This window comes from Ictidomys tridecemlineatus, chromosome Y (assembly GCF_052094955.1).
Source record: "Ictidomys tridecemlineatus isolate mIctTri1 chromosome Y, mIctTri1.hap1, whole genome shotgun sequence".
NCBI classification, from domain to species: domain Eukaryota; kingdom Metazoa; phylum Chordata; class Mammalia; order Rodentia; family Sciuridae; genus Ictidomys; species Ictidomys tridecemlineatus.
The window spans coordinates 25671945-25816123 of NC_135494.1; the positions used below are offsets into that span (position 1 = coordinate 25671945).

A 144179-nucleotide genomic window follows, 5' to 3' on the forward strand; every position below is an offset into this window, starting at 1 on the left:
ACATAGAAAAGTAATTCTTGATCAGAATGGTAAATATCAAACACATTCACCATTAGAGTCACTTCTTCCTCCTTACAGAATAATTTTGTATGGGTTTTTTGTTTGTTTGCTTGATCTTGAGGATCAGGGAAAAAAATCTGGTGAAGTCTGGTAAACAGATGAGAGATGAAAGACTATTCTAGGCAGAATAAGAAATAGCATAAATAAAAAAAGCAGAGATATTAAAAGTATGGGTAGAGCTGGTGAATACCCTGTTGCAGAAGAAGCAGAAACAATATAAAAATGGTACAAAAAGAGTTTTGAGAAAAAGAAATGATTAAAGTCTAAAGAAGAAAAATAGGGTTGGGACTTGGTTGTGAAATGACATACTGATGAATTTGGTACACATCTAGATAACAGGAAGCATAGTTGGCTGTAAGTTACATATAACTGGGTTATGACCAGAGGTAAGAACTTGTAAATGATTGTTCAACCGTAGTGTAATTCTATGGTTCTGATGGTAAAGGAAATTGGAGTCAAGAATGATATAGATTTTCATATTTTGAAAAATATGTGTGCTCATTCAAGATAAGAAATGAAGGCTACAATGAAGGAACACATGATTGTGGTTCAGAACATTATATATTTATGCATTTGAAGGGTCTTGTGGATAAACAGAAATGATAAACTGAGAACAGGGATCAGGCATAGAGATAAAGATATGGGAGTTATCAATTTGAAGTTGATAGGTGAATCCAGACAAGCAGTCAGTTCCACCCAGGGAGTTTATGTAAACAAAATGATTGAGTAATACTAAGAACAACATAAAGACTCAAAAGAACAAAGAAAATGTAGTTATAGGAAGGTAACAATATGCAAAAGAAGAATCAGGAAAGTCAAATCATAGAGTACAGGCAAGAGAATTGGTAAATACTGATAAATGTTACAGAAAGGAGACATAATTAGGGGATATGGGAGGCAAGTTGGATTTTACCCCACATCTCAGAAAAAGTTTTATTGTCAATGTTTATTCTTGTGCAGTATTCCTAATATGATCTCCAAGTGGCATTCAGTCCATATTTGTTCAAGAATTGCTTAAGTTCAGTCCATGAAGAAATTATTCTAAACAAAACACTTTCTTAGTGGTTAGAATTGCTTTACTGCCCTGTCTCTGTGAATATAAAATACTATTTAAATAGTAATCATGTACAGTTAATATAATAGCAGTAGAAAATTTTCATAAAGTGTATTTTTTTCTTTAAATCATTGCATTATTTTTGTAAGGCTATATAAATACTTATTTACTAAACAGAATTGTTATCTTCACATGTGTATGAAGTAGTGGTTTTGTCTTATTGTTTTGAACAAAGTAAAGTTTGATCTTTTTTATGTACAGATCTCAGTAGATTAAACATCATAAGATTAAGGACTATGGACTGCATTTAGCACAGTCCCTGGCACATAGTAAGTGTTAAATGAATATTTTTTTAAATGATTATATAAGTGAGGTAGTAAACACAAAGAAGAGTAATCTATTAAAAGATAAATGAAGGAGCAAGACAAATAAAGGCACTGCATTAGAGAATAAGAACCATATTTATAATTTAAATTAATAGGGTTTGCCACTGAATAATTGAAAGTTCAATAAAAATGGCGGTAATTATAATTCCCAGCGTACATCTTTATGGGATCATTCAATTTGAGGCTGGCTGATATTTTACCTATGTAATATTTATGAAGTGTTATTTTTTTAAGTAAGCTAATAAGATAAAAACACTTCAAGAAGTTCATTTAAAACTATTTGTGTGGCAAACTTTTAAAGATATCAAAGATGAATTATAAAGTGAAAATGAATGCAACAGATTATCCATGTTATGCATACACTAATCTAGTTTCAAAATGATCTCCATTTAGAAAATAAATATAATTAAACGCGAGTTGCTTACTGTCCCTCATAAGATCATGGATTCCCTCTAATTCAACCATCCTACCATAATAAGAAATCCTCTGTATAATGTCCTTGACAAGCTAGTAATGCTCATATTGCCATCAATCTCCACCTCCCTTTCCTTATTGTGGTGTCTAAGGGTTTTAGAACATCAACAATGCCACAAATGTGGTGTTTCCATGGGCCAGGCACCCAAGAACTTACATATTTCTGAACTATATAATATTTTCCATGTTTCTTATATGAGGTAACTTATCCTTTAGAGAATAAGACACCCAACTAATGAAGTAGAAAAATTAAACTTTTATCCAACGTTTAGGTTGACTACCCAGAATATCTCTAAAAATATGTTGATAAGCAAAATTAAGTTTATTAGGCCTATCGCTTATTGAAGAATGAATGTGACGTGGTAGTTTGATAGGTCTACTGTAACAAAATCCCACAAACAGGGAAAATTAATAGAAATTCATTGTCTACTGTTGTGGCTGTTGTCAGGGTTGATTCCTTCTAAGAGATGTGAGAGAGAACTAGTTCCCCTGCCTCCTGCATGGATTTTGTGAGTTTTCTTGCAACACCTTTGGTATTCCTTGACATGTAGATACATGATCCCAGTCTCTGACTTCATGTACACATTACATTCTCTCTGTGTGTAATTCTGCCCCCAAATATCTATTTTTTAAAAAGACAATAGTCATATTGCATCAGGGACAATTACCATTTTTATATGACCTACTGTAACTTGACAGGTTACAGTTACATCTGCAGTGAGCTATTTTCTAAGTGTGGTCATGTTCTTAGTCGGACTTTAAAATGTACATTTTTAATGGATTCAATTCAACCCATAATACTGTGTCTTAGCACGCTTTCTGAATGAGGAAATTAGGAAATATTATTTATTAAATTTTAGGCATGGGTCATATGAATTTTATGGTAAGTCTTTACAAAGTGGAGTACTGGTTGGGACTGAGCAGATGTTCTGACAGTTTTTAGATTAGTGGGCAAATGAAAAGAGGAACATGAAACATGTTTTTGTTAAACAAACTGTTAATCCTGATAGGTACTAACACCATTGGTTGATTCATGGTCTTATTTAAAATTGGGAATATGTTGGACCAGTCAGATTAATTTTGCCTGATTTCAGTGTTTTTGTAAATAGGGACTAAAGCATATATCTTGTCACAGAATTGATTAATACATAAGAACTTGGGATTCAGTTGATTTCAGTCCTCATCTATATTAACTTCAATTACATAATCCTAACTTCCCACCATTGATTGGTATAACCCAAAGTAATCTGTTCTGCTTCTGGAAAGCTCCATGAATAATAAAATTTAGCCTAAATTTGTAACTCTGCTGTAACTGTTGTTGTAGATTGCTTTGAATCTTTCTCCTCCATGATTGTCTCCAGAAAGATTATTAATTCATTGGTCTCTAAATCTGTTTGTCTATCTAGCTTAATTTATCAAGTCCCATGTATTCTATTTTCTAGCCAAATAATCTAGTTCCTTCAGGTTTTCAAGTAAAAGCTATTACTGTAAATAATAATAATTTTATAGGATGATGATTTTGTTGATATGTCTAATAGCATTGATTTGGGTAGTAATATCATCATCATTACATATATTTTTGCTTCCTAAAACCTGGTTACACATGTAACCACAAAATGAATTAGAGTTTGTCTGATTCATTTCAATCATCTTAACACTAAACTTCTAACATTAAGTGTTACCATTTTAATGGCAGCACAAATAACCATATGGGATTTCTACCCCAAATTCATCTTCCTATTATTTTGAAGTTAATTTGAAAATATTTGAAATACTATATACACTTTGTCTAAGATATTATAGGTGATCATATTTGTCAAAACTATTCTGTTCCACCTGTCTTAAAACAGAAAATTCTAAATTTAAAACAGAATTTCAGATAGGTCTTTTGTAATCAAAGCAGATACATACATATCTGCATTTCAGGGGAAAGGGGTGACAGATGTTAAGATTAATCTCTCTTGCTAAGAAAACATTATTTTGTAAATACAAACAATGTCAAGGTTTATAGAATTCTACTCATTTTAATTTACAAATATTCAGTGATGGATAATTAGATCAGTACAATGAAGTTCAACAATCAACAGGAACCTTAAAGCAATTTAGAGTCACTTTGAATCTTTAAAGAAAATCCAATAATCACTTGAAAAACAAAATCAATGGTGAGTTTTAAATGTTTCCTTTTTGATTTGCCACAGGGTCCAAGTTTTCTCTCTGAGGCCGTTTTTCCTAAACATGCAACAAAAATTGAAGAAATGGATCCTTTTTTCAACCTTCATGAAACCATAAGCAAGGTAGGGGAAGAGTCCATCCTGAACTCATAAATGGAATTGGAAAGGTTTTTTTGTGACTTATTGTTTATGTTGGCAGATGCAAGAAAGAAAAATAATCATGAGAAATAATTTGTAAAGCATGCTAGAAAGAATTTTAATGTATCATATTGTTTTTCTAAGGAGTAAAATTAATAAGCAAATATCCAAAAAAATTCATTCAAGGTCATACAAATCTATAACTGGTATTTTATACTAAAATATGTCCTTAATATAACAATTAACTTTTCCTTTATAATCTGAAGATAGGTTTGTGTTATATTCCTAATGCTCTTCATCACTTTAGACATTTACGTCAATGCAAAATGGGTCTTTGAATTTCTCTGTCCAAAGTTGCTTTCAATATTCAAGATATTTCTTTGTGGTACTTACTGGTTATAGTAAGAAGTGATTCTTTTTTTGAAGGAAGAGGTTAGTCTGCTTTAAAAATAAAACTTGTTTTTACTCTATGGTAGGTGTATTTATATCTTTAGTGCATTTCCTTAACCATAAGTTTATTGTGAAGAAAATTAAGTTTTAAAGTGTGAAATAAATAAATTTAATGTTTCTGGCATCACATGACATCATACACATTTTTACATTTGCCAATTATTTATCTGAACTGTCAAAACCTGCCTTTTGGGATAGATTTTATAAAGGATATTGGCATTTCAGTACTTTAAGAATAATCCATATTTATATGTGCTTACTTGAAAGATTTAATCATCTTTAAATCTTAGTGAAATTTTACAAGGTTTTTTTTTCTCCTTCAAAAAAAGGAAGTGTGGCAAAATGAACCAAGATTTGGTGATGGAGTGAGCTCAGGAGAGAAACAGGAGTCTAAGGTCATCTCTGACATTTAAGAGCTAGAATTTATTTTATTTCTAAACCTTTAAAATAAGAGAAGTGTGAGTTATATTTTATTTAAAATTGTTCTAAGCTTGAAATATCTGGATCTTAGCTAAATGTTTATCATAGTTTTATTTCTAGTCTATCCCAGTTCCATATTTTACTTTTTAATATCTCCATCATTTGATTTTATATTATTATTTGGATATAAGAAGAATAGAAATGAGTTTAACTACTTCCTTAGTATCCACAATCTTAAAACTTACTGATTATATATGTGTGTGTATATACCTACATATTATTTCACACAAGTATAAATAAATATAAATATGTATATATATTTGAATTAATATATACATATATTTGGGTGAACATATGCATATACTTTATGACAAATAAATGTATATTTTCAGATATTCTGGCTACTTAGAATATAGGTTTTTTACTTATTTTTAAGCAAATAATTTGAAGATTTAAAGGTAATGGAATAATGATATTTTCTCCATTTTTCTTGTTTTTCTGATGATCAGAAATATCAAGGATTTTGGTGGTAGGGGTGATTTGAGACCATATTAACATCAGATATATAATGAGATGAGAGTATTTTTAGCAAAGAAACCGTTGGCTCTTTTATTATAAAGGTATACACACACATGCTAATTCTCAGATCTTAGCTGTATTTAAGAACAGTGCTGAGAACATGTTGAGAAATAGGCATGTTGAGAAATAGGAAGGGAGAAGGGGAGCCTTGACATTTTCAAGAGGTAAGTATTTAATGTGAACTAGACAGAAGATAAGAGATTATTAAAAGAGAAGGTATAAATGTTTTTATATATTTTCAAAAATATTTGATGTGTAAATGGATATTTCATTAAACCAATGAATATTGTGAAAAATCCATGTCTGTGAAAAAAAATAGAACCCATTTAAAGGCAGAAACAAGAGTTCTAGGAATTTTTTTTATGACCACATGTATGATCCAGATTTAATTTTCTCTTCCCAATTATAGTGGATACTTTCATTGATATTGTAGACATGGACAAAGGGAAAAAAAGGATCTTTACAGTGTAATCATTTTACAAATAACAGAACTGAGGACCTGTACAAAGAACTGTTTAATAGTGTCTGAATTTATTTCAATGTGAATTTTTTGGAAAAACAACAAAATAAAAGCACCTATTAAGTATAGAATAACTGAACAAAATACATGATGAGAAAATATGGAGCTTGGATTTTAGTTCTGTTTTAGCTACCAAATTGCCATCTCATTTAGTACAATGTTATTTTTTACACCAATAAGTCATATACTCCCAGTGTTCTTCCTCACTTGCAGTCTCTGAAGTCAGAAGACACTATTTATTGTGTTTTCTCTAGAAATGTTGCATGTGTGTGATTCAGTACCATTATTAACATTAAAAAATTCTAGGGCTAAAATCTTTAAATAGATTGTTACCTGCATTTTCTGAGTTTTGTTTTTACTTTAAGGCAAAAATCTGTCTAATTCATGCTTTCTTGCTTTTTCTCAAAGATGTGAAAATATGTATGTATTTATCTCCAAAGTATGAAAACAGAGAGCTAAAGTAATTAATTCAATGCTGAGAATACAGAAAGTGACCCAAATGGACTTGTGAAGAATTGAAGTCTTTAGAATGTCTCATTTCACTAGGGGTAATGCTGGTGTTTTCACAGCATGTCACATGTTTATGACATTCCTGTTCCACATAATAGCACAATATGATAAAAACAACATTTGACCTATATTAAAAGACACACTAGGATCAATTCTTGTCTATCAATTATGCCAAACTGATATAAAATATAAGAAATATTTGGTAAAATTGTGACACATATTTAGTACTAAATATTAATATTTAGTACTAAGGAATAACCAGTAGTATAATATGAATAAATATTAAAACATTTTCAAGAAGCTAGAGTAAGTGAAATATTAGAGATATATTCCTTGTTTCTTCCAATAAAAGTTTGTATTTGACATAACATTGTAAGTCACATATTCTTAGTTATCTGTTTAAATAACATAATAAATACATGCATTTAGTATCATCAGTGATGATAGTGATATCATCTTGTATCCTTTCCAAGTGGGTAACAATTTGCATTCTAGACTTTCTCTTACATTATATATGCTTTTATGTGAATATAAATAATTTCTGCATATAAGAATGTATTATTTGTGCTGTGCTGAATTTAAATAATATTTTTAAATAAATGTCATATAGTATGTGAGTTGTGAGTCCTTGAAGGTGGGTATTCAATGTCCTGTAGTGTTGTTGTTGTTTTTTTTATGAAGTTTGAATTTGTCTTGGCATTTGTCTTTTTGATGTAAAGCATGGAACCTTATAAAGTAATGCGTGAAGCTCAATATTGATACCAAAAGGTGTAATCCATCATGGCTCCAGTGACTGTCAGATGGGTCCATATACAGTTGCTGAAGGGTGACCCATGCTGCAGCAATGTTGAGGCTGTTTTTCTTATCCTCTATAATTACCTTAAAGGTAGTATTTATTCTTAAAATTATCACAGAAGTCAAACATGAAATTAAATATCAGTATAAATCTTAGCTGCTTAATCTTTCAATAACTGAATAAAAACCAACATGGATTCATGTTTTGAAGTAGGCTTATTTACACTCTCCTTTTACACCTAGGAATTTTCTAGCTATGTTTTCAAATCTTCAGCATTTCACTCGTAAGCTGCTATTAGTTATCTAAGCATTCTAGTAGTCTACTGTAAATGACACAGGGAGTAAAAACACTTGATATTCCAAAACAATTAGTACACAGGAATTGGTCCCAGGTAATTAGTAAGGCAAGTAAATTATTTCATAGTGCGTTACAGGAGGTGATCGTAATGTGGTCAAAATATGGAAGGGGAAAGAAAAGACTAAGGATAGAATGATTTATGTAATCTGTGAGGAAAGGATGGAAGGAAGAAGATGGAACCTGAGATTACTATTAGAAAATTTGAACAATTCACCAGAGAAGTGACATTTGAGAAATTTAGTAGTTTTAAACTTTGTCTTAATGTCATTGAGCTTCCCCTGAGAGTGATTTAAAGATTGGGCTATTGGTGATAGTGTGTGAAAAATAATGATGTGCATTTTAGAAAAAAAATGACAGGTTTGTGAGACAATTTTAAAATCAAATAATATGTTGCATAATATATGAAACACAAAGAAGAGTGAGGAGTCAAGAGTAATTTTAATAGTTCTATCTTAAGCCAAGTTGATATTATTAGTTAATTATTAACTAAATCAGGAATTGGTTTGGAGAAAGTGATGACTTTGACATTGGACATGTGGATATTTGACATGCTATGGTACATCCAGGCAGATGTATTCAGGAGGTAGCGGGACACATATGAGTTTCCTTGGGAAATCCTGGCCTACAATGCACTGTAGAATATATATAGTGTCCACTACTCACAAATCAATTTAAACTAAAAATTAATTTTGATTAAATTAGAATTTCAATTAGAGTTTCAATTCCTCAGTGACATTAGCCACAACTCATGACGGGTGTCTAGGTATGCCAGTAGCTACTGTGTCTCAGCAGATTACAAAAAATTTATAGCATCATTGACAATGCAGGTGATGTTACCCTGACAATCATGCAGAGGAGGAAGAACAAAATGAGATGGAAAAGTCCTAGGATAAAATGGCACTTGTAATATGCAAAAAAAGAATAATTTTTAAAGGGGAAAATTTTGAAAACTACATCCATTCAATCAACTTTTTACTCATATAACTTTTAAGCCAATTATTTGGATTTCTTTTATGGTTTTCTTCCTCATTTATGCCTGACCTTCAGATCATTGCTATATTCAGTAAACAGGTTCACATTGCTTGTTATTCATTCCTTAGACTATTTTAGTAGATGTAATGTCCTGTATTTAATATTTATTTTTTATTTAACTTATTTTATTAGCACTTTATTCCTAAAATTTTGTTCATAACAGATATCTAATTAATGATGGGCATAAACTTATATTTAAACAAAGCAAAAAATAGTTTATCTGTATTTAGAAGACTTTACAAACAAATGTGAATATAGGTTATTTGGGGTACCAGAGGAAAGGTATCATCTATTATGTTATTGGGTTGACATTACATTTTATTTGGCACTTCAAATACTCTATATTATAAGTAAAAATCTCTGAATATGAACGGTACATCCAGTGAAGCAAAAATATATGTGGTATCATGAAAACCAACAAATTATCTAATTATTTTTGCAAGTTTTTCAAGAAATATTAGTTTGACTTTTTATTGTCTTTCTAACCCTATTTTAGAAAAGAATGTCATTGTTTTTCTTTAATATTAGATATGCAGTAATAGTATAAGGCTTTCAATAATACTTCCTTAAGAAGAATTACATATTTCCTTTTCCTTTATATAATGTCCAACTATGATCTTTTACTAAAAGTATTTAGGGGTGGCCAGGTGTGGTGGTACATGCCTGTAATCCCAGTGCCTTGGGAGGCTGAGGCAGGAGGATCCTGAGTTCAAAGCCAGCCTCGGCAAAAGTGAAGTGCTTAGCAACTCAGTGAGACCCTGTCTCAAAATAAAATACAAAAATAGGGCTGGGGATGTGGGTTAGTGGCCAAGTGCCCCTGAGTTCAATCCTCAGTATCCCCCAAATTATTTGGGGGTATTAAGGGTGGGAGCAGGGATGACAAATGGGAGATCAGTGGAATGAATCTGACCAAACATTTTTATGTACATATATGAATATACCAAAGTGAAATTCACCTTTATATATATTCATAATGCATTAATTTAAAAAAAATTATAAATAAGTAGAAGAAAGATCAATAGAGTAGAGGAAAGAAAACAGGAGGAGAGAGGAGGGAAGGGAAACAGAAGTAAAGGGAACAGAATTGGAGTAAATTATATTCCATGCTTATATAATTATGTCAAAATAAACCCCAATATTATGTATAACTATAATGAACTAATAAAAATTCTCAGAAGTAAAAGAATACATTAGTAAACATCTGATATTTGAGTGGAAAGGAGTGGCAAGGAGTAATAATATTTAAAAAGTAAAGATAGCAGGGGTGCGGGGGGGCTGGGGTTGTGGCTCAGGGGTAGAGCACTCACCTAGCATGCTTGAGGCACTGAGTTTGATCCTCAGCACCACATAAATGCAAAATAAAGATATTGTATCTACTTAAAACTAAAAACTAAATGTTTTTTAAAAACGTAAAGATAGCACTGGCTGTGCATAACTTTGTATGTTATTTAAGTATATCTATGTACCCAGCAGAATAGAATAGTGACAAGTATCAGTGGTTCAACTTAGTAACAAGAAAACATTAGCAAGTTTTGCACCTGCTCCAATTTGCACCTTGTAAGTTTGCAAGACACACTGCTTCAGGTCAATTTTACCTTAGTATTTCAGGAATTCCAGATATTTTGCTAGTCATGATAAATAGCCTTGCAGTACAGTTGTCATTAATTAATGTTGAATATTAAGAGTAGGCAGTGTATTCAATCTGCAGTGCATGCATATAATCTGTTTTTTTTAAAATCTCTATTTTTCAGGGAATCTATAGCATTAATCCTAAATGTACTCTCTATTTAACAACAACAAAAAGAACTATTGGGTATTACAATATTACAAAGAAAATATAGTAGGAATAGTGTTTTTTTCTCATTATGTATGTGTAGAAATATTAAAGTAAGATTAAACTTTAGAGTAAGGCAGTGTTGATCAAAGCCTAGAAATTATGGTTAGTAATCCTTATATAGTTTGTATCCTATAATACATTTATATTTTCTTTTTTTTTGGATATAATTTAAACTCAGTTTTATAGTGATGTAAATAAAGATATAAGCAAAGGTTAATGGTGATGTCTTTAGTGATGAAAAACATTTAAATGATTCTAAGTTTTAATGATTTCAGCTAATAATAATTGCATTCAGCTATAAATCATCCTTTAGAGTTATAAAACTGTAATTATTTTGATTAATGGAATCATATTTGTTAACATATTATGTGGCTTTTGAAAGATAAATTTTCTATTTTTAAAAAATATCATTTTGAAAACATGTTTATACCAGTTGCTACAATATTGTTAATATTCTTAGAGCATGTTAACTGAAAACTTAAGAAAATCTAATGATTTTATAATTGTAAACTAGACAGACTAAAATACACAGTGATTTAAATTCTCTTAATCATAGCTTTGCAAAAGAGTTAAGTTGCCTTATATAAACAAAGAAAAAAAGAGACCACATCCTTTATTTAGTTTTTTAAGTTTCAAAGGCATGTTGTATTCATTAGACTACTATAATTTCTGATATAATACTTTAAAATGCTTAGAAGACCTGGTTGTGGTTTCTAATCTAAATGCCCAAATATAAGTGATTTCCTAGTTCTCTAATGTTGATATATTGTTTGGATAAAATATGAAAATATATTTTCTGTTTAGGAAAGCAAGTTCAAGGATATTCTATAATCTTGTGTATGTATACATTTGAGGTTATTCTAAAAAAATGAGGATGTAAAGCTTTTGTTTTAAAAAAATTTGTAATTTTCCCCTGCTATATTAAATTATTGGTACTATATTCAAAATGTTTCCATAGAGATCTACACTCTATATTTTCCTGACATTGAGCTAAACCAGAAAACATCCCAAATATGTACTTTCAATCCAGAGATTGCATGTTGTAATAAAAAAATGTTGGTTGGAAATACTCGAGGGAGATAATGGTATATTAAAACCAACCCCTTTTGCTTTGAAGAGAAAATATTATAGGTGTGCATTTTCTTCATAAATGTATAATTAAACTCAATATCTTCATTTATTGAAATTGGAGACTGTGTTATGACTATTTTCTCTTGCCCAGAGAGGTTTGGTTTATTGTTTTTCATTATGCTGCATGAACATTATAGTTTCTAAAGGCATGCCTTATACCCTTATACTATCATTTCTTTTTTTTTCTTTATGTTTTTATTACTCAAAGATGAATTATCACATAATAAGAAATTGTTAAAATTTGACTCTCTTTTTAACCAGAAGTTAGTTATCAAAGTGAATATTTTACCCAATGCTATAGTATATTAAAAGAGCTAGTACTGCATATTAATTTAGGAACAAGTAGGAAGGCTGTGACCGAATATACATTTACATAAAAACTAATTTTCACATGTATTTGTATTATAATATTAATATGTTATACATATAAATCAGAAGATGAGTTATATGATCACTAAAAATAATGTGCAATATTTTAAAGGCACAATCTTTCAGGAAACAGTCACATCTAATTGGAAAGAAGTAGGTTTATTCTATAAAGTGGCATTTTTAGTGATAAATGAATTTTGTATATTCTAAACATAAATTCTTATTTTAAGAACCTGTTAAGAAGTTGAAAGTGAGTTTTTTTATGTTAAGTTCTGCATTTTTCCCTCACTTTGAAGAGGAGACTATCTTTTCAAACTATTATTAGATAATACTATTCTCAAAGTACTACAGAAATACAAAGGCAAAGGGCAGAATAATCAATGAACTAATACAAGGTAGGCGGGTTGAGTGTCTTTTCAAAAAGTGTTGTTGAAACAAACTCCTGTATAACAAAACTATTTAAAGCCTCCAGACACTATCTACTTAATAAAAGCACATTGAATATAACACAGCATATCAGAAGAATCTGAGCCATCTTGAAGTCTATTATTATAGTAGATTTTAATCTTGAGACTGATACTGAGGTATCCTGGGAATAGTGCCTCTTATCCCTATGTATGGCTATAATAAAAGATGCAAACACATACAAATGTACACAAACTTATATAGCATAGACTAAAAATGGTACATATTTTCAGTGAAATCACTCTTGATATTCTTCCTTGGAAAACCCTAAGACACACACACACATACATAACACACACATTAAGAAAAAGTTTATATTTTTAAGTCTCTATCTCTATCAGTTTCTATGTGTATCTATGTCTTTCTTCTTTTCTAGGAAGAATCCAAATTTGGGCATGAATAAATGTCTTACTATTGTTTCTGTTTGTTTACCGACCCTTGGTTCTGTATATTCTGCTGCTTTTTGTGTGATACATAAAATATTCAAATTGCAGATTTCTTATAGTATGTCACCATTTGAATGATGCAATGGTTTTTGTTCTTTTTTTGTTTGTTTTTAATGCATGCCAGGCAAGCACTTTATCATTGAGTCATTTCCCGAGCCCTGATGCAATCTTCTAGTGTGAAATGAATATATCCCCCAAGCAGGACTATTTTATTATAGAATTACAATTCTTACCACTAAATAAGAATTATATTTGGATAAATCAAGCAAATTTATGTTTTAAAAAGCATAAGAGATAACTATTTTGGTGTAATTATATTTACTTATTAATAGGTTCATTTCATTTTTAAAAATTAAGGCTTAAATTTTGAAATTACAGTGGCTTAAGGTAATTTAATAAAGATTCAAATAGTAAAATTTCTGCATTTAAAAATAAAATTATAACAAATAATAGCTATATTCTTAAGTCTTTAAGAAAAAGCGTTATGATTCCTAATAATTCCAGACTTTTAAAAAGGCAAAGAAAATGGTATCCAGTTCAAACATTTTCTTTAATGATAAAAAGATACATATCAGATAGAATGTTTTTGTTTGCTTTTTGTTAAACACTCATAAGCAATCTTGTTTAATAAAAATAATGAAATTCTATTGACTAATGTAAATGAAAGTTCTAGAATAGACATTTATGAGGTGTGGATCAAATTCAGTGCCAGACCCACTATCTGTTTTAATTTCAGTTCTGTCTTCTATATTGAACATTTTATCATTGGAATTTCTTCATATTAAAAAAAATACTGTTAGTAATTTGTGGGCTTCTATTTGCACATGATTCTGTCAAATCAGGTGAGAACCTTTGTTCTGGTGACTTTCTCAAAACAGCGACTATGCCAATTTCTAGAAAGCCCCAGAAAAATTAGCTTTCATCTTAGTGTTCTGAATTGGTTTCTGGCTTCATTTTTTGAACCAGTCTTTATGAACAGGGATATATTGTTAACTGAATAAAGCCTGGTTTGCATAAACCAATCACTGTAAAAAGCAGATTAAGGTTACCCTGATGAATTTAGGAGAGTCACTCTGGTGCAAGGGGGATCATTTTGGGTTTAATATGTGGATGCAAAACAGTATGAGTTGCAGAGCAGCAAAAATGTTGTACAGGCAACTACCAAAATCCACTACTGATTGTAACAAATGCTGTTGTCCACACAGGAGTAAGAACCAGTATTTGGAAAATGCAAAATCAGTTCTCAATAATGGAGACATTTTCTGATGATGGGATGCTGTACGCTTTGGTATATTTAATCATTATAATCACCAGAAATGGAACAGGAGAGGTATATAAAAGTTTTTAAAAAAGGGTAAAATATGATATAAAAATTATTCATAAAATGAATTTGGCTAACTGCATTTATTCCCATAGCTTCACTGCTTTTTCTGTAGAATTAAATGAAACTAACAAGAGTTTTTTTTTAAAAAAATAAATAAAGCTCACTGCATTTACCAAGAAAATGTCTTTTCCTGCCCTCTTCATAGACATCTGAGGATAATACCCATATTCACCCTGAGACTCAAAGTCATTCTCAAATATAACAGCTTAGACTGATGCAACAATGAATTGATTGGATTTGACAGATGAGCAACACCTGTTTGCCAATCTGGATCTGAGATAATCATCTCTTATAACACTATGCTCTTACAGAGGTGGGTGACTCTCAGAACCTTAAAGAACTCTGATTGAGTACCCCAGCTACGGACAGGGACTCTGCAAGCCCATGTAGTAATTGAAGGAACTAATAAATATTTTTTTATAGTAACTTACATTCAAAATATGAGATATTTTTAAAAATTAAAACTGTTTAAAGACACAGTATCTTTCTGCTCTTCAAAAGGAGACATCTTGTCAATGTTAGAAATGTTTAAGAGCATGCCACTATGTGTAACACATATCTAAGTGTTTTATTCTATTTCTTACTCAAAGACTTCACACTTAAAAGACTTTGATTATAGATCAAATGATAATGTACTTACACTTTTCACTATTTTAAAATTTTAACCTTGATCCAGAATTTAACCAATTAGCCATAATTGCCAATTCAATGAAATAAGCATACAGATGTTGAAATGCTTTACACTCTAAATATCTTCCAATTTAGCTATCATCATTTATTCATGCCCAAATTTGGATTCTGAAGTTCCCATTTGAGAAATTTGTATGAGTATTTTATATATGATATGGCTGTCAGTTATTGGTCTACCAAATTAATTCCTCATATTTCTGATTTAGCTATAGTTTATAAGAGGTTCTATGTACTAGCTTTCTGCTACTATAATAAGATACCTGAAATTATTGTCTTATAAATAAGAAGGGTTTATTTTGGCTGTCAGTTTGGGAGTTTTGAATGCATGGCCAGTTTTACCCATTGCTTTGGGGGCTCCAACCAATAATTGTAACAAATGCTGTTGTCCACACAGGAGTAAGAACCAGTATTTGGAAAATGCCAAAGGGTGTGCTAGGGAAAACCCACTTATTTTTGGCAGGGAATAATAAAAGAGAGAAAGAAATTACTGGGGGGGGGTCCCATAATTGTCTTTGAGGGTAAACCCCCAATAACCAGAAGATGATCACTTAGGTCCCACATCTTAAAATTTCAGTACCTCCTAATAGTGTTGTGGCCTGGGGACCAATCCTTTATTTATAAACACTTGGGTTTTGGGATCATTCTAGATCCAAACTATAGCACTCTATAAAGCCCACAATTTTTCCTGGCCATATAGTTCAAAGATACTGAAATTCAATTTAGTAGTTACATGTATATTTTCAGTTTTGTTTTTGAATATTAGTAACAGTATATTTCATAGATTTAGGAGTTAAAAGATCAGAGTCAATATTTAGGAACCTATAGAAATATTATACTAGTCAAAATTTATATTTAATTTTAATAATAGCTTAATATGTAAAAAATGAAGGAAGGGATAGGAGAAATTTGTGGAATTTAAAATAGTTGAGAAGGCAATACATATCAAACTATTTAAAAAGTCGTGGAAAACATGAAAAGAAAGATTTTCAAAATAAATAAATGAGCAAAACAAGATTATTACCTAAATCATAAGTTTTTTTTATAGGGGTATTACTGGAAATTGACCCTAGGGACATTTTAACAGTGAACTTAATCCCCAGCCCCTTTTTTTATTCTTTATTTTGAAATAGGGTCCTCCTAAGATGCTGAGGCTGGACTTGAAATTGTGATCCTCCTGCCTTAGCCTCCTGAATTGCTGAGATTACAAGCATGCAGCACCATACTAATAAATTTCACCTAAATACAACAAATTAAACATTATCCACAAGTCCCGAATGTTAATTAGACATTTATCTGATCCAAGTATTTGACCAATTTTCAGGGCAGTGGAAAGAAAACATGGATTCTGTGATTCCTTTTCATTTTTCCATATCAATTTCTATCCTAGGAAAGATTCAAGGAGAAGACTCAGGTGTCTTTACTGAAATAGTTGATTCCCATCCAGATTTTTTCTGATACCAGTGAGTTAATTATGAAGTCAAGCTATTTTACTCCAAGTTGCCTCTAGGAAATATGGTCACTGTGCCTAGAACTTGAGCTTTAAAATTTTAATAGTTGTCACAGATGGCTTATTCCCTCAGTTTGGCAGCATGTGTTACATAGGTATAGCCTCTCTAGGTAGTACATATGAGATCAAGTGCATGAGCTTTTTATAAAGCTACCTTTACAATTAAATTAAAAATATTTTTATTTAAAAATAAATCACAAGATTATTTTCAAGAAACCTACACAGATTAATATATACCATTTGGAGAATTTGAACAAACTTAAGAATCTAGATATTTTAATGCATACAGTAGCTTTTCTGAAAAATCCATTGCCTAGTATATGCAAGGCCCTTGGTTTTATCTGCAGCACTGGGGAAAAAAGAAAGAAAGAAAGAAATCTATACAAATCCCCTATGTGACACTGATGATAAAATATTTCATATACCAGTCTCCAACATTTAGCCAGCTTTATTGGGAATTGAAGTTGTTCTTGTATATACCTTATATCTTCTAACAAGTTATAAGATTTGGACCAAAATTTATCTCTTCTTGTCCATCGCTTTATGTCCTATAACGTTTGTCACTGGTTGGTTATATTAACCACTAGTTACATCTTTTATTAAATAACTAGAGTCTCTTTGCTCTGAAACCCTCTGCATTAGCTGGCACTTTGTCCCTATTTCAGCTACAGCATAAAGCATCATGTTTACACTGGCACAGATGCAGTCGGGAGTCACAGTTAAGTAATAAGAATTATGCCCTGCATGAAGCTTCTGTAGCAAACAGTCTGACCTGGTGGGTAACTACTTCACCTGTTCAAAGTGGCTTAGCTATCAAACTGGCTTCTGCTCACAGCAGTTTTTCCAAAAGTGTTATCCTTAAATGTGATCTATTTTTAAATATATAGAGCATAGCAGACATTTCTATAGTTGATAAACTGAATTGTTTTCTCCACACCCTTACTTACTCTTTTTTTTTTCCTTTTTGAAATAAGATTTCACTGCTTGGATATTTTTAAGTTCTATCTATTGAATGTCTTGAATCTAAACATTTTCCGAGGCTCATGTGGATGTCTTAAAATCCCCTGGTTTGGAAGAATGAGACTAAGGAATATCAAGTAATTATGGTTCATTGTTTCTGCTTGTAGTGATTCATAGCCTGGCTAATCCAGAGTGCGGATTACCTGGAGGGAGGATGGTTGTGGGCAAAATAGATATGCCAGAATGGATGCACTAAATGTCTGGGTACAGGGGTCCATGTAGTGAATGTATAGAAAACAGTTTGACAAGAGTCATAGAAAGCACAGGTACTTCAGATTAGAAAAAAAATGTAATTTTGATGTTGGAAGGCTTGAGGAAATAATAAAAACACTCTAAAATAAAAAGAGAGAAAAGTTATTGCTTTGTTTGTAACAATACGGACTTTATTGAACCCCTCGAGGTCACATTTACTGCTTCAGTCAAATAGTAGAAAGCACTCTTCATCTAGATCACCCATAGATGTACAGTAAAGAGCAATAAATATAGAATTGTGAAGAAGTTATGGATCACAAGTAATGTAGAAAAAATATTTAATTAGAGACAATGCTAATTATATTTGTTAGCACCGTTCATTGTGAAGAAATGCAACCATTTAGTGTTATCTGTTTACTGGCCAATTTGGAAAGCAGAACGGAGATTTCTGGGAAAGCTGGGAATGGATCCACCATTTGACCCAGCTATCTCCCTTCTCGGACTATTCAATGAGGACCTGAAAAGAGCGCACTATAGGGATACGGCCACATCAATGATTATAACAGCACAATTCACAATAGCTAGACTGTGGAACCAACCTAGATGCCCTTCAATAGACGAGTGGATAAAAAAAATGTGGCAGCTACACACAATGGAGTATTAAGCAGCACTAAGAAATGACAAAATCATAGAATTTGCAGGGAAATGGATGGCATTAGAGCAGATTATGCTAAGTGAAGCTAGCCAAGCCCTAAAAAACAAATGCCAAATGGCTTCTTTGATATAAAGAGAGCCACTAAGAATAGAACAGGAAGGAAGAGCATGAGGAAAAGACTAACAGTAAACAAAGACGAATGGGGGGAGAGAAAGGGAGAGAGAAGGGAAAGCATATGGAAATGGTAGGAGACCTTCAATGATACACAAAATTATAAGAGGTTATGAGGGGCAAGGGGGAAGGGGAAAAAAAGGGAGAGAATTGAACAACAGCAGAGGAGGTAGAGAGGGAAGATGGGAGGGGAGGGGAGGGGAGGTGGGATAGTAGGGGATAGGAAAGGTAGCAGAATACAACAGTCACTAATATGCCATTATGTAAAATTGTGAGTATGTAACAGATGTGATTTTGCAATTTGTAGTTGGGGTAAAAACGGGAGTTCAAAACCCAATTGAGTCAAATGTATGAAAGATGATATATCATGAGCTCTGTAATGTTTTGAACAATCAATAAAAAAAAATCAAACCAGGTGGAAAGGACTAACTTTGTTGATTATGTACGTGTTCTCATATTATTTTCATAATATGTCTATAAATAAAATATTGTCATGCTACCATGTTCTATTAATAATAAAGTGATGCTCAAAATGTATATGGGTTTTGGTATGATAGGTTTTGAAATCTAATAGAAATAGAGAACCAGGAAATATGGAGTGTGGTTTCTTTGCTGTCATGATAAGAAAGTGTAAGAGACTTTGGTATTGCAAAAACTCTTAAGAGGGAACAGAGAGCCACAAGACACATGCATCCTTGGGTTGATTATTTTAGCAGAAAACTGCTTTCTCAATCCCATAAAATTGACAGAGAATTTCCAGGAAAGGAAGGGTAAGAATTCATTTATCCACTGGCCCCCATACCTCATTGTGAAAGGTTCAAAGGAAGCAAGCCCTATCTGACTTCATCTCCCACTTCTCTTCTCACTCTCCTCTAGCCTCATTGAACTCTTCATTGTTCTTCAAATGCAAAAAGTTCCCTTCTGCTTTCTCCACAATAGTCTACTTTTGAATATCCCAGTGGCTCACTCCAAAGCTTGTTTTATGTTTCCTTTCAAATGTTACCTTGCCTCTGAGGCAGTTCTTGGGAACCCTATATAGTAGCACCCATTTCCTCATCAGCTTTTTTATTTTAAAAGCCCTTACCTTCTCTGATATAATTTTTTTCTTTCTCTTTCTTTTCTCCCTCCCCTATTTCCCCAGTCCTTCCTGCTTTCCTTCCTTCCTTTTCTTCTTTCCATTCTACTCTCCTCCTCCCCCTCCTCTTCCCCCTCCTTCTCCTCCTCCTCCTCCTCCTCCTCCTTCCTCTCTCTCTCTCTCTCTCTCTCTCTCTCTCTCTCTCTCTCTCTCTCCCTCCCTCCCTCTCTCCTCTTGTCTCCTTCTCTCACCCTTTTTACATTATTGTCCTGTCGTCCACTAAAATATAAATTCCTTAAGGGCAGAGACTAGGTCTGTTTTCTTCCCTGCTTTACCTACAGAAACTGACCCATAGTTGATGCTCAAAAATTGTTTGTTGAATAAATGACTAAAAAACATTTGACAGCATAGCATGGAAATAAACTAAAATAGTGTGATTCTTTGTTTCTGTACACGTCTTATTCATTCCAGTGGTGTTTGACTTGACCTAGCACATGACACAAGGACACAAGGCAGCATGTCATTTCCATGTCAACTTCACGTGTCTTTCAATTTTAATACATATACATACTGATTCCATACCCTATAAGGCAGCCTTATATACCATACGTATCAGTGAAAGGACACTCTCAGAGTCCATGCAAAGTCCAAGGACCATGCCACATACCAGAATGTCACACAAGAGATTTATTGTCAGTAACAGTAGTCATACCAACAAGGCTGTCCCTCTGAGGAGGAACTTTTCTACTTATAGCCATTTTGTAGAGTTTTAAAAATTATAAAAATTAAATTTATTCAAGAAAATGTGAAAATAAATATTAATATTTAAAATTTATGTTCATGATTCCAATGTCATATTTACTAATTATCAGTACATGCCATTGAAAATGAAACAAATTTATATTTCTTTTTTATCATAAAGTGGATCATATGCACAAAAGCAATTATATAACATATGTGCACCTTAGAGAATTTTCATGAAATGACCTCATATACAACCATAATCCAGGTTAGGAAATAACCTGGACACTGCTGAAGTGTCCCTTCTCCATTACAAATCCAAATATTTTTACCAGAGATAACTACTAAGTTGTATTTTAAATTATCCTGTCTTTGCTTTTCTTTATACATTCATCTCCTTAATATGCATCCTTAAATAAATATATTGTTTATCTATTTTCAAATTTCTAAAAAGAGAATTATAGATTTTTTTGTGATTTGCTTCTTTATTCTCTGAAACTTTTTTTCTACAGAAAACTATAGACATAAGAATTAAAAATTAAAAATAATGTTGTTTCCCTTAATTTTTACTCAAAATAAAATGAGGGAGATTGACAATCAGGAAGAACCTGGAGCCTGTAAATATCTCAAAATGTAACACTTAAGTTTTACAAGTTTTTTTTAATAGATAAATATACCCATGATATTCATCACCCAAAACCATTCTAGGAAAGACCAACAGAGTAGAGCAGCCCTATTCCAAGATGTACAAGCATTAAATGGCTACGATTATACATTTGTGTTGGGGTCTTTAAACAAGTCAGGATGGCGCCTGGCAAATGTTAGAGTCTGTAAACAAGTCTGGATGGCGCCTGGCAAATGTTAGAGTCTGTAAACAAGTCTGGATGGCGCCTGGCAAATGTTAGAGGCTGTAAACAAGTCAGGATGGTGCCTGGCATTTTGCCAGGGGGAGTGGTTTGTGAGGTGGTGCCAGCGAGCCATTAAGTGTGGAGAGATTTCCTATTGGTTGACTGCTGCTGTATCTAGTTTATGTTAATTAAGATAAGCTGTGTGGAATGTATAAATACCTCTGTTGTCCTACAATAAACGGCTCTCACTCCTTCTGTATTAGTTGATACAAGTTGCTGGTCATCCCCCGTCAGCCGGACTGCAGCACATTTGAAAAGTGATTCAAACATATTTTAGAAGCAGAGGGAGTGATAATATGATCAGATACACATGTGAGAAGAAATTATATTAAATTATACATTTTGAACCCAAGAGAAGCACAGAAACTAAAGAACTAAAGTTAATGCACATTTCTAAAAGAAAATCCAAATAGTTGTTTCGAAGGAAAATGAGTCAGTATCAGTTCAGAATAAAGGTGCATTTGATTTTGAAGAATCAGCACTGGAGATGTGTATTGGCTATGTTTTAAGTTTTTGAACAAAAGCATAAACTTTTTTTTTATACTGGGAATTAAACTCAAGGACACTCAACCACTGAGCCACATCCCCACCCTATTTTGTATTTTATTTAGTGCACATAAACTTTGATAATAAAAAGAAGACTTATTCCCTTATCTTATACATGTTGATATGTTTGACAATAATTTGTTTATTTTCATTACTATAAAACATTCTGTTGCATAAATATATCAAATTTTGTTTGTCTATTGCTCTACTGTTGATGGGTATTAGGACTCTTTCCAACAATTATTAAGAATATTCTCGTAAATAAATATCTCCAGTATAAGAGTTTCTCTAGGATATGTACACTGGAATGGATTTACTGCTTTATAAGAAATGGATATCTTTAATTTTACTGGGGAATGCCAAGCTGGTAGAACAGTTAAGCGCCAACACCCCCCAAAGAGCAACTGAATAGTCTATTTATCAAGTGGAATTTACTACAATTACTTCACAAAGGGAGGCTGTTTATGGTTTGGATCTTTAATATCCTCCCCAAAAGCTCATGTTTTAGAAGCATAGTCCCCAGCATGGCAGAGTTCAGAGATGGGGCTTTTAGAAAAAGATTGGATGATGAGAGCTGTTACTTCAGTGGATTAATCCATTTGATGGATTAATAGTTTAAATGGACTACTGGGTGGTAATTGTAGGTGAATGGGCATGGTTAGAGGAAATTGGTCACTGTTCTGCTTCACCTCAGACTCAGAGAAATTGAGTTGGCCAACAATAGATTGAAACTTCTGAAACTATGGGACATGACCAACTTTTAATCCTCTAAGTTGCTTTTGTCAAGTATTTGAGTCACAGGGAGAAAAAGATGAATAACACAGGCACCAACTTGATGAAAACTTAGTAGTATCTCAGGATTTATTGAGTACTTGGGTATTTGAGCTAAAGTTTTAAGGTGAATGTCTTAAGTCAGAAAAATATTTGTGGATTGAGAAGTATGGTAAAAGAGGATTATTTTATAAGAAAACTCTTCTTTCAGGTGAGCAATAAAAGATGTGTTGTCCTGTGAGAAGAGGTGTTTGCTCAGAATAGCAAGTTATTTGTTTGGATATATTTGTTGACAGAAATTTCTCGAAGCAGCCATTCTGAAGTCAAACAACAACAAGTGCTGGCAAGGATGTGGGGAAAAGGGTACACTTGTACATTGCTGGTGGGACTGCAAATTGGTGCGGCCAATTTGGAAAGTAGTATGGAGATTCCTGGGAAAGCTGGGAATGGAACCACCATTTGACCCAGCTATTGCCCTTCTCTGACTATTCCCTGAAGACCTTAAAAGAGCACATTACAGGGATACTGCCACATCGATGTTCATAGTAGCACAATTCACAATAGCTAGACTGTGGAACCAACCTAGATGCCCTTCAATAGATGAATGGATAAAAAAAATGTGGCATTTATACACAATGGAGTATTACACAGCACTAAAAAATGACAAAATCATGGAATTTGCAGGGAAACGGATGGCACTAGAGCAGATTATGCTAAGTGAAGCTAGCCAAACCCTAAAAAACAAATGCCAAATATCTTCTTTGATATAATGAGAGAAACTAAGAACAGAGCAGGGAGGAAGAGCAGGAGGAAAAGATTAACCTAAAACAGAGACATGATGTGGGAGGGAAAGGGAGAGAAAAGGGAAATTTCATGGAAATGGAAGGAGACCCTCAATGTTATATAAAATTACACATAAGAGGTTGTGGGGGAATGGGGGAAAAGAACAAAGAGAGAAATGAATTACAGTAGATGGGGTAGAGAGAGAAGATGGGAGGGGAGGGGAGGGGGAATAGTAGAGGATAGGAAAGGCAACAGAATACAACAGTTACTAATATGGCATTATGTAAAAATGTGGATGTGTAACCAATGTGATTCTGCAATCTTTGTAATGTTTTGAATAACCAATACAATAAAATAAAAAAAATTTAAAATTAAGCTTAAAAAAATTTCTCAAATCAAACAGTGAAGTTGTTTTTTAAAACCTTATCTTCATAAGCAAGAATATCCTGAAATAAATAGCTATGAACACAAGTAGTCTTGTTTTTTAGTGTTGATCATCAAACTTAGTGGTTACAGGTAATCTTAATCCTTGAAACTATGTTTGACAATTATCTTTGATAAAATCCTCTACTAAATTTGATTTTGTTTTGGTTTGCACTTTCATTTTTACCAATCTGAAATGTATCAAGGCCTCTGAATTGTGGCTTAAGTTATTTTTCTCTGATTGGTGGTGAAGTTGAGGACCTTTTATATTTGTACTGGCAATTCTGGTATTCTTATTGTTTGCATGCATGTTTTCTAAGTAACTATGAAAACAACTATAACACTTATTGGATTGTTTTTCTTGTTTACTCATAATGTCTATATATTCCAGCAATGAGATTTTTATTAGCTAGATGTGTTGCAAATATTTTCCCCCAGATTTTGACCTTAACTTACACATTTTTTTTTATGAACAGTTAATTATTCACTTCAGTTTTACTTAGCTTACCATGTCTTTCTTTATCTTTAATGTTTTTAGGTCTTAAATTCTTACCTACTATGAGGGAATAATAACATATTATCTTATAAATATTTATAAATTTTCTTTTTTATTTCAGTTATTATGATGGTTATTATGATGGTAATGAAGATGATGATGGCTGTGATAATTTAAGTAGAGTGTAATTTCCATTTTCAACCTCAACTTTGTGAATTACATCCTACTTCAAAGGTTATACAACGAAACTGTAGCATATATGAAGTTTACATATAAAAGATTGTTTCTGGACTCTTGAATTCTTTCTTCATTTTATTGTCCATCTGTATAAGCTCAATGCTGTTTAGTCTCATACTTCTAAAATAAGCTGTTCTATCTGATAGATCATGGTTCCCTATTTAATTCTTCCTTAGGAATATATTGACTGTTCTTGCTCTTTGCACTTCTATAAAAATGCAAAAATCAGCTTGCCAATTTCTAAAATGTCCTGTTAAGGTACTTATTTGAGTTAAAGTCAATATATAACTTTCTAATAAATACTTTCTTGCTCTAATGCTATTGATTTTGATTGTTCTCATTTACCGTGCAAATGCAGTGATTGCAACAGCAAGGTAAATAATTGAAAATTCTAGATTTAAAGATGATTAGTGTTGAAAGTATCCTTCAAAATCATCATTTTAACAATCAATTTTTAAGATACTTAATTGGAGGTAAAAAATACAGAATGTAGGTAGCTGAAGTGAGACTTAAAATTGTTTTATCTCCATTCCTATTCATTCAAACAAAAAAGACATTTAGCACTTCTGTATGTGCAGGGATATAAAATGAACAAGATAAGAAACTGCACTTTCCAGGTATCTCACTATATAATACTTCATAGCCCCAATTTAATAAACCCAGTAGACTTATCTTTACTAACAACCTTCTAAGTGACTTCGTTTCACAGGATATAGAAATAAACAAAAAAACAAACTGGGTACAATGGCAGACATTTGTAATCCCAGCAATTTAGGAGGCTAAGGCAGGAGGATCACAGATTCAAGGCCAGCCTCAGCAAATTAGGGAGGCCCTAAGCAATTTAGTGAGGTCCTTTCTCAAAGAAAGGCTGTGGATATGCCCCAGTGGTTAGGCACTCGTGGGTTCAATCCCCGGTGCTTAAAAAAAAAAAGTTTAATTGTCTTCATAAAGCTAAAAGTCTATGTGAAATTAATATAACAAAAATAAATTCAATACAAATCTTGCTTGAAGGAAAGTATACAATATCACTGGGATGAAAGTAGGGCTACGGGGAGTCCTACCTAGTCTGGGGTACCTGGAAATTTTTGCTAGAGAAGTGATTGTTTAATTTTGAAACAAAGAGAATGAAATAATTTTATAACAGAGAGAAGAAAAGGAAAAGAGTCAGGCAAAGAAACCTGTATGACTAAAGTTGAGTTAGAAAGCACAGTTCATTCTAGGAAGTAAAAGTAGTTCATGTCACTGGAAACCAGAGCCAAAGTGAGGTAGTGTGACTACCGACTACAGAGGGAGGCTGGTGTCAGTTGATAAAACAGGACCTCACTGTGCTTCACATTGTTCCTGAGATAAAGGAAGTTCCCAAGACAATATGAAAAAGGTTCCAAAAATGAATGAAATGGGGGTTTGCAAAATCGATACTCACATTCTTTAGAATAGATAATGATGACTGATTCTATTGATTTTCATTTGGCAGTAAATAGCTCCAGTCAGTAGAGCTGACATGGCTGAGCAGTAATTGATTCAATGGTCTGACAATGATTAAATTTTAAATGTAGGAGAGGGATGGAGAGAAAGAAAATCCAGTATAAAATAATAGTATCTGTTGACATGTAAAACCTTAAACTTGATTTCTAGCTTCGAATTAATTTAGATGTAATTATGAACATAAATTGTTTAAATCACTATTTTTTTGTCTTTTTCAATATTCTTTTAGTTCATTTCATGCACTTTATGTTCAAAAACTTTAAAGTGACATTTGTTCTAGCAAGTATAAAACAGTATTTTAAAACCTTAGCTTTAATAAGTTGACATATTTAAAAGTAGCATTTCACATTTAAAATACTTGAACAATATGTTCCTAAATACTCAAAATAATACTAACAATTCCCCAAATATTATCTAATATTTAATTCATTTTGGGATTTTTTTTTAGTTGTCTTCCATATAATTTTCTTAGCTGGCTTGTTCATAACCAGATGCAATTTACAACTTTACTTTGCATTTGGGGTAAGTTCTTTGTGTAGTTTAATTTTTTCATCATCATTATTATAATTTACAAAACTCATCTTTTGAAGAGACCAGGATACTTGTCCTAACATTGGGTTTTCCAACGGGTTTTGGGGTACCATTTAACATATATTTCATGTATCCTTCTAGCCTCCTGTAAACCTGAAGTTTGGTTCTGATTACATTTGCATGAAGCAATTTTTTTTTACTGTAGATAATTTTATATCCCATTGCATTCCATTAGAGACACTTCTTTGCTGGTCACCCTCTCATCAGTTTACCTAAGATTGAGCATGTGATGAGGGTGACAACATTCTCATCTATTGTACAGTTATTTTTCTCCTTGTTGTCAGAAAATTATATGTTATCTTGATCACAGTCAAGGGTTCGATTCCCCATTACAATTATAATAAAAGATTGGGTTATCCTGGAAGATAAAATAATTCCAAAATCTAGGTGACTTAAAATGACCAAAAATATATTTTTTTCACATTACAAATCTACACTTTTCAACATATGATGACTGTTAAATATGTCTCTACACCAACACCCTTTATAATCACCAAGGTAGAGAAAGGGCAAAATCTACAAATATGCAATCTCCCTAAATGTTTCTGCCCCCAAATCATACATCTTGATTCTATTCATATATTATGGAACAAAACAAATTATGTAGCTATGCTCAAGTTCAAACCACAGGAAAATGAATTATTACTATGCCTTCTTGACAGAGAAGTAGAATAATGGTGATCAGCATAAATCACACCTTTTAACAATTTACTTGGTAGTTTTTAAAAAATATTATTTATTTATTCTAATTTGTTATACATGACAGCAGAATGCATTTCAATTCATATTACACACATATACTATAATTTTTTATTTCTCTGTACAGAAAGTAGAGTCCCATCATTTTTGTCTTCATACATGTACTTAGGGTAATGATGTCCATCTCATTCCACTGTCTTTCCTACCTTCATTCCCCATCCTTTTCTTTCCTTCCCCTTTGCCCTACCTGGTAGTTTTCATGCCAATTCTTAATTCTTGCCAGAATGACTAGCTTCATTAAATATTATAAATTGCTGATTTTCTAATTCTATTATTTATTCTGTCATTAGTAGTGGTATTCTTCTGTAAAATCTCTATTTGGAGACACTGAAATATAGTTATTATGGAAATGCAGGCTACATTTTTAATGCCTTTCTTGAATAATTGATTTTCATGGATTTGATTTACTAGCTGCTATGAATGGTAAGAAAACAAATGTTTCTGGTTTTCTTACTTTTATGTCTTTTAAGTTTTATATATTAAAACTCCCAATAATGAAAGCCTATATTTACATTCTCAATGTGAAGACTATACACAGCAATTACATCAGATTATCTGGGGGGAAAAAGGAGAATCTCCAATCAAATAATTTTTGGAAAGGTTTTATGTATACACCATGCTACTGGATGATTATGAAGCACATTATTAAATCAGAGACTAAAAACTGTGAAGCAAACTCACCTGTTTAACTTTGTTTAGAGCAACATTTCTCAAATGGAGCTGGTTTTTAATTTGGGAAACCACTAGTGTAAATTAAAGTTAAGGACTAGGCTTTCCTTCATGATAAGAGCCACAGCCAAAGGGGCCCCAGCAAACTTCCAGCTGCCAGCAAACTTCCAGCTGCCGGCTGATGATTGGCTCACAGCGGCCCCAGCAACATCTAGCTGATTGGCTCCTCCACGGCGCTGCTCATTGGGCTGTTTCCCTGCCCTTTCAGACCACGGAGCTGCTCATTGGGGGACTTCTTTGGCTCCGCCCACGCGACCCAGCCAATCGGCCTCAGGAGCAGGAGGATTGTGGGAGGTGGTAAGGTTTGTGTGGGTGAGAGGCTTGTGGAAGCCGGTGGTGGCAGTTGGGCTCCGAGGGTTTTTTTCCTGAGGAGCTGTTTTGTTTGGCGTTTGTAGTTCTAAAAATAAAGTTAGTTTCTTTTGACAAGTGGCTCCTGAATTGTGCCCAGACAGACTGCGTGGGCACCTTCATAGTTCAGTCTATGTATATAGTAAAGATCTTCTATTGTTATGCACAGTCTAAGATGTCTTTCAAATACATACATGTGAAATCCTCTATGTTAATGATTTTCAGGAAATTTTTCAATTCCAGCTAAAAAAGCAATACAAATTCTGCTAGATTTAAAGAACTGATTTAAAATAAGCCTTCTCAAATTCTGTGGTTAGACACTATAAATAGTTCTTAATATTGTTTTCTGTGTCTTTGAACAGACTTCTAAAATGGTAGCTGAAGGTAAATAATTTTGTAAACCCATCTATAGAAAAATTCTTACAGTGTAATAAACTTCTATAGTTATAGACTAATGTTATATGAAACCTTTGGTCTCTTGTATTGACAATAGTATATGATTCTACTGTTTTTACTAAAGAAATATTTTTGGAAGGAGACTTATGTTTTTAAAAATAAACACACAGCCATATAAAATGAGTAATTAGACTCCATATAGAGTCTTCACAAAGTACGATATATTAACCATAGCTCTATCATATAATATATTATGAAAGTACGTAATAGTTTATAAAATATTAAGCATTTAGTTCTACAAAAATGTAAATTAAATTCATCAAAAATTTTGTGCTAAAATGTTATGCTTTTTAAGGCAATTAACACTTATGGTTATTTTGAATAAGTATGTTAGTTTCCCTATGAATTATTGAAATTCAAACACAAAACCACACATATGTGTTAATGACTAAATGTGACGATACAGCATGTGCACCTTGAAATGTTTCCTCCATGTCTGTCATGAGTGATGTAATAAAAAGGAGGAGCTTTTCTTTGGGGTATTATCTAAACTCTCAAAATTAAACTTTATTCAAAAAGACAGAAATATATGTTGATGTAATTCACCATTTGAAGTTCTTCTAAATTAAGATACAGATGCCTGCAACTTTTTTTCAGACTCTCACTACTACATTCAAAATATTTTTCCATTTATTTGTCTTGATGACAATTGAATTATCTTTAAATATTTGATTTCAGAATTTTAAATATTAAAATTTTCAAGAGTCTCTTAATATGACTGGGAAATATAACTGGGAATAGTTTCTGAGGATTAAGATCTAATGGGCAGTTTTGTGTGATATATTTTCTATTTAAACTTCAAAAAGGAAGCATAATTCACTGGAAAGCACAGTGATTCCAGGTAATGTTTGTGCAGCGCTCTGCACCTGGAGTCCTGTGTAAATGCAAGAGCTCTCTGAGAAAGACGCGCCTCTGTAGCACTTAGATGAGTGTCCACAGAGGACTTCCTCGACAGTTACTATGGCATCATGGCAAAAAGAAAGTCTCTCGCCAGCAGCTCTCATTTCTTGTGCTTGTTAACTCTCGGTATTTATTGTCTATGGATTTCCCTGAGAGCAATCAGAGGCAAAGCAATTACTTTACAACGTTGATTTGGGCAAGATCGGGTGTGCCCCCAGTAGAGCTTTGTAATAACGTTCAGCACTGAGTAGTGCACACTAAAGCCATGTTTTGTCTTTCCATTCTGCCTCTTGCTAGCTCCTTGCAGCCAGGTTCACCGGACTAGAGATCTAGTACTTTCACTTAGGTACTTTTCTAAAAGCACAATTGAACCACAGGGAGGGGGTAAAAGGATTAATAGACTATGAGCACTTATACTAAATTCTACTTTAAACCAGGTAAGGTGGAACAGGCCTGTAATTCCAGTGGTTTGGGAGGCTGGGAAGGAGGATTGCAAGTTCAAAGCCGACGGCCTCAACAAATTACCAAGGCTCTAAGCAACTTCAGGAGACCTGTCTCAATATAAATAATAAAAAGATCTGGGTCTGTGGCTCAGTGGTTAAGTGCCCCTGGGTTCAATACTTGGTACAAAAGAAAAATAAGTTCCACTTTATATTGACTTCAATTTCACTGTGGCATAACTGGAGAATGGGTGACAGTTTCTCTCTTTTCACTATTTCCCCCTGGTTTTCTCCTCCGTAAGAAATGGGCACAAAATGCAGACATAAAAAGATTCTTTGGGGGAATATTTACTAGATAATTATATAAGAAAATGCATAGTATGTAAAAGTTCATTCCATGATTGTGCCCAATATATAAAAAATATTTTTAAAGTCTGGGTATGATTCTTACTTAAAATACATAAACTAAATGAAACGTTAGAACTATACTACTCTTGCTGGCAACAAATGAAGCATCTGAAATTCATATAATTTTCTTTACTTTCTTCCATATTTTAATTTTTGTTGAATTACAAAGAACACATTACTTTTGAATATGTGCCCATATCACATATATTTTAGATTGTTATACTTTGCCAGCAATTGCTTCCAAACACAGTGTTTGCTTTAACTAGCTCTTTTAATTATACTCTCATATATCTAGTCCAATCCATGTGCACTCCAGAGAACTTTCCTTAGATCTAAATACTTTCTATTTCAAAAACATCATTACTAAGGCTTATTGCATCTCATGAAAGCTGTACAACTAAAAATAAAAAAATAAAAGTGAGAAAATAAAAAGTGTTCTTTTTTCTTTATAAATTCCAACTCTAAAAATAATAAGGTTAAGCCTATTTTTCCAATAAGAAGAATCAAACAATCTGCCTAGGGTCACTTGTCTCCTCTCTTCATATCTTTAGTGCCCCTTTTAGAAATTAGTTCCAAATATTTAATTCAGGAATAAAATATTAAGTGTTTTTAATGTTGGTGAATACATTTGTCCTGCCAAAGGCAGTTGCTATTGGCTACAGAGCTAATTCTTTTGGCAGAAGCTTGATTCTTATTGTTTGCATATAATTAGTGAGTTAGATGCCTGTGAGAACAAGATAACTTATAAAAAAAAAAGGAATCTACAGATGGACCACCATAGCAGATATAGCATCAACAATTTTATAGTATTTTAACTCTCGATATTCCTGCATAACCTTTTCAGTCTGATTGCTTGTTATTATTTGTAGTAAAGATAGTTTTGCATAAAATATGACAAAAATAAAAAAAAACATGATATTATCTAGTTACATTTTAGAGGAATTCCAGACTCTAAACTTCTACTGGCTCTATCAAACATTCGGTGAAGAAAGATCCTTTTCTGGCTGTATTATACATGCCAAGTTCTCCATGCTATCAACTGAATATACTTGGTGTGTGTATTAGTCTGCTTCTGCTACTGTAACAAAAATAGCAAAGACTCAGTAACTTAAACAACAGAAATTTAGTTTCTCTTGTGAAGGCTGGACATCCAAGATGAAGGTGCAGGCAGGACTGGTTTCTGGTGAGGCTCTCCTTTGTATGCACCTGTAGACATAGAAAGAGAGCATATATTCCAATACCTTTTCTTATCAAGACACTAATTATATCAAATCAAAGACCCACCCTTATGACATCATTTGACCTTAACTACTTTCCTAGAGGGCCCATCTACAAATATAAACACCCTGGAAGTAAGGATATAGACATATGAATTAGGGGAAACATAAAATTTCAGTTTATAATATTCTGCTTAGCACCCAAATTTTAGAGAAGTTTACTATTTATATGAACACGTGTGTTTTATGATATTTAATTCCAAAATAAAAATTAAAGCTGTCTTAATATACAGCTTGTGAGTCCGTTTGGCAGTGTCTTAAAAAGTTGAATGTAAGTACTCTGTGATTCAACAATTCCAATCGTAGGAATCTATGAAAAATGCGAATGTTGATTTTTTTTTGGCATTCTATGTTTGCAGAAATACATGAACACAAATGTTCAAAGCAGCACTATTCAGAAATCCCCAAACTCCAAACAATCAAAATTTCTATCAGTCAATAGTAAAAAGAATGAAGTACTACTACATGCATCTGTGTGGATGAACTTCCAAAACATTGTTCTAAGTAAAAGAAACTAGATGCAAAAGACTACTTATTGTATGATTGCATTGGTATGAGCCATCTAGAAAAGACAACTTGTAGAGAAAGACAACATAGATAGTTTGTCTAAGGCTGGATTTGGGAGCCTGTGAGATCCCATTGGATGGCTTACATATGGGACTTGAGGGAATTTTGAGGAAGTGGTGGAAATATTCTAGAACTGGATTGTGGAGATGGATGTATTGCCCTATAAATTTACTTAAAAGCATGGAATTATATGCTTGGAATGGGTGAAATTTATGTTATATAAATTATACTTCAAAAAACTGTTCAAATTAAAGTTCCCTCACATAAAAGATGTGTCCCTAACTCATTTCAGTACTTTCAAATTAAATTTTTGTCAGTGTTCACTAAGATTCAGCTTTAGTCTTCCTCTGAAGTGATCTTTAATTCCGGGAGCCTGTATCAGTGTTGTCCCTAACCCTTCTGTTTTCCAGGAAGAAGTTCCCAGTCTGAGTATTAATGTCCCTTAGAGGATATTTTCTTCTTCTTCCAAAATTAAATTTCTCAGTATTTCCTTATATGAAATATTTTGTCTTCTATTAAGGATCGCTGGCATTCACATCTCCTGAAAGATGCACTAGAAAGGGAAACATCTCTGTGAGTCTGGGTGCTGCCATATGATGTAGCTCAAATTGCCTGGACCATTCATTTGAATCAGAAAATGTGGGTTCAGATCTCTGCTCTGCTTCATGTTGAGTAACATAACCTCTCTGAGCTTAGCTCCTCATCTCAATAATATGGATGACATCAGGAGGATCACTAGTATATATATACTAATAAATTGTAATGTCTCTAATATTGCTGGTATAATATTGAATGGGCCTTAAATGTTTTCTTGTTTCTTTCCTGAAAAAATATTTTTTTCTTTGAGAGAGAAAGAGAGAGAGAGAGAGAGAGAGAGAGAGAGAGAGAGAGAGAGAGAGAGAGAGAGAATTTTTTAATATTTATTTTTAGTTTTGGTGGACACAACATCTTTATTTTATTTTTATGTGGTGCTGAGGATCAAACCCAGCACCTCGTACATGCCAGGCGAGCGCATTACTGCTTGAGCCACATCCCCAGCCCTGAAAAAAATCTCTTAATGTATTATTTAAAAAATATTTTGGAGGGCTTGGGCTGTAGCTCAGTGGCAGAGTGCTTGACTTGCATGCATATGAGGCACTGGGTTCGATTCTCAGTACCACATAAAAATAGACAAAGACATTATGTCTATCTACAACTACCAAAAAATTAAAAAATATATATTTGTTTTACTTGTAGTTGGACCCAATACCTTTATTTTATTTTTATGTGGTGCTGTGGATCTAACCCAGCACCCTGCACGCGCTAGGTGAGCACTCTACTGCTAAGCTACAACTTCAGCCGCTTAATATTTTATTATTTTCTTTAGTATGTTGTATAATTCATATATTTCTCTAATTCAACTTCACATTGTCTTTAGCTTAATGGAATTTCCATAATTGAAGAAAACTATTAAATCAATGTCAAAGGATGTGGAGACAACAACAAAATAATTATTTGAGTATAATGAGTGCATGAATATAACTTTTTCAAGGACAATATAAGTAGGAAATTCATGTCAAATATTTGTGGATGATTTAAGTCTTTTTAGCTGAAGCTTATGAGTATGAACGGACATATTGCATTTAATGAATAAGTGATATGATCTACTAGCATGAGCCTTTGTGGGAAGTGACTGGTTGGCTACACTCTAATTCATTTCAGAAAGGTTTTTATCAAAGCTAATCCAGAGGAAAAAATAGTTTAGAGGATTCCTATTATTTAAAGATAGGACAGCAGAAGTCACTTGGGATTTATAGGAACAACATAATAAAAATGGGGATTCAAATGTTATCAAGAGTTTATGCAAGTTCTTCAGCACAACCCACTTGATCTTTTCAGGTATAAATTTGTTTTCTACCTTCAATAATAGAGACTAACCTTGACATAAGACATACATTTGAAATGTTTCCAGTCCATTTCTTAGCATTCTGCAAAAGCTTTGTAATATGTGCAGGTTTTGTTTACAGCAGATTTAACTTTTTATCAGCTATTAAATATAAATCCTTCAACAAGTGAGAGATCATATGACTCTGACAACCAACACGGGCAACTATTTTCTATTCAATAGACTTTTAAAATGCCTGGAACAAAGCAAAGCAAAATAGAAACTAAGGAGAAACTTGCTCATAAGCAAAGTTTTTTGGATTTTGCCTACTGTGTTTGCTTATGGAATAAAAGAATTATTTCTTTCAATGGTTTATGGTTCACGAGCAGAAATGGTGAGATGGAAACCATACCTAAAAGTTCAATGTGGATGTTAGCTTATTAGTCTTTCTTTAAAATAATAATTATTCTGTAATAAAAAGAAAAGTATTATATGACTCTCTTTGTACCTATACACTTTGAAAAAGTTAACTATTTTCAGTAATTTCCCACTATCATCAGCAATAAATCCTTGTTTCTCTAATATCCCCCTTGCAGACATCAGAAGAAACTTTAATTATTTATTATGGGAGAGGCCATGAGGACAAAGCAGATGTTAGAATGAATGAATTTTATGTTTTCTTATATACTTGAATGAAGGAGGATTCATCACTACCCCAAAATGGATCTCATATGAGATCCTCGGGCTTCACAATGAAAACATAGCACAGTAATAATATATCATGCTCACATTTTTCATCTTTCAATTAGAAAGAAAATCATTTCTAGACAATGATTTTTTCGTATGATTCAAATGGTACTATATATACGTTATATGGAATATGTGGGTTTTTTTTTTCATGATGTTATATACTTTAAAATGTGAGTATTTTCTAGGGGTAGCGATGCCTATAATCCTGGCTAACTTGGGAGCCTGAAGTGGAAGTTTGATTCGAACCTCCATAACTTATTGAGACTCTGTCTCTAAATAAAAGAAAATGAAAAGAGTGGAGATGTGGCTCACTGATAGAGCATCCTGGGTTCAATCTCCAGTGTGTGTGTGTGTGTGTGTGTGTGTGTGTGTGTGTGTGTGTATTTTTCTTCCTAGAATATCTGTCAGCAATAGATGTGAAAATTGTTTTGCTTCAGAATATCAGAACTTTATTATTAGCTCAAAAGGACTCTTGCTTTAAATACCATAATCATTAGTATCATAACTGGTGCTGAAGAGCACGGTCAAACTCATGTCCTTCTTACTATTGGGCAATGGAAAGAAAGTGAATAAAAAAATGTCATTTTAGTGTGTTTCATTAGAGTTATTTCATTTATATATACACACATATTGTATATATGTATATATCAAACAATGCAAAATTATTACTATTATTATGTTTATGTATATTTTTTCCTAAGTAGTGAAGAACACAAGTGCTATTACAGTCTTGGATTGCATGGTATGTACCTTGTGATTGCTAAAAGAAAGTGCTTTTGAGAATCACTAGAAAATCACTTTTGAAAATCACCAAAAAAACATTCATCAGCAAGAGCGAGTGATTTTCTCCTATCCCAACAATATGGAGCACTACTTCAGAGTTAAGTATTAGGAAACAAAGGGCACTGGAGTTGTGCTTCTAAAAAGCCCCCTTAAAGTATGTTTAAGTGACAGATAAGGTTACCATATTGCTTTCGACTACCATTATTTTCCTATTTGCTATTTTCAAGGTTTGACTGATGCCTGCTATAGATGCTGGAATTTGCAGCTGGTTCCCCGTGAAAGGAAAATTAATATAAAAAAGAAAGCAAATAGTATGTTCTTTGTATGTCTAAAGTCACTTGCTACTGGCATTATTATTGTGCATTGAAAGGAGCTTAAGAAATTGTCCATTCTGACCCCTTAATTTTAAATATAGGTGGCTGAAGTATAAGAGTTTTGAAATGGTTGTCTAAAGTCATTTGGCTAAAGTCTCAAAGCTAGTTAATCCTATAGCTGAGTTGCAACTCTTAAAATGCTGATGTTTAGTCCACTATTAACTGTTCAGTTTGCTGTACCTTCCTCTCAACCTACATTTTAGATGAGAGTTTTGTTCAGTGATAATACCATATGTGGGTTTGACAGAGAACAGTACGAAAGTATATAAGTGGATATTCAAGAACATTCACCCCAGAATTATTTGAGATGGGGAAAAAATCTACAAAGTTATTTGCTGTCTAATTCCATATAAAATTACTTCTCAGTTTAACTGAATAAAGATTTTCTGGAAAACACAGATTTACACTTAATTAAGGTATAATTCATTTATGCTTTCGCCCTTCTGAGAATAAACAGCCCCATAAAAGGGAATGTCCTTCTTGGGAATTTACAGTCAAAAATTTTGCCTACTGTCTCAAAATCTATTTTTATATTTAGACAAAACTTCAACCAACCAAGAACATTTTGTCTTATATCCAATTTTAGCAGACATATAATACCATACTTGGGAAATCATTTTTAAACATTAAGTTCCTTAGAATAGGTAGAATATTGTCTGATCAGAAATATAAACTCTTTTCCTAAAATACTCCAGAGGAAATCAAAATTTTGTTGTCTGGGGGCAACCATAACCAAACCCACTACAACTCTTAATCAGAATTGTCTTCTTAAAAGCAAACATTTAGCTGCAACATGCCTATCACCTTGTTTTATATCACATAAATAGAATTAAAATTCAAAGTGAATGTATCTTAACCATAAAAATGGCCACCATAATTGAGTATCTACTATGTTCCAGATATGAGACTAGGAACCTTCATTTTTCCTTTGTCTTTGACTCTTCCACTCACCTTGAAAAATGAGGGTTGATTTATCATCTCACATCTAGAAAAAGAAGATTCATTAAGGCATGGTCATGCCAACAATGTTTCAAAGTGACTTTAGAAAATTAGTTTTAAAATCTCAGTATTTTTTTCCCCTTATGAGAGTTGTACCAGTTCTTATTTCTGCATTCTAAGTTCCACTATAATTTCAGCATTCTAACTATTTGTTAAGAACTTTTGTCTGGGTGGATGTACTATTTATGCAATTGTTTAAGTGAGTATATAATAATGGAGTCTGAAAAAGCTATCTAATTCAAAGGCTTAGTCACTGTAAATTGTGTTCTAAAATCCACAATAGGACTGCAAATGTAGGATAAATATCAGAGAAATTAAAGGCAAAAGTAGAATTCCATTTTTATAAGTCATAGTACTCTCGTGTTTCATTTGTTAGCATATTTACATAGGTTTCAGAATGAAGAGATTGAATTGACAGGACTTCCTCTAAACAGAGTAGTTTCTAATTGTTGACTCTTGGAGGTTTGGATGAGAAGAGAACCTCACAAATTTTTGAACCATGTCATCTCATCCCTGGGTGCAAGTCAGAAAGGAAGAGTGCTTTTACTGTTTCTAATTAGGACTTTAGAATTTCTGTCCCTTTCAGTGTTGCCAGGTTACAATCTCTGCCAAAGGACTCAATCTAATAGGTATGTGAGATGAAAATTTTACTCGTTCTCTAAAGGCAAATATTGTGGTTCTTTGTCGGAACATGATCACAAACATTTCAGCATTGTAGATTCTGAAATTAATCTCTGTAATTGGACTGCTAGATTGGATGAAATTAACATTTTATCATGTCATTATAACCTCAGAGATATTTCTCATGTATGCATTCCTCAATTGATGTGGTTGCTATGGATTATGTAATACAAATGAAGTGGTTGCTATGGGTTTTGCAACCTAAGTGACAGGGACTGAAATATAATCTCTTAGGATTTTTTGAAGACTTCCTCAAAATTAGTTAATTACTCTCTGGGGAAAATGTCTGAGCAAAGAATATATGATCTAATACACTTATTTACAAGTCATTAAGAATGATGTTTTTTTTTTTTTTTTTTTGGAGTGAATCTCTGATGTTCACTTGACTGGACTTCTTTCTTCTGTTCAAGTAGTGATTATGGTTAGCTGGTATTTAGGAATACAGAAAGAGTTAGTTCTTTAAAGTATAAAATATGCAGCAGAGTAGAAGTTGACTATGATAGCTTTGCTTTTTCCTTGTAAAACAAGGAACAATGTACAATCAGAAGGTGTCAGAATTCAGAAATGCTTTTTAAGGTTTCATAACTGATTGAATTACATATTATTCTCAGGATGCAAAAATCAAAAAAGTACATAGCCACTAGAAAATGTTTTGATACATCCAATCTAATTTTGAAAGGCCATTGTAACTTATTATTCATTCATTCAAGTTCATTGTACCTTGACCTTATTGAATAATAATCAATTTATTATTCATTCAAGTTAATTGATTGTTATTCAATAAGATCATTATTTAAAGTTGTACTTCTGCTGTTATTTACATCAAAATTGTCAAAGCAATATTTCTGAGTATCCCATAGATAATTATTTTACTAGGTCTCATAATTTCCACTATTTACTCAAAGATAATAAACACACACACACACACACACACACACACACACAAACATTTGCTGCCTACTGGATTTACAGTTCTATGGCTGATGTGTGTTGATTTTAAAGATCTGTACACAGATGTGATCTTGAATTCTAGGTAGTCTGTTTATTAAGCATATCACTTTGAAAAATTTAGGTAAACTCTCAAACTCTCTGGTCCTTGCACTATAAATCAGTGATAATATTATGTGCAAATAGGGTTGTTTTGAAGATTTTATGTGTCATATATAGTAAAAGCAAAATCAATGTTGGTGTTATATATTTATTAATATTTCTTAAGTTTTTAACATTACCACCCAAATTTTGATTATAAATACTATGAGCCCAATAGAAACATTACCACTTCCCAGTGATTATAGCATGATGCTTTTAATGGATTCTCAGATTTTAAGGAAAATTAAGATTTTGTTTAGATTTTTGAACTAGGTCATCTCATCCCTGGGTGTCATTATTATACATCCTGTAAAGTGTGCATTATTTCTTAATATTAGCAGTTACATTGCAGTCTATCTTTATTTATTCAAATTTCTATGACTTCCATTGTTTTTTTCCAGTTATTAGAACATTGAATTGCTGAAGAGCACATAGTATGAACATCAGTAAGTCCCACTGTTAAATTTGACATTTTTCAATTTAAAAGCATTTAAACATTCCACTTTATACAATTGAATTGATTGCATTCAGTATTTGATTTAAAGAAACTTATTTCTTAGAAACTTTAGACTTGTTCTCAAAAATAAATTATATGAACTCATCATTTTATAAAATTGAATTTGATCTTAACATTGGTACACACCCAGCTACCTAGCTGAAGATGAGTCTAGATTTCTATATGTATCATTTCTGTTCTTTGTCTTTTAATAGTTAGTAAAAAATGATACTAAGGAAACTGAATTCATTTTTTTCAATTGGGTACTGTTGTGGTTGCTATCACAAAATACCTTCAATTGGGAATTTATAAATAACAGAAATGTATTGCATATGGTCCTGGAGTCTGGCAAATTCAAGATCAAGGCAACCAGCAGATTTAGTGTCCTACAGGGGCTTCCATTCTGCTTTGAAGATGGAGTCTCCTTGCTGCTTTCTCTCTTGAAGGAATAAACTAGTTCTCTTCTATAAGGGAACTAGTCCTATTCATGAAGGCTGCATCCTCATGAAGACGTTAAAAACCTCAGCTTTTAATACTACCACATTGGAGTTTAGGTTTAGTGTGTCAGTTTTGGAGGAACACAATTATGGAGACTGTAGCACTGCCCAGGGGAAATATATGGTGTATCTCATGATTTTTTGAATCAAGGCAACATACAATAGTAACAATTTAAAGACTTTAAAAAAATCTACCATGGGCTGGGGATGTGGCTCAAGCGGTAGCGCGCTCGCCTGGCATGCGTGCGGCCCGGGTTCGATCCTCAGCACCACATACCAACAAAGATGTTGTGTCCGCGGAGAACTAAAAAAAAAAAAAATATTAAGAAAAAAAATTCTCTCTCTCTCTCTCCTCTCTCACTCTCTCTTAAAAAAAAAATCCACCATCCACCATGATACTAGGATAGACCCTTTACCCTCTCCCAAAAGACATTGTTTCTTCATTTTGGGTTGTTTGTTTGACTACATTACTCTTGGTTATTATCAACACAAAAATAGCAAATAATATAAGTTTCTATAAACTTTGTGATATGTAAGGAGGATCAGAATTTAAAAAAAATATATTTCATTTTACCTTTATCTCTATCTTAAAGACAGAGACATGAGTTACTATTCCCAAAGTATTGTTTTTATTGTGTAATATGTTCTCTCATAATTTAAAATTCTTACTTTTTGAAAATTTTAGTGATTACACAAAATTATTATTCCATAATTTGTTGAAAACGAATATGATTAAAGTAAATTGTATAAAATATTTTCAGAGTTTTATGAAGCATCCAATACCTCAGAAACTTGGCATAAGTATGACAGGATCCAACTCCTCTTTTTAATCGCAATTGTCACACTATTTGAAACTTTTAATTTTTATTTAGAGAGAAATACAAAATTTGTTAATTGAGTTGGTACTGTTTGTAATATTGGAGAATACCCAATTTCCAGGAAACAGGAAAAAAATAACCTGAAACTTGGGCCTGAAGGATATATATAGATACATGTTAACTGATATTAATATGATGTAATTTTGTGACATGGCGAGCCTCCTTTTGAATTAGTTGTTTGCCAGTGTAAACACTTTCAGGGAGAAACACAGTGGAGGATATAGAATAGTACAATTTGTTGAACAATAACAGTGGGAGATGTAAGAACAGGCATTAGACAATTTAGAATAGTTTTCCATCTTTAGCCAGTTATAATATTTTATAGTAGTTTCTGATTCCTTTTTCTAAATACCCATGCTTGTAAACAGCATGGGTATTACATCAATTCTCTAGTCTTAAATAACCTGGTTTAGTGAATCCTTGGGAGCACCATTTTAGGTTGTAGAGAGTACAATATTATTTTGGGGGCAATTTGGTAAGGCACAAAATTATTTGGAATCATCTGACTTCCTCCTGAAATTTTCTTCATTATTGGATAGAGCTGGATTTTTGTGCATGAGATATCTAATGCTTTAACCCAAGATTAATTCATATTTTATTAAGAATCAGAAAAATACAAGGACTATTTTATAAAAAACAGGCTTCTTTAGGGAAGTCGTTTTTTTAAAATATTTTAATTGTAGATGGATCCAATACATTTATTTTATTTATTCATTTTTATGTGGTGCTGAGGATTAAACTCAGTGCCTTACATGGGCCAGGCAAGTGCTCTACAGAGCCATAGCCCCACCCAATAAGGAAGTCATTTTTGACTTCTGTTTTTTTTTTTTTTCCATCTTTGATATTTGTAAGACCTGAAATGGTGCCATAATCCTGTGCCCATAGATTGGACATCTGCTGAAAAGACTCTAAATTAGATATTCATATGTTCTAAATATCCCTTCCATAGAGGGATCTTTTTTATTCTTAAAGCAAAGAAAAAAAACCAATGTTTAATTTGAATGAGTGGTCAAACCTTATTGAAATTAATTTATAAGCCTTTTATCTGCTCTTTTCCACCTAAAAACCTTAAATTATTCTCATGTTCACTCTCATTTGTATTAAGAAAAACTAACATTAGATGAAGAGGAAAAAATATAATTACTTATATTTGAGTAAATGGGTTGAATTATTCTCCTCTATCTAAACCTACCAAAGGTTGTAACTCATCATATTTCCAGCTTAAAGTGACAGTTCTTTTACTAATTTCCTATGACACACTGAATTTCTCCCTCTTCATTTTGATGGTCCCTTAACTTGTATTTTCATCACCTGGGTAATGCAACTGACAAGTGTGTGTATGAACACTGACACATCTCATCGATATATATTGTAGTCAAGGAGAGTAATTTGCCCAAAGATCATAGCCTGCCCAGCAATTTATTTCACACCTGCCCAGACAGACACAACAGTCTAGCTCATCCATCAAAGTTCATGATGTAAGCTCAGTGGGATTTGAAACTTACAATAAGAAAATGAGATTGGTGTAATCAAGATTATATATGCAAGGTGACATAAAGCAACCTGGTCCAAGGCCATAATTTAATACAATTATTTGTCAACATCTAAATGTTCAAGTAAGGCTGAAAATAGATATCCTTTTAAATATATTCTTTTGCACTGTGGATCCAAAACAACTCCTTATGGATTTCAGATGTAAAAATTTTCAAACATAAAAGATGTGAATCAAATTAGAAGGAAACTATTAAAGATTTTGACTTGATAGAATTATAAATTACCTAATTTATCATTTACCTAATTTTTTTAAGTCCTAATGCATAGAAGGGTTTATAGAAAGTAGACATTTCAAAATTTTTTTTTATATTCTCATTATGTTTAAATGGTATAATAAATTCTGACATCATGATTATAATAGCATCTTAATATTTTTAAAACGTTTCATGCATGAGGTCCTGGATTTGATCCTCAGCACCACAAAAAAAGAAAAAAAAAGGTTTTGCATACTTTCCTGATTTCAAAATCTTGATCAGAAAGAGTGCTTAAAGTAGACAGTACATAGATGATCATCTCTATTTTATAGATGAGAAAACTGAAGTTTGGAGAGGTTTAGAAACTTGTTCAAAGTAATATAACTGGTACTGGAAATATTAAAAATATAATTTAGCCCTCCTGAATTCAAGACTTTCAGTCAGAGTTCAAGATGCCTTTTTATGATACTTTGGAGGTTCAGAAAGTATTGGGATATGGCATTAAGCAGAGCATCAGAATTTCAGAGTTAAAATGGACCTTGGAGATCTACATGATTTGATTGATAAGACATTGAATTTTAGGGTGGGGAAAATAAAATTAGGATTAAAAATTCCTAAATTCATCAACCAAATATTCTTTCCAAAATGCCAAGCTTCTCCTCAAATACTCAGTTTAGTAATTTCACATTTTAGAGCATGTAAATATATTATCTCTATCATATCATTATAACATTTTTCCAAACAAACAATACCACTTATTATTATAAATGCTTTCACTGAAAGATGCTTATTCTCAAAACTTGCATGTATCTAGGTACCAACCTAGCATAAAAAAAACTTTGAGTTTGAAATTTAAGGTAAAATATCATTATTTTATGCTATGAGCCCACAAGAAAGAGTTCAACTTTTGTTTTCCCATTTATCTTAGCTTTATAGATGTGGAATTAGTCCCTGGAGCATATCTATACCATTATAAAACTATTACTGCAGATGAATATGACAACTTTAGATATTGATTCTAACCTTTATCTGGAAGGTTTAGCACCTTTGTAGTGTGAATTATCTTTTTATATAAGTAACTGGATGGATAAATAGAACAAAACCTATGTTTAGGTAGTCTGAGAAAAAGTTTAACAAAACCAGTGATAAGATCTTAAGTATAATAACACTTAATTCTCTTTGAGTTAAATCATTTAGTTATTCTTCTATTTCTAGATTTCAGATACATGTAGTTGGCATGTGTGTACTTTTGTCAATTAAAAAATCATACAGGGTAAATTTTAGGTAAATACTAATAAATAAACATTTATTAGGTAAAGATCTGGTTTTAATTTTTAAAAGGCTTCTTTTATGTAAATCATTATAGAACTTAAGTCTGTGCTAGCAAGAAACAAGAGGGTGGGGAGGACCTCAAGGGATTAAATTAATGAATTTCTTTAGATTAGATGCTTCAAAGTCCAGCATTAACCTCAGCTCTAATATTACAGAATATGAAAATGTTTGCAAAGTTCCAAATTGTCATGTATTTTAAAATCTCAGTAGATGGCCTCATTTATTGAAAACCATTTTTATTGCCTAATGAAGGTTGGTGATTAGGAGGTGGAGAGCAAGGCTGACTTCATTATGATTATGTTCTGTTGCTGTGGGAATGTTTTCCTTGCTTCTTCAGAGTACTATTTTTATTACTGCTGGCACAAAGAATAGGCCATAAAGATCCAATATCATAACTCTTATGCAAATATTATCAGGTTTAGCAGCCAGAAGGACACTAAACTGAAAGTTAGAACATGTACATCTTGGTTTTCACTTCTCTTTGAGATTCTTTGGCAACCTTAGATACATAACCTCAGATATCTGTTTGTTTTTTTCCTCCTTTTCCTCTCTTACTTTCTTTCTTCCTTCCTTCTTTCATTCATTCCTTCCTTCTTCCCTCCCTCCCCTCCCTCCCTTCCTCCCTTCCTTTCTCCCCCCCCCAGTTACCAAAGAATAAAACTAGACCCAAGGCTGTGTATTTCCTTTAAATTTGTGAGTCTGTCCTGACACTCAGAATATCTGTTTGAATTTGGGTATTTACTGGTTTTGACACCCTTGAAATCTACCATGATTTCTACTCAAAGATGATTCACACAAGTATAGCTCCTTGGTCCCTTGACTAATCCACTGGGCATTCACTGACTCCTGGACTGTCCAGCCTGCAGTGGGGACCCATTTCACATCACTAACAGGTGGTAGTCTTAAACTGGCCTCTTAGTGAAGTTTATTAAATTAATAATTACTCAAAGAGATGGAGAAAACTGATTACCTTAGTCATTTTAGTGCTTTTATTCTTTACAATAAACTTTTGTAGCTACTATGTTTACTAAAATGTTATAATCTTCCTTAAACTTGGTCTATGTAACTATAAGAAGGAGTGCCATCAGGGCATTTGATAGATTTTGTGCTATGACCACAGACTTTTCTATGAACTATTGTTTGCTATATTATGATTACCTTAAGAATAGTATTGTAATTTAACTGTATATTGCATTTGACTTTTACATTTTCAAAGATTTTTATTTTTTCAAAAACAAAACGGAAACTGCATAAAAATTGTAGCTATGCCATATGTGAATAAGTTTGGTCTTGTTTAAGTGACCACAGAATAAATAACAGCCATCATACTGTACAAGGAAACATTAGTGAGATGAAAGAAAATTATACATTCAGCCCTTCTTTTTAGTTTATAGTCATATCCAATCATAATGAGATTTCTGCTTCTTTCTTATGATTGCTGTTCCCTCTGCAACGATGAATTTCCCCTCATCAGATTCTGCCTCGGTAGCAATGTCAGACATGTTTGTATATGAAAATATTTTTTTTCCTTTGAGACAAACTACCAGATTCCCTCCATTTTCCTTTAAAGGTAATCAATTGATAATGACCAAGAAGAATTTCAGTGAGGTAAGAAAACACACTTTTATCTATGATTTGATGTTCCTTTTCCAATACAAATTTTGTGCAAGTTAATAATCAGTATTTATTAATAACAGCTATTATTTATTGTGCATTTACTCTGTAGCAGACAATGAATCATGTGCTGCTTATTTATTTATTTAGTTACTCATTTTTTAGTGAATATTTACCCAATTTATCAATCAGCAACAGAGACTTAGAATTTCTACTTTGGGATGATTAATCAAAGTTTTAGTGGATAGATATTTTATTCTATTCTGGTCCTTTATTAATCATTGATAGCAAAATTATGTAATTCTACATTCTCTTCTAACCCTAAAGCCATTGAACAAAAGGAAAATATATATTCTAAATAAATATTTCAGTTTTTGATTTATTATTACTTATGAAATTCATGTGAATTAAAGGTACTAATAAAATGAAGTGACATTCTATTTTAATCAAAACACTGAAATATATAATATGCAGGGATGTGTGTCTTTCTTAGCCACATTGGTAGTTATGACATGAATTGTATTATGATGTGAAAACTTCTATGGTCTCTTTGTTAAAATCATCTCTAAAGTGTTCATCACATCCTGTATAATGTCCCAATTATATGCATATTTATTCACTAAGGATAAAAAACATTTTTTCTCAAATTGTTAATGAAATAGGATTATAGCCATATAATATTTAATATTGTACTTGGTGATAAAATATCAGTAAATTGGAGCTTTGCTATTATTAATATGTAAAAACCAAGTTGAATAGCTACATTGAATCCCCAAACTGGGAAATACTGTTTGTAGCACCTTGAATGAGATTGATTTCTTTATTTGGCTCTGGGATGACTTTAAGTGCAGCTCTAAAATGGAAACATCCTAACTGTCTTTCATTTGTGGCAATATGAGGTAAGTGAATACTTTCTCAGGTGGTACAATAAAATTCATTGGAATTATTCAGATGGTTGGTTAAAACACTCTTTTCAGGCTTGATAATTATTTTATAATCAGTATTATAAATGTAATAATAAAAACACGTAGAGAAGACCAGACACTGTTCATTCTACAACAGTTTATTTCCTATTCATAGATTCATGGGGCTAGTCCAGATATTGTGTCCATTTTACAATTGAAGAAAGGGTTATGTCTGAAAGGTAACTTGTCCAAGATATTAGAGTCAGAAGTCACAAAGTTAGCTTGAACCTATGCAATCAAGCTCTAGTGTGTATGTTCATTCCCAAAACTGGGCACAATCAACAATAACCATTTTAATATAGGGTGTAAATAAACTGACATCATGAAGATTGTGAAATAAAGTTAAAGATAATTAAATTTAATTGACTTTTATTTTTAGATTTTAATAAAAATTACTAGCATATAAGTTTTGTCTAAATGTGATAATAGAGAACCATGTGGCTGTTTTGACCTATGACAGTTTGAAATTACTATACTAATTGTCTAACAGTTTGGCAAATTGTGTTTCTTTATGAACTTTGTTGTTTTAAAGTATAACATACCTCAATAATGTTATAAATAAAAATGTTATTTGTCCTATTTTCAAAAAATCATCTCAAAATAACATATAGATCAAATGTAAACTACTCTATTTTGGGCTTATGAGTAATTTATGATATCTAGTTATCAAAAAGAAAAAAAAGAAGAAAGAAAAAGAAAAATTTTAAACCCTTAACAGTGAAAGGATGTTTTATATGTATTTCCCAAGAGAAATACTGTCTCATTTTAAATAAGCAAATTAATTTATAGTGTTTATATATGACTTAGGATTTGTGAATTTGAAATTTTCCATGAGAGAGTAAAAAGATAATTTGAATTTTTTTCCTTTTTGCATAAGTTCTAAAAAAACATTAATTCCATTTTTTAAATTAAAATATACTTTGAGGGCAGGTATGGGCACATACCTGTAATCCCAGTGGTTCTGGAGACTGAGGCAAGAGGATTGTGAGTTCAAAGCCAGCCTCAGCAATAGCAAGGCTCTAAGCAACTCAGTGAGACCCTGTCCTAAGTAAAATACAAAATAGAGCCAGGGATATGGGGCTCAGTGGTTGAGTGTCCCTGAATTCAATCTTCAGTACCCAAAAGTAAAAAATAAAATATACATTAAATGATTTTTTTCTGAATATATCTGAAGTTTGGATGTGTGAATAACCTCTTCAATATTGAAAGAAAAAGTGTATGGTTGCCCCAGTAATGGTATTCATCTGTGTGAATTTAACCCATTGTTTTCTCTTTAAGTTGCTAGTATTGGCTGTCTTTCCTCAAAGATAATCTCAGGCCTCTTTGGAAATTTGTTGTTGAAATAATACTAACATGTGATATCCATTATTATGTGTTGAGTTTATAAAGAGCATATTGCTTGCATATTTAATGCATTCAGAATGAATCTTTACCTATTTCAATTTGGTTTCTGGTTTGCCTGAAGAAGTTAATTATTAGGAATCCTAAGTGAGCTTATTCTGTGGAGATTGGTGCCTCATTTTACAAACTTGTTCAAAGAAAACTCAAAGAGTTGACAGCTTGTTAAAAATACATAGCTAAATCCTTTTAGAATTATTTAGAGGAGCATTTCTTGTTAGAGAAAGTCAATTTATATACACTGAATTACTATTCTTTAGAAATATTTAAGGAGACAATTATTACCAAAATTTAAACTGCTTCAAGCTCACAGGAATTGATCTTAATATTTTTAAAAAAATGTTTTTTCCTCAGTTTTCTGGAATGAATCATTGAAAAAATCAGTTGTTGTAAAATAAGTTTAAATTACTTCAATTCATTACCATGCCTCAATTTTTTTTTATAATGGAACTTTTTCTCACAAATTTCTTGTAAGATTGTTTTATTAACTTCTAAGACAATATTAGCAATAGTAAGCTTTTAATCAATGATTAGTTTTTATTAAAATGTTACCAAAAGAGATTATTTTTCCCGTCTTTGGCGAAGCTGTGATGGTATTTAACATTACTTTAATTACCGAAGCCTGGTAAAGCCGGAATCGCTGAGGGAGGGAAGTGTTGTTGAATTAGAACTTGAACTGGATTCAAGAGTTCATCATTTTTAGAAATTGTGCTGGTGTCTCATTGGTGCTTGGTTGGAACTGGCAGAAGCACATTCCCATCTTAACCCCATCAGGGAACACTGGTTTGTGACTAAATCATAAGTGACAAATAATGAGCAGCATGCATAAATACCAAGTCTGGAATTACTTTGCTATTTTTCTGCAGACATATTTTTTTCTAATAATGGGAACTGATCCTCTTATCCTGCATATTCTATGGAGAAAATGAACCTGTTAGTGTCATTAAATGAAAATACCACTGATCAAGACTTCTTATACTTGGCAGCTAGACAAGGGAAAAAGGGTGTTTTGTTTTGGCTTGGGTTTGAGCTCTAGAAAAAAAGACAGGCAAAGTAAATTGCATAACCTCTTGTGGAGCTCATTATAAAATCGAAACTTCAAAAGACTAAACTAGCAATACAAAAAAGAGCTAGTTAGGATTTATAAATCAGAAGTTTAAAAGAAAAGAGTTGGATGTATAATAGCATTTGAAATGACGTAAGTCCCAAAACACTGCTTTGTAAATCTGTCATTGTTTATTGTTTATCCTTAAGGTGTACAGAAAAGATTTGTAAATCAAAAAGATTTGTAACTTAGGATTTTTTGGCATGATTAGTGACTTTCTTAGATTTTGTGAATTTGATGATGGTCTTAAAAGCACAATAAAATGTTTGACATTTTATTATAGCTAGCTAGATAGATAGATAGATAGATAGATAGATAGATAGATAGATAGATAGATAGATAGATAGATAGATATTATTTAGAGATATGTTGTTTATAGATTGTTTCCTTAAAATTCTCAGGTTCATACTGGAGGGTAATCTGCCTTAGATATTCTCACTTTTTAATAGCTGTGCTGGTACTAGTCATAGTTACTTTAGGAGGAATGCTAATGAGTTTTGAAGGAGTATGTGTAATCTTTCATATCAAGTATGTATCTAATCTTATGAGGTAGTTTCCTTCTTAACTTCTCTTTATTTTCTACCTATGTCCAGCTGACTCCCTTCTGTTGTCACCCTCTAACTTCATTTTACTCACACCAGGAATCCCTTTAGCAGACAGAATCATTTGTATTCTCTCTTCTAAAAGTCAGATTTTTGTACAGAACTTGAAACAACTTACCACATCTGCATATCACAAAGTATCTTACATAGAACTGGGCAGTGCTTTCCTGTAAAGTAAATTGGAAGTCATAAGTGGGCAAAGTAAATAATACCATTAACATAAAAACAATGTTTTTGTTCTTTTATTAATCATAAGAATTTATTCTTTTTTATTGGTTTGCCAGTGACTTTTTATTGATAGAGCCATATATGAATAGAATGGTAGAACATTTGGAATATAATTAGACCTTAAGTTTCAACTAATTTTAAATATTAGTGGTTTTTGTTGTCATGTAAATTAAATAAAAGTACTAAAATAATTTTAGCTAATTTTTCAATTATGAAAATATTTATAAGATTCAAATTTTAAAGTTACTGTTTCCTCATTTCCACATCCCCTAATCACATAATTCCCTTCTTATGGAAACTAATATTCTCGATATCTTCTGACAAAATTTTACTATAAAATTTTCAATCAATAGAGTTTAAAAAATAAAACTTTTAAAGATTAACTGATATCTTACCTTCCCAACAACCATCATTAACACTTTATGACGATTATTTTAATAACCTTTCAGTACATAAACACTGTTAAAAATAGGTTAAAATAGGTGAATATATATAAATATATTAAAGAAATATTTACATGATATAAGAAGAAAATATTATATTAATTTTTTCTTCATTATATTATGTATTAGCTTCCAAAGAACTTTGTTACAAAGGACTTTTTTTTTGCAATGTTATGTTGAAAAAAAATCTGAAAAGTTTTGAGAGCTTGGATTCATTTTGCTGTTTTTGCTACCTGTTCCAATTTAAGATAATATCCACTAAACCCCTGCTTCCACATCTAGCTCTCTGGAAGCCATTGCTGAAGTAAACAGAATAGGAAATTTTCCATGTTTTAATTAATTTAGAACTCAGACATATTCCTGTTGACTCTTGTCCCCATGAATACCCAAGGTAGGCCATCTGTCTCCTCTCATTTTTCTGATAAGCTCATCACATCTTCTTTTGCTTTCATCAGACAAATACATTTTTCATACATGTCATTACATACATCCACACTATGAAGAATGTTTTCATTCATTCCAGTTCATGAATTTCAGTTCTCAAGAATGTAGGCTTTCAGGAAGTTCTCAGGAGCCTGTTTTACTTTTGGCAAGCTACACCCTACTTTGGGGTTTCCCTATCAAGTTTTAAGTTATATCTAATCTAGTATAGGTTAGTATTCTGAGTTTCATCAGGGAAAAAGTAGACAAGCTTCTCAGACTGATTTTCTCACACACTTATAGTTGATTAGTCTTCCAGGTGTTACAATACAGATTCCACATCTCTCTTCAAATAACATTTGTGGTCATTGGGGGGCATCACCATAGCTACAGATAGACTCTACGTGATATGCATAATAGTATTCAGCAGCTACTTCCTTCACTTATTGGCCAGTTCCTTGGCTGTCAGCAGCACCATGTGAAAAGGCCCATGCTTTCTCTCTAGAAATAGCTAATGATTGACATGAATTTTGCTGATAGCAGATCACATGTTTTCTCTGATCCAGTCTAAGCCATTCTAATATACCCAATTGATTTGGAACAACTGACTACCCCATAGTTTAAAGGGGTAGTAATAATTGAAGACCTCAATGACAAGCTACAGCACAACACAATTAGTGACAGATCTAAATCAATTAGATTATTTTATTTTTGAAAAACATGTTTATAGATACCTATGTTTAAATCCTTGAAGGAATCTGTGTGATGCCCTAAAAGTAAAAGGATCACTGGCCCTTTTATTCTGATAATTATTGTAAGATCATTAAAATAATTGACGTTTGAGTTTAGATGTCTAGTAACAGTTAAATACCATAATGTGTGTGTGTGTGTGTGTGTGTGTGTGTGTGTGTGTATGTGTGTTCATACACATGATCTATCTACAGCAGGGTCACTTAGATAGAAGGATAGAGCTCAGAAAGTTAAAATAGCTTATTTATGGTTCATTGTTCATTTCTCCATCTTCACTATGCCCTTCAGGGGACCCTTCATTTCATTCATTGGGAACTATAGCTCTTTAAACCTGTGAACTTGTTTCATCAATAATCCATAGAGTATTATGTAAACTCTCACATGTTTGAGAATGCCTTGTGTGTTTATTTTTAATAGTAACAAGGCTTCGTAGGCAAAGTGGTGTGAAAGAGTGAGTTGATGGATTTAATTATTATAGATAGCCTATCTGAGTAGTTCAAGCAAACATTATCTCTTCCACAGTAGGAAATGTTTCTGCTTGAATTACTCTGATAATTGCCTCAGGTCTCCACTTCACCTGAGTAGGCGGTCCTCAGCTGTCTCACATAGTCACAGATAAATTATACTTGACTGAAAAACTCAGCCTCTCAGGGACTCATTGGGGAATTCTGAAGATTCAAAGGGTTAGACAGAGCCTTGTGGCTAGACCACTAAAGAACAAAACCACAGCATTCTTGTAATTTCAGTGAAGTCCTGTGTTCCCAACTGCAAGGACTGGGTTTTTCTGTACATGTGTCTCTTACAAATGTATGGTTTATGATTGGAAATATAAAAGAGGATACCTTTAGCAAGAAACATTACATTCTGCCTAAGCTTGATATTTAACAAAATAAGAACAAGTTAAAGCAAAAAATAGCAGTTATTTCCTCCTTCTGTCTCCAGAATCAGGAACACAGTACAGTGTACTCATAAACTGTGTTTGACAGTGGAAAATACAGAGGGAGTTGTAGAACTTCAGCCTACACTGAGACAGTATTTATTATGCTGAATGAGTCTCAGATGCTGTATTTGAAGACATACCCCAAAAAGTGAGATTTAAGGTAGCATCTAATGGCTAATAAGGAATAATTCTATAACAAGAGAGAAATTACTCAAGTAAAATGTGATTTTTATACTCTAAAGTGCATTTTCATTTCTCTACCGAGCCTTTCAAGAATGAACTTGAAACACTGGAGTGTCGAACCACTTGTGAACTGGAGCATAGATAGCTGGATGCTATTGCATCTCGCTTGTTTTAACTTGGGTTTAATTCTATAGTTCTTTTTAGTGGTCTTAGTTTGAATACTATAGTCTTGAATCAAACCAATCAATATGAAATCTATTTTAACCATGATAAACAAATGACTAGCTCTTATCAACATCAGCACTGCTGTGCCTGAGAAGTGAAAGAAGGCTATATTTGCTAGTAATTTTCTTACCATGAAAATTGCCTTGTCAATGCATTTCAGAGACCCAATTTGAGCAAAGATTTCTCAGTGAAGAATGTAACAAATAAGCAGAAATAGAATTTGGAACTTGAGCTCAGACAACTCAAGATAGTCTGGTGGAGAATCGAGTTGATAGCTGAGAGAAGGTGAAGAAGGGGAAAAAAGGATGATTTCACACATGATATGAATCCAGGATTGCTATTTACTGCCTGAAAAAGGAAAAGAAAGGGTGATGAAAAAGATTTTTCTTTCCTTTGTAAGAAATTATCATTACTGGTACCAATTCTTTGAGAACTTTGAATAACCCAGAAGCGCTTTGAGAATTATAGAAATTGCTTTGAGATGTTATAGGCTTAGTGTTATTTTAACCCTAACATCCCATTTTAGGAAAGACTTGCTCCTTTGGTAGCTTAGTATCTTTAAAGCTTTTCGTTGTTACACTTAAAAAATGTTCTATAGTGATTCTGAATGCATAGTAAATGTCCAATGTTTCAATGAAAAGATTTTGTTTCCTATATGAGAGCTCTCTAAAGGAATGTGTACGTATTTTCCATTGATTTATTGATCTGCTATAGGCACTGCTGGGCACTGATGATCTAAGAATTTCTTTTCTTGAAGAACTTATGGTCTAGGACCAGTGATAGCTGAGCATACGCACATTAAAACTCAGAAATGTAAAAGATAATAGATATTTACACCTCGGTAAAGGTGTAAAAAATGTAAGTACTAATTTGCTGGTTTTCAGAATAGTAATTTTTGAGATTTGCCCTAACTTCAAGCAAAATGTTATGTGCTTCACCTTCATGATACCATTTAAACCTCATGACACTCTTATGAATAATAACTAGCATCTCCACATTGACTGAAATTAAAAATAGCTGCATACCTGAACTAAGGGCATGAGTGCCCATAGAAAATGGCAATCCTGGATTCATAACGAGAACTGTTAGATATCAGACTTTGAGTGCCAAATCACTATTAAATTTCTTCTTTATGTAAAAACCATATCATATCACATACAAGTATTAGAGAATGTTTAATGGAGATCTTTTAAAATCTTTATGTTCATTTTTCATTGTCAATTTGCATCCTCTTCTTTGTTTCTTTCATTGATGTTATGCCACCATAGAAATGTTTATCTATGATATTGTTTAAATATTGTTTAACTAGATACTCACAAAGTAAGAACAGTATAATTTTCTCTAGATGTTTCAAGTTAAGTACTTGCAATCTCATGGCTTACATCTATACCATGATGCATGGAAATCTCCTTTATTGCATTCTTCAGAGCATTTCTAATTTTAACTGAATTATTAGTTTAATTCTATTACCACTATCATAGTTTCTAAATATAAGTTCAATACCTTACACAATACTGATCCATAATATGCTATTTTTTTTTTGTCTGGAACTTATATGATTTTTATTATAAAGCATTAAGGCCATACCCTTTTGTTTATATTATTTTATAAAAATAGAAGAGATATCATTAGAGTAGAGGAAAGGGATAGAGGGAGAGGGATGAAGGATGAGAAAATGGAGGAACTACAGAATGAAATTGACCAAATTATGCTATGTACATATATATAGTAAATGATGTATGTATATGATGTACATAGTAATGTACCACAGTAAATTTTACCTTTATGTATATCTATAATGCATCAATTTGAAAAATAATGAGTAAATAGAAAGAAAACCATTAGAACAGAGGAAATGGAGCAGATGGAGAGAAGGAGGAAGGGAAAGAGAAAGTACTAGAACTAAAATAGAGCATATTATATTCCATGCACATATGATTATGTCAAAATGAACCACAATATTCTATGTAACTCTAATAAACTAATAAAACATTTAAAATGTAATAATTTTGATTTGACTAGATAAAGTTGCAGAAAGAATAAATTAGAGGTTAACACTGAGAAGCTAATCTATAACACATCCACTGAGAGATAAGCATATAATAAATATAGAAAAGCAATTATAAAATACTGTAGAATAGATTAGGGAATTCTAATATCTACCCAAAACAAAGTCCAGGAAAAAAAATGGAGATGACAATAGAATTTCAGTTTTTAAAAATATAACCAAAAATTATTAAAGAAAATATTTTTAAAATAATTTTATAGCAAAAAATTCTTTTCAAATCAATATTCATTACTTATGGTTTGTCAATATTTTTATATTATACCAGCTATAATACTACTGGATGAGTCTAAGAAGTTTTAAAAGGGGATATTTAGATGTGGGACATAGACACATTTCTGCTTCTATTGGATTAGAATTTGCTGTCAAAACTAATCTCTATTCAGATTCTTAAGTTTTTAATGTGATAAAACCCCTAAAGATTTATGTGATTTATGTTGCAGTAATGCTTATTAAGGTACACAAATATTCCCTTTATCAAACAAACTCCAAAATGTGTTAGTAAATATTGGAATATTTAATAAAACTTTAAATGTGTTACATCATTATAGTCAGTAGTACTATTTAAAGTACTACTTTAAAGTAGTACCTATTTAAAGCCTTATTGTACATATATTTTGATTTTTTGGTTTGCTTGTTTGTTTTGAGAAAAATGGTAAGAAGTGTTAGGAATCAGCAGAGAACTCAGTATTTGTTAAATGAGATCACAGGATATAAGTTTCCATTAAATATCTTATTATTAAATATATAAAGAATATAAAGCTATAAAGCAGGGCTGGGGTTGTGCCTCAGCGGTAGGGTGCTCGCCTAGCATGTGTGAGACCTTGGATTCGATCCTCAGCACCATATAAAAGGTTTAAAAACAAAAGTTGTAGATTTGAAGATTGTGTATTCTGAGTAGCAGAAGTTAATATAGTTCCATTTCTTATTCAAAAATAAAATGATTACAGATTTCAGATTTTGGCATCTTGAAATCTGACTCCTGATTCCTATCTCTTAATAGTTATTGGAATACCAGTCTAGAGTAGAATTCAACTTTGATATTTTTACTCTAATTTTGAGATGACTGTGCTTCTAATTTTATCTTCCCTCTATATTCAGTAAAGCCAAACTATTGTTAGCTTTGGTATGCCATAATTTTTATTATTTCAATTTCAGAAAAACATAATTGTGTTTATATAAATTAGTAATATTACTCTTCTACTTGGGAGAGGCTGTTTGTTGCTTTTAAAAATGTAAGGCTAAAATATAGTTGTATTAACTTAGAGGCTATATATGTTTGTCCTGTCACCCTACCATATAACACAATATCATAATGATTTGCATATTTGTTTGTCCCTTGGTGTATGTGAAAAATAGGCTTCAAAACCCCCATGGACTCCAAAATCTGCAGATGTTATACTCTCTTATATAAAATGATGTAATATTTGCATGTAACTTATACCCATTGTTCCAAGTACTCTCCATCATCTCTAGATTAAGTACAGTATGTAATATAGTATAAATATGGTGTAAAAAAAAAAGTTGTAGATTTGTTTCCCTCACAGGTTTTCCAAAACTTAACAAACACTATAAATTATAACATACAAATTATTGAAAATAAGAAAGAAAGTAGCATGAAATATTAGTAATATCTTTAATATAATTTCCCACATCCCCAGGACTAAGCTGTATCAGCATTGACTATAGAAGCCTAGTAATTATGATAGAACATTTTATAGTAGGAACAATTTCATAATAAAATTTTACTTTTGTAAAGGAGATGCATTCCATTGAAAAGGAGTTAGTTGATTCATAGGATATAATGGTCATTAAAAAAATATTAACGAAAAATAATGCCACATAACATAAAGGAAAAAATATTATCCATTTTATTCCTTTTTGATCGTTTTTTAAATATCAATATGAAGTAAGTTAAATATCATCAGATTAATTACCAAAGTCTTTAAGCAAGCCTTTTGAACTGTAGTACAACTATCCTCATGATCCTATTCACATTTCTGGGATTTTATTTTTATAGTGACTATATAGACTCTAATTTCCAAAATATTATCATACAATATCACTTTATAAATACAAAATGCCTATGTAGAAATTCTATGAATAGAAAAATATATTTAAAGGTACATATTAAAACTGATGTTTAAAAATCTTCTGTTAAATACCAGAGAATATTTTTCTTCCTCATTTCTTCTAGAAAATTTCTTTGACATGCTTATCATTAAAATTTAAGTTTTAAATAAACTACACAGCGAAAGAGTTAATTTTCTCAAAGGTTATTTATGGACAAGTAAACTATTTAGCACAATTCTAAAATTCAATGCAAAGTTCTCCTAGCATGATTAACTTTTTTAAAAAATATATTTTTAGTTGTCAATAGATCTTTATTTTATTTATTTATATGTGGTGCCGAGAATTGAACCCAGTGCCTCACACATGCTAGGCAAGCACCCTCCCACTGAGCCACGACCCCAGCCCCATGATTAACTTTTAATACTTTATTTCATTAGTGAATTCAAGGAGAAACATTTGTTGAATAATTATGTACTAGCTTTTTATGTCTCTCCTATACCTCTTAGGGCTGAGGATTTTCATAGACAAGTGCCTTACTGCCTAAGGCTCTGCCCACCTGTATCTATGTGAATCTCAGACTCATCAGATTTTTTCTGATCCCTCATATCAATTCCAATTGTAATCTGCCTGAATTTTCAATTTGGTCCTGGTCTGTGATTTTTTTCATATTCATTAATAGTAAAATTAAGGAGAAATGCTTCTTAACTTTGTTTTTTTCACATTTTATAGAAGATATATATGATGCAATATTCAAGGTTTTCCAGAGAAACAATCAATAGGATTGTGTGTGTGTGTGTGTGTGTGTGTGTGTGTGTGTGTAAAGAGAGAGAAGGAGAAAAAAAGATTATAAGGAATTGGTGGACATAATTAAAGAGGGAGGGCAGATTCCCAAGATCTGCAGGGTGAGTCAGGAAGCTGGAGATGAATCCAAAGGCCTAACAGCCAAGAGAAGTAATGATACTGTTCCCATCTGAAGGACAACAGACTTGAGACTCAGGAAGAACAGGTGTTTTTATTTGAGTCCCAAAGCAGAAAAAAGAGCCACTTCCCAGGCCCGCCCCCCTGACCCCCTAGGTGGAGGCATCAAGTAGGAAGGAATTCTCTGCTGGAAGAGTCTGTCCTTTTGTTCTAGTCAGGCCTTTAATTGGTTGGATGAGGGCCATGCACATGAGGGAGGCAAACTAAATTATTCAGTCCACTCATTTAAATGTTGATCTCATCCACAACAACTATAATGATGTCTCATTAAATATCTAGGCACTCTGTGACCTAGTCAAACTGACATAAATAATTAACCATCCCAACCAGTAAACAAACAGTTGTCCTAATTACTATTTCTGTGTTCCTTGAGTTTAACTGCTTTTCCTACATCAAATTCTGCCCCATTGTTCTTAAATAATCAAAGATGCTCCCTCCATGAACATTACTGAAGACAAATTTAAAAGAAAATTGGCCAGTGTCATGCTGTAACATTACTTATTATAGCATTTGTGGAGATTAGATGATACATAACTATTACAGAAGTAATGATGAACAACCTCAATAATTAAAAGTTAAGTTAATCCTTTATTTGTGAAGTATATTAACAGGCTAGTTTGAATAATAACTGTATTTCTTAATTCCAGGTATGTAGATGTAGACAATTTTACAAAATATAAGAGATATAAACTAACAAAATGTCTTATATTTTATGAATCATATAATAAATATGATTTTATAAAATATAAGACATTATGAGATATACTTTGTGTTATAAAATGAATTTTGATCCATTATACACAATTGCAGCACAACTCTATATTTCTATGGTTGTACAAGATGTAGCATCCCACCATATGTGCAGTCATACATGTACCTAGGGTAATGATGTCCATCTTATTCCACCATATTTCCTGCCCCATGCTGTCTCCCTACCCTCCCTTCCCCTTTGCCCAATCAAGGTTCCTCCATTTTTCCCATGCCTTCCCTCTCTCCATTATGAATCAGCATCCACTTATCAGAGAAAACATTCAATCTTTGGTTTTGGGGGGTTGGATTACTTCACTTAGCATGATATTCTCCAACTCCCTACGTTACCTGAAAATGCTGTGATTTTATTCTCTTTTAATACTGAGTAATATTCTGCTGTGTATGTACACCACAGTTTCTTTATCCATTCATCTATTGAAGGGCATCTAGGTTGCTTCCACAGTTTAGCTATTGTGAATTGAGCTGCTATGAACATTGGTGTGGCTGTGTTATTGTAGTATGCTGATTTTAGGTCCTTTGGGTATAGACTAAGGAATGGGATAGCTGGGTCAAATGGTGGTTCCATTCCAAGTTTTCTAAGGAATTTCCATACTGTTTTCCAGATTGGTTGCACCAATTTGCAGTGCTACCAGCAATATGTGCATGTGCCCTTTCTCTCACATCCTTGCCAACATTTATTGTTGTCTATTCTTGATAACTGCCATTCTGACTAGCATGAGATGAAATCTTATTTTGATTTGTATTTCTGTAATTACTAGAGGTGTTGAACATTTTTTCATATATTTGTTCATCAAATTTATATCTTCTTCTAAGAAGTGTCTGCTCAGTTATCTCCTACTAGACAAAGACACCAAAAATGTACATTGGAGAAAAGATAGCCTCTTCAACAAATGGTACTGATGGAACTGGAAGTCCATATGTAGCAAAATGAAAAGAAAACCCTATCTCTCACCATGCACAAAACTCAACTCAAAGTGGATTAAGGACCTAGGAATTAGTCCAAAAACCCTGCACCTAATAGAGGAAAAAGTAGGCCCAAATCTTCATCGTATTGGATTAGGCCCCGACTTCCTTAACGAGAATCCTAAAGCACAAGAAATAAAATCAAGAATTAATAAATGGGAAGGAGTCAAACTGAAAAGCTTCTTCTGAGCAAAAGAAACCATCAATGAGGTGAACAGAGAGCCTCATTTTTGGGAGCAAATTTTTGTCACACACACACATCAGATAGAGCACTAAACTCCAGGATATATAAAGAACGTGAAAAACTTAACACCAAAAAGACAAACAACCCAATCAATAAACAGGCATATGTGTTTTTATGGACCCAGGGATCCAGAGGAAGGTGGCAAATAGAAGTGGATGAATAGAGGCACTGGGAGCAGGGAAGAGTGATGTTCGTGGTTTCCCCTTTCTTCCCTACACTCTAAAAAGTGGCCTTAGGGAGGTACCTGAAAAGGACCTCTACCCAAGGCCTCAGATCAAGAGGCACACAGGTTAAAGATGCAAATATGCAGCAGGTGGGCCTGAGTTCTTGACTGCAGCTCACTTCAGGGACTCCAATGTACTGTCAGTGCTAACAGTCTCATGTGGGCAGCTTTCCCCCAGACACAGGTAGGTCCTTTGTAATTGCATAGGGCCTGGTCAAAATTATCTCATAATTATATGGGGCTTTTTGTTGTTGTTCTGCTTTTGTGGATGAAGTTACTTTTGTTGAAGAATCTGACAAAGATGTAATGTATGTTGGGCAAATAAGGAAAGGTAAAATATGGCTTCCATTAGAAGATAAAATAATAAACTAGTGCAGGTGAATATGATAAAAAAAATAATATGTGGGATAGATGTGAAATATATCACTAAGGGAAACTTAAAATCCCCCAATATAAATAATATCTTGCCAGAAATAAAAAAAATGATTCATCATCCCATAATTATGGACAATTCTAATGTACTAATAAAAAAATGTGGGAAATTGATTCATCATTTGAGCCAGACATGGTGATGCTCACTTATAATTCCAGCTATGTGGGAGACTGAGAGAGGATTTCAAGTTGAAGGCCAGACTTGGCAATTAAGATACACTGTCACCAAACAAAAAATATAAAAGGCTGGGGTTGTAACTCAGTGGTAGAGCATCCTAGGTTCAATCCTCTGTACAACATATACACAACAGGAATGCCAGAAAAAAAGGCAGAATGCAAAATAATGATGATAATAATAATAATTACAACAACAACAATAATAATAACTCCCATAATCGAAGAAGAGCACACATATTAATTTTTAACTAGAGTTTGACTCCTCACATACAACTTGGAATATAAAGTTGTTTAACCCTCCCTATAACAAGACTCTCTGGTAAATGTAAACATTTGTTATGAATCCTGCTGGAACTTACTGGAATTTGCAGGATAAATGGACTTAAATTCTTCCTTTCCTTTTGATGAGGAGAGTTTAGAAAATTGACATTCTAACCTTCATAGTCATTATGTTCGCCTTCTCCACAAGCTTCAGGCTAAAAAAAAATCTGCAGCTTTAAAATGCCTTTTGCCCAGTGAGCATTATTAGCTATATTTCAAGTGTAGTCACACCATCCCTTTTTCCTATCAACTTCAACTCCCTTTTCTCTTTCTAATTCCAAATTCCATCTTTGGAATTACTTCTAACTGAGTTTAATTAGATTTTTAAGTAAATATATTAAAATGTCCCTCAAAAAACCTTGGAGTTTAATATTTCCTGCACTGAGAATTATACTTGGAATTTTAGTATGCAAAGAGAATATATAGAGAAAAGAAAGATACATTGATTCTATTAATATACATGGAAGGTTTGATTTTGTAGTCTCTCATAGCACCTGAAAGAATTTTTATTCCAAAGTTAGTATTGTGACTTGTAGGTCACTGGCATTGGTCAAAATAAAAATTTGATTATGAATGAAAAATGCAAGAAACAAACAGTAGAAATAATGTACCATTGAGGGGATAGAGGAAGAGGAAGAAAATATCCTTTAAGGTATTCTCACATCTGCTAGGAATTGAGGATAATTAGGTACATCTTAGGAGGTTCCAAAGGTTCAAAATGTAGAACATTTTTTAACACTGCTAACATAAAGCAAATTCAAGAAAAATCTATTGGTTGTGCCAAATCTGTTACTTAGATAGATCACCCAAAGTTGTTTTTGTTTCTGTTTTTTTGTATTTTGTTTTATCTTGTCATTCAAATTACATTACTTCCTGGTTATGATAGAGTCTATTGTATAGGAATCATAAAAAAACTGAATAATAAAATCAGGAAGGTAGTAATCAATTAGACAGAGGACCACATATGGAGAGCGGGTAGCAGGCAGGCTGGAGGCACATTCTCTGAATCTTTAAAAAATAGATGTTTAAGAATCTCTTTGGAATTACAGAGGGAGGAGATTAAGGAAGGTTTTAGCTAGTGAGGGATGATAAATGAGAATTAATTACATTAATAATTTAGGCTGTATAAAAATGTCACTCATAGCATTTTATTTAACAAGCTCTCTTTATTGTTTTATTTTAGTGTAAAAATAGAGCCAAGATTTTTATGGATTTTCTATTACCCTAGTCCTCAAACTCTATTTTTTCTGTAAGATCTTAAATACCTGCATGTCAGTTCTCTTATGTTAGTAATTTTTCAAGATCCTAACTCTCATATTTGTGAAAGGCCTGTTATTGATCCACAAGTTACCTTTGAAATATGCCTTTACACTTGTAGTTGAATCACTTTGTAATAATTACATTTATTGAGTTAGTGTTATGAGTTAGGTACTTTACATACATTATTGTATTTAATCCTTAAAACAATTCCATAAGAAATATTATTTTCCCTATTTAACAAATGAGAAAATTGAGGGTAAAAGGAGTTCAGGTACTTGCTCACATGTTATATATATAGATTATGTCGCAAGATTGATATTCAAGCCAAATCAGCTCCAAATCTGATTTATACCACAACCGAACACTTTGCCTCTCTCTCCTACAATTCAGGGTAAATAGATAAGCCCTACAAAGAAGGTAGAAATACGGGATTCTTAACCAAAATCATATGGTATATTTGGAAAATCTTTACCTTATGAAAAGTTTTCAGTGAGTGAATCCCAAGAATTTATTTGTTTTATTGTGATTCTCCTTTACAGAATGGAGATTTCATGTTGCTTTTCCTTATACATTCATTGCAGATAAGGATGGCCAATCTGGGGAAAACTAAATAATCAGCAAATAGAAGGAATGAATATTCCAACTGGCTAAAAATGGAAAATTCAACATAGTGCCCTGAGATCTGTGAGACTCAAGCCGTATCATTTTGGACCTTCTTATCCACAGTATGAATGGGTCAGTGATATGGAACTCAGAAAATAAGTACTGGTTTAATCAAACTACTTAGTAGTAGCTTACTGATGGACAGTTTTGAATCTGTAATTTCTTTCCCCATTTCCATGAGAAATTCCATTTCCATGCAGACTTAACTCAGCTTCACAGATCATACCTAGATCTACTCCAAAGTCAGGGAGGTTTATTTCACTTTCTTCTTTCTCTTGAATTTTCAGTGTATTCTAAAATGCTACCAGATTTACAAATTCACACAATTCATACTTGTCTAGGAAAAAGAACACTGGGAAGTAGGAAAGACAAAAACTTGTTTACATTGCTCTTTAAAGTGACAGATTTAATACCAGATTAAAATCTAATTTATCATTTAATAAATATTTTTATTGGATGTGTATCTAAAAATATGAAAATTTCATTATTTTTCTGACTAGGTTTTCTTTTATTTTTTGTAAACAAACTTGAAATTCAGCACCTAGTTATATTGAAGCAAACAGAGAACTAATCTATTGCTAATTCTACTGATAATAAATTTAAATTAATTTACCTTTGAGGGAATGGTACCTTCTTGAGGTTCATCATGTTTCTCAAGAACATGCCTCATCTTTCATTTGTGTTCAAGTTTTTCTTTGTGTCCTTTAGTACCATTTTAAGATTCTAGCCAGGCATGGTGGTGCATTCCTGTAATTCCAGTGACTTGGGAGGCTGAGGCAGGAGGATCAAGAGTTCAAAGACAGCCTCAGCAATTTAACAAAGCTTTAAGCAACTTAGCAAGACCCTGTATCAAGATAAAATTGGTTAAATGCCCTTGGGTTCAAACCCAGTACAAAAAAAAAAAAACTTCTTTCTATATCTAGGTATATATTTTCTTTACATTTATTGATAACCATAAATTTAATTATATGTTCTGATAAGTTAGTACATATGTGTACATATGTGTCTCCATATATCCATATTCATAAATATATAAATAACTGATCAGGATGTATTTTCAAATGTATACACATTCTATATGAATGTAGAATAGATATTTACATATAGAACATGCATATATATAGAACATATATGTTCTATCTACATGTATATAATATTTGTCTCTAAAGTTTTACATATTAGGAAACAATTAATTAATTATATAATTATTTTTTTGGTGAAAATATTGTGACCTTTATTATAAGTGAGATAAATTTATATATAATCCTGTTTTCATATGACTTTGTAAACACATGGCAGCTGCTCTCTCATAATACATATTACTAAAATTATTTTTCAACTCAACATTGGATTTTTCATGTGATAAAATTTATTATCTATTTTGTTCTTCCCTGTCAATTTTATATAACTTACTTATATTTCTTTCCTAATTATATAGATTAATTCCTTTTTTTAAAAAAAAGTAAAAAATAATAGTGCTGGTACTAAGCATTTTGAATTATTTCTAACTTCAGCATGAGGACTTCCAGTGAATCCCTATTAAACCTGGTGCTGTTTGCTAATATGTTAGGATTTTTTGCAATATCATTTGTGAATTAGAGTGGATTACATTTTTAGAACACAGTCTTCTTAAGGATTAGGCTCAATACTAAACATATAAATGTAATTTAGAAGTTTCTTTCTGTGTGCTCTGAAATAATTTGTCAATATTATACTTGATGCTATTAAAAGGATGTAGTTGTTGCATTTTAAAGTGAACCTGTCAGCTTCTGAGATTGTTTTGCTTCTACTTTCTAAGCAAAATCTGTTAGTCTTTCACTACTCTACCTATTTCTCTTCTAATGTCCTTTTGTATAACTTTGCTTGGTCTCTGGTTTTGCACCTCTTTATGAATTTTTTAAATCAGAAATTTTCTCTCTATAGAATTTTTCTGAAGACAAAGTTTGTTGGTAGTTTTTCCTCATTGTTATAATTTATATAATTTCTAAGACAAAGTCAAAGTTAGATTACTAAGCATCTTTGTTTTGGTTTTCTATATTTGTTTAGTTTTTAATGCTACAAATCATTATTTATATATTTATATACTTATTTTTTGAGGCAAGGTCTTGTTACATTGCCCAGGCTGGCTTCAAATACTTGGACTTCAGCAGTTCTCCTGTTTCAGCCTCTCAAGTGACTGTGACTACAAGCAAATGCCATCATACCCTGCATAGAAATCATCCTTAAGCACATCCTGAATTATATAGATTTAGCCACAGAAACTCAGCCTAAAGTAGTGAGGGATGGTAATATCCTAGCCATAGTAGTTTGTTTTTCTTTTTAACCCAAGAAAGGTATATGATGATACAAAATAGATATAGTAATATTTTTATTTGTGGTTGAGTAGTGAGGAACAAGAGACTTTCCAAAGCCCTTCTGGGTTTGAATTGGGAAGTTTTCATTCACCCCATGGCCAAAAGGGAAATTGAGGCTTATGAATGAAACTGGGAACATGGAAACATGGAAATAAAAAATATGAAGAAAGTAGATATATGAGAATAAAATAAGTTCTATTTATACTCCAATCAAGTTGTGGGAGCACAATAAGATTAAATTTCCCCTAATTAATGATTTTTTTCATCAGTTAACTAACAATTTTTATGTCACTTTTTCTTGGGGGAGTGTGCGGCAGAGTCAGGAAGCTGTCCACAAGATCACCTCACTCTGACAATGTTGCTATTGAGTCTATAAGTACAGCCATAGATACACTATTGCACTGTAAGAACTCTGAGAACTCATTAAAAGTTGTTATTATCAAAGTTACAATTTATTGCAGCAAAGGATACAGACTAAATTCAGGCAAGAAAATAAATGCAGTGAGCAGATTCCAGGAAATGGCCAAGTGGGACACTTCCAATTCTTCTTTCCCACTGGAATCATGTTCCCATTGGAATCATGTGATGTTATTTCTTACCACAATGATGAGTGAGAGTAAATGTGAAGTACTGCCAGCCAGAGAAGCTCATCCAAGCTTTGGGGTACAGAGATTTTGTTTTGGCTTTTCACATTGGCATGGTTGACTGACTGGACATGTGGTTGACATCTATCACCAGCCCTCCCAGAGGATGAGCTGATCCCATGGATCTAAACTGCCAGCTCTAAATCACATTGTTAAACTAGCTGCTTTGGCTAAACCCTACACTAAATCATACTGTTAGACAATCTACTAGTAAGGAAGCACTATACAAACAAGCAAGGATAGTCTACCAGGCAAAATAGTCCAGTGGCATAGGTATTACCTACCAGAACATGAGGACAAAGACCAGGTATTTCCTTAGGCAAAGTTAAACTCTTTAATATATAGTAGACAGAGGTAGGGTTCTGGTTCTCAAAATGTAAGAAGTTATATACCCTGACTGAAATATAAATGCTAGAAAAGAGACTGATAAGATGTTATAAGATTTCACTCATTGAAGATAGTTCCATCTCAAAATAAGAAGTTTTGTACTCTGACTGAAATATATATGCTAGAAAAGAGACTGATAAAATGTATTATAAGGTTTCACTCTTATTTTAGATAGTTTCATTTGGAATAGAAACAGTGATCAGTGAAATAAAACAGAAACATTCTTAGCAAAGTGAAAGGATTTTTTTTTAAATTTCTGTTTTGGATACTGGTAATTGAACCCAGAGTCACTCAATTACTGAGCCACATTTCCAGCCCTTTTAAAATATTTTATCTGGAGACAAGGTCTTGCTGAGTTGCTTGGACCTCACTAAGTTGTTAAGGCTGCCTTTGAATTCATGATCCTCCTGCCTTAGCTTCCCAAGCAACTGGGATTATAGGTGTGTGATGCTGCAACCAGCATGAAAGGATTTTTTAAAACTTTTTAGACATTGATGGACCTTTATTTTATTTATGTATTTATATGTGGTGCTGAGGATTGAACCCAGTGCCTCACACATGCTAGGCAAATGCTCTACCACTGAGCCACAACCCCAGCTCCATGAAAGGATTTTTTATAACAGAAATTTTTGAAGTCTTTCCTTTCAAAAGTTTAAGCCTAAATGTATTGAGTTTGTCAACATGTTTTACTTTATCTTCACTAGTGTTACTGTCAACTTGCTATGACTGTGGCAGAATATCTGAGAGAATCAACTTAAAAATAGAAAAAGTTTATTTTGGCTTATATTTTCAGAGGCTTCAGTCTGTAGTCACTTGACTTTGTTGCTTTGGGCCAATACATGATGGTATGAGCCATGTAGCTACCTTATGATGGCCCAAAAGCCGAAAGAGAAGAAGGAGGGGATCTGGGATACTAATATTCCCTTCAAAGGCATGCCCCACATGACCTGACTTCCCTCTACTAGGTCCTACCTGCCAAGAATACCACAGTCTAGGGAACAAGCCTTCAACACATAGGCTTCGGGGAGACATTCATGATTCAAATGATAGCAACTGATAATATCAACAGATTATTCATATTTTTAAGAGGAAGGTAGAAATAATTTAAACATTATCTGATATTGCTGTGGAATGTTGATGAGTAAATTTCTGACAACAAATGATAAGCCAATCTTCAAAGGGATGGGAAGGAAGAAAGCTGAGCCTGGAAGCAGCATCCTTTAGCTCCAAAGAAAGACTTCCCTTAGGGTCCTCCTTGCATTCCATTAGACTTATCTGCTAAAGCAGCAGCGCCAACTCCCTAAACTGAAGAGGTCCTCAGAATTTTGTATTTTGTAAAATTTGGATACACATAATCTGTTTAATGTAGATTAGAGACATATTTTGAAGTCAAATTAATAGGCTAACAGGTCCTTTGGAAGCTCAGTTACTGAATCATTTCTAATCCCTTCTTCAGGGTTCTTCATATTTAAAATTAAACCTAAGTGAACAAAAAGGTCAACCCCACTTATGTGTGTATTTCTTACTAGATACCAAATAATGGAAAGCAGGTTATTAGCACATGTGCAATATAAAATGATAAAATAAAAATTCAGAGGAAAAGAACATAGAAAATTAAGCAAAAATTAATAAAAAATATTACATCAAACCCAGTTGTTAAATACATAAAATTCTTATTCTCCACACTTGCTAAAGTTGTTTAGTCAGAGATGACTGGGAAAAAGAAAGTGTTGGGGAATCTGAATGATTTTCAGCAGTTAATTCTTGGCACTTAATTTTATATTTGTTTTCCTTTTGTGATTAATTAATCCCACTGAATTACTTAATGGTCAAAAATGAAAAAAATGCAAATTATTTGCAATCCATGGATCTACTAATCTGTCTTTAATGGTTTAAAAATGAATAAATATGTCAAAATTTAAATTGACTTGTAGACAAAAATTATACAAAAGCTATGTTTGTAAGTATGTAATTTATAAGGAAACTGAAATAAACATAAAAGTATCAGTTGTAGGCAAACTCCATATAAATTTTTTTCCCTTTTTCTCCATTTACAAATTTAGGTCAGTGTACATAATTTTGTAATTAAGAATTTTTTAAAGTAGTCATAAAATTAGGCTTATTGTCTCATAAAATGAGTATTAAACATAGTAATCACTATAATAATTTTATAACTGTAGTACCCATTTATATATATATATATATATATATATATATATATATATATATATATATATATATATATATATATATTTATTTTACCTGGAATTGAACTCAGGGGCACTTGACCACTGAGCCACATCCCAGACCTATTTTGTATTTTGTTTAGAGACAGGATCCCACTGAATTACTTAGCACCTTGCCTATGCTGAAGCTAGCTTTAAACTCATGATCCTCTTGCTTCAGCCTCCTGAGCCACTGGGATTACATGTGTGCACCACCATACTTGACATCTATTTATATTCATAACCCATCAAAGTGATTTTTTTTATTTACTACATGCACTAAAGAAAAATAGGGTATATATTGCCACTTGTCTCTAAAGCTCTTTATATAAATGAATCTTCTACCCATGATATAAACATTTTGGAAATATATTTTGGGGAGCTATAATAACATCACTTATTTAAGATCTTTATTACAACAACCAATATTGTAATAAGAGTTTTAGAAAAATTACTGTAAGAACCATAAAACGAAGTACAAAAACATTGTTAAGAATGAATATATTTTTACACAGGGCTCTGTGTGAATTTTAAAAATTCAAAATGCCAGTCTAGAAATTCTCTTTATAACTTAAATAAAAAATAAATTCAAGCAAAATTTTTCATGAATGAATAATAATGTCTTTAGTTTTTCTTATATATGTTCCCACCTGTTACATTACTCATAGAAAACATGACCCAATTTAATGTGAAACATTAATCCATTTGAATAGTTAATTTAATTCTTCATTTATTACCAGTTACTTTTTATTACTTGGAAGTGATTTTACTTCTAGCAACAAAATCTTGCTTAATTTTTTTTTTAATTACAGTGGGTATATGTAAGGCATTCTAGAGAACAGTAGTAAACCTTGTGTGAAAATATTGACAGAAGAGTAGAAAAAACAACCAGGCCCTCTGACCTTTAACTCACACCTATAATCCTAGCTATTAGGAAGGCTTAGGCAGGAGGATCACAAGTTCAAGGCCAGCCTCAGCAGTTTAACATGACCCTGTCTCAAAACTTAAAAAAAGGCTAGGGATTTAGCTCCCTGGAAGAATACCCCTTGGTTCAATCCCCAATACTGGGAAAGGAAAAAAAAAAGAGTGATAAAAGGTAAAATTACACACAGGCAGTAGTGGTCTATTTCAGTTATCTTATTGATAAAATTAACTTTGGGTGGCATTCAAAGCCAAGGAATTATGCAGGAGCTCCAATTTTACATTTCATCTCAATTTTTTTTTTGATGTGGTTGTTGTTGTGTGTGCTTTTATGGTTTCCTAAAGATGATGAAGGAATCAGCATCGGAGAGTGCAGAGAAGGAACTTTCAGATGCCTTTATGACATCTGTTTTTAATCTGTTCATATTAAAAACAAAACATGGAAATGCTGACTTTAGAGAGTCTCTTTTGGTATCATCTTTGAGTCCTTTGTCTTTTGTCAGTATTTAATAAAAGCGGTAGTCCTCTTCAAGCCCCCATTTTAGCAATTATATTTTTAAGGATGTAAAAACAGAAATCTAGGTAAATAAGTTATGTAATTTAGTGATAGACCTTTCCCAGCAGCGTACAAGTGAAGCTTTTGAGGGCTTTCAACAATGTAGTTGGTAAACACAAAATTAGACTCAGTACTCAGCTGTTAATGAGCAGTTTTGACTTCATTGCTGTTGGACTTTCTGTGCCTTGCCGTGTTTGCATCGCCTAATTTGATGTGCTTGTGGTGAGATCCATGTAGATGCCTGAAAAAAATAAAATCCCTGGGATAATTGGGCATTTTTGTACAATACACACTGGTAATTTTATGTAGAGTGATTTTTTCCAATTATACATAAACCATGGTTTCTAACAAGATCCCTTCAGACTTTGAATAGGGACTTTCTGTTTTCCCCCCTTCCTTGCATCAAAATAATCTCAAATTGTAGACTCCACATTGCAATTTTGTTGTTGGAGTTTACTTCCCAACATCTGTTGTAGTGATTTTCACAGTGATGTTTAAAAAAATACTTGTTGAAGAAATGTACTATAATCTTAGCCTAGTGATATATGCAGGGCTGTAGCAGGCACAGTGTCACCCTCTTTATCTTCATATGTGCAATTAGTGCTCTTTATTTCCTTTAGTATCAAAAATAATAATTGGAAAACATCATTTTTAGGCAATAGTACTGAAAAAATAGTTAAGATAATCAAATAAAATATTCTTAGAATGGCATATGGTTCCAAAAATAGATTTAAATGTATAGGAGATAGTTGGGAAAGTATCCTTGGAGAAATAAACAATTAAATGGTTAAAATTTTTAATCATCAAAGTTAATAATATCTATTACCCCAAACCTCATAGATGGTAATGTACTTATTAACAATAATTGGCTTGACTGTCCCTTTTGAAATTAAAACAGTAATACAATGCCAACTTAAAAAAAAAACAGGATGAGGCAAGTGACTGGCCATCTCACTAGGTATGCAAACAAGAAATAAATGGCATTGTGTTATTATTGTCATTCCCCAATCTTCATCTTTGTGGTTCTGTCTCTGAAAGAAGGGCATGGTGAAATATTCTCTAGTTTAGCCATAAACTTTAATAGCAAAACAGAAACACATTTAGATAAATTCCAACACCCTCAGAAAAGTAGTTTGCTTCCTAGTGTTTTCAGGGAACATTTATTATCATTAACATTTATTTAGTATATATTACTGAACATCTAGTATGTGCAAAGTATACCGCTTCATGCTATAGAAATAAAAATGAGCCAGATGTAGGCCTTCTCTTAAGGAGGTTAGTATCCTTGAAGGAAGACCAGACTTGCAAACTATATGATAGCAAGAGGTGAATTATTGTGCTGGAACATATATAAATAAATAATAAACAATTATATATAATAAACAATTCAGAATAGAAAGTCTGTTTTCCTCCAGATTGGGGATCCTTTGGAATTCCATAGAACAAGGGCTTCAGAAAAAAAAGAAGAGAACAATTGAGGTTTTTAGCATTCTATATAGTAAAAAGAGTGAACAAGTCCAGAGATGCAAACCCATGGGCTGTGTCTTTTTCATTGAACCATAAAAGAAATCCAAGGCGCAAAAATTGGGGAAAATATTGAAAAGTGTGTTGTGTATAGCTAGATTATTGTCTCATGATATTCATTTCAGATGTTGGTCTGTTGGTCTCTCAGCAATGGATTTTAACCTAAGAGCACTTGGATATACCAGTCAATCAGAAGCCTCAGACTTAAGTCTTATGATGACGCTCTAACTAAGTTCCATAACATGTAACTCTGCCTGTCCTCTTGAGCCTATGCAGCTGGACTGTAGGGGCAGGAGATTCCTACTAGATGTGATCCTTCCTGTGTAATGGGTATGAATATTCTAAATCCTATGTCACAGATGCATGCTTTACAGACAAGGCTCACAAGCTGCTTTCCCTTGGAAACTACTTCCAGTGTGCTGGTGGCTCAAGTTACACCAAAACAACTGAATATAAAAACTACCAGCATATTGTTATTTTTGCTTTTCAGATGTAGATATTAAATTACAGTTGGGGGATAACTCTAAAGGATTGAAAATAAGACTTAACTTCAAAGCTAACTGATACCCTCTTCTAATCTCATGATCCTGCAAATCATAGGTATTGTCAAGATGATGCTCAATTGAATTTTTAAAAATGACAACTGATGATAGAGATATCAGACAAAGCAGACAGAAAGGCAGGCACATAGCCGAGTTAACTCTTATGTAGATAGACTACGGAAAGATTGATTCTGATGACTGCATTTTTGAAAAGAGAGTAAGAATTTTGTATCCTTAGACAGTGTGCATCCTTTGAGAGCCCTTTTGGTTTTATATATTAAGAGTAAATGAATTAGCTAAGATACATAAAATTTTAGAGTTCTCTTGCCATGTGCCATGAGTTTGTTATTTAGGGTACAGACTACCTTGGTCTGTATATGGCAGCTATTACAGAACATCATAGACTGATTAAATTACTAACAATAGATGTTTATTTGCCTCACAGTTCAGGAGGCTGGAGAGTCTAAGGTCAAGGGACTGCATCTGGTGAGGGCCTCTTGATGCCTCATACCATGATGGAGAACATTGTATGGTGAGAGAGCTTATTTTTCATAAAAAAGTCACTTTCAGGATAATGGCATCAGTCCCTTTATGAGGGTAAAACATGGTTTAATCACCTCTTAAAATCCTACCTATCTATACTATCACAGTGGCAATTTTAACAAGAATTTGGGATGGACATTTAAAGGCAGCACAGGCACTACTATAACCATCTGTACACATTAATACAAGAATCTCTAGCTTTCTTATCTTCATACAACACAGAATGTGGCCAAATAATATTCTGACATGAAGATCATATAACAATACACTCGGATTGATTTCAATATTACTTCCAATAAATACTAGGAATCCCAAAGTGAGATAGAAAATCAAATGCTGTGAAAAGCTCTAAACACACATACACTTTTCTGGCATTATTTCAGGTATTATAACAATACCTAAAGCCCAGAATTTGAATTGTTAGACTCAAAGTTTTTGATTCTACAGTCTAACATACTCCTATAGAGAAGAACTCCAAAAAGCCTCCACAAAGTAGATTTTTCTTTAAATTTTTAAGTTTTAATAATCATTTTTCAATTATATAATTAAATAGTGAAGCTATGTCATGGATGGGATATTGTGGCAAACTGTCTAGGCTTTAGGTTTCACATCTTTGCTGGAAATACTTAATTTAAATGTTACCTTAAATGTTCAAAAAAATAGAGGATCCACAAAAGCAGTATTAAGGACATATAAGTGTGAACATAGAGCATTACATATGTGATTTTCTAAATTGAGTCTTTTTTGTTTTTCCATTATCTATATAGAGGACAGGCAGCTAGGGATTAAGAACAAAGGATGTTGCTATTTTGAATATTGCTTTGCTTTGGATGCTAATGTTTAAGAGGTAGTCAATAGTTTCTAGCTTGATCTTTCTCTAATAGCAAAGTAAGACGTTATCTCTATATTTAAAAGCATGTCCACAGCCTCCACTGAGATTCTGTGAGGTATTTCTGCTTCTCTAGTCCTGTTTCATTTCTGCTTGAGAGACCATAGATTCATGTGTCCTGCAATTATCTGCCATGAGATTAATACTCTAAAATTTGGTCTTGCAAAAATAAATTCTCTTTTAATATTTATTGAATGCCCATTGTGTATCCTTTATAGGACTACATGAATTAGAACAGAGTTATATGTACACAAACACAAATAAATCATTATATTTATTGAGTATCACTGAGTGACAATTTAGATATTTTTGTATGCTATGACATATATCATAAGATTTTATTCTCAGCACAGTCATTATTATAATAGGTCCTCTTTAAATAATTGATAAATGCCAAATCCTTTAATACTTAGTTTCAAGCCATTTTAAACAATGTTGTACTTGTAATGTCAGAGGACAGGAAATTCAAAGACTTGGCAGAATGTCTAAGGGCATTTTCTATAGTATAGTTAAAATACCAGAGATGGTAAACTTTTATGGTTTCCAAGTTACATATTGAGGTTTTGCTTTTTAAATTTCTCATATGAATTTTCTGAAACCAAAATGATTTACTGAAACCAAAAGGATTTACTTCTCATATATTTGCAATAAACTGTGTACTACAGTGCTCTTTTGAAAGCTGAAATAAAACTGTGAAGGCCTTGTTTGTATTTGTAAATATAATATGTTGAATTATGTTTATTCAGATTTGTTAGGTGTGTGTAAAAAAATAAGCCTAGATTTAAAAAAAAATCAAATTGCTAAGTTTCCCCAGTTTCAATTGAGGCAGTTGATTGGAGTAGATTAAGAAGGATCAATACTGTCACCAGGCTGATAAGATGTGAATCCAGTAAAAGCTCAGGAACCTTCTGCAAATGACATTGAAGATCATAAAACCTTATGTATTCAGAGGAAAAAAGCTACTGTGGCAAATTTAATTGGAAGACAGGTACCCTTTTAAGAAGAGTTACTCAAAGTAACCAAATATTTGGTCTTGAAGATCATATAACACTAGATCAGATTAATTTAAATATTACTTCCAATAAATACTTGCAATCCCTAAGAAAAGCAACCACCTTTTCTTAAACCTATTGAAGAATCTTACAAGAACTTTTGTTATTCTTTGCAAAGCATATGAGATTAGCAATATATATGATTTTTTAAAGTCAGAACTTTTGCTATTTAAAACTGCTTAGAAAAGTCTATGTATGTAATTTCTTAAGAGAAAATATAGGATCATAGGATTTTAGAACAACCTTTAAAATTTCTAAACAATCCTAATTATCTTAATGAGGAAATTATTACAAATGACATAAAGTAAGTCCCAACCCTTTTTTCTTCATCCTTTCTAATCTTACCCTGGTATGTTTTTATATTTAAAATAATTATGGTTGATTAGTATTCTTCTATTGCTTTTGCATAAAATGCTCATTTACTTTTGAAAAAATACATTAGAGCAGGGAGGTATTTTATGGAGTCTTATGTTGTGGTGTTGGCAAACAGTACTGTTTTACTTGGTAACAAGACAAGGAAAAAGAAAGCATCACAGAGAAGCCATCACAAAAATTTCTAGGATGCTCTACTCTGAGTCATACTGGTCATGAATATTGCTTACTGCTATGGAAATAAATGAAGATCACTCAGATGAGAACAAGTAAAGGCTCTTTATTGAGAACTTATTATAACTGGGAGCAGTTCACCATCACTCCACTTTGGCAGAGAACCAAAAACAGGCAAAAGAGTGTAATAGTTTTATAGTAGAAAAAAAGGGAAAGTTTCAGAAATGTCCTGATTGGAGTCTGTAGGTTTGGGGAAGTTGCAGGCAAACTGACTAGAAGTGGGGCATCCTGTTAGGTTAGAGGAATATATTTGACCTTTTCTGCTTTGTCCTACGTTGGAAGTAGATTGAAAATTAGAAAAGCCATCAGTTATTCATTAAGAAATGTTGCTTTAATTTGATAGCATGGAATTTGGAGCTTGGCTTCCTGGACTTATTGTAGCAGATTGTGAGTCTGAGTTCTATTTTTATGTGGGTCTGGTCATTGTTTATTTGTATATTCAGTCTCTGATGTGCCCATGTGTACATGTAATTAGCAGCTGATTTCACACATGTGTTTGCCCAGAAATGTCATTGTTTCCATTGAAAAATTGCACTTGTGGGCATGGGAGAAACACAGCACCAAATGGCCAGTTGGCTATGATTCCACCATGTTGGATGTGTCTAGGAGAAGAGACAGCAGAAAAAGCCAGGGCCAGTGCAAATAGGTAGCAAAGATGTTAATATCAGGACTGTGTTTACTTATGGAAAAGAATAAAAATATTTATCAAGCCAACTTTTTTAAAGTAATACTTCCATATTTTAACATGATAACATTGTTGTTATTGAATAGGCTCCTCCATTGTAGGTAATACTACAATACATTCACTTTTGCTATATTTTTGTACTTCTTCTGCCCTTTTGCTTAAAATTGCATGTTTTTCAATTGTATTATGCATTTCCAAATTTAGAAACTAGATGAATACCACGCTAATTTCCAAAATTTCAATTTTCTGAACAATGGACTTTAGCAGCCATGAGAGCTAATGTATCCAGCTAAACGTTTAAGATCCTGCCTCTCAAATAGTTATTTACAGTTTCCTCTGATGTTCCTTTCCTCAAGGAAATAAATTATAAATATATCAAACATTTAAATTCTAATATTTAACAAGATAATTAATGGTCTTATAAAACAACACTAAAGAAAAGAAAAAATTAATCTTGCAATTTTCTGCTAACAGTAGTTTATAGAGAAGTCTAGAGCTAAAGTTTTTTGTGTTCCCTCTCTGTGGGTCACAAAGCATCAAGAATATTTTGATCCAAAAATAATAATTTGTTCATATATCCTTAAGTTGAATTGTCACTGATGAAACTTGAAGATACAGATAACCTAAAGGTCTCCTTCAAAGTGAATTCTCTTCATGGTGTTGACCTTCCTTTTGTTACCAACTCACTCAATGAAAACATCTTTATAGAGAACTTACTACGGACAATTTGCTGGGATTTATGGAAGTTAAGAAAACAGAATTATTGCCTGTAAAGTTACAGAAAAGCAAAGCATACTTGAATTACGGGAATTAAGAACACTCTATTAAAAATGCTCAGGGGCTGTAATCTTGGCATCTCTGTTATAATCCATTGAAAGAAACATAAGAGAAATTGTTTTCCAGTCCATTAAGAGTTCTGATATTAGTTCCTAATTTTAGAACCCAAAGCTACTAAGAATGAAACTTTCCTCAGTGGTCAAGGAATCAAAACTTCTTCATCTCTCTCAGGTACTTACAGAAACTCCTTTATTTGCCAAACATTTATTAGTGAATTAAATTTTCAGCAAAATTTTCTGGATGAACTAGTGATATGGGTGAGAAGAGTAGATATGTCGATCATGTACTTCAATTGGAAGACACTTGAAGAAAAGAAATAAAACAAAATAGAAGAGGATGTCACATGATTCTCATACAAGAAGAGGATGGGGAATTCCACCAATGTGGAGATGTCCTCTGAAATATGCATACTAGTGTTTTACCTGCTGCTGTATAAATTATTTTAATTAATTGTAGTCCCATCATTGACCTGTCTCCTGAAAGCTTAGGAGATCTAATCTAGGGTTAGGATAACATTTAATCAAAATGTGCTAGCACTCATAGCATTTCTCTGATAAATAACTGTAAATATAATGCATTCTCAAACTCTGATTTCCCAGCTTATGGTTGTATTTTTTTTAAAAGTAGAGATTTTTTTTTCCTTGCAGGTGAATCTTAAACCTTGGGAACAAGCAGAGTAATTACAAAATACTTCAGGAGGTCTATCAAACTGTCTAGAGATTCCCCGAAGGTGCTATAAGTCTGACAGGTTTGGTATTTTTTACTAGTCTGAGGAGAAATTGGACAGTCCCCAAAACATGGGGACCATAATTAATTTGTTCTTGAAGTACCTTCCTTTCCTTCTTATTTAACCTAAGTGTTTAACTGTGAGTCAAATAAATCAACCTGTATTTTCTTTTTTGCCTTTTTCATCTAACATAACGATTACATTTTATTTTTATAGAAACTTTCAGTGACTGCATACATTCATGAAAAATAAAATGGTATGGGTTGATCTAAATATTTAATTGACTCCTGAGTTTTCCTTGGAAATACAGAGCCAAGGTTATAGAGATTATGATTCTGTTATTACTTAAAAATCAAATAAAATTGATTTAAATTTTTGGATTTAGGAAGAAAATAGTAATTTTCTAACTATTTTCTCTGTAAAGAGAGCTTTATTTCACACTTCTCCCAAGTGCCTTCTAAGACTCTCTAGAATTCTAGTGGTATTTATGCAATACAGTTTGAAGATTGCAAAAGTTTATACACACATGTATATACAATGAACTTCATATATATTATATATAACAGTGCTATGCTTGTAATATACTAGATGTTACATACATGTTAGCTATTATTGTTATAAGGTAAAGCTATTTGCTGTATGAAAAAGGATGTTCCTCAGTTTGTGTCATTAAGTACAAACATTTGCTCACACAGGTGTACTGTCAGCTGTGGTACCTGGCCTCCTCATTTCTGCACTGTATCTTGTCAATCTTTGCTTTCAGCACTAGGATTTGCTCTTAATATGGTGATCTGGACACAGCTGGTGTTTCTCTGAGTTCAATGTTAATTTAGTTTGCACCTGTAAAGTCCCCTGAAAACTCATGTTTGGTGACTTGGTGCCCAGTTGGTGGTGCTCTTGGGAGGTGATAGAAAGTTTAGGAGGTGGGATCTAGGTGAAGAAAATAGATTACTGGAGCTGTAAAGGGTAAATTGGGACCTTGCTTTTTTTCTTTCTCTTGTTTTGCTTCCTGAATACTTTGAAATGAGAAGAGTTTCTCCACTGTGCATTTCTGCCATAATTACTCCCTTGACACAGCTCTAGAAACAACAGAGCCAACCAAGCATGGGATAAAACCTCTAAAACCTTTTTTCCTCTAAGTTGATTTTCTTATGTATTTTATCACAATAACTAACAAATTGACTAACACAATTTGAAAAGATCTGGAAGATGTAATATATAAAGTTCATTTGCATTCCATGAAGTCAATTAAGAACTATGTCAAAGTCATACTTCTAATGGTACTTTCTAGCAATACTTTTGGAAGAGTCACTTAGCTTATGTTGATGACATAAATAGGACTTAAAATAAGCTTTTCACAGATAGTATTTTCCCAACACAAAGATAATATGAACCAGACAGTTAGATAAAGTTGTTTCTTTATCCTCTAAATTCCTTTATCTCATACTGTCTCTCTTTTTTTTTCATCTCAATCCTCAATGTGTCCTCACTACCCACAGACTCTCAACAGAATCTTTGTTCAAACAGCTACAAGCTTTGCATTTATTTACACTTTTGTTATCACAAAACCTTAAAATTGGATACTTTGGTGATTTTAATAATTCCCAAGCATGGAAATTCAAACTGTTCTTGAAGTCTGGGGTCTGTGGGGAGATAATAATTTCATTTAAATATGTTAAAACCCTCTGCATAGAATCCTGTGGGAATAAAGACAGGAGGAGCACCTGTATTTCCAAAGGTCAATGCTAAAACTATTTTCCAAATAAGAAACATTTGCCTGATTCTTTAAAGATGAATCAGAGCTTGATGTTGAAGGCACCCCTCTAGGTGAAGAGAAAAAGAAAAGAAAAAATATATATTGTTTGGGTATCTCACGTGAGCCACAGATTTTATTATTTTGTGTTGTATTTTTTTATAAATATTTTACCTATCATATTATTTTAGTGCTCACAACAGTTTTGTGAAATTGATGCTTTCACTCATTTTTGAAGATGAGGAATCTTCAGATCTGAAAATTTACTCAAGTAACTTGCTCAAAGTCTTATAGCCAATTAAGTGGTAAACTCAGTTTATAATCTAGGCCTGCTTGACCCAGGTCAAAATCATCTTGTTACCAAGCAGCATGAGGTTCTTTTACCCAATTCAGGATATAAATCATGAGAAGGCAAAGAGTGGCTCTTTTTGATGTTATCTGCTCTTAATGTTTCTAGCTCATCTGAGGGTTTTGTTGATCAATTTGAAATAGAAATAACCAAGAAGCAAGTGATGCCATCCAATGAAGGCTTTATTGGAACTTGTGCTCAAGTACCAGGGAAACTGCATAGGATAAGATTCCTAGGACTGCTTGCTCTCTAAGGACATAAGGAGCAAAGCTTATATTGACAAAAAGGGTGAGCTCACACAGGTGCACTGTCAGCTGTTGTACCTGGACTCCTCATTTCTGCACATATCTTGCCAATCTTTGCTTTCAACACTAGGATTTTCTCTTAATATGGTGATCTGAACACATGCATTGAGTTCCTCTGCAATTTGCTCTCAAAACATGATAGAAGTGCTCATTACCACCATACCAGATAGGTTGAAAATTGGTAAAGTTCAGGCCTATGGCACTTGCAGGAGTTGATGTCAGCAGCTACTGAACAAACATCTTTTGTAAAAACAATTTTTTGAAAGTAACTTGTGTTAGACAGGAAAGCTTCATGAGGGTCAGGGCCCTTCCTGTTCTGTCTCAGTCTCATCAACTTATCCAGCTGGTGCTTCTGTCAGTTCAATGTTAAGTTTAAAACACAACCAATCAGTAAATTGAAATATTAATGAAGGAAAAATTGGGGGATAGTATCGTTAGGAAAAAACATACCTTAATAAATGGAGTAATTGAGCATTTTCAACTTAATTTTACATAAGCAATCTGGTATTTAGGTAGTGTTGGACCCCAAACTTACAGAAAGAATGATGGGGTCAGAAAAATATATGAGAGACAAAATAGGTCATGAGGCAGCATGAAAAAGAAACAGTGAGTAAAAATACTTACACTGCAGAAGAGGACAGTAGAACACCTGGTTATCAAGAGCTCCATTTGCTTGCTTAAAGTGTTATCTGGGTTGCAATATACCCCAAAGCCGTATTTATCAAAGGCTCAGTATCCCATATGGTCTTGTGTCCTGAAATCCCAAATAGCTAAGCATTTTCAAATTACAGTTGTTGACCAAGCCAAGTTATAGGACAGATTGATATTTTAGCAGGGCAGGCCAATTAACACAAGCTCCAAGGAGGAAAATACTAGTGTTTGAGAGACTACTTCTAGCAAGAGGAAAGAAATTCAACACTGGTCTGAGTCTAATCTAGTCAGCTTCACAAATCTTGGATACTCAAGTTATTTCTTTAGCATTTAGCTGTCTTTCTTGGAGATTCTGATCTTGGAGGAATATCTCTGATACATATTCATGGAGTCTTTTTAAGCATATTTTATTGTGCAAAGGTGGAAAGTGAGGTAATTTTTTAAAAAAGTAAAAATAATTAAATCCCATCTGTAGGAATCATATTAAAAATCATGTAAATTCTTTGTATTTGTAGTGTAAGTGTTTTTTTCCCACTAAAGGCAAAACATTTGGTTATTTGACTATATATTTATTATATATTTATATATAGAGAGAGAAATATTATATGTATAAAATGTATTACATAATACAAGAACAGAGAACTTTGTCATAGTTTTTATTGTCAGAAATTTTTCGGGTAGATGAATTATAAGTCACTTAGGGTATAAAGAAACTTGTGATGAGTTTTATTAAAAATAATATAATATCTTATTGGATGCGTATAGGCACTGTTCTAAACCCCAGGGCAGATAGTAAATATTTGGAGTTTGTGGACCATTTCTCTTATAATAACTCAGCTCTGCTGGCACAAAAGCAAACATAACAATACCTCAGTGAATGGGTATGGCTATGTTGCAATAAGATTTTATGAACAAAGCGAACATTAGATTCCATATATTTTAACATTATAAAATATGATTCTTATTTGATTTTTAAAACTACTTTGAAATTTAAAAACCTTTCTTAACTCATGATCCATCCAAAAGCAGGTGGTAGGCTGAATTTTCACATAGCTCATTGTTTTTCATTCATTGTGTGCACGCTTAGCTTTCTAACCACATCTCCATTTCTGTCACCTGTCTCCAGGTAAGATTTATCAGCTCTGTTGCATACATGATGCAAGTGAACACCAGGGACATTAAATTGACATGAACATCACATAGAAAGTGATTACAAACCTTTCACAATTTTCTTGACATATTTGAGTCTTCTCTCTATATAAACTAGGGAGAAATGTGCACATTTGTAAAGTTATTATGGGTAATGAATAAAATTATTCATTCAAATATGATTAAGTTATTTCTAGTTGCAAAATTTTTCACATATTACAAGGGAAAGTTGAATTGTCCACATGAAGCATGTAATTAAGTTTGTAAGCTATACAATAAGAAATCATAATAAGTGTGATAAACATCCAAAGGGAAAAATGGGGTCTAAGGGAGAACATAGCATATGTACATATCCCAGTTGGTATGAAAAGACTTCTGGAAAACAATAGTGTCAAATGAAGCTGTAAAATGATAAAATGAAATATATATGTGAGAAAAAGTTTTCCAGGCAAGGGCAATTCTAAGTTAAGTTTCAGAGGTAGAAGGAGTTGGCTCATTAAGAAACTGAAACAAGTTAGACATGACTTGGTTATAAAGTTCAAAACATAAATAAAGCAAAGTTCAGGACATATTGTTAGAGAAATAAAAAGCACATAAAGACATGTTAATAAGTCTGGGCAGTATCTTAAGAACAAAGGAAATTAACTGAAGAAATTTAAGCAATGAGGACACATGATTAGACTTTCATCTTGAAAAGGTCATTCCACTGCAAAATGAAGAATAAATTGGAGAGTGGCAAGAATAGGTCCAGGGAGATCAGCTGAAAAGTAGATGCAATGGTTTAGCTGAATAATAGTGGTTCAGTCCAGAATGGTGACAGAAGGAATTAAGAGAAACACATTCAAGAAATACTAAGTTATTGAACTCATTTAAAATATTTATTATATACTTATATATTTTATACTCTGCCCTAGGGATGCAATACTCAAAACAAATTGGAATCTCAGCCCCATTATTAAAATGATAGACAATGGGCTGGGGATGTGGCTCAAGCAGTAGCGCACTCGCCTGGCATGCGCTGGGTGCTGGGTTCGATCCTCAGCACCACATAAAAATAAAATAAAAATGTTGTGTCCACCAAAAACTAAAAAAAAATAAATATTAAAAAGTTCTCTCTCTCTCTCTCTCTCTCTCTCTCTCTCTCTCTCTCTCTCTCTCTCTCTAAAAAATGATAGATAATGTACAGTTAAAGAATATCTCTAGGATTTTACTTTTAAAAACTGGGTGATTGTAGTAACAAGAATTGAGATGAGAAAACGAAGAAAGAAATTTGGTGTTTGTTATTAAAAATGTTGACTAAGTTCCTTATAATTCCATCTTAGCATATCACCCCACAGACATTTGGAGTCAGAAGCCAATATAAAAGATAGAGTAAGTTTGTGGTTCTCTAAAAGAATCTTCCTATTCTTTTAACTTTCTTCTAACTTTTATATCCAGAAAATAAAGGAAATTTAAAAAACAGAGGAGAAAGAATAAAATAAATAACAACAACAACAAAAGAGAGGAGAAGAAATATATGGATGGAGGTATAAAGCAAGTGTAGGTATAACTAATGGACAGATATCAGAGAAAAGTACTCAGATATTGTGCCTTTCTTACCCACCCCCAAAATAGATTTTACCTCTGAGGTAAAAGCTTCACTACTTTAAAATATTGTACTGGAGATTTTATGTACTAATTGACTATATCACTGAAGATCAGAATCTTGACTTCTTAGGTAACATTCTTCATCCAAGGTGATCCCTATCAATATATCAAGATCTCCACCAGTCTTATGGGGCCACCCTACCTCCCTTCAGCATTCCCTGGGACCTTTGAAAATGGTAAATACCACAGATAATTTTCCTTAGAATGATATTTTACCAATTAATATAGTTCAACTTCACCATAATTTTTAGCTAATGATTATTCTGCCTTAAGCTTAAATGGTTTCCAGAGGTGCACTTATCACTATTGTTAAACTAACTCACACAGCTTCACGGCTTATACTTTTTACATACAATAAACCATATTCATAAATATTTCTAAAATACTCCACAGCTAGAAGTGAAATCTTTATAAAGTACCCTAGTTAGGTGAACAGAAAAACTTAGCAAATGGAGCTCTCTGTTTAAAAAATGTACGGAGTAAAATGAAAAGTTTGATTCTTGGCATGTTAAGTTAGAAGTATCTATGAAGCCTTTACCCCCCGGGGGATATGTCCATTGGGCAGTTGTATATACTTATGTGAATGTAAAGAAAAGCATTGGGCTTGAAATATGGACTTGCAATTACTCTATTTGTATGTGACATTTAAAACTATGGTAGTAGAGGAAATACCAGTCTAATTATCTGGAGAAGTATTATTAGCACAAGGCAACCTGTTTTACGACTTCCTAAAGATCTCTTGGGTTTAGCAAAACAGTTGATGACAGACTTGACCAAACTGGTGTTAATAATGAGATTGGAAATCTGATGCAGTGTGCATAGGAGTAAGTGTGATGGGATGAAATCAAGACTGTGAGCATAATAGTTTTGTAAGGAAGTTTGGTCTAGAACGGCTAAAAATAAGATAGAACAATTATTGCTATCTAATCCTCCACTATTAAAAAAATGTTTGCTTTTTGTTCAGCACATTTTTTATGAGACACCAAAACATGTTACATTGGTGATAGAAAAGTCAGTAAGAAGAGATGTTGAAGACTGTGAGTGAGATGGATAATGGATAAAAACCACTGGTAAAGTTGGAGGGGGATGGATCTAGAAAAGATGTAGAAGATATTCTGCCAAATAATACCTTTTAATTGATTTTTTAAAATAAATGACAGTGAAATGCATTACAATTCTTATTACACATATATAGCAAAATTTTTCATATCTCTGGTTGTATATATAGTATGTTGACACCAATTTGAGTCTTCATACATGTACTTTGGATAATGATGTCCATCACATTCCTCCATCCTTGCTAATCTCCTGCCCCCTCCCTTTCCCTCCCACCCTTCTGTCCTATCTAGAGTTCATCTATTCCTCCCATGCTCCCTCTTCCTACCCCACTATGAATCAGCCTCCTTATATCAGAGAAAACATTTGGCATTTAGGTTTTTTGGATTGGCTAACTTCACTTAATATAATCTTCTCCAGCGCCATTCATTTACCTGCAAATGCCATGATTTTATTTTCTTTTATTGCTGATTAAAATTCCATTGTGTATACATGCCACTTTTTTATCCATTCATCCACTGAAGGACATCTAGGTTGGCTCCACAGTTTAGTTATTGTGAATTGTGCTGCTATTGAAATAAAAGGAGAGTAGGAAAGTATAAATGCAAGATAGATGTACTTATAAACTTGATATTAGGCAGTAGAGAAATTTCACCTCTGGAGAGATGTTTTTGTTTTTGTTTTATTTTGTTTGGTGAAACAGTGAAAATTGGAGGGAAAGGAGTAGGATATCAAGATGTTTGTATCTCAATGTCATGTTGGAGGGTGGTATGTTATGAAAATGCCAGATTGAAATTGGCAATCATGAATTAATATTGCCATTAAATATGCTTTGATTTAAAGTAATGAAATTCTTAGAAAAAATTTTTGCAATATAAGGTATTCTTGTAAATATTTCTATAGAATATATAAGTAGCTTTAATTATATGCATATATCCATATATGCATACATATGCAAATATATTAATATTTATACATATACAGAAATAAAAGAATAGAGAAGATGCAGAATACATATGTATTTATTTCAGGATTTTTTCATATCTACATATGTATTCCTGATATATTTAGAGAGGAATAAATATAGGTGCATATACTGACACATATATACAGATATATACATGTTGTGATTGTACATAATGATGTATATGCACATATATTAAACATAAGAAATATAGTCACATATTTTTCTGTACCCTCAGAAGTATATTATTTACTATATGCTTTGTATGGTTGTACTGTATACAAAATGGCTTGATATATATGCACTTGGTTAGACAAAATTATCTCATGGTTTTTCTATTTTGGTTGCTCAAAAATGAGTTTAATCAATAATTATTATTGCTTTGTGAACTCTATGTATGTGCACAATTTACTACCCTGTTGTTGAATTTTGGTGTATATGTCTAATATACAAAGATATGATTCAGCAGATTACTGGTACAGGTATTAATGAATTATTTTCAAATTTCTATTTGCTCAATACTAAGAAGAAAATATTTTCTATGCATAAGAAAAGATAAAAAGGCCATAATAATTCCAGAATAATTACCAAAGAAGAAAGACATCTAAGATTATATGCATTATTTTAATTAAGGATGCTTGAAAATACATATGGCTTTCTTTGAATAATAAGCATCTACAGATGAAGTTTGATTAGAAAGTGCAATTTCTTTTACAGGTTCAATTAAATCAATGTCATTTCAATAATGGTGAGTGATTAAAGAAATTTTATCAGAATCTTACTTTGAGCATCATTCAAAGAACCTATTTCATTTTTAAAAAATTCTGCAGTGTAGTTTACTAGAAAATGACTACAAGGCTTAAAATTAATGGAAATAGTTAAAGAGTGATTAAATTATATGTCTTCATCAGTCTAGGATTTAATATTACTGATGGATTTAAACAATCTCCATTTATTCACAAAATACGACCATCTCTGCCAGTCAACCTTATCATTCACAAGAAATATGCCTCAGAAGTAAAAGTATCACATAAAGAACAAACTTTGCATACCACCTATAGCCCATTGGCCTTCACATTTCCCTTTCTTATAAAGTTGAATTTTACTTTAAGGCATTCTACTATTTGACTGGTAATATTTCAATGACATTAATGTTGTTTCTGGTTTTTGTTTTTTTTGTTTGTTTGTTCATTTCAGACAAAATCAGAATGATTAGTTATGAGGAGAAAAAAGCATTATGTGATAAATGGTCATATATTTACTTTAAAATGAACACGGGCTTTCAGTTTGTTTGTTTGTTTTTTAAATTCAGCTTAGCATGTATTTTCAAATCCATTTCAAATGCAATTTCAATGTGCATTTATCTCTGGGCAGTTGAGATATAGTGTTCAACTTTATCCAACTGTCTTTCATTATAGAGAAATATACAATTCACAAAAGGTTTTCTTTTTGAAAAGTTACACTATTTATTTTTTAAGAGATAGAAAGAATGTATAGAATCTATTTGTCAGAAATGATAAGGTATATAAAATAGGAGATGATTTGAATTTATAGAGAAGTGCTTTTTTTGTTGGAATACATGTAGAAATATGGTTATGGTTATATCGGAAGGTATAGTAAAGTAAAAAAAGCAATAATCATGACATTTTATTAAATATTCATATTATAAATATGTAAAAGTTAATTAAAAATTTGACTTCAATTGTTCACTTCCTTCTCTGTTGATTGACAGTTCAATGAGATCAATAACTTTCATATTATCAATCTGTACGGTAATATTAACATACACTTTCAGCTTTTCTCATAATCTATCTAAAAAGATACAAAAAACATAAAATTTTATTCTCTGTCTCTTTCTTGCTGAGGTAAAGTCAATATTTGAAAGCAAGAAATCTCAGAGTGAAGCAAGATGGTAAAGAAAGAATCCCTTTAGTGTTCTCATATTGGAGTCCCTAGAGACAATGTGGATTTGATTGCATTGCATTTGGGAAATGCAATATACAAATTAGTACCTGTAATTAAGAAATAAGTTTCATTGATCTCTGAATCCAGCAGAAAAGAGTCAAACCAGTGATAGCAATTATTTCAGCAACACACTTTTATAGATATGTGCATTGATGCTTACTATAATTCCTTTAAATATTAACAACTGGCACTTGCTTATCATGTTATATGGTACAAAGCTTTAAGTTCAACAGAAATATGTTGAAAATCACTATATTAGTTACTATACTGACTTTTGAGGAAGCCACATGGTCCATAACTTTTAGGGCTCATAGTTTAGAAAAATTAGAAATATGTCACTGTGTCTTAGTCTGTTTTCTGGTGCTGTAATAGATTGGGACAGACAGTCTGGATCATTAGTTAAAAACAACAGAAGTTCATTTGGCTCACAGTCCTGGAGGCTGGAAGGTCAAAGAGCATGATTCTTGCATCTGGCAAGGGTCTTCAAGCTATGTCATAACATGGCAGAAGAGATTACATACAAGAAAAAAATAATCAGGCTGAAATAATCCTTTAGGAGCCAACTTCTGTGGTAAATAATCCACTTTCTCAAGATAACAGCATTATCATTGTTGTTTTGTTTTGAGTTTTTGTGGTTCTGGTGATTGAACCCAGGGCCTTGTGCATGTGAAGCAGGCACTCTACCAACTGAGCTATATTCCCCCGGCACTTTCTTTGTCTTTAAAGCACATTAGCACTTTCTTTGTCTTTAAAGCACATAAAAGCTTCTTCTCAGCAAAAGAAACAATCAGTGAGATGAGTAGAGAGCCTACTAATTGGGAACAAATTCTTGCCCCATGCACATCAGGTAAAGCATTAATCTCTAGAATACATAAAAATCTCAAAAATCTTAACACCAAAAAAACAAATAATCAATAAATGCACCAAGGAACTAAACACAAACTTCTCAGAAGATATACAGTCAACAAATATATGAAAAAATGTTCAACATCTCTAGCAATTAGAGAAATGCAAATCAAAACTACTATAAGATTTCATCTCACTCCAGTCAGAATGGCAGCTATTAAGACAACAAACAACAGTAAGTGTTGGTGAGGATGTGGGAGAAAAGGCACACTCGTACACTGTTAGTGGAACTGCAAATTGTGTAACCAATATGGAAAGCGTTATGGGGAATCCTTGAAAAACTGGGAATGGAACCACTATTTGACCCAGCTATCCCACTCCTAGGTCTATACCCAAAGGACTTAAAAATAGCATTCTACAGGGACATAGCCACATCGATTTTATAGCAGCACAATTCACAATAGCTAAACTCTGGAACCAACCTAGATGCCCTTCAGTAGATGAATGGATAAAGAAAATGTGGTATATATACATAATGGAATATTATTTGGCATTAAAAGAAAGTAAAATCATGGCATTTGCAGGTAAATGGATGGAGCTGGAGAATATAATGCTAAATGAAATTAGCCAATCCCAAAAAAACAAATGCTGAATGACTTCTCTGATTGTCAGAGCGACCACCAGGCATGATGAAAAATCAATATGATATGAATATCCATGTCTCAAAAATTAATAGGTTGAAACCTAATTCCGCAAATAATGGTATTGAGAGGTAGGGACCATAGGAGGTGTCTAGGGTCACCTTCATGAATGGAATTAGTGTTCTCATGAAATTGGCTCGCAGGAAGTTGTTTGCCCCTTCTAGTAAGTGAAGACTTATGAAGAAGTCTACAAAGACTTGGCCCTCACTAGACACTGAGTCTATCAGTGCCTTACATTATGACTTCCTAGCATCTGGAACTGTGAGAGATAAAAAGCTTTTGTTTTTAAGCTGCCTAGTTCCTGGTATAAACAGCCTGACCAGATTAAGAAATGGACTCTAAATTATCCTGAGGCTAAAATGACCATTCAGTATAGTTATAAACCTAATGGGCCATTATGGAATTAAATGACTGAGATCTGGGGTTTCATTTGCTATTGCAGCACAACCGAGACTGTAACTGTGGTTCATGACCAAACAAAACTTCAAAGTCTGTGCTCTTCATATAAATGCCACAATGGTGGTTCTGATTTAATAGCAGAAGAATCCAAACACAACTTCATAAATGGTTTTATTTCTAATACATCCTGAAGTTAGAAGTCAAATATAGGTTTCATTTATATATATATAATTGAAATTAGTAGATTTTCCTATGATATTAATGGCAATATTAAGATTTACAGATAATCATAATGTTGTAGTGAATTGGTAAAATTTTTAGTGACTAAAGGCTGTAACAGCTTAGAATGAGTTGACTTTGCCAGTTATTATTTGCCTGCCCAACACATACTTTTCATCAACTCTTTTGAACACAATTCATTTAATGTATACATATTGGTTTTTGTTTAGAAAAAAAAATATTCTAGGAAGCCTATGATTCATACATTTTTGTTGTGCAGACATACCTAATACCATTAATTTTTATAATGTCTTCAACTGCCTTAAAGTATAAAAAGTGTGATAGTATGCATGTGGAATTGGCCACTAAAATATGTTTAAAATAATTCTGTCTTCTAATATATGACTTTTTGAGGAAGAGTTTAAATGTTTAGTATATAAAGTACATATGATGTTATTTAGTAAGAGTTACTAAATAACCTTGAGATTCTGCTCAAAGTAGACGTAAAAAATCAATATTTTATATTTTCTAGATTATACATTCACTTTGAAAATAAGGATAAATATTTTTTAAAGTTCATTTTTTTCTAGTACTTTTTATAACAAGATTAACAGCAGTAATACATTGAATATTTGGAGAATATTTCTTTGGTATTGTGTAAATGATAGACTGTCCTCAAGTTATGATAATTTGTCTTACAGTTTTTCAACTTATAATGGTGCAAAAGTAACTATACAATTATTGCTTTTCACTTTCAGTACAGAATTAATATAAGGACTTTGAAAAAATACATCAAAGCATCTAATAAGAATATCTTTCATTTCTATGCAAAAAATATTCAAGTATAATACACTGATAATTCTGGTGAGTATATGCATAGTAAACACTAAAATTATCAAAGTGTTATTCCTGGAGTCTTTTTTTGCATTAAAATGGTAGATATTCTTATTAGATGTCTTGATGTATTTTTCCCAAGTCTTTTTATAGTCTGGTGCTAATTGATAAAAGAATGTCAGGGGTCGAAATATTTAAGTAAATACCATAGGGTGAATACTCAAATACTTGAAAATATAAAAATAGCCAGCTTCACAAGTCCTTTACTCATGTGGTCAGCACATGTTCATTTAGTGCTTACTTTAGGAATGAGCTGTGGATAGGTATAGGACATATAGCCATAAACAAATACGTAAGTTTGCTGATCTCCAAGAACCTAGATTCCATAGATAGTGACAAATAAACAAACACAGTAAACATAAACATACTTGAGAAAAGCTCTATGAGGGCTGGGGATATAGCTCAGTTGGTAGAATGCTTGTATTGTATGCATAAAGCACTCGGTTCAATCCCCAGCATCACAAAAACAAACAAACAAACAAAGGTTAAAAAAGCTCTATGAAAGTAATAACACAGCTCTTTAAGAGAAAAAAAATGTTGGGAGAAGTAGGGAGGACTCTTTCTTCCCTGTGGTTGACATGGAAGATCGACTAAGAAACTCGAAATTATGACAAAGTTAAGGAGTCAACTCTGCAAAGAATAGAAATCACAGCATTTCTACCAGTGGGAAAAGCAGATGCAAATGCCATCAAGGCAAGGAAGACCCTAGAAGATCTGAGAAATAACAGTGACAACGGAAAAGTGACTTCCCTTGGCAATCCAGTCTTCAGCCTTATTTTGAACTATACTTAGTCCATTCGGGCTAATATAGCAAAACACCATAAACTGTATAGCTCAAAAGAAACATATTTGAGTCTCATTTCCAGAGACTGAGAATCCCAAGATCAAGGAACTGGCAGATTCATTGTCACTTAAGGGCCACTTCCTGATTCATACATGGTCCATGTCTATTTGTTATGTGTTCACAGAGTAGAAGGGACTACCTGCTTAGATTCTTTTATAAGGATACTAATTCCGATGATGAGGGCTTTGCCCTTATGTTCTAATCCCCTTCCTCCTTCCCCCTTGCCCCCTCACGGAAGGCTTCACTTCCTAATATCAATACTTTGGAGATTGTAATTCCAATACAGGAATTTTAAGAGAACACATTGATTGAGACTATAGCAACCTCTTAATCTTGTTCCTTAGAAATATCCAGATACATATATGCACACACAGTTCTCTTTTGGACCATCTTATTCTAAATGACCCCCAAAAGTGACTGGGGAGAATGAGTGAGAGGCAGTATCTAAAGATAAAATGGAAGAAAATTAACCCAGATTTAATAAAGATGTTAATTTTTTATTTTAGCGATTACGTGGCAAGTGGGATGTGTTGAAAACAAAATGCACATCTAAACAAATTGGGGTGAAACTACTCTTAGAAAAGATGGCAAGGGGCTGCAATGGAAGGCTCCTCAGGATCCAAGCATCCCAGGGGAAGAAACAACTGTGGAATTCCAAGAAAAAGAACACGCCACCCAGGGTCTACACTCATGCAGAGTGCTATTCGAAAGAGAGGAAGAAACAGAGATACTTTTAGGAAAAGGCTAAGAATATCGCAATTTACAGGTGTTCCACGAAATAGCGTTGAGTAGGAAGGAAACTGAATCCCAAAGAAAGCTGCAGGTTTCAAGGAGCAAACAAAACAACAAAAGCAAAAGAAAAACCAGGTGAACTTGTGGATAAATCTAAATAACTGGTGATTGCAAAGGAAATCACATTAGCCAGAAGGACTAGTTTGTGATAGTTTTAAAATGTCAGGAAACACCAACATAAGCATGTGAGGGAGGAAGACCTTGAATATTCTGAGGATCTTGCTGAGTTGCATGGTTGGGAGCTGGAGAGAGAACTGATGGACTCTAGTCTCTGTCAGTCTGAGCTTACCTAAAACATAATGTACTCATTAAAAAAATAAAGTAGAATATACAGTTCCTAAATCTACAGAGAAGAAGGGAAAGACAGGCAGGAAAAATAAAAAAAAACAAAGTCAAGTGAATAGAGCTTAAAAAGGAGAAAAGGAAGCAAAAAGAACACACTGTCTAGAAGACACAATAGAATAAATGAAGCACATCTGTGGTTATAATAACTATAGATAAGGCAAATCAAGGGAACAAAAATTTCTGACTGGATTGTTGAACTTTCAAAAATACCGTTATGTGCTAATTTCAAGTTTTACAAAATATTAAGAGAGAGAAAACTGAAAGTAAAAGCAACTGAAAATAAGATTAGACAAATACTAACCAAAAAAAAGCTGATGCAGCAAGATTATCATCAGACAAAATAGACTTCAAGCTCAAATTTAGAGGCTTATCTAATTAGAGATTATCTCACAAGAGGATTAAGCAATCAATCAAGAAGATTCAGCATTTCTGGATATTTACCACCTACCAACATGTACACATGACAAAAACCAGACACATTATAAGAAGGGATCAATACATCCATAAGTGAAATATAGGATTTTTATCCATGTCTTATCATCTATTTTTTTGTGTTTACAGTTATGCTCACCAGATTTTTTTATGATTATTTCATATTTCTCTCTCTCTCTCTCTCTCTCTCTCTCTCTCTCTCTCTCTCTCTCTCTCTCTCTCACACACACACACACACACACACACACACACACACACACACACACACCAATCAAGTTTGATCCTACTTTTATGGACAACAACTTTGTTGTCCATAAAAGCAATGAATTAAGATCTTTAAGGCTATTATAAGTTGAGCTGCTAAAAACATTGATATGGCTGCTTCACTGTAGTATGCTGACTTTATAAGTCCTTTGGGTAAAAACTGAGGAGCTGGGTCAAATGGTGGTTCCATTCCAAGTTTTCTGAGGAATCTCCATACCACTATTCAAGAGTGCTTGTACCAATTTGCAGTTCCATCAGCAATGTATGAATGTAATTTTCCCCCTTCTTGCCAATATTATACAATAGTTAAACTATGGAGCCAACCTAGATGCCCTTCAACAGATAAGTGGCTAAAGAAAGTGTGGTATATGTACACACTGGAATATTATTCAGCCTTAAAGAAGAATGAAATGATGGCATTTGCCAGTAAATGGATAGAGCCTGGAGAATATCGTGCTAAGTGAAATAAGCCAATCTTCAAAAACCAAAGACCAGATTTTTTCCCCTCTGATATGTGGATGCTAATTTATAATAAGGGGTAGGGGTACGAGGGAAGAATAGAGTTACTATGGATTTGGGTGAGGGTAGTAAAGGAAGGGGAGGGGGTATGGAGTTAGAAAGGGTAGTAGATTGAATTGGAGATTATTACCCTGTGTGCATACATGATTACAAGACCTGTGTGATTTTATATTCTGTACAACCAGAAGAATGAGAAGTTATACTCCATTTATACATGGTGTGTCAAAGTGCATTCTACTGTCATATGTAACTAATTAGAACAACAACAACAAAAAGAGCTCTAAAGCCTTAATCCCACTTCTTGTTTTGCCTCTGAACAGTTGTGTGGTGTCCAGAAAGTAATCTTAACTTTCAACCCCTATTTCTTTATCTGAAAATTGAGGTGGTAAGATCAGACAGCCAAGATTTCTTTCATCCTTTGCTACTCCATAAATTTATGTAAAAAATTTTATCTTTTGAGAATTAATTGTGTTGCTTATAAACATATATTTAGATTATATATTTCACAGAAGTATATTGTCCTGCAATTCATTGTTCATTATGAATTGAGGAAAAGTAAAGTTGTCTTATTCATTCCATGAATCTCATAATACAGATCTAAGATAAAACCCAGTTACTTTTTAATCTGCCTAAACAAAAGAGGTGGTTCAATACAGCATGACCATAGGAAGTGTCCACAAACTTCTAAATAAGTTGAATGATAGACGATCACTGTTTCCTGTCACCTTAAAAAAAGAAATCATTAGTAGCTAATCATATATTACTAAATATACTCTCTTTTGGTGCTGTTTTCTAGTAAGTCATGTTTTAAACGGAACAACCTATATTTTTACTACTTGATAAATTTTTCCATTTTAAAAATTACCTAAATGATTTGATAAGCTTTTCAAAATTGCTGTTATTGCTTTGTCCTCAAGTTTCTGAAAGTTTTCTTATGCCTCATTTATTATATGTACTTTGTTACAAACTATTATGACACCTCACTCATATTTACATTTTAAGACTTTCAACATAAATTCTGAAGACATTCTGAAATATATAAACCTGATATCAATTTCCTCTCAAACATCCTTCACTGGATGTGTATGTCTCTATTTTGTGTTTTCAAAGTATGATCACTTGCATCAAAATCATTAGAGGTATTTATTTTAAAATGATGAATTCCATGATCTTTATCCAAATCAACTGACTTAAAATTTTGTGTGTGTACATGAGAATCTTGCTTGGGAATTTGCATTTCAAAAAAAGTTCCTTCATAATCTTTTCTGATGTAAATAGTCCAGCAATCACATTGATATTTCTACTCTGTAGTACCATGTTCAAACTCTTTATTGTAACCTACCAGATCCTTCATAACCAAACTGCATTATTACCAGTACCATTTAATATAATTTGGCAGGTATGCAGGTAGAATTAAATGAAATCAGGTATTCACAATCCCAGTGACATGCCTGGTACATAGTAGAATTTTAATTAACACTTAATCCTCTCCTCTCCCCTCTTTGGAACATACAGAATTGTATCTTTTTATTGAACTGGTGGGCCAATTTCATTGCAAAGAATGAGCAGATAATACAATAATGGATAATCTAATGTGATAAATTTCTTTGTGCATCTAAAAATGCCAAGATCACACAAACTTTTGAGGACAAAACGACCTTAGAAACATGGAGTTTGTTAGGATTTGTTAAGAGTCATTTCAGCTTCTAGAAGATAGTCACACTACTGGGCTCTTTAGATAGCCTCACATATTCAGCATTAGATTAAGTCCCAGTACTCTCAGTGCCCCTAGATAACCAATCACATGCTAAAACTACAAAGAGAATATTGTGATTGGACTTAAATGCACGTAGGGGTTCAAAGACTGAACCCGTAGATTCTAAACTGAAGGCCATTGTGTTTTCATCAGCTTGTATTATAATTTTTGGTAATGATAGAAATATGGGAACAGGAAGACATGAAAACAGTCCTAGGTTTTCCCTGTAGCCTGTTTCATGGAATGGCTTAAGCCTTTTCCAGCTTAATGTATTGGTAATCTCAAAAATCTTTTTAAAATATTTTTGTTCAGTCAAGTAATACCAAGATAAATGGAATATGTTTCTCCTTTACAAGGAGTTTGTTGACAAGTAAAGAGATATCTTACAAAACAGTTATCATCTCCAATTTTATTTTTCTTCTCTTCTTTAAAAGAATCCTCCTTCCATCATACCTGACTTACTCAGTGGTTGGAGTCAGAGTTTGCACTTGCCTGTTCCTCTTCCTGAGAGTGCTGCAGACAACTCTATGTCTTTCTCTGTGTTGTCATTTGTCTATGGACCATTGTGGTCCATAGTAACGACTGTGTTCCTACTCATTTGACTCTTTCTATGGTCCATTTTTATGCTTTTTTGTTTTTCTTTGCTAATATCTTAGCTTCCAACCAATAAGCCCCTTTACTATTGGAACAGCTTCACATTTTAGTGTTCAACCTACAATCCTTCAATGGTAGGTGCTGTACAGCATTTCAGCAAGATAACTATCTCTCAAGATGAAGTGTTCTAATGAAATTGCAGGATCCTATAACACAGGTTAATTGGTTAACTAAAATAAGATTTATCAATCCTTGAGATGTTGCCCTATGTTGTTCTGTAGGCCATTCTGTGATGTTTGAGAAACAAGGGACCCTAAGAGTCCTATCTGTTACCAAGCAACATATGGAGAAAAGGAAAACCATGAAAATTCTAGAGTTTGACAGTGTGCTTTGTTGTGCAAGTCCTTATTTACATGCATTTTTATTATTCAGCTCAACAATATCCTGTTTCAGAGAAAGTTGCTATAAGAAACTTGTCATGAATACAATTGCACATCAAAGGATCTAAAGCCCTTGTGTTTCTCTGACTATTTTTAAAATGTCAAGTCTCACTTGGTAGGATGCAGTCTGCAACAACATTTATTGTGTTTATAACCAGAAAAGAAACTGCATTAACAATGTAATTGCATCCAGTAAGCGTCACATATATTTTGACCATTATTTAATGTCTCTCTGGATAGAAGCAGCAAGTTCAAAAGAACAATCTGTTTTTCATTCACATATTTTCCATCCCTCTCCATTGCTTTGATTGCTTCTATAATATAAAAACATGATGTCATTATTTTTCAATGTGAATATTTTACCAATGTCCCAATGTATAATAGGACAAAGGTTGGTCTCAACTAGGACATACAGAAGGAAAAATTATATTATCAATTTATATCTAAATGATAATATTGGTTAATTAATTAAATAATTGCCTCTGTGTGTGATTGAATCTACTGTTACCAAATGTCCTTTGCTTAATGGTTGGGTGTTATAAAAAATGATGTTTATCTTTTACTAAAGCACCATTTTATTACTTTTTATTAGAATTATTAATTTTTATTAAATTCTTAAAACCATATTATTTTGCATATACAGATACCCAGCATTACAATCTGAAAATACAATTCCTAAAAATAAGCTATAGGTAGGAAATCATTGGCCTCTTCTGTCTTGCTGCATTACGTAGACTTGATGTATGTTGCGTTAGTATTATTAGGAACTCTGCTAAATCAGCTCTCTAATCTTTCTATGATTATTGGATTTGGATAATTTATCAAGCACATGATTTAATAAATGCACAATGACTCTTTAAAGATAAACAACCTCTAGCCTATTTGCCACACCACAGCTATAGTGATTGCAACTACAGAGAACTTGATTTCTTTTTGTGGTAGTCATATGGGAGGTGCAGGGTGAGGATAGCCACATCTCCCCCTCTCAGAGAATGAATCTTCCTATACAAGAAATTTTCAAGAAATACATGTGATATGCAATCGAATACTTTTCATTTTTAATTTTTATTGTATATAGATATATAAAATATATAATTAAGCAGCCTTTTGTAAACTGATGTAAGAAGATGTGCTTTGCACCAAATCTGCTTCTAGTTCTTTCCTGTATGATATAGAACCTTGTATAGTACCTTCCTGATAGAAGAAATTTTGTCCTGGAAGTCCTTCCTGATCCCTCAGATGAGTGAGGACCCTTGTAGACCTTTCCCTAGCACCATGTAAAAATTATTTTATAATTAAAGTCAATACCTCTTCATAAAAAAATGTTTCAAAACCTGTGGGGACTTGACTTAGTCCCTGACATATAGCTAATGCCCAATAAATATTTAATTAATACTGGAAATGTCTTTGAGCAGTATGAACATGGATTTATAAATGATCCCTGATAGCAATTTGGTAGGTGTTCACATTAGTTTCTAGAACTATTTCTCTGAACCTTATACAAAGTCCTAAGTTGAAGTAATAATAAGGTACAATATAAGACAGATCAACACCAATCATTTTGCATACCAACTTGTCTTCCTCTTTTGTTATCCCTCTTGCTGCTAGCTGTATTTGATATGTATTTAATAAATGATATATATAATAATAAAGTATCTTTATTTACTTAGGGCATCTTAGGTAATTGCATAACTTTATTAGCCTTTACATCAATTTTAGGCAGGAGAACAGGAAACCGGAATCTACAAACATGCAAATTAACAATGGCAAGTGTCAAAATGTATAACCCTGATGGGACCTCTTGCTCAGGTCTTTACAAATATCACTGATAGGTGTTCTTAGTTCTTGATTATTCTTTCGAATCCTATGTTCAGATTTGGGAAACATTGTCTCAGTAGCTACTGCTATTCCTGAGTTGTTAAAATTAGGAAAGAGATTGAAAAATAAAGAAAAAAGATGCTAATTGGTGTTTGAGAGTCCAGATTCTGTAGCCAGAATACTTAAGCTCAAAACACAAAATTACTATCCTGACTAAGTGGCCTTGGGATATTTAGTTAACTGTTCAATGCCTCTGTTTTCTCATCTGCAAAATAGAATAAAGCTATTGTAAGGACAAAACAAATTAATTCATACAAAAATTTAGACTAATGCTTGGCTGAGGAAAGAGCTTAACCAATGTTAGTTGCTGTTACCATTATTAATATCATGCTGAAGTTAGTTATTAGCAAAATGTAATGAAGATATTTAACTTTTAATTTGTCAACCAGTCCAGGCAAAATGCTGCTAGACATAGTAAAACAAAAATTGTTTCCTTGAAGCTTCTCTTCTTGCTAAGAAATTCTAGCATACTGTGTTCCCTCTCTAGGAACAGCACGACTGGCAGAGAAAACAACTTGTTTTACAGTCAAAACATGAGTATAACACTTTTAAAAGTCATTAAAAATACCCATAAATTATTTCCAAGTTAATATGTAAATATATTTTGCTTGCTACAATTTAACAACAGATGAGTGATGACATTCCCTGAAAGAGGAAAGATATCTCAAAAAAGTGAAAAAATTAGATCCATTATATTTCAGTGGTCTGATAGAAGACAGTAAGCATTCTATTTCAGTAAAAAGGTTTCTAGATAGCAAGCTTCCTCTCTTAGCCTGGAGCTCTCTACAGCCATGGAAAGTTGCAAGTGCAGAGGATAATCCTGAAGGAGTAACTTTCAGTACCTCCTTGGAGCAGCCCTGCTCTCTTGGCTGATGAGGATTTAGTGACTCAATACCCAGCTTCCTTGCCCTTTGGATAAGAAAATTCTCACACACCTATTTGATACTGGATTTTCAGTATTCTCTAGCAAGATTAGGTTCCAGTCTTCCAGGGTGGAAGATGGTTTGATAAGATGCCTTCTATTGCCTGTCTTCCCTTTCTCACCTCTCCTCTTTCTACTATCCTCACCTATTTGTGAACTACTTACATTCAAATTTTGTCTCTAGGTCTGTTCTGGGGGTAACCCAAATTAAGACTCATGGTAATCTCCAGGTGTGTCTTCAGAGTTTAGGCTCAGAACATAGGAGGTAAGTTTTTTTCAGCAAGAGTAGAGTATTGCTAAGAAATTCTAGCATACTGTGTTCCCTCTCTAGGATAAAAATCTGGAAGTTTGTGTCCCTGGCTGTTGGTTTCTCAATTGTTGGGGCTATTTTCTTCCTTGAAGGCTTGGAATTGACAGTTGTTAGTGCATATTTATAGGAAATCTGCTTCTATCAGTGTATGGGACAAATTAAAGGCCCATCTCTTTCATAATCAAGTCAAATTTCTGGGGAGTCATAGCCTCTTTGTGTCTCTCTCTTTTTTTTTTTGCTCTATACCCATCTGTTTCCCATCAAGCCTAAGGAATCCAGCCAGGCTCTACATGGTCTGTCAGCTGTAGCAATTCTGTAGTGAAAGGAGTTACCAGCCCCAAACCAGGTGTCCAATAATCTTGCTCAGCCCTTGACAACAGCAGGTAGCATTGTAGGGACTGAAATAATTCCTCAGGGTACTGGAGAGGAAAGAACTCTTTCTCCTCTAGGGATAGCCACAGCTATGCAATTTCAACAGCTGGATTCTAAGTTTACCACTGTTTGCTAATATAGTTCTTTAGTGTCTCATGTACTTTCCCTGTGGTGAATCTAAGGACCAGACAGGATAGGTCACAAGGAGTTCCTAAGAAGAGCCCCACGTTTTGGAATCAAATATTTGATATACATCTCTAGGGTTAAAATCTTTCTTAAAATAAATTGCTATCTCAGAGGCTTTTGGAATTCTTCAATGACTTTGAAATTCTCTGCTACTAGGAAACTTATTTAAGTCTATCTCAGTCCATCAAGAATATTCTAGTATTTTCAAAATCTTAAGAGGGAAAGGGTTGGGTCTCAAACCATTTTTTTTTCTGAAACTTAAGTCCTCCATAATAATATATCATTTTCTTCTCCTGCTATTGGCCTTTATGAAGTAAGCAAGATAAGCAAGTTCTTTAGCAAGACCTCCATCAAAACCTTTCTGCAGAAAGATACCCTTGAGTTACTCACTGGCAACAACAGGAGATATCTTCCAGGTGCCTGAATGTCTCTACTTCCACATGCAGCTCTTACATGGTGGTTCTTCTTGGGCTGAGGGTAGGGAGCAGGGTGACTTGGATCTTGCTGATTAAACTCCGTGATGTGAGTTTTCTCAGAAGTATCCATTTTGGTAGTTATCAGGATTATATAAGTCCTTCATTTTCTAAGAGAGTTTAACTTTCAAATAATTTTTGTTTAAGTAAACTTTGTCAAATATAGACATTGAAGTTCAATACGGATTCCATTACTTTTCCTGTCAAGGGCAAGCAACAGAAAGGAAGTAACACAAATATGGCTATTCTTTAGAGGGATGCACACAAAATATATTTTGAATATATAACTCTAGCTATACTATGAAGAATTGGTAAGATATAGAATGTCAGATCATTTAGAAAGTTTATGGAACATTCTAGATGAGAGGTAATGGAAGGCTTAAAGCTATATTTTAGCCATGTTATGAGTGCCTAGATTTGTGTGTACTGGTTTTGTGTAACACTATATAATTTCTCCTTTTTCTGGGAAAATACATCAGGTATGTCAGAAGTAATATCTTTACTACCTCTCCTATACTGATACCCTAACTTCCGGAAAAGGATCATGAGAACTGGAAGGTCTTATCTTCAAGGAGATTACCCCCAGTCCCCCAGCTCCTGGAAGGCTGCCATGAAGTTTGTTGTCTACAGGGTATTTGTTTGTAAATTGGGGGTTTTCTAGTATTAAGAGGCTATAAATCAGAACCAGGCCACTTCAGGATGAATGTAACAGCCTGAAGGTCACCATACACCACAAAATCATGCTATGCAGACTCTCACCATACTGTAATTTATCAGATAATACTGCTGCTCTGAAATTTAGGAGAAGGGAAAGGACTCCCTGCAGATCACTGAATCATGGCCCTATGCACTGGTTGAGGTTCAAGTTTTCTGACTCCCGATGCCAGCTCCCTTCCCACTAATCAAGAACTATGCTCCAGTCAAAAAAAGAATTTTTCAAGTTTGTATAAAAAGTCTGTGCTTCTTTCTACCTCCAGGGTTTTGCTCATTCTCCTCCCATAGTGTGGACTACTTCTCCTCTGTTACCCTCCACCTTTCTGAGCCCAAAACACATATATGATGTGTAATTACCTGATGTCTTCAAGATAGAATAAAACATTGTTGTTTGTAGGAAACAAAAGCTTCATATTTAATAACTTTGTGCTACTAAATTCTTTCTGCAACTGAATAAACTGATGTTGCCAGTGAGTAACTCAAGGGTGTCTTTCTGCAGAAAGGTTTTGATGGAGGTCTTGCTAAAGAACTTGCTTATCGTTCTTACGTTCATAAAGGCCAATAGCAGGAGGATAAAATGATATATTATTATGGAGGATCTAAGTTTCAGAAAAAAAAAGCTTATGATTTATCTACTTTTTGTCATATTATGTCACACCATGTCCTAGTGATACAGTTTCTCTCAATGTCTTTCTCATGCTACCTATAACACAGGTGTAATGATTATCTCATAGCATCAACTTCTGCAGTAGGATTCTGTTGCATTTTAAATTTCACTGAGGGCATAAAAACAATCCTACAATGATAGTTTTAACTTACATCTCATGTATGAGATATGAACTCTGCTTACTTTACTATGAATTTACAAAAATGAAACAAACCACACAATGTTCAATGAGTTTCTTGGCCTGCAACTAAAGAAAAATTACATTATAGAGCCTTGGTATTGTTATTGCTTTAGTGAGCCTATTTATATCCAACTACATTGTTTGTGCCTTGACTAATAAATCCATTCGAAGCATTTACTGCAAATACAATCACCATGCTGAGCAATGGGCTAAAATAATTAAGGGTAGAAAAATAGCCCTATTTTCTAAATATTCACAGTTTATGAAATAAAGATTTATCTTTTTTCCCCTCCAAACTGATCTAGATTTGTGACAGAGTCAGATAAATAAGCACATCCCATAGGGCAAAATGAAAGAGGTTATTATTATTCTTTACTAAATTTAAGAAAAAGTCTAAAATGTATGCTACATCTATGTGTGAGTGTATATAATATTTTCCCCCAAAATGAAGCTTTCCTGTGTAAAACTTTCCTAAAATACTCTTAAGAACCTTTAAATACAACTACAATTGTATCAGGTTGGAGAAAAAGCAAACTTTATTTGAGATAACTAAAATTTTCCATTATTACCCTTAAAATCTAAAATACTTGATGTATAATTAATAATTTTTTTGACAATCAGACCTTGCCCAACCTCAATGAGACCACTAGGGTCAATATTATTTAGTAATAAAAGAATGCCTTTGCAATGTGGTGATCATTAATTTATTTTATAATTTAAAATATTTTTTTCTGCATAATAATTTTTTCTTTCCAATTCACTTTTTCTTCATCTTTTGACCAGGAGTAAAATGGTCTAAGAGGTGTATAGAAGGAAGAACAGCAGGGTCATGAGGCATAGTTTGTCCTTGTAAAGTTATAATAATGGAATTTCACAGAATTTGAATCACTCTTTGCTGATGAAGTGTGCTGCAGTGTCTTAGTCCACTTTGTGTCATTAGAATATTGCAGACTGGGTAATTTATGAACAGTAGAAGCTTATTAAGCTCACAGTTCTGAAGGCCCAAGTCCAATATCAAGGTGCTAGCACCTGGTGAAGGCCTTTTTGCTGTCACAGCATGGTGGAAGACATCACACCATCACATTGTGAAAGAGCTGAAGAGGGTGCAAGCCTGGGTCTCTTTCTCCTCTTACAATCACTAATTTCATCACGGGGACCCATCCTCAGGAACTGATCTAATTGTCATGACCTCTCAAAGCACCCCCCCACCTCCATTAACATCTGAATTAGAGACTGAGTTTCTCATACCTGTATTTAAAAAAAAATTTCAAATACTACACATGGAGATCTAAATATCATAATCATTAAGGGGCTGAGATAAGATAGTATAGATACTGGCCAATATTACAAATAATATATATATTAGAAAAGATGGTTGTATAGTAGAAAGAACAGTAAAGGAGCCAGATCCACTGTATTTAACCACATAATCATTGCAGATGATTATGGAAAATTGCTTTGCAAGAAAATGGGGGACAACCAATATGTAAAGCTTTTGAAAACAACTGTGCCAGTATTACTTGAAAATCTTTATTACTAAATTGTCTTTGTTGTGAGATTAGAATACATAGAATTCCCGTGAATATACATTAAAATCGAATAATCCAAATCAACATATATTGTTTCTCTGTGATTAGCAAACATTTTTCCACCCTGGGGGGAAAATGGTAACAGATTAGATGTTATTGATTTGTGAATTATAGTCAAACTGAGAAAATGTACTACAGTGTTGCTAAGTATAAACTTAGAAACTTTTATCTTCTGTTAGAAGATTCTCTACTGCTTTGGCCCATTTCATTCCTTATCATTGGTTTCATTGTGCGATGTGCTGTCCATTGCACCACTCACACAAGATGTGTTTGCCATTAATACTGCAGCACTCTGAATAAACCCTGCAAGTGGGCTTTTGGAAAGCTACTGACAATGTGCATGAACTGATAATTGTTGGCATCATCGTGCTTTCAGTGAGTGAGAAGACAAATGCTCATCCATTTTGTGCCACTGGTGAATACTTTGCAGATCTGTTTACCACATATGCAGAATTATAGGATGCAACAACCACATAATGAAAGGTTATAAACCAATGTTTGGATGAAAAAAAAAACAGAATTCGACAATTATGTAGTGGCAATGATTGTGAGGTGAAATATGGTAGTTGTAGTTTTTTACAAACAACCAGCTGAGGGACTTCTGCTGGATCCTACTATACATTTTATGCTACAGCAAAGCCAACAGCATAGACCTTCAAATCAGTCAGACTTGGGGAATGACTTGAGAAAGTTACCTAATCTTTACAATCTTCAGTTTTATTTTCTATGATATGAATGGAAAATACTTGCCTTGCTGAGCTGTTGTAAAATTAAAGAATCATGTTTGAAAATATCTAAACTTTTGAAAAGTACCGGATATATCTAGTAGATGCTCAGTAAATTCTGATTATCAATATTTGGGTTTTGTTTTATTATTATTTTTCTATTAATTTATTTATTTACTTGGGATTGAACCCAGGGTTTCTACTGAGCTCTGTCCACAGCCCATTTTATATTTTTGTTTTGAGACGGGGTTTCACTTAGGGTCTTGTTAAGTGGCTGAGGCCAGCCCTGAACTTGCAACAATCCTCCTGTTTCAGCCTCCTGCATTGTTGACCTCAGTGTTTTTAGCATAAGATATTGATTCTCCCATTACCAGCCTCTAAGGCTGTCAGCATAATGCAATGAGATAAGTATAAAGCACTTGGAAAAGAATAAGGTCTTCCATAAACATAAGGGGCAGTTGCCCTGGTGTGCCCAACAAATACTGAATTCCAGAGTGCGTGAAGAAAGTGTGCAGCTTGGCTCATCTCTTCTCACATGGTGACAGGGCTGTACAAATTTCCCTCGTGGTTATGAAACTGCAAATAGGCTGATTTAGTCTAAGCATTTTATCATGGGCCAGGTGCCTAGGAAGTCCCACTTTTTATTGCCAGGTTCTTATTGAAAGAAATAGAAAGGTGGTTGGCTTAAATTCCAGCTATCGGAGCTGCCAAATGAATTTAAAAAAAAAAATAACAAAACAAGTCAGTCTCTCTAGCAGCACACAAGGTCGCCTTTCTCCTCCTTCCGCCTTCTTTCATTTTAATCTTCTGTAATGTGTGGTTTTCAGATTCCAAAAGTGTAAACAAAACTTGTCTGTTCTGTAGTTTCTATTATCCAGTGCAAATTGGAAAAGGAAACCATAATGCTTCTTAATCTTCTTTAAAAATTTCTTTTTACAAATAATTTATTTCCAAATATCAGTGTCCCTTACACAATTTGGATGGGGTGGGTGGAATAGAAAGAGGATTCATATCAACCTATTGCAGACAATTCTCCTTGCCTGTAGTGCAGCATGATCCATGCCAGCAGTTTCCCAGAATATTTGTGATCACTATGCTGGGGAGAAAACTCTGCAAAGACATCCCAGTCATTGAGAAAGTACTGATTACTACATTTGCAGGGAAACGTACCTCAAAGGAATGAAGGTGGATCAAATGTGCTTCTTTCTTTCATTTGTTTCTAGAAAACACATTTTCCCAAATCAAATTGAATTATATTTTTATCACGATGTGAATTTTACAAACAATTGAAAAATATAATTTTAAATGTTAAATGAAATTTTGTTCTTGTTGAATATATATATATATATATATATATATATATATATATATATATTTGAATTATAAAAATTCTATTTTCCTTGTAAGTTTATATCTTCTATGTGTTCCTTACTGTCTCAAGGTGGTATGCTGATTTCCCTGTGTGGTTTCACAACACAATGTCTTCATTTATTACTCACATTTCATGGTGCATTAATAATCTCAACACAAGTCATTCCCTGGGTGCTGGATTCAGAGTTTTAAAAGATATAGGGACATTTCTTAAGCCTAGGTAAATATTAAATATCAGTTATGCGAGAGAGGGAGAGAGAACAATGACATTTGCTGCCAGCCTTGCAGTCCTTTGAGATGTGTGTTTGAGCACAAATGACTTGTTGAGTCTATTAAACAGATCTGGTTCAGCTGTGGTGCTTATGTTGGTTTTCAAATATAAGTTCAGATGGGTTGTTGGTAGAATATGCGTGTACATGAACTCGAGATATGAACTTTGGAAATGCAGTTTGAAATTTTATTCATTTTAAAAATTTAAATACTGATCTGAAAAAAATATATAAATAGAATTGGTTTTGACATTTGGAAACATGGTTAGGAAGAGTAAAACATTAAGGAAAATAGTTCCTAAAATATTAAAGGAATGCTTTATATTGAATTATATTTTAAATGAAATAAATTGAGCATTAATTCTGTCTGGAGTTTTAATTAGTCTGATAAGCAGATTGTGGATCTCAACTGTTCGTGTGATAGTGATATGAACTATTGTATAAGGAAATATTTTAAACCTGGTTATGGCTCCTTCAACTAGAGGAGATACTTCATAATAGTTTAGCTCAAAAAAAAAAAGGAACAAAATGTTATGTTTATATAAAAGGGAGTTTAAGAAAATAGAGATTTTTATTAAATTCTATTTTTCCTTCTGTGTTTTTATACTCTAGATGTATAAAATACATGAAATAATAATAATAATAAACAAGCAAACTCTTAATTACCAAATGCTAATTACTTTTTCTTTTTCATTTCAGCTCTCAGGAGAAGTGATTTTGCAAATTGCCAATGAACCAGTTCTGCCCTTTAATGCTCTTGATATAGCTTTAGAAGTTCAAAACAGCCTTAAAGGTAATTTTTCTTTAAATTATAATAATTTTAGAAAATGAAAAATTATTCAACTAATTTTCAACAAGGAATAAATGAAGTCACCTACTATCTCATTAGCTATGGCAATGGTGTCCCTCCCTTCCTATGGAGACTTATCATGAGAAGGGCCTGGAAGAATTTTAACTGATATGTCAACACAAATGAGATGTACACAGTGTGAACAGAAGAGTTTAAATCCTGGTCTCCCTGCTTTCTTTAATCAAAGAGATTTCTAATTCTGTTTCTGTCATTATTTACCAGTTACATATGAGATAATATAGTTCAGAGATCTGATCTATTTTTTTTTCAACATTGTGCCTAACACCCAGTCATTCCAAACAATGATGCCACAGAAATTTCTCCTTTGGGATTGGTTTCTATGGAGTATGGGCCCCATTCCATTTGACTGAAATGTTGTCTCTGGTCAAAGATGATAAGGAGACAACCAGAGAAGTATTTCCACAGACTCGATTTAGTCCGTTCATGTTTGAATATGGATCTCTCTGCAGAATTCTGACCCCACCCTAATAATTACTCTCACTTCTTCTATTTCTGTATATGAACCTTTCCATTAGGTTCCTATTTCCCTTCATTAACCACACAACAAAGAGCAATATTATAATTAAAGATTTCACTCTTGTCTTGAATCACACATCTTCCTATTAGGTCTTTAATGAGTCATTTGTAGACAACTACTTCTCAATGGAAAAGTCAATATTCCAACTACAGTGCTTAAGTGGTTATCTCTGAAAAACAAATCATTCTAGAGTCAGAGATTTCCAGTAACTAGAAATTTAGTTCTTTTTATTTTTTCCTTAACTACCTGGATTGCCATTTTACTCAGAAAATTCTCCAACAATTATTTTTTCCTTCAATAGTTCATAAAGATTCTTTACTAAAGTGGCTGAACAACTATGACTCAGGAGCAATAGAGCCATAGGTCTGTTTGTGTCCCTCATGGTCCTCAACATGCTCTCCATTTTGTATACTTAAGTCAGTCTTCATGTAGTTGTGTTCTTTCCTGCTTTTATCTGACAGTCTCCAGTGTGGATACCTATAGCAGTAACTCTATCTCCAATACTTCAGATTTGCTGTCTAGAATATTTTGGGTTTAAAAACTGGATAGCTATGCATATAACATTTTGCAAAGTAAGAACAGAATAGGTATAAATAAGAGACCAAATAGTTCTGTGAATAATAACTTTTCTGCAAGAATATATTTTAGAACATCTATTTTATTTATTCTGTTGATTATTTCGCTTTTTCTTTGGTTTTCCTTTTCATCCTGTAGAAAATTGCAAATGATACTTTAAGCTTTCAGAGAATAAAAAGAGGAGGTCATTATTTACATTATGTAAATACTGTCCATCTAAAAAGGAGTAGCTATTATGCAGGTTAAGGATACCCAAAGAGCAGACTTCAAAATGTTATAATATAATAGAATTATAAATGATAAAGTTGTTTTCTGAGTCTAAATTTTCTTTGATAAATGTATAACATCTTAGTAACAAAGACATGAAAAATTATATTTAAGAAAGGTTAAAGCAATAAAGCCAGCAAAAACAAAAGTATTAGCAATAGTATTTTAAATGCTAAATGCTATCATTTTTAAACAACTGAGTTTATTTCTAAAAATCCATAACTAGACCTAATATTTCACATTATAATTGCTATGTGAACATTTTTGGTAAAGTAGGCTAATACTGAAGTTCAAAAAAGGACCTATTGTTCATCATTAGAATTATATTATTAATTTTGTTTTTGGTTAAGGACCACTTTCAACATATGAATTATGATTTTTTTATTTCATAAAGTAAAATATCTACAGATTTTTTTCATGTAATCATTATGGACTTCACAGGATCTCTTGAATTCCTTATTTATTAATTTAATAAAATAAAAACCAACTTAAAACAAAATACAAAAGCTAAATACAGCCAAAAAACAATTAAAATTCCCACTTCTGAGAAACATACATTCATATATAGATAGTTTTCTGTAATATAAAAAAGAGGCAGAATTTTTTTTAAAAAAAGAGCAAATTTGAAATTACCATTATGCTTAAATTTTGCCCTAATATCGATCAATATCTTTTGATCAAACTTGCATTTTCAAAATTAATGTTACACTAGAACTTAGCAGTTGTGTTACAGGAGAAAAGATGTCTTTGAAGAAAGGTTCAATGAGTTCCTGGAGATAAGGGGGAACTTGGCTCAGGGAACAGGGAGTTCTTGGAATACCCTGATGGAAAAGAATTTCCACACAAGCCAGAGACATGGACAGAGATTTATTTAGGAAAGCAAAGGAACATTCAAAGGAGAATGTGGACCATCCCTAGAGGGAGAAAACAGAGCCAGTTGGTACGGAGTGTTAGGGGCTGGACTAAAATTGGACTCAGTGTGGAAGTACACAATTTCATGCCAGTTTTTCCTGGGCTTGCACATTGCCCTCTTATTTTTTGCAGGCAAAGACATTGGTTAAGGATGAAGACAAAGGGTGTGGGTTGGGTTACTCAAAAGTGCAACAGTCATGGGCATTTCCTGCCACTCAATGATTCTTGGTGTTTTCTGCATTTTAGAGTTTTATGGATGTTTCATTTGAGACAGTTTCTCTACTTTTATCTCCAAATCCCTATCTCAGCTGTATCCAGAGTACCAAGGAGAGATCCAAATGGGGAGTGTCAATTTGGGAGATGTCCTAACTGAGTTGTTAAGAATTTGAATGAAGGTCTAAGATGTCTGGGGAATGCTTGGATTTAGAAATTGGGAGAAGAGTTGCAATCAGAGGAGCTCATGAAGGAATAACCAAAGAATAAGAGAAAAAAAAAGTGAATGTGAAATCTCAAAGCCCCATAAATTAAAAAAGAAGAAGAAGAAGAAGAAGAAGAAGAAGAAGAAGAAGAAGAAGAAGAAGAAGAAGAAGAAGAAGAAGAAGAAGAAGAAGAAGAACAGGGAGTAATGGACCATGGAAGATGCTACTGATTGGCTAAATGATGTGAACACAGAATTTACTACTGTATTTAGCAATTTGGAGGTCACTGCGGGTATCAGCAAAAACAGACATTTTCATGCCTTTTTGTTGTTTTGGGTAGTGGTGGTAATGGTATAAGCAAAGCTTGATAAAAGGGATTCAATGGAGAATGGGTAGGAATAAACTGAATGCAAGTGATGTAATTATTAAGAATTATAGAGCAAAGAAACTTTATCAGATTTTTCCTTTGATGACAATGCTACAGTGGATAGGGAAAATTTGTTCAAACCAGAGAGAAAAGGAGAATTTCTGGACTGATTTTCTTGAAAGGGGAAGCATAAGTTTAAACGACTTTGCCTCAATTAAAAACTGTCTTGGTCCCTTTAGGGTGCTATAACAAAGTCCCTTAGATTTGGTAAATTATAAAAGCATAAATGTCATCACTCAGTTCTGGAGGCTGGAAGTCCAAGATGAAGGCAAAGCAATACAGGTATCATTTTGCTCTATAACCTCACCTGGCAGAAGAGGTGAGGTAGCTGTCTTTGGCTTCTCTTATAAGAGCATTAATCTTATTTTTGAGGGTTCTAGCCTCCCTCATAATCAAATCATTGTCCCAAACACCCAACCTCTTAAGATTGGGAGTTAGAATTTCAACATATGAACTCAGAGGGAACATAACCATTCAGCCCAAAGCAAGAACACAGTAGTACATCCATAGCCATGTGCAGAAACACAAAGCTTATTGTAGATGGTTTTATGGGGTTGGGACAGCTCTTGCTAAGTCTCTATAGTCTGAAAAAGTAGTAAAATTGCTCTGTAAGGGAGTGGGAGAATAAAGAACTATAAAAATGTGACAAGTTTATTGGGCACACTAAGGGTCCAGAAGAAATAGATATTTAAATAAATATATCGCCAGCTGTGGTAGAGCATACCTGTAATCTCAGCTGTTCAGGAGGCTGAGGCAGGAGGATGATCCATTGGAGGCCAGCCTAAGCAACTTAGCAAGGCCCTAAGAAACTTAATGAAACCCTCTCTCCATACAAAAAAATTAAAAATCCTGGCAGGGATGTTGCTTGTTGGTAAAGTATCCTTGCAATCAATCCCCAGGACCAAAAATAAAACAAAACAAATCCCAAAAAGAAATCTGTAATCATAAATGTAATTCAGCATAAGTATACATTTCTTCCAGCCTTCAGATGGAGATGAAGGTGTAAAGGATAAAAGATTTCTTTCTTAACTCATCACCATGTTGATAGTTGTTGAAAGACAGATTGACAAGAACAAAGCCAACAGATTTATTTAATATAAATTTCATGTGTCAGAAGAGCCTTCAGAAATGAAGGTCCAAAGAAAGAGAGAAATGATTATATTTTAAGCTAATTTTAATGAAAAATAGACAGTTGTATAGGATCGTGGTGATTGTAGTACAGAAGGTTATGGTCTAATGATAATGAACTATGGAGGTGGGTGGTTACCAATGATCTGATCTGTTTGTTCAGATTATTCTCTGCATTCCTGTCTCTTCAAGGATGAGAATGTTTCTTCCTCCAGGTACAGGCAAGGCATCTTTGATTGGAAAGTTTTACAACCTACTTCATAGGAAGGTCAGAGAATTCTTTTATGGCCTGCTTCAGGGGAAAGTAGTGGGAGACGATCAGAGAGAACTTCTTGTTTTTGATATTTCCTCAAATGTCAAGGTGCCAAACTTTGGGATAATGTGTCCTGAAACCCATCATAGGCATAAAGCCAAGAGGTTTAGCTTTAACCAGGACCAGGGTTTTTCTAAAAGGATAGTAAACTAGTTAGATCAAACTGAGATTGTATGCAAAGGAGTGTTTCTTGTGATGTATCACAACACGGTAGAACAAAGTGAGTCTATGCAGGTGTGAGAACAAGGAGGGGGAAGAAGAGCCCACATCAGGTCTTGGGCAATTCAAAGAATTGATTCTAGAAAGATAGGAAGGGTGGTCAGCAAATGGGACCCTGGAAAAGGAGAGTATGGATATTGGCAATGATAGCATCCAGGCCAGCATGGGACCATGGGAAATGTGGCAAGTGGTCATGAAAGCTAAACTGGCTAATACGAATGAAGACCAGAATACATCAACATGGACATTGAAATTGCCAAGAATTAAGACAGAAGTGGTGGAAGAGGGAGCGACTGTGAGTCAGGAACTAAATTCTTTAGAGCATGAACAGTAACTTAGAAATGACTCAGAATATCCTCCAGGGGCCCATGATAGGAAGGGCATGGGAGAAATTGAGATCCGAGAGGACATTGTCAATAGACAAAAGCCAGGTTTTGACTCAAACAAAAAAGTAAATATCCTGAGAAGAGGCCTCATTGATAAGCTTTTCTTCAGTAGTTACATTCAAGAACATGTCATTATGGGAGGAAAAAGACAAAACTAAAAAGCAAGACTTCAAAGACTTTTCTCCAAAGATTCCCTCCCCAGGTCTGGCACTGCTTTGTACAGATGAGGCTCTGCCTGAAATGCACGTTCTGGGTTGGATGAGCAGGAGCCCTTTGGCTTCTTGCTGTTTTAACAGACTGCTTCTGCTGCAGGTGAAGAGCTCTTCCTTTGGTTACTTCTGTGTTTTGTTTTCTTTTGATGTAAAATTCCTTGAATCTCTCTCTGTCACTTTCACTCAGAAAATGTGGCCAGTCTTTGAGGTGCACCCATCTTAAAAAATAAAAGCACACTGAAACAAAATGTAATAGATAATAGGTTCAAAAAATTCTTTTTACCATGTCCTGGAAATGAATGAATATTTGATCAAAGTCCCATGGCTGATCCCCTTTAAAGGATACATTTTTGTAGTTTATCACTACCGACCGAATTAAAATTATCATGGTCAAACATTATTTAAATGTTAGATAAATTGTAGGCACCTGTTCTATTTTTATTATAATGGTAATGACTTTGTTTCTAAAATAGAATACTTTAAAGTACTAATTGTGAATAATGGACAGGATTTACCAACACCTAAATTAATATTTCATTTTTGTCTACAATGATAGATAATGTCATTATCTAAAAAGAGTTTTCATATTGTGTTAACGGGAATATACTTTTACTGCTTAATACAAACTTAAGTTGTTGATATATTTTTTAGTTTGTTATGACTGTTAGCAGTGATTAGTCTTAAGTTGTAAATTACAGTAGGAAAAAAAAGTGACCTTGAAGGGCTGAACTATGAAATACTGTTTCTCCTTCCTGCAAAGTGTGTAAGGATGAAGGTCTCTGAAACCCAATTGCATTTTCAACAGTGTAATTTTTAGCCCTTGACAACCGGCCATCTTGTTTATTTATTACACTAGTTTACAGTAGCAGCAGACCATTCTCCACCGTTCTCACAACCACCCGAAAGAAGGATAATTTACCAGTGAATAATTTGTTTGAGTTGATTTATTGTGTCATTCTTGGAAGCTCATTTTGATGAGTGACCTTGGCTCCTAATATTTGGTCAATGCCAAACACATAATATAAAATGAATATTTATATGGGTTTATGAAGATAGAGCACAAATAGTAACTGAAAAGGTAACTGACACACTTCAGATATATTTGTGACAAAGAAAAGTTTGCACCAAAATGCACTGGGACTGGTTTGTGGGGTCAGAGGGAGGCATCAAGGAAAAAATTAAAGTATAACCATATCCTGGAACCTGAAGCAGACTAAGAAGTGATCTTAGTTCACTATTTCCCACTTTATCTGCTTTTTAAGCATAAAGCAACACTTTAGATAACAACTGTAGAGTTCTGATGCTTTTTGTTTAATATTTGCTATTTTTCTTTGTCAAATTTCTGAATGTTAATTATTTAGCATTATTATAAAAATGTATATGACCAAATAAAGGAAAATAAATTTTTATTTGATCTAACTCTGTATACATTTATTTAGTGCAAGCCAAAGACTTAGCAAGAAACATAATTTTGAATTCTATGGCTTGTTGCCACCTCCTGATTCTCTCACTAAATGTAAAATAGTTATTGGCAGCATTTCCTCCTGTTCTTTGAATAACTGACAATGCTGATTTGATCTGATTTTTTTCTTTTTTTATTATCTCTGATAGTTCATTAATGCCCATAACTTTATTTTAGAAGGGACAGTATTTCAAAGTGATCCTACCACTAAGAGAAGCATTTTGTGTCTGTAGTTTCAACTTTTAAGTGTCACTGTTAACTCCTACAATCACAAGTGATATAGACATATCTACTGCATTTAATCTTCTTTTTGAGTAATATAGAATGAATTTTCCAACTGGTAAAACAAAGTTCTGTGCTATACAAATTGCATGTCTCCAATCTTGGTTTTAATTACCACAAATTCCAACTCTACACAGTCCTATGGATAGTGAGGGATCTGTACACTGCTTACCTCGTGCTCCGAACTCCCTAAGAAGCCCAAGGCACTCTGTTAGAAATCCAAGCAACTCAAAGAAAGACTTTGTTCCCATGGGAATTCTGAATCCAGCTAGATGGGTAGCCATTGGAACCTGAATTGGCATTTTGAAAACTGACTTTTAGGTCACAAGGATTTCAAAGCATTCTCTGAGAGGTATCTTAACTTGCTTGCTTGGATTAATGAAGAAATCTGATAAAATATTTCTAACAACAAATTTAGTCTTGATGTTCAATATAATTTTGTATGAATTCTAACTGTACAGCTCTATTAAGAATTGTATTGCCTTTGTCCACACCTAATTCAGAAAAAGGACTTGAGACTATTGGATCTGTAAGAGAATCTGTTTTTTCTCCACATTGTCTATATTTGCATCTAGAAAGAAGCTTTTCTTCAACACCATTTCTTATATTTTTATCACATAATATCCCTTAATTATTATTCTAATATCCCTGTTCCTTTTGTTCTCCTTGGAACCTACTTCTTTTATTTATCTTCTGTCTCACAGTCAGCTTCTCTTTGTGGTCATCCTTTACTTACATGCTCACCCAAGTTTGCTCTTCATTTTTAGTTGCTTACATGTGACAGTATGGGGATTGAAAGCTGCTAGTGAGATCTCATTTTTTGTACTCTTACATTATAGTAATGGTCTGTTGTTTGATGACTTTTCTCTCTAAATGTATTTTTAGGATAAATTTCTTTGCCCATGACAGTATAGAACCATAATTCTTTATTCTATGTATGCTGTCTCCCTGGCAACACTTTTAAAGTTATTTCTATAAAAATATTTTTGCACAAGGTCCTGGATTTGATCCCTACCAAGAAAATAACAACAACAACAAAAAAAACTTTTTATCTTGGCTTGTAATAGAACATAAATACCCTTGCCCTCATTGTGATTAATTTTGTTTTAGCTCCTTTTTTTTTTTTTGGTCTTTTTCTATTTCCTGGTTTAGCCAATACATAATTAAACTCACATATATTATTAAACATACAATTCCAGATTTCTGCTGCAGGAGGATAATGGTAAGAATAAACCACACATAAATGTAATTCATAAGAATGTTTTGGCTCATTCTTCTAAAGCAGCCAATAACTAGATCATTTAATCACAAATATATCACAGTGACATCTATGAATGATAGAAAGAGCCCAAATTTCACTTTCTGCACCAGGCTGACAGACTGGTAGAACCCATGTCATGTAGTATATTGAAATCTTGCTAAATTTTTACTTGCTGGGGCCATCTAGATTATTGGAAAATCTTAAAAATTTATAAATATTTTTTGTCACTTTGTTAAAAAGAAAGTGGCTACCTGAATTCTTCTAAACCTGCTGATCTGGCATTTTTGCAAAAAAGCATTTCTATTGTATTGTTTAGCCAAATTATCCATTGTCTTCTGTATATAATATCCTGTATATACATGCATTATAAAATCAGTGTTAGATTCTATGAGTATCAATACTCCACTAGTTGACAGATTTCTAGCTTTACCTGAGTTTTGCTTGTATAACATCGTTTAGTAACCAGCCAAGGTGATACAGTGTGATTCATACTAAAGAAGGCAGCATGAAGAATAGAAAAATGTAGAAAAATGAAGGACTGTTGATTCCACTGGCTGAAATCATATTGGCAATTTTTTCTCTTCTCTTCAGTGATGCCACAAGATATTTTGAAGATGACATTAAATAACATACATTTTCCTCCCCAAATAATCTCCTATTCTGCTTTTAACCACCATATTATGTGCAACATAAATCATACTTTTTCTTGTCACTATAAATCAGTGAAGTCTAAGCTGTGATTGTGCAATTGTTAGCACCTTTAAAACTGTGATAAGCTCATCCATACAAGAATAGGTACTGTGAAATACTTTAAAGAAAAAGGCTGTGTTTGTTTGATATAAAAATGTAGTTTTAGAGTATGACCAGTACATTTCACTCTTAATTTAAAATGAAATTGAGTGGGTTTTTAAAACTACAGCCACAAAATAGAACCAAAAGATAGAGAAATAGAAATAAACTAAAATCCAAAAATCTTTTGGAGTATAAAGCCCTGAAGAGACCATAATAATAGACAGTAAAATCACTCTTTAAAATAGGACTGGTATAAATTTGTCAGAAGTTGTAAAACAGACATAATACACAGGAGTTTATGCCAATGAAACTCATCACACGGTGAAGTGTTTCAGATGAGAGTTGGTGCCTGCAGGGCCCAGACCCTGGCAGGTGGGAACCTGGGTGACTCAGTGGATGCAGTCAGCCCTGCAGGTAAAGGCCTTATCTGGAAGTCATATGTGGATAGGAAGTTGCTGATCTACACTTGAAAGACACTTTGGGAGTACCTTCTGAGTCAAGGGAAGCACCTAGGTTATACTATCAAGGTCACTTTACAAAGCTCTGGCATTGTGACATTTCCACCTCACTCTAGCTCAGAACTGAGCTGGGGATTAAGTCCAATTTATAAATTAAGAAACTGAGCCTCAGAGAGACATTGTGTCTTGGCCAGATGTATACATTTAGTAAGTCCTAGGTCAGGCCTGAATCTGCCTTTCCTACTGCACCTGGCTGCCTCATGAACCACACTGTCTTGAGGGAAGATCTGCAGTAATCATAAAAGTTGGCTGGAAGGCAGAGGATTCCCTGATTTGTTTCCTCCATTACACCTTTAGGTCTTTTCTGAGTTGACCTGTTCAGATATCAAAATCCATCTCAGTGTCCATTGTCTCTTTTATAATATCCACCTCCATTCTCTCCACAATAAGCTATGAGAGGAAAGTTTTATGTAAGAATTAGATCCATCCACTAGAAGGGTGAAGATTCAGGGAAGAAAGTAAAATATGAATATTGTTGTTTACAGATAAAACAACCTCTTTCCAATGCTTCAGTGTAGGTAAAATCCTAGGACTTTAAAGAGCTCGTCTTACAAGTTTGATGTTTAGGTAAATTCATGATCTCAACACTCTAGATTCACTCCTTTACTGTGTTTAGTGAAATGATCATTTTCCCCAAACATACTGAAGGACAGTATTTGAATAATTTATTCAAGACTGCACTGATAGAAATTATGTTCACTGGCCTCTTTTTTATCTGTCTTTGAACATTAAGTGCTTGGTGTTTAGAATCTGTACATATAACTTAAAAATAACCCTATCTAGGACAAATCTCTAGTTTCCAGTTCAATTTCTTTAGTCGAATGGACTTATTGTTTTATTAAACTTAAACTTTTAATAGCCTCTTCAATTCTGTGATTTCAACATTCACTATGCCTTAAGTGAAATTTTACATATTAGTTTTTACAGCTTATTTGTAAGGAATATTTTAATTCAATTTAGTTTAACTTTTCATTACCTTGAATTACCTCTTCTCTTTTAAGTTTCTTTCTTTTCTTTTCCAACAATTGATTTGTTGCAACCAAAGTAAATTAAATAGTATTTCTTGTTGCTCATGATGCACCAAACATCTCCCTTGAATTATTTTGTGGACATGGTTTAACATAATAATATATCTCAAAGAAGGCATTATCTTATAACTCAACATTCCGTCAACAAAATTTTTAATAAATAACTACCATAGAACAGTTATTATGCAAGCATCTGAAAATGCAAAGACAAAACATTTGCTGACCATGTGTGATTCTTTTCAGTCAAGAAAACAAGAGAGACAAGGCAAATGAGGATAAAAATATTGCAAATGCTTTGATGCTATGATAAAAGTACACAGTGCAATCACTTGTTGGTTGAATGAAATGCCTGGTATAGTTTCAGTGTCAGGGAAATGACAGTGCATCAGACAGCAAATTGGACATTCTACTGCAGGTCCCAAGGGGCACAAAAGATCAGTCCTTCTGGGTCACCAAGGCTCCAGTGAAGAAGGGGGCATTTCTTTCTGGATCCTGTTTAAAGGGGGAAAAAAAAAGCAAGCTCTAATTGCCAGAGAAATGGTAACTAGGAATTATGTGGAGAATTATTTATATATCAGAATGATTGAGGGTACATGGAAAGCAGAGATGCTTTTTAATTTCTAACCTTGAACCCTTGAAGCAATGCATACTGTACCTGTGTGGGGCAGGTTTCTATGTCAGGGTTCTTTGTGGAACTAGCTAGTTCCTGAAGCTGTCAATTTTCTAAATCTGCTTCACCATGAAAGATAAATTCATTTAAAGCTAAATAAGGTAGAATGGTACAATTTGTCTCACTTGATTCAGTAGTAATGCCTTCAATTCTGTAGAGTATGTTAGATCAGAACAGATTTTTCTTTCTTAAATGGAAGACTCTCAAGGATGTCGAAGTTGTTTTTTCTGTTGTTCAGTCTTTCAATTCCAGTGTACTCTGAATGTGAGTCATTCATCTTATGCATTCCTTGTACAGATACTCCCTCTAAGTTCGCTATATATTAACTTTGGTGAATCATTATAACTTAAGAAAAATCTTTATAAAATAAGTCTGAGCAACATATTTGGGATTACATTTGCACAATGAATAAAAATACTTGCTCCAGCAACCTCAAGTTTTGCTGTAAAATCAAACAAGATAATGAATGTGAAATGTATTTTAAGAATATCAAAGGCCAAAACTTTGTGGACTCCTACAAATGACTTTACTCATATTAATTTCAGTAAACAGGGAACTACATATTAGCTTCAAGTATCCTTTTTTTCTTCTACCAAAGTCTTTTACTAGGTTTGTGCATATATAATAAAAACAATTATTATATTTTCTGAAAATGCTCCTTATACCCTTATACCACTGCCTGTGTATCTCATTGTATCCTTTACAAAATGATTATATATTTACAAAATTTTATTTTATCATTAGCCTTTTTCTAAACATGCTTTATTAGATTTATTTAGTAAGCAATTATTGAGTGTCAGTACTCCATTGGACTCTAAAGAAATTGACATGTAAATCAGTCCCCATTAAATTTAAATGAGAAATAATAAAGATTATTTTGTCAGAGGTTGGTTATTCTATGATTCACCTATTCCATGCATCAGTACTACTTCTAAACTTATTTTCCTTTTCTTAATTTATTATTACTTTTCTGCAGTGCTTCTTAAATTTTAAGGTGCATAATTGGAGTAACATATTGAAATGGAGATTCCCAGGCTCTACCCCTAGAAATATTAAGCAGACCTGGGGATCTGCATTTTCATGAAGTGTTTGGGGAGCTGGTGATCTCTTGGATTTCACTTGGAAAGAGTACTTACATGATGTGTCCTTTTGATCCAGGACTCTCCCTAATGAAGGCAACATCAGACCTCCTCAAATCCCTACATCTGCCTGTCTCACTGTCACACTCTCAGACTGCCAATTTAGATTTTTCAGTCTGTATTCATTCATCACCCTGCCTTGAAATAGTCCTCTGTTGTGATGCACTGACCTTGTTGGAGTCACTTGTACCGAGTCTCCTGAGAATGACACCACCTTTTGTTTCACTTAAAAACTAAGTGATGTGGTGGAATGTCTGGAAGAGAATGAAGGAATGCCCCTGTCATGATATGACAAAAGAAAGAGTTTTAAAGAATGACTCAAAACAAATCACCTGGGAACTGCTTACCCGTAGGGAAAATCCTTTATATTTATTAATTAGTGAATCTTCATAACAATTCTATAAAGTAGGTTTTATCATTACTTTCATTTTATAATTAAAGACACTGAGGCTCAGTAACTTTATCAATCTCACTCAAATAGTATAGGGTGAAGAAGGAGTTTAGGTCAGGTGGACTGTCTCATTTAGGGTTCAGGGTCCATTACAGTTCTAGTGCTACTTTTCTCAAAGGAGTGACTTTGTGCACCTCTTGTAACCACCATTAGCATAAGAAGAACTTTCAGTAATTTGCAAAACAAGTAAAAGAAATAGAAACAATTCTCAAAAGAAAATCAAAACAAAACTGACACTACACCAGATAGTTTTTGATGCATTTTAAATTCAAAGATTTATTTCACTGTCAAATTACAGAAAATCTCTAGTAAAGAAAAAAAAAGAGTACACATACATATAATGACATAGAGTAATGTATTTCATGTTGTCAGAAGTGAAGATGACTCTTTTTATATTTTTCTTTTATTAGAGAATATTCCATGGTAAGTGTAAATACTTGAATCAGAAAAACTGGGTTTCTAATTGTGGACTGTTACTACCTTACTTGATGACCTATGAAATTTGCTTACCTTAATCCATTCTCAGGTTCTAATAAGGTGAATTGACAATGCAAGGTTTGGTAAATATGAAATAAAATAATTAAGTAAGTGCTCAAGATAATGTCTGTAATATAGCAATCTCTAAACAATCAGTACCTATTTACTGCTACTATGACTGGTAGTAATAAACTTAATTTAGTATTACTATGAAAACTAGGTTAGACAACACTTTTGGCAAAATGAATACATTATCAAAGTTTAATTGATGTGGAATCTTTTCCTTGTGATGGGCAAAATTCAAATACCTACATTCCTTTTTAAGAAGTGACAGGAAAAAAAGTGAACTGTCACAGATAATACACTTCTTCTTGGGTGGTCTGCCTGGTTTACAACTTAGAGTCACAATGGCAGAAGTTGACTTTGCTCCTTTGAGTGTGTCTCTTCTGAGATGGCTCATTTATCTTCCACAGGTGATCATCCCAATGCTCAGCACCTGCTAGCCATGGCATCAGGACTTCGGGAGAGCGCTGAACTCTTTCAGTCAGATGAAATGTGACCTGCTAATGATCCCAAGGAGAGAGCTCCTGTCCGTGTTCGGATGCTGAATGACATCCTACAAGACATGGAGAAGAGCTTCCTGGTGCAGCAGGTGCCACCGGGTTTTTATAGGTAGGATATTTATTTCCAAATGTATTTATTTATTGATTTTTGCCCTTGATTAAGTTGTTTTAATTTTTAAAATATGTATTTTCTGTGAACACGACACTTAAAAAAAATAACTATGAGGCCGTAACATCTACAATTTGAAGGCTATCCCTCTCCCAAAGAAAAGTTCAAATGTAAAAATAGAGAATAAAGAAAACTTATTTTAACAGTAACCATATAGAAAATGACTAAGAATATTTTTACATTAATTTCAGCATCAGTCAAATGTGATATGGCTATTGAAAAAAGCAAACAGAATTAAAGCTCTGTGGATATTACATCCTAGTCTGGATGCCTTAAGCATCTGAATATTTGGGTAACACAAGGTTTTTAGGATATTGGCTTTTAGGACAAAAGTTCTGTGATCCAACAAGCATCTAAGCTCTCTCCACATCTTAATTTCTATGTCAATAAAGTGAGACAGTAAAATGAAATCTTTTTATTAAAAAAAAAAGCTTTTCATATTTCTGATGTTTGATAATTTCTCTTTATAATTTTAAACTCAAATTTACATTTTAAATCCATAGTTATATAATATCCTTTAAAAAAAATTGTAGGTACTAGGGATTAAACCCTATGTCCCCAGTCCTTTTAATCTTTTTTTTTTTTTTTTTTTTTTTTTTTTTTTTTTTTTTACATTTTAAGGCAGGGTTTCACTAAGTTGCTTAGGGCCTCGCTAAATTTTTGAGGCTAGCCTCAAACTTGAGATCTTCTTGCCTCAGCCTCTTAAGCTGCTGGATTACAGGTGTCTATCACCATGCCCAGCCTTTATATAATGTCTTCTAACACTATGATCCCGTAAGACTTTGGAAAATAGTCACTTATTAAAATACTTTAAATGAACTGTATGCTCCAATGCATTCTTTAAAAGCATCAGAAATGGAGCATTCCCCTTGTTGAAAACACCTGTTTTTTTTAAAAAACAGGTTCTTCTAGTGCAGGAATGGGAAACAGAAAGAACAAGGTAATTAAATAAAATGTAGTGATGGTAGATATTGTAATAAGAACTAAAGAGAAAAAGCAAACCACATAAAATCCAGCTTTATTAAAAAGTCCTTAGCAGGTTAGGCACGTTATGTTTTGGGATACATTTAGTAATTTTTTCTATTTTCTTAATTTATTAAGAAAAATTTAGAGGCTAATAAAAATCATACAAGATGAATATATTTGATATATGACAAAATAGTAAACTTTCCTCATTTGTTTTTCCTGGCACCTGCACTAGATATAAAAGACACCTCTATAAGCTAAGTTTTCCATCTAGTAAATTCTTTACCCTTTCAATAACCTGTATGTACTTAATTTACTTTATCAAGCCTTTTTTAATAGAAAAGTAAGTATTTTCCTGCCCCTGAGTTAATAATGAGCAAACAAATGGTATTGTTTTTTTCAGTGAGTAATATTATAACAGAGTACATTTTATCCCAGCTGTACAGGCCTTGAAATGTTTATTATGAAATGTCCTGATTCATATAACAAACTTTAGGGATGAAAACTTACTGTGAAATATTTTGATATTGTGCTAAACTTTTGCTACTGTTTTTAAAGGGATATATATCTGACATTCTTTTCCCGAGTTCAAATGCTAGATCATATGAATAACTGATATTTAGCTTCATAAGAAAACTGTCCAATTTCTTCCCAAGTGGCTCTACCATTTTACATTCTCACCAGTAATAAATGACACTTTTGGTTGTTCCACATTCTCACCAAAATTTGGTATTGACGGTGGTTTGGGAATTCACTATTTTAATAGGTATATATTGATCTATTCTTTTGAACTTACAGTTCTCTATGACACATGATTTGCAACATCTCTTTGTATGCTTATTTTCCATCACCATAGCTTCAGCAATGAAATATCTGTTGCAATAGTCTGTCCATTTTTTGAAACTGAGCTGTTTGTTTTCTGGTTGTTGAATTTTAAGAATCCTTCCTGTAACTTGGATATAACATCCTATTATCGGATATATGTTTCATAAAGAGATTTTTATATCTTTGCTGATATAAAGTTTGTTTAGTTTTAATGTCATCTAGCTTATTGGTTTTCCCTTCACACATCATGCTTTTTTGCGTTGTATGGAGAAAGTGATCATCAAACCCAAGGTTACCTAGAGTTTCTCCTACGCTATGTTCGAGAAGTTTTATTATTATGTGTTTTGCACTTAGGTCTATGATCAGTTTTGAGTTTATTTTTGTATATAAGTTTTGGCTTACATATAAAATTTTTCTTTTTCTGCACAAAAATGTTCCATTGTCGCACATTGTTTAGACTCCACCTTTCTTCATTGACTTGCCTCTGCTCTTTGGTCACACAATGTAGTTTTAATATTGCCTTTTGCCGGCAGCATCTTACTAGTTCCCAGTAGAATAGCTCTCAGAATTAAGAATGCCATATAAAAGTGATACTGGAGGGGCTGGAGTTGTGGCTTAGTGGACGAGTACTTGCTTCCTACGGGTGAGGCACTGGGTTCGATTCTCAGTACCACATATAAATAAATAAAATAAAGGTTCAACAACTAAAAAAAATATTTAAAAAAAGAAAAGTGATAGTGGAGAAAGGGCATTGTGCTTGGGATTTAAAAAAGTGAGAAGACGTTTGAGCATTAAAATGTGTCTTTTCCATTCAGATGACCTGCAAGCTAATTAGTACATGAGAACCAGATGCTCATCTCTAAAATAGAAAATCTCAATAGGCTGTTAATATTAACATAAAGTGAGATGAAATGAGAATAAGATGTGAGAAGATGATTCATAATAATAATAATTCATAATTACAAAATAAAATAATTGTATATCATTATGCTGTTTTTATTCCTGACTATCCAGTGTTCTCATTTCCAAACCCTCTTTTCCATAAAGCCTAGGGAGAGATATTGTTAAATTAAATGACACAAAAGGTTCTTTACTACCAGAATCACTATAGTGAGATACATATTTCATTTAAATTTTAAAATATATATTATATATTGCTTTCCATTAGTAAACATTTGCTAATCACCTACCATTTGAGAGATTTCCATATTCCACAGAAAGTAAAAAAAAAAATTGGACAGAGGGGATCGAATTAAATATGGAGTTAAAAAAAAGAGTAAACAGATTATTTGAATATACTAGCTTCTAAAATAAATCAAGGTACTTTAAAAAAGAGGTTAAAAACCATTTTTTAAAGTGTTCAGGGAATGTCACTGTAAGCATTTTGGTTTCTTGAGACAGAGTTTGTTACATGTATTAATGTTTAAAATTGGAACTACTTTTTAGAATTTGGCATCAGCCATTTTGTGATTGAAATGTTATCTTGTGTGTGTATTCTTCCTAGCTTATTTTAGTAAATTTTAGCAAGATTCCTGGCCTTGTCATCAATTATTAGGTTTACAGGCATGCATTCTTGAGGCTGAGGTTGTATCTATTATTTCCTTTTTTTCATTCACTGATACATTCAGTCTATATAGTCTTTAAAGTTAAATATTACCAGCTCCTTCATTTTAAATGAGTGGAAACAGAGACTTTTGACTTGAAAATTTTAAATGTTCGACTAGAAACCATGGGATTTCAAAACTGCTTTCTGCAAAAATGATTAGCAAAGGTTTTCTGTTAATAGGCAGCCCAAATATAGGGGTCCTAGATATAGCAATATGAACTCATATTCATGCATTGGGGTAGAATATCTGCATAAGATCACACATTTACTATGTTTACACATTTAAAGGATAACAATTAGAAAGAAGTAATTCCTCTTCCTTCCTATTCCCCTTTCTTCCCACCCTCACACATTTCTGCAGCATCAACTGTGGTTAGGCAGAATTTTAAGAGAATTTTACCAAAGTTTAAGATATTTGATGTGGTTTGGGGGAGAAGCATCAAAGTTTACCATTGCGGTGGTTCTAATTGAAGGATATAGGAATTTGAGAAGGAAGCAGACATGAGCCAGTGTCTAGTAATGGGTACCAGGTAGAAATGGTACTTTTAGAAAAGTGAACATCTTAAGCTCCATCATTAAAACTGAATTAAAGTCTAAATGTTACCTTTAAAAGAGATCCACTGATTAAGTTATAAAATCATCCTATTCTTTCAAAATCTGATTTTTTTAGTTACATCTTGGTTAAGTAGAATGTAGGAGTCTCTAAGTAACTATATTTCTAACATTATTTCTCCAAGGTTACATCAGAGTACACAAAGATGGCTATAATCAGTGACTTAGGTAACACGGACTATTTGTAAGTTGGGGGACATTATGTCCATGTGCCTACACATGTATCCTTATGAAAGATGTGGCAACAGGTTTATGATAAAGTACGTTCTTTTGGAGATAGCCAAAATGGCCTTGTGAAAGTTCAGAGGACCATTTCAAGCTAATCCAGGTCAAGGCAATTTTTTTGTTGTTGTTAGAATCCCTGAAAGCAGGAAAATAGCAGTGTAAATGTCAAGATGCTTCTGCCTTGAACTAAGAATAAACAAACCAAGCAATCCATTAAAAGTAGTTTTCAAACACATAAGCTACCAAACTTTGTTTTAAAAAAATGTTAGAACTATTTATTCAAGGAATGACGTTACACAGAATTATTTAAAAAACACATTTCTCAGAAACCCTGTGATCAGGTTTCTAGCTATACATTCAGTATATACATTTGATTTTAAGAAATTTAAGATATGAAAATCCAAAGCCCCAAGCATTTCAGAATAACAATGATCTCATTATACAGTTTTCATGGTGTTTTAATAAGAGTTAGTTATGTAAGTACTAATAAAACCTTATGTTCAGTTTTTGATTGGGATAATGACTACTTTGTTCGGGTTGTACTCTTTCTTTTAGTGAGGTGTGGGTGGTCTGAATGGAACTAAAATCTCACCATTGTTTCTCTTGTCATTAATTCTATCAGCAATGCCTCTGATTTCTTTAGGCTATGAAAAAAATAACTAGTGATTAAGAATTACCATAATGCTTTAAAAATATTTTTAATAGCCACCACTTGCACAAAAGAGTCTATGTATGAATATGGATCATTGTCTGCACAATGTAAAATTTCCAAAAGGAGGTTGAAGACCTGGCTTGTACACAAAATTTTTACATTGATGCTCATTGTATACATTCCCTTTTACATTTTTATGAATAAGTGCATATGTTAGCTTTATAGTTACATATCCCTTTCATATTTTAAAAGTTTCCACTTCTATAAGGAGCAAAGAAATAAAAAATAAAATTCTGAGTTTTAAGAGAAACAAAATTAACATACTGAAATTCTGCCTAATCTTTTGTAATCTCTCTTTTTATTAACATTAAAATAAACCATGCATACCATACTGACATAAAATATTCAGATGCAGTTTGGTTAGACATGTATCCCCTTATTTAAAAAGAGAGTGATCAGTTTATAAGCGTAATTAGTCTTCAATTCAGTCTGCCACTATCGAAATAGAAACTCATGTACATATTCTATTTGGATTTTGTAAAAATAGCTCTTTCAGGTTTGAGGTTTCTTTCCATTTAAAGTGAGGAGAAACACTATCTTTGACATATTAGCAGGTCAAGACACATTTCCCAATCTGGGGTGGGGGGAGTGTAAATTGGATTTCATGTTGCATTTAATAATATTAAGACTGATAATAATAATGATTCCTGTCACAAAGGGTGATTTACTTGTACCAGGTGCTTTGCTGTACATTTGTATATGCATATTGCCAGTAACACTTGTAACAATCCTGTCAGATTGTTTTAGTTTCCCCTTATACAGATGAGAAAACTGAGGCTTTGGGAAAGTTAATATGTAGAAGAATTAGATTTGAACATGAAATGTTTGCTTTAAAACCACTGCTAATTCTACTAGATAGTCACCCCTAATATTTGACCAAAAATTTTGGTAGTTTACTCAGCAGTCAGTAAAAATTTTAGACTGCTAATATAGTCAAAAATTGTATAAGTTCAATTTTCTTAGGTGCTCATTAAATTTAATTAGTTCTACACTTCTGGAATTGCATCTTCTAACCCTGATGATTGCAAAAATGCTTTTGTGAGGTGCCAAATCTAACCCTGCTTCTGGGGAAAAGATATGCATTATTATCTCAAATCAGTAAAATTGCCTTGTCCCCCAATATTATTCTACCCCTTATGTTTCCATAAACCAGATGCAAGGGTAGGGAAATTTCTCTGATAAATCTCATATATCATAGTTGGATACTTTTTTCTAACCTAAATAATTGTATTTTAGGGGAGAGATCACTAGGCTAAGAATTTAGAGATGTAGATTTGAGACCCAAAAGGGCCACTTATCAAGTTGCCCTAGAATCTTCCACTTGTCTTCCATGTTATTCTTTTAGACAATTATGTAAGAGATTATAAAGCAGTGTATCTGTAAGTTCATAGAAATATTAGTTGTGAAAATATTTAAAGCTAATAATGAATTGATTATGATTTTTTTTATTGCTGATTTCTTCTCAATGCATTTCAGAGAAATAATGATTTCATTGAATGTAGATAAATGATAAAATCCAGGTTCTACATTAAGGATTTTACCACATGATTTTCTCTCCTTTATGTTATCTGATTTTACTATCATCAACACAGCATTTTCATGTTTACAATCGTCCAACTAATTTAATATGATCCAAAGAAAATTGAGAGAAATGATCATGCTCAGTGTTTTCTTTGTAACCACTGAAGCACAAAACATCTCCTTTTGCTAAAAATGAAAGTACTCATAGATTGCATGTTTAATGGATCAAATGCTCAGGAATTATTTTGTTCTTAACAATAGCTAAATTATTAATACTGTCATTTTCTTCCTGTAAGAAGTAGATCTTTATTTCATGAGTAAGTAAATATGTAGTAGCTATAGTGTATTGAGACAGAAAGGACTGAGAACCAATAGGCATGGTTCTTTAGAATCATATTTGTTTCTGTACCCTCACCCTCAGTGGAATCCTTTCATGAAATGAAAGTTTACATGAGCTCCTCTAGTTGAGGAAGAAATGGACACATATCTGCCCTGTGCTCATGGTCATCTGAAAGGCCTTCTCAGGCCGCCAGAATGACATCAACTTGGAAACTTACAAGGACAATAAAAGATGAAATGGTAAACACTCATTTCATAGTCTATAATTAGATCTAAACATTCAATTGAATAGATAATTGTCATTCTTATAAAATACAACAAACCACCAAGTTATATATGGCAGGGTTCTAGTATGTCTTCTCAATCTGCCTTTATCAGATTTTTCTATTTTGTAAGAAATAGAAAGTAATCTGTGAATTCAAAGTAGGAACAGTCTTAGTAGAGAGAATTAGAAGTTTGTATGTGCTTTCAAAGTGCTGGAGATATAAAAGTCAAAGACAACAAAGGTTGTCTCTTAAATCAAGGACCATAGAACTGAAACAACACCCACCCTGACAGTGCTAGCTGCCTGCAGCTCTCAAGCAGCCAACTTCCAGTAGCTCTCCATGAAAATCCATGAATCTCCTTCTGCCTCCAGCTTACCTGCCTTCAACCACTGCTGAGGGATACGGATTAATTTTCTCTTCTGCCTTCTAAGTCTTTCATTGTGCATCTTTTCCTGTGCTCTTAAAAAGGTTACTTGATCCCCTTCCTCTACCCTAATGGTTTCTCTTCTCATTCATGATGCACTTGCTCCTTATTTCCCCCTCTGTCTTCTGCATAAGAGAGAAAACTACTGTACTTGTTGGAGACCAGCTTATTTCACTTTACATGATACTATCCAGTTCTAAACACTTTCTTGCAAATTAAATTGTTTTTTCTTTTTTTTATGACTGAATAAAACTAGATTTTTGTATATATTCCACATTTTATTTATTCCCTCAGCTGTTGATGGACATCTACCCTGATTCAATAACTTCAGAGTTGTGAAAGAAACCATGTATATGCATGTATCTCTCAAGCATCTGACTTTGATTCTTTGGATAAGTAGCCTGACCATATGGTAGTTCCATTTTTAGTTTTTAGTTTTTTTTTTTTTTTGAGGCATCTCCATCCTGATTTCCATAGTGGCTGAACTAATTTAAACTACCAAGAGTATATAAAAGTTCCCCTTTCCCACATCCTCACCAGCATGTATTGTTATTTGTATTCTTAAGGATTGCCATTCTGACCTGAATAAGATAGTTACTGAATATAGTTTTGATTTGCATTTCCTTCATGGCTCAAGATGTTGATTTTTTTTTCATATTATTGTTGGTAATTGTACTTTGTCCTTTGAGAAATGTACGTTGAGCTCATTTGTCTATTTATTGATTGGGTTTTTATTTACTTGGCATGGAGTTTTTTGAGTTCTTCATATATTTGGAATATGAATCCTCTGTGAGAAGCAGAACTAGCAGAAATTTTCTCCCTGTCTGTTGGCTATTTCTTTCGACTGCTGTCTGCTTTGCTGTGCAGAAAAATTTGATACCATTTATGGATAGTAATTCTTGTTATAATTGATTCTTGTTATAATTTTCTGAGTATACAGAAACTATTCAGGGAGTTTTTGCCTGTGCCCATATGTGGAATTGTTTCCCTTGGTTTTCTTTTGGAAGTTGCCAAGCTTCTTAGGCCTCAGTTTTCATCCATTTTGAGAACTTCTGTATGAGATGGGAGATAGAATCCAGTTTTATTCTTCCTGGATCAGTTTTATTAGTGTTATTATTATTATTATTATTATTATTATTACTATTATTATAATTTGTGTGTGTGTGTGTTTATGTGTGTGTGTGGTACTGGAGATTGAATCCAGGGATACTCTACCACTAATCTACACCCACCCTTATTTATTTATTATTTATTTGTTAAATTTGAGACAGGGTCTTCTTAAGTCATTAGGCTGGCCTCAGACTAAACCTGTGCTCATCCTGTCTCCTGAGGAGATAGAATTACAGATGTGTGCCCCTGTGGGCTTCCTCCTGGATTTGCTCTATGCTGCAGTGGTGGTAGTGGAGGTAGAGCTATATCCCGTGCCAGATATTAAATGGAATGTTTAATTTATAATATATTTGTCTGTCAAGCAGAAGTTAGAAAATATAGGGAATAGCACATAAGAATTTTAAAAAATAAAATAATCATCATGTATCGTGTACCTAATGTGCTTAATGTATATCTTGGTTCTTCACAACAGCATGCATGATCTCGTTGGAGCTGGTAGTTTTGCCCAGATCCCTTATTTCAAAGCCTTCTTTCTTCTTTACTACACTCTCCAAAGTATTTATGTAAGATCCTATTTTTTTTCCTTAGTTGCTCTACATATGCTCTTTTTCTTGATCTGTGAATCATTTGGGTTCATAGTTTACTCATTATGCGAGTAGACTGTGTGAGGCTCAGAAAAATGAAAACTTTTTTCCAAAGTTATTAGGGATGATAAATGGCATATACTGGTGAACCAATAAAGCCTGGTTGCAGCCATTCTGGTTTATTTTTTAACCAAATCATTGACTGCTTTGGTAATAAGTTGACAGGAGTAAAATTAAAAAGGAAACTTTTTTAAAAAGATGAGTGATTTAAACAATCATATTTCAAGCTAATAAGGCAAGCAGAATATATTTTGTCTAACAAAAATTGGATATGAATCACTTTGCTTAGGCTCTATAATTAATAGCAATGTGTTAAGTGAATAATTTCTTCCTTGTATTTGCCCTTTTCCTGAATTTAATATTGTCATTTTTCATCTGTGAGGTAAGAATTGGTGCCTCTTCTTCAATATATGTACCCAGAATAACTACTGATAACATTAGATCCATTAATTCATCAAATATTTAGAGTTCAACAATTGCCAAAACTAGCCCAGACATGGAGAATATAATGTGCATAAATGAAAAGATCAGCCCTACTCTGTGGTCTTTACCCTTTTTTGGAAAGAAACAGAATAAGAAGACAAAGGATCAAATAAATATATAATTAGAAACTTTAGATTCTCCTTAAGAAACTTTTTCTTTTTAAACAACACCTAATTATTTGGGGGAAGTAATTTAAGCTGAAACTAGAGAATAGACAAGAACCTAGAGGCCATGGGGAAGGGCTTAGAAGCTATTTCAGTGCTTTAAAAATTTGAATGTATGCAGATAGTAGCAAAATTTTATCTACCTATTAATCAGTCTATCCTCCCATATCTATGTATTACTGATGTGTAGAAAAAAAGATTATTAAGGTAATGAAAGAAATGAAGAGGTTATAGTAATGTATGATTTTAATAATCTAAGGGTATTGGTCAGATTTCTCCAGGTAAACAGCAGGAGAGAGAGGCGGGGGGGGGAGAAATGAGACAGACAAAGAGAGAGAGAGGGTGAAAAACTATTTTAAGTAATTGGCTCATATGATTGAGGAGGCTGCAGAGCTAAAATCTGATCTATAAAGTAGACAGACTAGAGACTCAGGGAAAGAATTGGTGTTGTAGTCTTGAGTCCAAAATACCTCAAGAAAGGTAGACTGAACATTCAAGTGGAATTACTATCTTGCCATCTTGAGGCAGAATTTCTTTTTCTCTAGGTAGGGTGGGGGTAGGGGATTTTGCTCTTTGTCCTTCCACTGATTAGATAAGGCCCAGCCACATCATCAAGGGCAATCTCCTTTATTTAAAGTTAACTGATTGATTGTAAATGTTAATAGTATGTACCAAATACGAGCCTAGCAATATATAGACTAGTGCTTGACCAAATGACTGTGTTACATAGCTTAGCTAAACTGAGGCTTAAAATTAGCCATCACAGAGATCATGTTGGTGGAAATGGGAATAGAAAAAAAGCAGTTGAATTTGTAATATTTTGGATATAGAACCTACAAAACTTTGTGATGGATAAGATCTAAGAGTGAAGATGAAAGGAGAAATTTAAAAAAAAAAATAACATCTTTCTCGTGAGTAGTGAATTTTAATCACTATGAGGTAAATGGAATGAGTCTAAAAGAGATTCTGCTGATTTCTGCTCAAATAATATGATTGACAAGATAAGAAAACTCTTGTTAAGTTCGTTAAGTTCGTTAAGTGGATGAATATTCTTGGAAAGAAATTCTGTCCATATCTGTCTGGTTATATTTGGCTAATTCTAACGTCGACAAAAAAATTCACCTTGCCTTCTCTTTCTCATCCAGAAGTAATTACATGCAAATAGTAATCGGCTCTTGGTGCAATAATGTGAAATGGGAGGAAATGTGGCCAAATATTTTTGGAAGGAGTAGCTCTTAATTTTGCCAGTTAAAGAGTCTCCAATTTTTATTTTTATTACTAATCATAGTAGGTTCACTTTCTAATCAAAGCTCACATATGCTACACCAGGGAGTTTTGAAGATAGACTAACTCATCGTAATTTTACACAATATCATTTAAGATCCAATAAGATATAGCCTTGCTTGATACAAAAGTTTTGGAGGAAAGAAAGTATATTGTATGTCACCAAATGTTACATGTATTTTTTGAAGAATCTACCCCATTTCTCATTGTTCATCTCGTCCTCTTTTTCTTAACTATGAAATTAAATAGTCTTGAAAAAACAAAGAATAGACGTTTTCTGAAAACAGATTCATAGCCAATTTTTTTTTCAAAATGGAATATCAAATAGATAAACAGAAAATTATTTTGGGCATTCAACTGCCAAATAAGATGAAAAAAAAAACAGAGTTACAGAGAAATAGAGATAAGAGAAGTTTCTTGTTTTGTTTTCTTTAATTGGGGTAGGATCCACGCAGATATCATGTTGGTAAGTCTTAAGCAAGATCTTATAAACTAGTTGACCTGGTCTTCCAAAGATGGGAATGAACAAATTGAAGGGTACTTCCCAACAAAGGCTTCCTAAATAGTATCAGGTTTTATGTTTCTCACAATCAATTTGGTAACACTTAACATTTTTCACTGTTGATTGAGATCATCAAAGTTATATGTTCTCTTAGAATGTGATAAAGCCTTCAAAGAGCATTGAGTCCCTTGCCCCTATGCCTAATAACTATGAATAGGCTGCTGTCAAAAACTGGAAATAGAAGTGAACAGTTTGATGTTTTGTCATTATTTCTTCTTCCCTGGGTTTTATTGATTACCTCTAACTGCTGGTGATTGATGCAGTTATTCGGTGATATTCTACCTCTGTTAATGAACAGTCTGTTGAGCTCTGTGCAAAGTCATTTGCCTTTGCAAGTGCTCTTTTAGCTTATTTCCATTTGATTGGTGTGTTCCAGAGCATAACCTCAGTGTAAGGAGGAACGTTACCCTGCATACATAAACTCATTCCTATCTCGGCTCGCCCTTTCTGGCACAGGAGAGAGCAGTTTTAACTTTCATGAGGTTCTGGAGTATTCATGTTTGCGTTATAATCAGCAGAAACTTTGCAGAGAGATCTTTGAGACCTCAACTCTTTCGATCTCTAGGACAATATCTAAGATTTAGAAAATGAACCCACATTATGAGATCATAAATAACTGAGCTGAAGATAAACATTAGGATTTTGCCACACATTGAAGATGAGTGTGTAAATGCAAGTGAATTTTTTGAGTAGTTTGAAATTGAGCATATGAGGCCAACTACATTTTCCTTTCTTATCCCATATAAAATATGTGGTTTATTGTGTCCACATAGTCTCTTTCCAAAGATTGTAAATTATAGTTTTTATGGACTCTTGATGATTGAAACATAGTTGGAGCTTGAAGGTCAAGGCAGCAAACTGTACCCTAAATTTCTACTCATTGATGATGTATGGTACATTTAGTGTTACAATTTTTGCTATTACAATTAAAAATCTGTCAATGTACACTATTATTTCAGGTTTTCATAACATGATTGGTTATCCTTAATCTTTCTTGAATTATGTGATGCAAGGCCTTAACCTTGGGAGAGAATCTTCAAGTTCTTTAATAAGATAGTAAGATATTTATTTGCTTTTTTTTCCCTACTATAATGTTAAACCATAAAATTTAGGCTATGCTTGTTTTCAGTAGTGTCATAAGCAAAACTACATAGAGGCAACATTCTGCCTGTAAAAATGCTTTATTTACATGAATGTTAAGAAACAATTATTTCAGATTTCAGTTTTTACTTATTTAAAAATAAATTTAAGAAAAATATTTTAAAAAGCAATGCTATTTTAAATTCCTGGCTTCTTACTATTCCATTATCAGATGTCTATGTAGACCTAACAGTACAAACAAAGTATATATTTTGATTCATAGGATTGTTAATAGGAAAATATCATGAATCAAGCTTTTAAGGACCTCAATTAGCTGTTTAATGCAACAATTGCTTATAATTATGTGACTGAAATCTATAAATCTATGTTTTTTAATATGGTAGTCACTAGCAACATAAATCTATTAAAAATTTTGAAATGTAGTTAGTCTAAGTTATGATGTTAAAAATATAAAATGCACAATGAATTATGGTAGACTTACTATGAAAAAAGATAAATGAAAAATATTGCTAATAATTTTTTATTGATCCATGTTCAAATGATAATACGGAGATAAACAAATATAATAAAAGTACTTGACATTTCTTCTTTACATTTTTTTACTTTTAATTTATTCTAATTAGTTATACATGACAGTAGAATGTATTTTGACATATTGTACACAAATGGAGTACAACTTCTCCTTCCTCTACCTGAACATGGTGCAGAGTCACACTGGAAGTGCAATCATACAGGTTTATAGGACAGTAATCTCTCATTCCAGTCTCCTTCCCATCTCCACACCTGCTCCACTCCCCTTACTCCCCTCTGCACAATCCAAAGACCCTTCATTCTCCCCCATCCCACCCCATTATGGATTAACATCCGCTTATCAGAGAAAACATCCAACCTTTGGTTTGGGGGGTTGGCTTATTTCACTTAGCATGATATTCTCCAGCTCCATCCATTTACCTACAAATGCCATAATTTCATTCTTTTTCAAGACTGAGTAATATTACATTGTGTATAAATACCACATTTTCTTTATCCATTCATCAATTGAAGGGTACGTAAATTGGTTCCACAGTTTAGCTATTGTTAATTGGGCTGCTATAACCATTGATGTGGATGTATCACTGTAGTATGCTGACTTTAAGTATTTGGGATATAAACCAAGGAGTGGGATAGCTGGGTGAAATGATGGTCCCATTCCAAGTGTTCTGAGGAATCTCCGTACTGCTTTCCATAGTGGTTGCTTATTTTGATGACACAGGGTCAGCTGAAAAATTACAATATGTAAGCATTGTGGGAGGCCCTGTGGGCTAGAAGTTTTGTAGCAATGCTTGTGCAGGATATTACACACCGTGGCTATCAGTGAACACTAGTGAGCAAATGTTAAAATTGAGATGAAAATATTTTAACCAAATTAGCTTAGTAACTTTCTTTTTATTAATTATGAATTATTTTTTTGCTATTTTTACCCTCTTTTTTTCTTCTGACTAAGATAAAAATATGACCTTTTCAACACTAACTTGGTCATGTCCGTTCTTTAACCCTTTCACTCCTGACCTTACTCTACCAATTTTCCAAAATCCTTCCACCTCTATTTCTACACATTGATTATCAGTTTTGGTTGCTGCAGTGATTTCTACCTTTTGCTTTGAAAACGTATTCCTAAGGCCTATGTGAAAATAAATCATTTTCCCCAACTCTTTTACACTACCATACCCTTCTTTATTCATTGACCTACTTTCCCAAAGCCTGGTTTACTTTACCTGGTTACTTTAATCCTGCATTTTAAAGTAGGATTAAAGTTTTAATATACATATATATATATATATATATATATATATATATATATATAACTTTAATATATATATTATATATATATACACACACACACATATATATACATATTCTTTTATACACATATATATTTTTCTATGGCTTCTCTCTTCTCTTTTTTAATTTGTTCTTTTATATATATATATACATGGCAATAGAGTGTATTTTGACATATTATACATACATGGAGTATAACTTATTCTAATTAGGGTCCCATTTTTGTGGTTGTACATGATGTGACGTTACATTGGTCATGTATTCACAAACATGTGTAGAAAAGTTATGTCCAATTCACCCACTTATTTTTTAAGCCTGTAGCGTTGGCTCCCCTTCCTCATGTAACATTGTACTGCTGTTATTATCTCCATATCATTGAAGACTACCACTCGGTTTTCAAATCTCTTTTGGAAGCCCTCCATTTTCATCCTTGGTGGAGTGTACCCAACTCGGGTTGCCTCAGTTTCCCCATTCTGTTTTCAGTTGCTCACTTTTATCTTAGAAGTTTTTCTTTCAAGTTACTTGTTAGACTCTCTTTAAATTAAGAAGTACTTTTTCCCAAAGTTAACATCCAGAAGTTTGGACTCATAGCCAATTTTGCTTAAAATAAATAGTTCAATATTTTATGATTATTATTATTACTTTTTTTTTTTAACAAAGTCAATACTGTGGTTCGAATGTCTCCTTCAAAACCCGTGCTGAATTTAGTTTCCACTGTGATGGTATTGGCAGATGGGATCTTAAAGAGTGATTAGGTCATGCAAATCTGCCCCTATGAAAGGATTAATGCCTTTATCAAAGGACTGGGTGGTTAGTTAGAGTGGTCTTGCTGTGCATGTGAGCTCTTTTACCCCTGTGCTCTCTTCCTCCCAGCCTTTTGCCCTCACTTGCTTTCTTGCTTTTTTTCTTTGGACATGTTAAGATGCAGCAGGAAGGCCTTCACCAGAGGGCGCCCTTCAATCTTGGATTTCTCAGTCTCAGAATTGTGAGAGAGGATTTTCTTTATAAATTACCCAGTCTGTGATATTCTGTTTTAGCATCAGAAAATGGACTAAGAATTTCACAATGATAAAATCCCAATTAATGAGGTTTCCTATTTTTTTTAACTATCAAAAGAGGCAGGGATTTCACAAAGATAGATTCAATAAGAAGTGAATAGAGTCAGAGGTTATAAAGCACATACTTGAAGGTCATATTCTTTTTTATGTTTCTACTTTCTTTTAGAACAATGTCTTTATTATGCTCGAAAAGTTTCTGCTAGTTCAACCCTCTATTGGTGTGTTAAAAGAGACATAGATTTTTAGTGTTCAGAGTGGGTGGACAAGGTTTAATGTCTGTGATAAACTGCTGCTTTTGTTAGAAAACACCCTGAGGCAAGTATCTCTGCCCATCTAACATGATGTTTGAAAGGAAACCATTGTCATGAAGAAAGGAAGAAAATTTATAAGCAGTTTTCTTATTGATGAAGCTATGAATTATTGTAGGTTTGGGACATGCTATACTCTGGAAGATTGGAAAAGGTTTATTTTGTTGTTTCTGCTGGAAGCCTTTTCTGTGTGTGAGCCATGAATTTCAAGTTTCATATTTGTTGGACTATTGTTTTAGCATAAGTATAAAAACCCATAAAATATTGGGATTAATACCCTTTCCACTGTATGCTTTTATAAATCTCAATTCTGCTCCTCAGGCCTGTGGATGTTAGGCAGACTAATCTCTCCATGTCTAGTTTCTTTCTATACAAAAAAAATGCTATAAACTGGGCACAGTGGTGCATACCTGTAATCCCAGCAGCTCAAGAGGCTGACGCAAGTTCAAAGCCAGCCTCAAAAATGGTGAGGCACTAAGCAACTCAGTGAGACCCTGTCTCTAAATAAAATACAAAATAGGGCTGGGGATGTGACTCAGTGTTTAGGTGCCCCTGAGTTCAGTCCCTGGTAATCCCCCACAAATGCTATAAGAGGCCAGGTATATGCCTGTAATCTCAGCAATTTTGGAGGCTGAGGTAGAAGGATAGCAAGTTTAAGACCAGCCTCACAATTTATCAGGCCCCAGTCTCAAAATAAAATTAAAAAGGTGTGGAGCTGTAGCCCTGGGTTCAATCCCAGTACAAAAAAAAAAAAAACGCTATAAAAATAAGGCTGCTTACATTAAATTGTTTTGAGAATTATATGAGTTAAAGTACACAAAATGCTTAGAATGTTGTCAAGCATACATTAAATGCTCAAGGAATCTTAGCGATTACTACTATCACCATAAATACTTTATATAATCAAATTTATTTGGTGTGTACTTGATAGAAACCTGAGGAGATAAACAATGAACAAGAAACTCTCTTCATTCTTGAGCAGTTCTGCCTGAAGAAAGATAAGTATCAATAAAAGAGTCACAATGGTGTGTGATTAATACTGTAGTAGATTCATCCAGCTCTGTACCATGGTGGTACTGAGGAAAGATTAATAAACTTTGCCTGAGTTTGTTGCAAAGTACTAGTAGCAGGACTCCTCTCTTAACTACATCAAATGTGTGCTGTGTTCATTCAGACCATGAGGAACTTCTTTTCCCATTAGTATCTCTGATTTAGCAGTTGGATTCCAAGTCACAGAAATCGCATTCGCTAATTTGCTATGATCATTTAAAAAATTACAAAAAAAGACCTTCCCTATCAATCTACAAATGTATCTCAGAAAACTCTACTAGGGAAGTAGAGTTACAGGAAAAGCAAACAGGTATGTGATCTAGTAGTTAACGGCATGTTGAAGTACAAAGGGACAGGTGGTTTTATTTGCACAGACACTTGCAGGGCATATGTGTCTTGTAAAATCCATGGAAGTGCCCTTTCCCTTGTTCTCTAACTGTTGCTTTTGATCCACATTTTTCTGGGCAAGAGAAGTCATCTAATGATCTCAAGAGTTCTATGAAACTAAGAGTAAAGTCAGCTGAAAGTTAAGGGGGTTAGTATGTGTGTTATCCCAGAAAACAAAACAGAAATTTCAAATAACAACAGAAGATAGAGCATTTTGTTGTTGACCCTACCAGGTACTGCGCAAAGCATTTCACATGTAATAACTCATTTATTAGAAATACGTATATTTAGAATAACAAATAAATGATATATTATAAACATTGTAGGAACTGGTGTTTCCCATTTTACAAATGAAGAGAAAAGGTTTCAGAGAAGGTAAATAGCTTCACAATATTCTAGATCATCAGGCCAGAACATGGTGGTGATGGGTCTGGTGGCTTGTGTTGTGGGCATAGAGAGGTAAAATTTAACCTCTACCCTCTTATCATTTCTGGCTGGCCCTGAAAATTAACATTTGAGAGATTAATAGAAGAAGGCATACCACAATTTGTTTGATGATTTTTTTAAGTACCTTGGAGCCATAAAATGAAATTGAAGACTCAAATTGAGAGCCAAATTCCTATACTACACCAAGAAAAGTGAGTATTTATGAAACTGTGGTAAGACAAAGGGAACTGGGCTAGGACAATGAACTGTAGAAAGAAATGGCTCACCTGGACACAATTTGTACATTTCCCTTGGCCTCTACTTCTCATTGCTCATGACAAAATGTCTCCCCCCTCCCACTGTCCAAGGAGTGCATCTTTGTTCTATCTCAGGCATTCAGGAAGAAAAATAATGAAGAGAGAACCCTTCATGTATTTGCTGCTTTTCAAGTGTGTTCAGCTAAAAATAATTATAGACAAAGTGATATGTGTTATAATGCCATGTTTGGACTCCTTGATTTTAGACCCAGATGGACATAATTTTGATACGGACCACTTAGTATTCCCCTCTTAAACTTCCCTCAATTATTATGTTTTAGATGTAGTATATATTATTTTCAAATATGTTCCTTCTTTAAATTGTTCTTCCTCAATAGGGAATAAATGAGTCCGTTACAGCATAAATCATAAAAATTAGGTATATTGGTGAACCTCACACTATGCAATCGAATGAGTTGATTACTGGTATAAATAGCACTTCAATAAATAATGTCCTATTTTGATAAAGCATATGTAATGAATATTAAGATTTGAAGATGGTTCTTGGAATGGAAAGAAGAGTATGATGATTTGAGAGTAAATACCAAGACAGGCTGCTGTGGAAATAGTCTACAGCCTGTAAGAAATCCATGGCTTTCTACCTCCACATATTTACATTGGTGCCCATGAAACAATACAACCAGCACTTTACCTCTTAAAACACAGTGTGATATATATATATATATGTGTATATATATATATATATATATATATATATATATATATATATATAAAGAGAGAGAGAGAGAGAGAGAGAGAGAGAGAGTTTGGAATGTCTTTTATTCTTAATTTTTATGAGACTAAACATAGCATTTTACAGTATAATAAACAGCTTTCTGTTCAGTTATATGATTTGGGGATGGAGGCACAGAATTTAGATTTTTTTTTCATATTTCATCATAGGAAAGAATTACTGTACATATACACACATATATTTTGATTATGTACATATATATCTATTCTTATCCATACATATATGTATCACATATATAAACATATATATGTATTTACACACATAAAATACATATATATACAAAATGTATATACCTCAAAATGTATATACAGATGATAAATACTGAAATAGCAAGAATAAGGAAGAAATGGTTCCAAAATGCTATCAGATATGAAGTGTTTCTCTGAGTTGATACTTTATATGCTAATAAAACCACAGGGGGGAAAAGCTTGTATGGCTTATCCTCCAAGTCTCTATTTATTCACAGCTGTTCAATAGTAGCACTAATGATCGTTATCATTGTACCTCATTTCCATTTGAAAAGTGAGAAACAATTTTCAAATTCTATTACAAAAGGCAAAGCAAAGTTTACCTGGCTGTATAGAGCTAGGTAGAGAGATTCAATGAAATATCTTTTAAAAGTCTTCCTAAATTTTCATAGGTATGATGAGAATAATACCATTGTAACCACTTTCTTCTTTTTCTAGCAAAATGTAGGCCATCCTGAATTTATCTTTTCTAAGTGTTAAAAAAATAAAAATTTTATAATCGAAACATCATGAGACTTAATCATCTTAATGTATTTTATAAAATTCAAAAATCATTTCACTGACTACCTGACATTTATATAATTTCGACATAGAACACACTTTACTATTAGAGATCTTGGCTTTTGTATGGCACAGAATTCAATGAGTGAAAGTGTTTGGGGGATATTGGGTTATTATGTCTGCCAGAACATTCACTAAGCATAGAATAAAATGTCAAGGTGACTTGTTTCAAGATGTTTAGTGCAAAGAACCCATGAGTTTTCTCCCTCTCAACTCAGGGCCACAGTTCCAAAGGGTCTGGATAAGAGATCCAAGTACTATTTTTTGCACAGAGTCAGTCAGTATAAGGCTTCAAGAGAGAAACGGGATGGACATAGATTACCAGAACACAGTCAACTGGAGAAAACTAATGGCTTCAAAAACTAGTCTGTATTTCAGACATTAACATCTACATTCTGCAAAAGAGCTAACTACCCACTCATAATATATAGTTATTAACTAAAATACACATAAATTTTAATCAATTTATTTAGGTATAATTTAATTGATTAAGAAAAGATAGGATTAATTTTTAAATAAACAGTGACCACAGTATCTGGTTTCTTACTAAAGGGGAAAGTTAGCAATTAATTAATTCAAAAAGCCAGTCACAGTGGCACAAGCCTGTAATCCCAGCAGCTCAGGGTGCTGAGACAGGAGAATTGCAAGTTCAAAGTCAGCCTCAGCAAAATCAAGGCACTAAGCAACTCAATGAGACTCTGTCTCTAAATAAAATACAAAATAGGGCTGAGGATGTGGCTTAGTGATTGAGTGACACTAAATTCAATCCCTGCCCCCCCCAAAAAAATTTGATTCTGATTTCATAACCAGCAAAGTCAGAGAATTTTGAATAACATTTAGAAGAAATTACTGGGTTTGACTTAACCTTAATCAGCAAAACCAAATGATTATGACTTTCTCCCTTCACTTTAATAATGTGATTTATATATCCTTATCCTTTTCCTTGGCATAATTACGAAGGAAATGGGCTAAGCAATCTTAAATGAAGTCAGGTCTGTGAATATAAGTCTAAGTAATGAGCCCCTCAACAGCCCATATCCACTGTTCATCGAAAACTTCAAGCCATCACTGCTAGTCCATAAAGACTGGAATTCAAGATTATGGCTGTTTTGTTTTTAAGAGTAAAGCATTGGCTGTCCAACTGCCCGGAGGGTGAACATCCTTGAATCTGAAACAAGCAGAACTAGTAGATGTTCAAATGTTTGAGAAGCCAATTTGTTTTAACTGAAGCATGTGTCACCACTCTTTTGATAAGGGATGAAGCACATTTTTAAAGTATTTTTCTGACAATTGTAATTTTAGATTTTTCTCTCTTCTTTAAACTGCACAAGTGAGACATCATCTAAAATTTCCAGTTTCAATATCCCCATTTTTCGCAGTTTACTTGCAAAACAGTCTAAATGCAGATTTTTTTTATGCATCACTCTACTCCTCCCTTCCCTGATAATCTTTTCAATTACCTCTCCACATGTAATGCACCAATACTTTGTATCAATTAATCTTTGTGAAGTTTCCCAAAACATTCGGGTTCATTTTCACAGAAATAACTATTTCCTTCACACTTAATATGTAACTATTTATACAGTGTTAATTAAATCATGTAATTTTGTATATAATTACATAAGTCCCTGGAAGAAACTAGTTTGAGAACAAAATAAGACCAGTTGCTAAATGAAAAACTCACTGGAGGGACTGTGGAGTATATGTAGGTATTGCTTAATATGGGTAAGTCAGGGAGAAGGAAAAAATATACAAATTCATGGAAGGTATCTCAGATCCATTGCATCAGAATCTTTTAAGCAGTTTAAAATTTCTCAGGTTATTCTTTTTTTAATATTTATTTTTTAATTGTATTTGGACACAATATCTTTATTTTATTTATTTATTTTTATGTGGTGCTGAGGATCGAACGCAGGGCCTTGCAGGTGCTAGGAGAGTGCTGTACTGCTGAGCCACAATCCCAGCCCTCAGGTTATTCTTTTTTCTTTTTAAATTATTTTTAAAAATTTATTTATTTGTTTGTTTGTTTAATTAGTTACACATGAAAATACAATGACCTTGACATATATCCTATCTGACTCAAATGTATGTCAGGTTATTCTTATTCACATTTAATTTAATAGCCTCTGCTGGAATATTACAGAGTACTTATCAACTAATTTGAGGGGGAAAAACACTGTCCAATACAACATCAGTATAGAGAATAATTCTTTTAAAAAATCCTCTTGAAATTCACTTTTCTTTCCCAGCAACTAGTGCAGTGAATATTGTCTGGGTTGCTGTTTTTTAGATTATTTTTGAGTGTTTGATATCAGAGCCTCTTTCCCATATGAGGGGAGACCTAGAATTTAGTGACAAGACATATTTTATACCTGATCTACAGTACAGGCATGTGACCTTAGCTCAGCTAATTGCATGAGAACCTCCAAGGACTTCAAATCTGAAAGAAGTGAAACAAAGATGTAGAACTATTCCAAATTATTCATTGAAGATGGGATCAAGACTGGCTGGGGTTGATTGAATGCTGACAGGCAGCAGTATTTCCACGGTGGAGTGTTCCCCATGCAATGATGGGGTCTCTGGTATCAATGCTTTAAACTGACTATTCCTGTAGAAGATTTTGTCAGTGCTTTCGGATATTCGGCTTCCTTTGATTACTGTCGGGTTTTTAATATCTTCCATCACATCTGTAACCATTAAATGATTTATGAAACTAAATGTATAGTATACATGTACATACATTTATTTATTCTTAAATAAGACATTATTTTTTTTTTCTGGATGGTATAACTAGATGCGCTCCTACTTTGTGTCAGAGACTCGAGAGCCCTCTTTAGCCCTCTGACATTCTTGGCTAAAATGAATGAAGGAATCTCCTTTTAGAATTCCCAAAGCATAAAACTATTTCTACTATCTACTCACAATTTGTATTTTTTTTAACTTTAACATAATCAATAGAAGTTTGCCTATCTAGTACTTTTTTAAAAATATTTTTTCAATTACACATGGACACAATATCTTTATT

General features: G+C 33.2%; 1 long non-coding RNA gene across 1 annotated transcript; it reads left to right on the forward strand.

The window, feature by feature from the left end:
• Positions 1-4170: 4170 nt before the first annotated feature.
• LOC144371873 (uncharacterized) lies at positions 4171-121208 on the forward strand. The gene is made up of 3 exons (XR_013431974.1): positions 4171-4268; positions 107021-107114; positions 121122-121208. It is a non-coding gene; the product is annotated as an uncharacterized LOC144371873 (long non-coding RNA).
• The last annotated feature ends 22971 nt before the right edge of the window (positions 121209-144179 follow it).